Source organism: Bufo bufo, chromosome 2 (genome assembly GCF_905171765.1).
Source record: "Bufo bufo chromosome 2, aBufBuf1.1, whole genome shotgun sequence".
Taxonomy (NCBI): domain Eukaryota; kingdom Metazoa; phylum Chordata; class Amphibia; order Anura; family Bufonidae; genus Bufo; species Bufo bufo.
The window spans coordinates 728,777,903-728,922,081 of record NC_053390.1 but is presented as its reverse complement, the minus strand read 5'-3'; the positions used below and the strand labels follow the sequence as shown (position 1 = coordinate 728,922,081).

At 44.2% G+C, this 144,179-nt stretch overlaps 1 protein-coding gene across 2 annotated transcripts; it reads left to right on the top strand.

Moving 5' to 3' along the window:
- Positions 1-35,806: 35,806 nt before the first annotated feature.
- DCUN1D4 (defective in cullin neddylation 1 domain containing 4) lies at positions 35,807-121,393 on the top strand. Of its 2 annotated transcripts, XM_040418879.1 has the most exons (11): positions 35,807-35,922; positions 70,716-70,786; positions 70,951-70,990; positions 86,348-86,462; positions 88,011-88,102; positions 99,998-100,068; positions 107,335-107,426; positions 110,142-110,250; positions 113,289-113,393; positions 119,434-119,536; positions 120,123-121,393. In XM_040418879.1, the coding sequence occupies exons 1-11, from the start codon at positions 35,904-35,906 to the stop codon at positions 120,176-120,178; spliced, it is 873 nt and encodes a 290-aa protein (XP_040274813.1). In that variant the 5' UTR covers positions 35,807-35,903; the 3' UTR covers positions 120,179-121,393. The 2 variants fall into 2 exon arrangements, with proteins under 2 accessions (XP_040274813.1, XP_040274814.1); XM_040418880.1 differs by lacking the exon at positions 119,434-119,536.
- Positions 121,394-144,179: the final 22,786 nt, after the last annotated feature.

The following is a 144,179-nucleotide window of genomic DNA, read 5'->3' as shown; positions in this document are numbered from 1 at the left end:
CTCTCCTGCCCGCTAATTCACAGTACCAGCGACCCTCAGCCTTAATACCAAAAATAAACGCAAAATCCACGCAGTGGGCCTGGCTCGCCAATGTAAAGGGGGAATAATAGTCACCAATATTTATGCAAATATCGATAATTAATATTCATAAATGGGAGGAGCCATCTAGTGATAACTCCGCCCATTTATGCCTTTATATAATAATAATAACAATACCTTCGCTATGCTCTACACTGATCGCTACGCTAGCTGCATGCGCCTTACTGAACTAACTATCGCCAATAAGTACACGCTACACAAAAGGGTACAAATATAACGGTATTTATTACACCACGCAATACACTACGCACGCAATACACTATGCACGCAGTACACTACAATACAGCACTACATATACAATCCTAAACTACACTACACATTCCCAATTCCACCCGTAAACTAATTACACAGTTCACACATACAAGTATATGTAACAATCACCCACCCATCTGTACACACTGTCCCTACAGGGTTAACGGTGGCACTGCAAGGGAGTGCAGGCCATAGACACTATAGATTCAGCACTGCAAGGGTTACTTGCAAGTGAGTGCTGAGGTTTACCAGGGGTACAGCAGGGATCAGGGACACAGCAGGGAGTGGGGGTAATCAGGGGTACTAATAGGGCCACAGGATCAGGGGTACAACAGGGGAATACAATAAGGCAAGGGTTTGGGGGATCAGGGTGTCCAGTAATAGATACAGTGGGGGTAACCACAAATACAATCAGGGGAACCAGTGGCACAGGATCAGGGGTACAAACAAGGATACAATAAGGCAAGGGTTTGGGGGATCAGGGTGTCCAGTAACACGGCAAGGGTAAATCAGGGCCCAGGGTCACATCACATCAAGGACACAAATATAGGGGTTACAGGACCAGGGGTGATACTTAGGCCTTATCCAGGTGGTCATCATGGAGCTCCTCTCTTCTATGCGTCTCTGAATCTAGTCTGGTTGCAAGAGACCGCACCTCTGGCCGGTTCGGGGTTTTATAGCCCAAAAGCAACCCCCCTCCTCCTTCCTCAGGGATGTGACATCATAGTGTGCCTTAGTCCCCCCTCCTAGTCCCAAAAATGCTGGGAGTAATGGGCATGGCCATGGGGCAGAGGTGTGGAAAAACAGGTTCTCAGGTTCTCAGGTTCTTGATGTCTCTGGTTAGAAGGTCCCCTCACAAACGGTGCCAAAGCGTCTGATTGCTTTGGGCCTGAACAAAAGGGGACTAGATGCTAATCAGCTGTTATCCTACAGGCTATAACAACTCTGTTGATAACAGTTGGAATTGCATATATGCATATATATATCCACAGATGCTTGGGGGCTCATCTATAAACACATACAAAACCGGGGGTATGAATGGGCAGCAATAAGCCCACATACATACTGTCATGCTGACATAAGTGTATATACATAGACACGTGTGCAAATACATACACACATATCTATATATACACACACCCTCGCATATATCTGGGGCATCACATACAGGGGACATATATAAGGGGGCACATATATATATACGAATATAAGGGGGATTATAAGGGGGCACAGCTTCCAGGGACCACATATTTCCCACAGGGGCCACCATGAGCCCCTGGGGATCACCATGGGCAGACGTGCGCAGATGCTGGGCACATCTGCGCACATCACCCCATGATGCGGTGGTTAATGTATGCATATATATACCATACATGCCCGCACGTGTTTGCAGGCATGCATGGATATATATGCATACGTCTCAACCGCTCCTCAACACTTTTAGAAAACAACATGTATCCTTCATGTTGTGGTCATGGGTTACCATTGACCCTGTTGCAGTAGCCATTCTACCTAGTTGAACTGTTATCCGTACCACTCAGGGCCAAAAAGATTCTGTTTGTAAGGACTGACGACCTTACATGTCTGTATGACATGTGAGAGGCTACTCAGCACAGGGTCAGGTGGTGTGCAAGACTGCTTTAGCATCCAGCAACATTTCATTGATGAATGGTTACAAGATGGGGGGCTCCGCATGGCACAAACAACAAAGGAAAAAGTTTAGGATTTTTTGTCAATGTTGTCCACCAATACTGTGCCTGCTACCCATCAATAATATCCCTGCTGCACCTCGATAAAGTGTCTGCTGTCCCCAATAGTTTCATGGATATTCATGTCTACACAATCGCATTGGCAGCAAACTCTCCGGAGCAGAGTCATAGCTTTCATGATGGTTTGGGCCAGATGGAAAAACAGGACAAGATGTTGATTGTGATCATTGCTCATTGCAAGAGATGTCATAGGGCCCCATAGCAAAACTTAGTTAGGGCCCCCAGTGAGATTTTTGATGAATGTACAAGTTTTGTGTAGAGGAGTTTCTTAATAAAATAAAAACATTGTTTTCTGCTTCATTGACTTTACCCGACTCCTATGTGGACCAGGTGCTTCATAAATATGGTACTGAACCTGAACCTCATATTTCTTAGTGTATTTAAATCAGACAACTGACATAAATACATTGATACATCTCCTCCATACTGCTCTAAATCTACGGCTTACATTCACACAATATATGATAAAACTGGGGGGCAGTTCAGTGCCATTGAATTCAATAGCAGCGGTAAAATCTCGCTACACTTAGCTCCCCCTAGCGGCAGTAGCGGGAAAATTATGTGGATTTATATCAGGAAACAGAAGATAGTGTTCAGCGCGTGATTGCAGTATTTTTGGCAAGGCAAAGTATTTGGAGTAGGGATTATGGTACATGGCACAGAAAATCTGTGCCCTGAGCGTCTTGAGCAGTGCCCCTCTTGTTGTCCCTAGTTATCAGAACTTTATAGGCATATCCACAGTGTTCGGTAAAGGTTTTCTGTGTGATTCCCAGGATCAAGCAGGCTGCATGTCTCAGTACATAGTAAGGCCAGATTCACACATCCATGTTCCGGATATATTATACGCCTGTATTACTGGAGGGTTTTAGATCCTTGTAATGATAAACCCATGGTCAGTTTGTGACACACGTGAGCGAGTAATATGTACATATAATCCATATGGAATACAGCTGTGTGAATCTGGCCTTAGAAGTTGTCTAGCCAACTGTTTCTCAACCTTTGTCAGGGGTGAACTGGCTATATACCTTACAGGAAAATTTCCTGGTGGGCCGATGACCAGTGGGCCACCCAAGCCCTCCTCACAGCCGCTGGCGAGGTAGATAACAATCTGAGGCTCTCGTTATTAATTAATGCCAGGAGCATCAGGTACTCATACACCTGGCCCTCCTGAATTCAACTGTATCTCTGGCGATAGGGAAGTATTTTATGCTGCACTGTGGTATTGGGTTTTGCTGCGGTGATATTTTATGGTGTACTATGGTATTTCTTGTCCTACCTAATTCGGTTGTCCCTGCCTACTTATGGCTTGTGTTGGCCCTGCCTACTTATATTGCTCCGCATTCTGTCAATTTGGAGTCGCCTACAACTTGGAGCCACTTTTTTTTTTTTTTAGGGCCACTTTAATTTCCCAGTCCGCCCCTGTTGGTACCTTAGGTAGGCCCTAGGGGTTACAAGCAACAGGTCAGGGGTTACACAAGAGTGCCCTAGCATCCAGCAATATTGTATTGCTGGTTGTTAGAGCACTGACGTGGGGCTGCTCCACATTTCATTGTAGTTCTGCCCTTAGGACGTTGGTGCACTTTAATACTGCCGATGGCTCACTACCCCACTGCATTAACCCTTACTGGCTACATGCCACAAGATCTGAAGCCTATGAGAGGATGGTGGACGAACCCTATCACAGATGGGGGCATGAAACAACATAGAAGGTCATTATTATTACTACTGGGAGAACTAAGGTGGGCTTTATTACTACTGGGAGAACTAAGGTGGGCTTTATTACTACTGGGATAACTATGGTGGGCTTTATTACTGCTGGGAGCACTATAGGAGGGAATTATTACTACTGGGGGAGGAGGAGGGAACATTATTATTGCTATGGGCACTATGGGGGCATTTTTACAACTTGGAGCACTATTACTCTGCATGTGAGAATGCCAAGGTCCGATTTACTTCACTCACTCAATCTTGCGAGCCCCTCCACACAGGCCACAAGTTAAGCATAAATCACGCCCCAACACAACCTTCTAGGTACCACAAAACACACTGCCACCACCTACTGCATTCAAATGAATAATTTAATAAGAAGACAATAGGAACCCCGACAATATCACACTCACAAGCAGGTGCACAACAACACAACCGTACTTATTCTCAAACTGAGCTTTGGTTTGTTTTTGGCACAAGGCAAACCATTTAAGTTTTAGACTTTAACCCGTAAAGGAACCGCGCCATACATGTATGGCGCTGGTGGATGTGACTGCACCCGTCTGATCAGCAGCACGGAGCTGGCAGTCACTGACAGCCGGACCACTGCTGCATATGCCAACATCGATGAAAACACAGATGTCGGTGTATTAACCCCTTGTATGCCGCGGTCAAAGCTGACCGCGGCATGCAGAGGATTTGCAGAGGGTACGCGTGCCCTTCGCATCTCCATCAGGTGGCGGAGACCCGATGGCAGAGAAGTCAGCCCTTCCATAGGCATTGGGGCTAGCCTGTGAGATCTAACCCCTTAGGCTGGGTCTCACAGGCAGGCTGTCAGCATAAAAGCTAACAGCCAAAGCATTACAATACAGGTTGTGACGTTATGCATTGCAGAGGGGATCAGACCCCAGAAGTTGAAGTCCCAGAGTGGGACAAAAATAAAAAGTAAAAAAATAAGTAAAAAAAAATTGTTTTTCACAATAAAAAAATAAAGTTTAAAGTAAAAAAAAAAGTTCCTTTTCCAAAATAATACACACATTATCAAAAAAAAGAAAAAAAAAGAAAAAGAAAAACAGACATATCGGGTATTGCCGCATCCGTAACGGCTCTATAAAAATATCACATGATCCACCCCCTCACCTGAACATCGTAGAAAAAATAAAATATAAATTGTGCTAAAGCAACAATTTTTTTTGTCACTTTACATCACAAAAAGTGCAACATCAAGTGATCAAAAAGGCGTATGCACCCCAAAAATAGTAGCAATCAAACTGTTACATCATCCCGCAAAAAATGAGCCCCTACATAAAACAATTGGGCAAAAAATAAAAAAACTATGGCTCTCAGAATATGGAGACACTAAAACCATGATTTTTTTTTTGTTTACATTTTTTTTTTGTGTAAAACTTTTAAAAAAAGTATACATATTAGGTATCGACGCATCCGTAATGACCTGCTGTATAAAAATATCACATGACCTAACCCCTCAGGTGAACACAGTAAAAAAAACTGTGTCAAGCCATTTTTTGTCACCTTACATCACAAAAAGTGCAATTAAAAAGTCATATGCACTCTAAAATAGTACCAATCAAACCGTCATCTCATTCCGCAAAACATGAGACCCTACATAAGACAGTCTCCCAAAAAAACTAACAAAACTATGGCTTTCAGAATATGCAAAAAAATGCTTTATTATGTAAAACTGAAACAAACAACCCAAAAAAGTTGTCATATTTGGTATTGTCACATCCGTAACAACCTGCTCTATAAAAATAGCACATGATCTAACCTGTCAGATGAACATTGTAAAAAACTAAAACTAAAAACGGTGCCAAAACAGCTATTTTTTGGTTACCTTGCCTCACAAAAAGTGTAATATAGAGCAACCCAAAATCATATGTACCCTAAAATAGTACCAACAAAACTGCAACCTTATCCCGTAGTTTCCAAAATGGGGTCTTTTTTTTGGAGTTTCTACTCTAGGAGTGCATCAAATGTGACACGGCAACTTAAAATTATCCCAGTGAAATGTGTACTCCAAAAACCACATGGCGCTCCTTTCCTTTTGCGCCCGTACAGCAGTTTACAATCACAAATGGGGTAATAAATATTGAGTTTTGTTTGGCTGTTAACTCTTGCTTTGTTAGCGGAAAAAAATTGATTAAAATGTAAAATCTGCCAAAAAAGTGAAATTCTGAAATTTCATCTACATTTTTCTTTATTTCTTGTGGAACACCTAAAAGGTTAACAAAGTTTGTAAAATCAGTTTTGAATACCTTGAGGGGTGTAGTTTCTAAAATGGGGCCATTTTTGTGTGGTTTCTATTCTGTAAGCCCCACAGTGACTTCATAACTGAACTGGTCCTTACAAAAAAGTGGGTTTTAGAAATATTCTGAAAAATTTCATGATTTGCTTCTAAACTTTGCCTTCTAACATCCCCCAAAAATAAAATGACATTCACAAAATGATCCAAATATAAAGTAGACATATAGGGAATGTAAAGTAATAACTATTATATGAGGTATCACTGTCTGTTTTAAAAGCAGAGAAATTGAAATTTGGAAAGTTGTGAATTTTTCCTATTTTTTTGTAAATCTGTGACTTTTAAAAAAAAAATTAATTATTGACTGAAATTTACCACTGTCATGAAGTACAATGTGTCACGAGAAAACAATCTCAGAATGGGTTGGACAAGTAAAAGCGCTCCAAAGTTATTACCACATAAAGTGACACATGTAAAATTTCCAAAAAACTGCCTGGTCCTTAAGGTGAAATATGGCAGGGCCCTGAAAGGGTTAATGTAAAAAAATGTACAATTCTTAGTTACAAAAAACCCCCAAAGAAATGAACAGAAATACACATAGGTGCACAAAAGTTTTGAAAATAAAAAGGAGAAAAACAGAAAAGTCAATTCTTGACTGGGTATTCCCATCTTTAAGGTTGAGTTCACATTGGAAAGGACGGATTCGGCACATAACTAAGCCGAACGGAGTCTACGGACCCCATAGACTATAATGCACGCAAGACTTTTGTCTCCGCTCCAAAATCATCTTCTGAGCGGAAACCTAACGGACCCCATTATAGTCTATAGGGTCCGTAGGCTCCGTTCAGCTCAGTTATGTGCCGAATCTGTCCTTTCCATTCTCCTGTGCCTATAACGGAGCAGGAGAACGGAAAGGCTGAACGCTGATGTGAACTCAGCCTTAGACTTCGCTAAGATATGCCCCCAATGTTTGATAGATGTAACATAGTAACATAGTACATAAGGCCGAAAAAAGACATTTGTCCATCCAGTTCGGCCTGTTATCCTGCAAGTTGATCCAGAGGAAGGCTAAAAAAAAAACCTGTGAGGTAGAAGCCAATTTTCCTCACTTTAGGGGAATAAAAAATTCCTTCCCGACTCCAATCAGGCAATCAGAATATCTCCCTGGATCAACGACCCCTCTCTAGTAGCTATAGCCTGTAATATTATTACACTCCAGAAATACATCCAGGCCCCTCTCTAGTAACTATAGCCTGTAATATTATTACGCTCCAGAAATACATCCAGGCCCCTCTTGAATTCCTTTATTGTACTCACCATCACCACCTCCTCAGGCAGAGAGTCCCATAGTCTCACTGCTCTTACCGTAAAGAATCCTCTTCTATGTACAAACCTTCTTTCCTCCAGACGCAGAGGATGTCCCCTCGTCACAGTCACAGTCCTGGGGATAAATAGCTGATGGGATAGATCTCTGTACTGACCCCTGATATATTTATACATAGTAATTAGATCTCCCCTCAGTCGTCTTTTTTCTAACGTGAATAACCCTAATTTTGATAATCTTTCAGGGTACTGTAGTTGCCCCATTCCAGTTATTACTTTAGTTGCCCTCCTCTGGACCCTCTCCAGCTCTGCTATGTCTGCCTTGTTCACTGGAGCCCAGAACTGTACATAGTACTCCATGTGTGGTCTGACTAATGATTTGTAAAGTAGTAGGAATATGTTCTCATCACGGGCATCTATGCCCCTTTTGATGCAACCCATTATCTTATTGGCCCTAGCAGCAGCTGCCTGACACTGTTTTTTGCAGCTTAGTTTGCTGTTTATTAAAATTCCTAGATCCTTTTCCATGTCAGTGTTACCGAGTGTTTTACCATTTAGTATGTACAGGTGACTTGCTTTATTCCTTCCCATGTGCATAACTTTACATTTGTCAGTGTTAAACCTCATCTGCCACTTATCTGCCCAAGCCTCCAATCTATCCAGATCCCTCTGTAGTAGTATACTGTCCTCTTCAGTGTTAATTACTTTACACAGTTTAGTGGGTCCCACCTCTGGAAACGGAGTCCGCAAAGTCCCAGAGGGCACACCGCACATAGACAGCTGCCCTCCATTCATTCCTTATGGGTGTGCCGAAAAATAGCCGAGTGGCACACACAGCTATTTTCGGAAGTAACATTGACAAGAAAGAGGCACACCACACAAGCGAGGCCACTGCTCCATTCACTTCTATAGGCGTTTATGGAAATAGCTGAACCAGCGCTCAGCTATTGTTAGCACTCCCTTAGGAATGAATGGAAGGGGCCGCACATGCTTGGGTGACTTTGCAGGTTCTGTTCTAAGCATAGGTGTGGGTCTCAGAGGTGGGACATGCACCTATCAGACTTTTGAGGGCATATCCTAGTGATATGCCCCCAATGTCTGAGATGGGAATACCCCTTTAAAGGGAACCTGCCATGTGGATATTTGATTATAATCTAATTATATACAATCATTATCTACTAAAAAGTGCCTTAGATGTATTCACTTACTGGTGTGACAGATGGTTACCTCATAATATACACACAAAGATGCCACATGCTAAGGAGCTAATTTGAGTCCAGCGTGATGTCAGTGAGTCCAGCGTTTTTTTAATTCAGAGCTATAGCCACTCCCCTGCCCACCTGCTGCTGATTCATATGGAAAATAACTGTCAATCAGCAGCAGGTAGGCGGGAAGAGTCAGGAGCTCATGAATATTCATGACTCATCATTATGAGCTGGAGCTTTTCAATACAAGATGCTGGCAGATTGACTGGGTCAATTAAGGAAAGTGACCCAGAATTTTGCTAAGAGAATCAGTCACTTATTTATGTTGCCCTTAGTTAGGACACCATAAAACTGGTGACAGGTTCCCTTTAACAATTGCTTGGTAAATCCTTTTGCTGGTCCCGGGGATAGGGAGAGAAAGCTGAACACAACTCTATTCGTTCACATCCCCAAATTGTGACAACTAGGGTTTTCACTGTCCCAGATTTTTATACCCCTCAGCAGAAGGGGTGGGCTGAGGGGAAACTATTTTTCATTTTGGCCAGGCCTGCAGATATGGCAGATATAAAAGATTGTATCACCGGAATATTTGGATGGGTTGCGAAAATTTCATAACAATCACTGTCACAGAATTACTGAATTCTCTTAAAACATAACTTTTACTAGCATTCATTTAGAAAATAGCCCCATACCAAAAATAGGCTTGTTGTCAATAGATCCCCAGGATTTTATTCTGGGGGAGATACATTGACGACATTTTTATCTTGTGGGACGGTACCAGGGACTCTTTTTCTGAATTTGTGGCTTAACTTAATGTGAACATAATAGGTTTATATTTTACTTATGAGATCGATAAAGACAATATTGCATTCCTGGATGTATGTATTACCAAGCATCAAGGGGAATTGCACACTAAAATCTACAGGAAACCTATGGCAACAAATAGCCTTTTACAATGGGACAGCCATCACCCTCTGAGTTTAAAACGTGGCATCCCTAATGGCCAGTACCTTCAGATCGAAGGAACTGCTCCTCCTCTGAGTCATTTTATACACAAGCCAGGGACTTACAACATAGATTTGAACAACGAGGATATCCCCCTGAAGTATTCGGTAAGCGCTTTTTACAGGCGTTTTTATTGGGCGTTTTTGAGGCGTATTTTGGGGCGTTTTTGTATTTTGGAAACGCGCGTAGTACGCGCGTTTGTGTGATTAACCACAGAGGCATCCAATGAAAAACTGCCACAATACGCCCCAAAGAAGCTCCTGTACTTCTTGGGGCATAGGGCGTTTTACAGCGCATTCGTACGTGCTGTAAAACGCTCAGGTGAGAACTATGCCCATAGGGAAACATTGGTTTTTGCCTCTTGAGCGTTTAACAGCGCGTAGGAACGCGCTGTAAAACGCTCAGGTGTGAACCGAGCCTTAGTGTTATTGGAACATTTGATTGTGAGAATAATAGAGTAAGGAATATTTTTAGAAGATATTGGGACATTCTCCTTACTGATCCTGATTTGCGTGATGTTCTATCCCCCTCACCTGCCATAACTTATAGAAGTGGTAGGTCATTGAAGGATAGGCTTGTACATAGCCATTATCAAGAAAGCGGAAAGTGCAAAACATGGCTTAATAAACCAATGGGTACTTATAAATGTGGCGGTGATTGCATCTGCTGCCCTTTCATTCTTAAGTCCAAAAATTTCTCCAGTGTAAGCACAGGTTTAACGTATGTAATGCGCGACTTTTCCAACTGTCACACACAGGGTGTCATTTATCTGTGCACCTGTGCATGCCCACTTAATTATGTGGGAAAGACCAAACGCGAACTCAGAAGACGAGTAGGTGAACACCTGGGCGATGTTAGAAATCAGAGAGATAAACCCATTGCACGCCACGTCTTAGAAGTACATAATGGTGACTTTAATACCTTGTAATTCCAGGTAATTGAGGTGATACGACAGTCACCGAGAAGTGGAGGTTGGGACAACAGAATCCTAAGCAAGGAGGCCCAGTGGATATACCGCCTCAAAATGGTACATCCATTTGGCCTTAATGAGCAAATTTAATTTAGTTGCTTTATTTAACCAGGCCGTAGTTGCAATTTTTGATGTTAATTTGATATATGGGATCATTATGTTTATTGTTAAGCCTGCACTCCTGCCAGGTATCGAACCAGGATTGGTTCCTACAGGCTGTTTATCATACAATATGGGGTGTCTCTTGTGGCATTATCTTTTGCCTCCAGTGACTCTATTACCATGCCTCAGCCCCAATAGAGGCATTTTTTGAGTGTCAGTATTGTTTAGTTTGTTTTCGGATAGCTCACAACAGACAATATATTTCTATTCCTATCTTAGCTTTTATTCACACTTTAGTTCCGCTCCTTCTTAAAGATTGGATAGCTTCATACTAACTGTAATGTGTTCTGCGCATCGTAGATCACATGGGGACCACATTCGCGTCACTTACGGTTTCGGATGCACGTGTGCGTTCCACACAGTGGGCATGAGTTCCAAATACCGGAAGTGGCGCGATTAGGAAGCCAGCAGCACTTATTGCACTTATTGGCTCAGCAAGAGGGCAGACTCGCCTTTTGGCGCCCATCGTGAGTTATTTAAGATCTGTTTTTTAGTCTAACAGTGTGCTTTACTTTGTCTTGACACCAATACCGGACAATAATACTCTCCCCGTCACCAGATGTTTTGAACCGCGCGGTGGGGAGATGCAGCGGTGGCGTGTGAGGAGCAGGAGCGACGCGGGGTAAGTATAACCTGTATGAGGTGCCCAGACATTTTGGGGGGCATTATAGGTGTTGGATAACCCCTTAAGGCTCCATTCACACGTCCGCAAAATGTGTCCGCATCCTTTCCGCAATTTTGCGGAAAGGGTGCGGACCCATTCATTCTCTATGGGGACGGAATGTGCTGTCCGCATCCACATTTGCGGATCCGCACTTCCGCATCCGTGCTTCCGTTACCGCAAAAAAATAGAACATGTCCTATTCTTGTCCGCAATTGCGGACAAGAACAGGCATATTCTATTATGTCGGCAATGTGCGGTCCACAAAATGCGGAATGCACATTGCCACTTTCCGTGTTTTGCGGATCCGTGTCTCCGTGTATCCGCAAAACACATTGCGGACGTGTGAATGGAGCCTAACTCATATTTTGATATGCCAGCTGAGAGCCAAACTATGACTGGAGCCACCCGGTCTATGGCTTTATGCATTATTTTCTATAGGCTTTTGTGATAATATACACTATAGGACCGGCCATCTATCACAGGGACATACTCCTAAATCACTCAACAGATATTTGCTACCAGAAAGGCCGTCCATTTAGAACACCAGCTTGCCACAATTATTTTTAGGGGAAACTATGCTTGTGGAACTATTACTGTTAAGGAAACTGTTTGCTGGGAACAATTATTTTTGTGGCCATTGTTTCGCAATAATTAATGAAGGGGGCACTATCTGTGGTGCCAGTATTCTCAGGGAGGCTGTCTGTGTGGTGCCAGTATTCTCAGAGGGAATGTTTGTGTGGTGCCAGTATTCTCAGGGAGGCTGTCTGTGTGGTTGTCACGACTATGACTGATCCAGACAGGTCTGGGAGGAGAAGGTCGCAGCGACTTGCTACTCGCGATAGCTTGTGAGTTTGCTCCGTGGTTCAGGGTATGTCATCGGGGTTTTGCCTTGTGAACCTTTTTGTCCTGACTGGAAGTTTGTAGGCATCCTTCTCAGGTGAGTCCTGTCTGCCACTCCCAGCTACTATATTAGTTTCAGTTTCACTTGCAGTCATTGCCAGATATAGTCCTTACTTCCAGTGCTATTCTGTCCTTTGAAGGAGATCGTTTGACGATGTTGCTGTGGAGCTCTTGTCTGGCGTGGACTGTCGTCATTGGGATCACCTTCTCTGCTCGTGACTGGATAAGTCTATCTCTGCTGTAGATTGTTTGTTTGTTGCTGTCTTCCCCTGTTGTTCTCCTAGACTTGAGTGATGGTGACTAGTGCTCCCATCTGCCTTTCCCCAGTCTAGTCTTGTTAGGGTGACTGAGGGTTTAGGCATCCTGCTCGCCGCACGGGTTCACACCCTGTCTAGGGTATCAGGGCAGACAGGTGCCAGCTTAGGGTTAGTCAGGGGTGGCCGTTCTATTTCAAATCCGTAGATAAGGGTCCCCCTTCCCCTCCGTCTGGTGCGACACGACTGCTGCTGGGGTAGCAGTCGTGACAGTGGTGCCAGTATTCTCCGGGGCACTATCTGTGTGGTGCCAGTATTCTCAGGAAGGCTGTCTGTGTGGTTCCAGTATTCTCAGGGAGGCTGTCTGTGTGGTGCCAATATTCTCAGGGAGGCTGTGTATGTGGTGCCAGTATTCTCAGGGGGACTGTCTGTGTGGTGCCAGTATTCTCAGGGAGGCTGTGTGTGTGGTGCCAGTATTCTCAGGGGGACTGTCTGTGTGGTGCCAGTATTCTCAGGGAGGCTGTCTGTGTGTTTCCAGTATTCTCAGCGAGGCTGTCTGTGTGGTGCCAGTATTCTCAGGGGGCACTGTCTGTATGGTGCCAGTATTCTCAGGGGGCACTATCTGTTTCTGCAGTAAAATATTTGTGGGCACTACAGGACACAAGGGGCACAATATTGGAGGTAGCAGCAGGATGACACTGAGAGAGCACCAGGATGGGTAGATTTTGTTGAGTAGGTGGGGAGGGTCAGTGGTGTAACTAGAAATGACTGGGCCCCACAGCAAATTCTTGAATGGGCTCCCCCTCCACCAACTTCTTTGCAACCTCCAATCCTGTGGCTAGTGAAGACAGCTCTCTCAGACTAGGCCAGGCAGCAGCTCTGTATGTTTCTTACACGTATATACTGTATATATTGTCACTGTATATTACATCTGTTCTGCCAAGCAGGGTTAGGGAAAATGATTACAGATCACGTCTGCCAAAGTTTGGTATTTCTGTAGCAATTAATGTAGTGCATTGCATTGTGTGTTTTTGCAAGGCATCCTGGGAAAGAGAAATCTCCAGGACACAGTACAGAGCTGTCCTATGCATATCTCCTTCTCAAACTCCACCATCCTTGTAAAATCATATCTGGTGAGAGATCTACCTTTGTTTCAGGGACATTATGTTATGCAGCGCTGTTTAGTTAGTTGTAATTGTTACTCAGGGAGTTAATTCTGTTAGCTAGACATGCAGTCTTATGTACAGGCAGCCATTTTACTATTTGCTTCAGTGTTAATGTAATGTTACAGTACATGTAATTCTATGCTTAATACTTATACATGCTATTTGTATTCTTATAGTTTTACCAATCAAATACTCCTGTTTTACCAATAAACAAGTTAGACTACAAAGAACAGTCCTCTTATTTGGAAGACAGAGATGGTTTATGCTGAATGTCAGACTTAACACTGTGTGAACGCGTATGAAGACAGAACAGTAAAACAAATACTAGTCCCCAGCGATAGTAGATCTTACTATATGGAGCTGCAATCACACACGCGGTCCTGCATACAAGATTTCAGCCGCTGCCATACAGTTACAAGAAGTGAAAGTGCAGCCCCCAGTAAGTGCAGCACGATCCTGACCATGCTGAAGTCCGTTTCTACATAGACTGAGTCCGCACAGAGACATTAAGCAGCCAGAAAAAGGCACACAATGTCCGCTAGCCAGGCATCATCATTCAGGTCACGAGCAAGCTGCTCTAGCAAGTACTAAATAAAAGAAATAGCTGCTCTCGACCGTGCAGAAGCTAAGGCTGCAAAAGTAAGGTCTTCCTTTGCTGCACAAGAGATCCTACTAAAGAAAGAGAGCATTAAAGGAAAAAGAGAAAGCGTTACCGGAAGAAGAGACAGCATGCCTGCAAGCGTCACTGGAGAAACTCGCCGCAGAAAAAGAAACGGCAGCCGCAGTGACCAAAGCAGAGTTCCTAGAAGCCATGGAGTTCCCCGGAACTGAGAAACACAGCGAAGTACTTGGGCCAGACCTAGATCAACAACCTAGATCAACAAGATCCAACACAGCGTGTCTCACAATACATCCATCAGCATCCCAAGACAGATGACGAATATGATCCAGTATATCAGCCAGCTTATACAGAGTGCCAAAGATCCTACATTGAACCGCAGTACCTCAAGCAGGACGGTATGCGACAAAACAATGCTGACCACAACTATTGCCCTACAGAACAGAAGCTACAACCTTCGCTTCGACTTAAAGGGACAACCTTCGCGTCAGAACGGTATTATACAGACTACTCTAAGCCAGAATCCCCTAAAAGTTATAGTGATACACCACACACGCAGCATAACAACACCACACCGGGTAGTATTGGTGCTAATTATGCCACCATGGACTTCGCTAAGTTTTTTGCTAAACAGGAGTTGGTTACCAAAGGACATATAAAGTTCACCGATCGTCCCAAGAACTACAGGGCATGGCAAGCCTCCTTCCAGAACGCCATAAGGGACTTAGATCTTTCCTGTAGTGAGGAGTTAGATCTCTTGGTAAAGTGGCTTGGAAGCAAGTCTACTGAACACGCCAAAAGAATCTGAGACATTAACATAAACTATCCTGGCAAAGGCCTAAAGATGGTGTGGGAAAGACTTGAGTGTTATGGGTCAATAGAAGCTATAGAAAATGCTTTATATAAGAGAATTGATCATTTTCCCAGAGTAGTGGGTAGGGGTTGCCAGAAGCTCAGGGAACTCAGCGACTTGTTAATAGAGGTACAGGTTGCTCAGGCAGAAGGAGATCTGCCAGGGCTAACATTCCTGGTCACCGCCAGAGGTGTCAATCCGATTGTCCAAAAACTCCCTTATAATCTACAAGAGAAGTGGATCACGAAAGGTTCCCATTATAAACTGTTTCATAATGTACCATTCGCCTCCTTCGTGGTGTTTGTAGACTTTGTTACTCAACAGACGAGGATTAGAAATGATCCCAGTTTTGACTTTACATTGTCATGTTCCACTACCCCTTGTGTCAAACTTCATAAAACACCGGTGGCAGTTCACAAAACTAACGTTGCCTCCACAGGTTCTCCTTACAATATGTTTAAGTCTTCTCAAGAAGAGAACAAACTCAAAGATCTTACCAAAGAATGCCCCTGCACAAGAAACCACATCCTCTACTAAAATGCAGAGCCTTCAGGAGGAAGTCTTTAGAGGACCACAAAGAATTCCTCAAAGAAAACAACATCTGCTTCAGGTGCTGCACTACAAAATCGCACTTCACAAGAACTGTGTAGTCAGTGTGACATGCACAGAATTTGGTAGCACAGAACACAACACGGCTTTACACCCTGGACCACCCTCTCAGGTATCATCCCAAGCAGAGGAGCATGACAGAAAGCAGATAGACACCGACATAGATACCCAAGTAGTCACTTCTCACCGTACAGAGATCTGTAAAGGACTTGCAGGAGGGAAGTCCTGCTCAAAAATCTGCCTTGTCAGAGTTTATCTGGGCGGTCACCGAGATAAGGCGATCAAGGTATATGCAATCTTAGATGATCAAAGCAACCGGTATTTAGCTAAATCCATCTTCTTTGACACCTTCAACATCTTAGGGCCCAGTTCTCCCTACTTCTTAACCCCTTAGGGACACAGCCTTATTTCACCTTAAGGACCAGGCCATTTTTTGCAAATCTGACCAGTGTCACTTTAAGTGGTGATAACTTTAAAACGCTTTTACTTATCCAGGCCATTCTGAGATTGTTTTTTCGTCACATATTGTACTTCATGACACTGGTAAAATGAAGTAAAAATTTTTTTTTTTTTACATTAAAAATACCTAATTTACCCAAAATTTGGAACAATTTGCAAATTTCAAAGTTTCAGTTTCTCTACTTCTGTAATACATAGTAATACCCCCAAAAATTGTGATGACTTTACATTCCCCATATGTCTACTTCATGTTTGAATTATTTTGGGAATGATATTTTATTTTTTGGTGATGTTACAAGGCTTAGAAGTTTAGAAGCAAATCTTGAAATTTTTCAGAAATTTACAAAAACCCAATTTTTAGGGACCACTACAGGTCTGAAGTCACTTTGCGAGGCTTACATAATAAAAAAAATGCCCAAAAATGACCCCATTCTATAAACTACACCCCTCAAGGTATTCAAAACTGATTTTACAAACTTTGTTAACCCTTTAGGTGTTGCACAAGAGTTATTGGCAAATGGGGATGAAATTTGAGAATTTCATTTCCCAATTTTCCATTTTAACCCATTTTTTCCACTAACAAAGCAAGGGTTAACAGCCAAACAAGACTGTATCTTTATTGCCCTGACTCTGCCGTTTACAGAAACACCCCATATGTGGCCGTAAACTACTGTACGGGCACACGGTAGGGCGTAGAGGGAAAGGTGCGCCATATGGTTTTTGGAAGCCAGATTTTGCTGGACTGGTTTTTTGACACCATGTCCCATTTGAAGCCCCCCTGATGCACCTCTAGAGTAGAAACTCCATAAAAGTGACCCCCATCTAAGAAACTACACCCCTCAAGGTATTCAAAACTGATTTTACAAACTTTGTTAACCCTTTAGGTGTTGCACAAGATTTAATGGAAAATAGAGACACAATTTCAAAATTTCACTTTTTTGGCAGATTTTCCATTTTAATATTTTTTTTCGAGTTACAAAGCAAGGGTTAACAGCCAAACAAAACTCATTATTATGGCCCTGATACTGTGGTTTACAGAAACACCCCATATGTGGTCGTAAACTGCTGTACGGGCACATGGCAGGGCGCAGAAGGAAAGGAATGCCATACGGTTTTTGGAAGGCAGATTTTGCTGGACTGGATTTTTTTACACCATGTCCCATTTGAAGCCCCCCTGATGCACCCCTAGAGTAGGAACTCCAAAAAAGTGACCCCATTTTAGAAACTACGGGATAGGGTGGCAATTTTGTTGGTACTAGTTTAGGGTACATATGATTTTTGGTTGCTCTATATTACACTTTTTGTGCAGCAAGGTAACAAGAAATAGCTTTTTTGGCACCGTTTTTTTTTTTGTTATTTACAACATTCATCTGACAGGTTAGATCATGTGGTAATTTTATAGAGCAGGTTGTCACGGACGCGGCGATACCTAATATGTATACAATTCTTTTTATTTATGTAAGTGTCACAGCCAGACAGCTGAGAAGCGCTCACAGGAGCTTCTCAGATCCTCCTCCTTGAATTTCTTTGTTTTGGTTTAGTTTCTCATCTCGTTAGTTTATCTCAGCTGTCATGCAGTTGGACTGATTGCTACCCTTTAAGTTCCTCCCCATAATGCAGTAGTGTGCGGCTGATACAACTTCCTGGAGTGTGTGTGCATGCAGTTCCCAGTTCCCAGTTCTCAGTCGTCAGTCGTCTGCAAGATAAGTGCTGTTTATGTATTTATGATTTTGTCTTTTCTGGATCCAGGTGACCCTGACTCCCTCCGTGTCAGTGTAGGGAGCCGGTGGTCGTGTCCCTTCACTATTGTAGGGTCTTCAGGTAATAGATAGCCGAGGAACGTGGCTATGCGGCCTTTGGGGTGTTCGCATAGGCTGAGCAGTGAGGGAGAGCGGCAGGTCTATTGCAGGGGTCTCCCTTTGTTCCTTAGTTGTGGATCCAGAGAGACATTGTTTATATGGTATTGTCTTGTTTCCTGTACACCATCCGTGACATTATCAGCCGCCAAAACCGTCTCAAGCATGGATCTGGTTTCACTTTTGGCTGAACGCTTTCAGGGTCTTTCTTTGGAGGTAGCTGATCTCCGTAAGACTTTTTCTCAGTTTCAAGTGACCGGTTCAGCTTGCGTTCATGGAGTTTGTGCTGAGCCTAAGATCTCGCTCCCGGATACGTTCTCCGGGGGGAGTGAGAATTTTGTGCGTTTTAGAGAGGCTTGCAAACTCCATTTTCGCCTTCTTCCCCATTCTTCTGGTGATGAAGAACGGAGGGTGGGGATCATTATATCGCTGCTCAGGGGTAACGCTCAGTCCTGGGCCTTTTCGCTGCCGGAGGGGGCACAGCCCCTTCGTTCAGTGGATGAATTATTTTTAGCCCTGGGTGAGATATATGATGATCCGGATCGTATTGCTCTGGCTGAGTCTAGACTACGTCTGTTATGCCAGGGTAAACAATCCGCAGAGATATACTGTTCAGAATTTCGGAGATGGGCAGCAGATACGGGTTGGAATGATGCTGCACTCCGAAGTCAATTTTGCTATGGTCTTTCAGAGGGATTGAAAGATGCATTTGCCTTTCATGAAAGACCTACCTCCTTGGATTCTGCTATGTCTCAGGCTGTTCGTATTGACAGGCGTCTTAGAGAGAGAGGAGAGATCTCTCCTTCCTGTCATACTCAGTCCCGGGACAGTGCAGCGGTCTCATTCTGTGCACAGGGGTCTCAGTCGCTGTCAGCCCCTTCTGAGCAGGAGTCCATGCAGCTGGGGTTGATTGCCTCTGACAATAGAAGATTCAGCCCGCAGGGGAGGGTTTGTTTTTGTTGTGGAGGTATAAATCATCTGGCAAATGTTTGTCCCTCTAGGAGATTCAGGCAGTTTTCTGAGAGTAATAAAGAGACAAAAAGGAAAAAATCTTTTAAAAATGTTCCGTCTGTTACTATTGGCAGGGTTGAGGCGGAAATTGAAGGTTTTCCGTTTGCTTGTAGTTCCCGTTTTGTCCTGCCTGCTAGGGTGGCGCTAGAGAGCAAGAGCATTTTTTGTGAGATTTTTGTGGATAGTGGAGCAGCTGTCAACCTCATTGATAATCAATTTGCAATAACTCATGGTTTCCAGGTATGCACTTTGGGAAAGGATATTCCTGTTTTTGCTATTGATTCAGCTCCACTTTCTCAGAAATCATTAAAGGGCATAGTTCACAATATCCGTTTAATTGTGAGTGATGCTCATGTTGAGGATGTGTCATGTTTCGTCCTTAGCGGTTTGATTACTCCTCTAGTGTTGGGGCTACCCTGGCTCACTAAACATAACCCCACCATTGATTGGCAAGCGAGGCAAATTGTCACTACCAGAGCTTTGGGACGTTCTCACAGCTCTGTTTCTCCACCCCTGTGATGATGACACTACTAGAGCTGGGAGGAGTTTTCTGTTTCCTTCCTCCCAGCTGCGTTTGATTTCCCTGCCTTTATATTCCCCCTCCTCCTATTGTAGGTGTGGATTATATTTCTCATTTGGGTTGTAGCTCTTGCTTGAGTATCTTCCCTTGCATGCTATCCTTTCACTGGACCTGTGTTCTGCTGCAGCAAGTACTCCGGATATTGCCAGCCTGTCTTTGGATCCGTCTTCACTGCGGCTGCAGCCCCTTCAGCTAAGTGTGCAGACATTGTTGTGTATCTGTGTGTTTTCTGACTTGATCCGAGGCGACCACGGTTCCCTCCATATACTGAGCAGGGCACCGGTGGCCGTGCCCCTTCCACTATTGTAGGGGTTACAGTGGTCATCAGTCTTAGGTACGCGGGCATGCCTCCTTCCACCATTTGGATCCGGGCATGGGCTTAGCAGCATAGGGAGAGCTTTCGAGGGTCTGACAGGGGTAACCCTTTATCCTCCCTAGTTTGGGTCCGGTCAGTAGCTCTATTTTCTGTGCATGCTCTTGTTGCTCACATACAGCCGTGACATTATAATCCACCAAAACCGTCTTTTTTGACATGGATCCGCTTTCTGGCCTGGTTGACCGCATGCAGGGTCTTTCTTTGGAGGTAGCGGATCTCCGTCAATCTATGACTCAGCTTCAAGCATTGGGCTCTGCTCCGGCCCATGGAGTCTGTTGCGAGCCAAAGGTCTCACTTCCGGAAACGTTCTCCGGGGGCAGTGAGAGTTTTGTTCGCTTCAGAGAGGCATGCAAACTCCATTTTTGCTTGTGTCCACATTCCTCTGGTAATCAGGAGCAGAGGGTGAGGATTGTCATCTCCCTGCTCAGGGGTAATGCTCAGACTTGGGCTTTTTCGCTGCCATCAGGGGATCCCTCCCTTCGATCCGTGGAAGGATTTTTTGTGGCCCTGGGGCAGATATATGATGACCCGAATCGTGTTGCTCTGGCCGAATCTAACTTACGTTTTTTATGCCAGAGCAAACTGTCTGCGGAGCTTTATTGTTCTGAATTTCGGAGATGGGCAGCTGATTCAGGTTGGAATGATGCTGCACTCCGGAGTCAGTTCTGTCATGGTCTCTCAGAGAGATTGAAAGATGCGTTTGCTTTCCATGAGAGACCAACGTCCTTAGAGTCTGCCATGTCATTGGCGGTACGCCTTGACAGGCGTCTAAGAGAAAGAAACGAGACCTCTCTGTCCAGCCATTGTCAGTCTAGGGGCAGTGGTGCGGACTCATTCAGTGTGCAGGGGCCTCATCCTGTCTCGCTCCCCTCTGAGGAGGAGCCCATGCAGCTAGGTCGACTTGCCCCTGATAAAAGAGGATTTAGTCCTCAGAGTATGGTGTGTTTTTGTTGTGGGGGCATAGGTCATTTGGCAAATGTTTGTCCGTCTAGGAGATTCTTGAACTGTACTAAGAGCGATAATAAGAGAAAAACCTCAAAAGGTAAATCATCAAACTCTGCTTCATCTGCTACTTTGGGCAAAGTTGATGTAGGAATTGATGCTTTTCCTCTGACCTGCAGTTCCCGTTTTCTCCTGTCTGCCAGGGTGGCGCTAGAGAGCAAAGTCATTTCTTGTGAGATTTTTGTTGATAGTGGAGCGGCCGTCAATCTTATTGACACTCAATTTGTAGCCATGCATGGTTTTCAGGTTTGCACATTAGAAAGGGATATACCTGTTTTTGCTATTGACTCTGCTCCACTCTCACAGAGATCTCTGAAGGGCATTGTTCACAATATCCGGTTAGCTGTAGGTGACACTCATGTGGAGGATATATCTTGTCTTGTCCTTAACGGATTGCCTTCTCCTCTAGTTTTGGGGTTACCCTGGCTCACTAGACATAACCCCACTATTGATTGGCAAGGAAGGCAAATAAATGAGTGGAGTGACTTTTGTAGAGAGAATTGTCTCACAGCGACTTTTGCAGAGGTGTCTACTATTGATTGGCAAATAAATGAGTGGAGTGACTTTTGTAGAGAGAATTGTCTTACAGCGACTTTTGCTGAGGTGTCTACTAAAACTGTGCCATCATTTCTCTCTGATTTCTCGGACGTGTTTTCCGAGAGCGGTGTTCAGGAGCTACCTCCTCACCGGGAGTTTGACTGTCCCATTAACCTCATTCCCGGCGCCAAGCTGCCAAAAGCACGCCTCTACAATCTCTCACAACCGGAAAGAATCGCAATGCAAACCTATATCTCCGAGAGTCTTGATAAGGGGCATATTCGTCCCTCAAAATCACCTGTTGCCGCTGGTTTTTTTTTTGTTAAAAAAAAAGATGGCTCTCTGAGACCTTGCCTAGATTTTAGGGAGCTGAACCGTATCACGATTCGCGATCCCTATCCCCTTCCTCTGATCCCGGACCTCTTCAACCAAATTGTTGGGGCCAAGGTTTTTTCCAAATTGGATTTGAGAGGCGCGTACAACCTGGTCAGGGTCAGAGAGGGGGATGAATGGAAAACGGCCTTTAATACCCCTAACGGGCATTTCGAGAATCTCGTTATGCCTTTCGGCCTGATGAATGCTCCGGCCGTCTTTCAGCATTTTGTTAACAGTATTTTCTACCATTTAATGGGGAAATTTGTATTGGTGTATCTTGATGATATTTTGATTTTTTCCCCTGATGTTCAGACCCATCAGGATCATCTTTTTCAGGTTCTGCAGATTCTGCGGGGAAATAAATTGTACGCCAAGCTGGAGAAATGTGTTTTTATGGTATCGGAGATTCAATTTCTGGGTTTTCTCCTCTCTGCTTCTGGTTTTCGCATGGATCTGGAGAAGGTCCGTGCTGTACTTGAGTGGGAGCTTCCTGAGAATCAGAAGGCATTGATGCGCTTTCTGGGTTTTGCGAACTATTACAGAAAGTTCATTTTGAATTATTCCTCTGTTGTCAAACCCCTCACTGACATGACAAAAAAGGGGGCGGATTTTTCCTCTTGGTCGGAGGAGGCGCTTGCAGCTTTTTCTAAGATTAAAGAGAGTTTTGCATCTGCTCCCGTTTTGGTGCATCCCGATGTTTCCTCACCTTTTATTGTTGAGGTGGATGCTTCCGAGGTGGGTGTGGGTGCGGTTTTGTCCCAGGGCCCTTCTCCTGCCAAATGGCGACCCTGTGCCTTTTTCTCTAAAAAACTCTCCCCGGCAGAGAAAAACTATGATGTGGGAGATAGGGAGTTGTTGGCCATCAAGTTGGCTTTCGAGGAATGGCGCCATTGGTTGGAGGGGGCCAGGCACCCTATCACCGTTTTTACCGACCATAAGAATCTGGCATACTTGGAGTCGGCCAGGCGTATGAATCCGAGACAGGCCAGATGGTCTCTGTTCTTCTCCAGATTCAATTTTGTCGTCACATTCCGCCCTGGGATCAAAAATGTGAAGGCTGATGCTCTCTCTCGCTGTTTTCCGGGAGGAGGAAACTCCGAGGACCCGGGTCCCATTTTGGCGGAGGGGGTAGTTGTTTCTGCTCTATATTCGGATTTGGAGGCCGAGGTCCAGGCTGCCCAGACTGAGGCACCTGCCCGTTGTCCTTCTGGGAAGTTGTTTGTGCCTCCTGAGCTACGTCACAAACTCTTCAAGGAGCATCATGATACTGTTCTTGCTGGTCACCCCGGGAGTAGAGCCACGGTAGATCTAATTGCTCGGAGATTTTGGTGGCCGGCTCTTCGTAAGTCGGTGGAGGGTTTTGTGGCTGCTTGTGAGACGTGCGCTCGCGCTAAGGTCCCTCGTTCACGGCCTTCAGGTTCCCTTCTCCCGTTACCCATACCTTCCCGTCCTTGGACACACCTGTCCATGGACTTTATCACGGATCTTCCTCGTTCCTCAGGGAAGTCGGTGATCCTGGTGGTGGTGGACCGTTTTAGCAAGATGGCTCATTTCGTACCTTTCCCTGGTTTACCCAATGCTAAAACGTTGGCGCAAGCTTTTGTCGACCATATTGTTAAATTGCATGGCATTCCCTCTGATATTGTTTCCGATAGAGGCACGCAGTTTGTGTCCAGGTTCTGGAAGGCTTTCTGTTCTCGCCTGGGGGTTCGGCTGTCCTTCTCTTCTGCTTTTCACCCGCAGTCGAATGGTCAGACTGAGCGCCTCAATCAGAATCTGGAGACATATTTGCGCTGTTTCGTGGCAGAGAACCAGGAGGATTGGTGTTCATTTCTCCCTCTTGCTGAGTTTGCTCTGAACAACCGTCGTCAGGAATCTTCTGATAAGTCGCCATTCTTTGGTGCATATGGGTTCCATCCGCAGTTTGGGACATTCTCGGGAGGGGCTCTTTCTGGTTTACCTGAGGAGGAGAGATTTTCCTCGTCTTTGTCTACCATTTGGCAAAAGATTCAGAGTAATCTTAAAAAGATGAGTGAGAAGTATAAGCGTGTGGCTGATAAGAGACGTGTGCCTGGTCCGGACCTGAGTGTGGGTGATCTGGTGTGGTTGTCTACAAGAAATATTAAACTGAAGGTTCCCTCCTGGAAATTGGGAGTTTATTGGGCCTTATAAAATCTTGTCAGTCATCAATCCTGTTGCCTTCCGTCTTAAAATCCCACGGGTTTGGAAGATACATAATGTATTTCACAGATCTCTCTTAAAACCATATGTCCAGCCCACGGTACCCTCCTCTTTGCCTCCTCCTCCGATTTTGGTTGATGGCAATCTGGAGTTTGAGGTTTCCAGAATTGTGGACTCTCGCATTGTCCGCAGTTCTCTCCAGTACCTCGATCATTGGAAGGGTTATAGTCCTGAGGAGAGGATGTGGGTTCCGGTGTCGGACATTAAAGCCACTCGCCTCATCAGGGCATTTCATAGGGCTCATCCTGAGAAGGTGGGTCCTGGGTGTCCGGAGTCCACCCGTAGAGGGGGGGGGGTACTGTCACTACCAGAGCTTTGGGACGTTCTCACAGCTCTGTTTCTCCACCCCTGTGATGATGTCACTACTAGAGCTGGGAGGAGTTTTCTGTTTCCTTCCTCCCAGCTGCGTTTGATTTCCCTGCCTTTATATTCCCCCTCCTCCTATTGTAGGTGTGGATTATATTTCTCATTTGGGTTGTAGCTCTTGCTTGAGTATCTTCCCTTGCATGCTATCCTTTCACTGGACCTGTGTTCTGCTGCAGCAAGTACTCCGGATATTGCCAGCCTGTCTTTGGATCCGTCTTCACTGCGGCTGCAGCCCCTTCAGCTAAGTGTGCAGACATTGTTGTGTATCTGTGTGTTTTCTGACTGGATCCGAGGCGACCACGGTTCCCTCCATATACTGAGCAGGGCACCGGTGGCCGTGCCCCTTCCACTATTGTAGGGGTTACAGTGGTCATCAGTCTTAGGTACGCGGGCATGCCTCCTTCCACCATTTGGATCCGGGCATGGGCTTAGCAGCATAGGGAGAGCTTTCGAGGGTCTGACAGGGGTAACCCTTTATCCTCCCTAGTTTGGGTCCGGTCAGTAGCTCTATTTTCTGTGCATGCTCTTGTTGCTCACATACAGCCGTGACACAAATAAATGGTTGGAGTAACTTTTGCAGAGAGAATTGCCTCATAACATCTGTTTCTGAGGTTTCTACTAAGACTGTACCACCTTTCCTCTCTGAATTTTTGGATGTCTTCTCTGAGAGTGGAGTTCAGGGTTTACCTCTGCACAGGGAGTATGATTGCCCTATTAATCTCATCCCAGGCGCCAAGCTGCCTAAATCTCTTTTTTACAATCTTTCCCAACCTGAGAGGGTCGCTATGCGGGCTTATATCTCTGAGAGTCTGAGAAAAGGACACATACGACCCTCGAAGTCACCTGTTGCCGCTGTTTTTTTCTTTGTTAAGAAAAAAGATGGTTCTTTAAGACCTTGTCTGGATTTCAGGGAGCTGAACAGTATCACTATTTGTGATCCTTATCCGCTTCCTCTGATCCCGGACCTGTTTAACCAGGTTGTTGGGGCTAAAGTCTTTTCCAAATTAGACCTAAGAGGGGCATACAACCTGGTTAGGGTCAGAGAAGGAGACGAATGGAAGACGGCTTTCAATACCCCTGAGGGCCATTTTGAGAATTTAGTTATGCCTTTTGGTTTGATGAATGCCCCAGCCGTTTTTCAGCATTTCGTCAACAGCATTTTTTATCATTTAATGGGAAAATTTGTATTAGTGTATTTGGATGACATTTTGATTTTTTCTCATGATTTCAAGACTCATAAGGAACACTTACGTCAGGTCTTGCTCATCCTGCGGGAGAATAAATTATACGCGAAACTGGAAAAATGTGTGTTTGCGGTTCCAGAAATCCAATTTCTGGGGTTTCTTGTCTCCGCTTCTGGTTTTCGCATGGACCCCGAGAAGGTCCGCGCTGTGCTTGAGTGGGAGCTTCCTGAGAATCAGAAGGCGCTGATGCGTTTTTTGGGCTTTGCCAATTATTACAGGAAATTTATTTTGAATTATTCCTCTGTTGTTAAACCACTCACTGATATGACCAGAAAGGGGGTAGATTTTTCTTCCTGGTCGGTAGAGGCGCGTAAGGCCTTTTCTAATATCAAGGAGAGTTTTGCTTCCGCTCCCATCCTAGTACAACCTGATATTTCGTTACCCTTCATAGTTGAGGTTGATGCTTCTGAGGTAGGGGTGGGTGCGGTCTTGTCTCAGGGTTCCTCTCCTGCCAAATGGCAACGTGTGCCTTTTTCTCAAAGAAACTCTCCTCCGCAGAGAGAAATTATGATGTGGGAGATAGGGAATTGTTGGCCATCAAGTTGGCTTTTGAGGAATGGCGCCATTGGCTAGAGGGAGCCAGACACCCTATTACCGTGTTTACTGACCATAAAAATCTGGCCTACTTGGAGTCAGCCAAGCGTCTGAACCCGAGACAGGCCAGATGGTCTTTGTTCTTTTCAAGGTTTAATTTTGTTGTTACGTTCCGCCCTGGGGTTAAGAATGTGAAGGCAGATGCCCTGTCACGTTGTTTTCCGGGAGGTGGGAATTTTGAAGACCCGGGTCCCATTTTGGCTGAAGGTGTGGTGGTCTCTGCTCTTTTTCCTGAATTGGAGGCAGAGGTGCAGGCAGCCCAGTCAGAAGCTCCTGATCTTTGTCCTCCTGGGAGGTTGTTTGTGCCTCTCGTTTTGAGACACAAGATTTTTAAAGAACACCACGACACGGTCCTTGCTGGGCACCCGGGGGCAAGAGCCACTCTGGATCTCATCGCTCGGAGATTCTGGTGGCCTGCGCTTCGTAAGTCGGTTGAGGGTTTTGTGGCAGCTTGCGAGACTTGCGCTCGTGCCAAGGTCCCTCATTCACGGCCATCAGGTTCTCTTCTTCATTTGCCCATTCCTTCCCGTCCTTGGACACATCTGTCCATGGACTTCATAACGGACTTGCCTCGTTCCTCGGGGAAGTCTGTGATTCTGGTGGTGGTGGACCGTTTTAGCAAAATGGTGCATTTTATCCCTTTTCCTGGTTTGCCCAATGCTAAGACGCTGGCGCAGGCATTTATTGACCACATTGTCAAATTGCATGGGATTCCTTCAGACATAGTCTCTGATAGGGGCACGCAGTTTGTTTCCAGATTCTGGAAGGCTTTCTGTTCTCGCTTGGGGGTTCGGTTGTCATTCTCTTCTGCTTTCCATCCGCAGTCGAATGGCCAGACAGAGCGCGTCAATCAGAATCTAGAGACATATCTGCGCTGTTTTGTGGCGGAGAATCAGGAGGATTGGTGTTCTTTTTTGTCCCTTGCTGAGTTTGCTTTAAATAACCGTCGTCAGGAGTCCTCTGATAAGTCACCATTTTTTGGTGCATATGGGTTCCATCCTCAGTTTGGGACTTTCTCGGGAGAGGGCTCTTCTGGTTTGCCTGATGAGGACAGATTCTCCTCGTCTTTGTCATCTATTTGGCAAAAGATTCAGGATAATCTAAAGAGCATGAGTGAGAGATATAAGCGTGTGGCGGATAAGAGACGTGTGCCTGGTCCGGACCTGAATGTTGGTGATCTGGTGTGGTTGTCTACCAAGAATATCAAATTGAAGGTTCCCTCCTGGAAGTTGGGTCCTAGGTTTATTGGCCTTACAAGATCCTGTCTGTCATCAATCCTGTTGCCTACCGTCTTGATCTTCCTCAGACTTGGAAGATCCATAATGTTTTTCATAAGTCCTTATTGAAACCTTATGTTCAACCTATTGTACCCTCGCCTTTGCCTCCTCCTCCGATTATGGTTGATGGAAATCTTGAATTTCAGGTCTCTAGGATTGTGGATTCTCGTCTTGTCCGCGGTTCCCTCCAGTACCTCGTTCATTGGGAGGGTTATGGTCCTGAGGAGAGGATGTGGGTCCCAGTGACGGACATTAAGGCCTCTCGTCTCATCAGGGCTTTCCATAGGTCCCATCCTGAGAAGGTGGGCTCTGAGTGTCCGGAGTCCACTCCTAGAGGGAGGGGTACTGTCCCAGCCAGACAGCTGAGAAGTGCTCACAGGAGCTTCTCAGATCCTCCTCCTTGAATTTCTTTGTTTTGGTTTAGTTTCTCATCTCGTTAGTTTATCTCAGCTGTCATGCAGTTGGACTGATTGCTACCCTTTAAGTTCCTCCCCATAATGCAGTAGTGTGCGGCTGATACAACTTCCTGGAGTGTGTGTGCATGCAGTTCCCAGTTCCCAGTTCTCAATCGTCAGTCGTCTGCAAGATAAGTGCTGTTTATGTATTTATGATTTTGTCTTTTCTGGATCCAGGTGACCCTGACTCCCTCCGTGTCAGTGTAGGGAGCCGGTGGTCGTGTCCCTTCACTATTGTAGGGTCTTCAGGTAATAGATAGCCGAGGAACGTGGATATGCGGCCATCCACCTTTGGGGTGTTCGCATAGGCTGAGTAGTGAGGGAGAGCGGCAGGTCTATTGCAGGGGTCTCCCTTTGTTCCTTAGTTGTGGATCCAGAGAGACATTGTTTATATGGTATTGTCTTGTTTCCTGTACACCATCCGTGACAGTAAGTTTTACACAATGATTTCATTTTTAAAACAAAAAAAATGTTTTAGTGTCTCCATAGTCTAAGAACCATATTTTTTTCTGTTTTAGGGCGATTATCTTAAGTAGGGTCTCATTTTTTGCGAGATGAGATGACGGTTTGATTGGCACTATTTTGGGGTGCATATGACTTTTTGGATAGCTTGATATTACACTTTTTGTGACATAAGATGACAAAAAATGGCTTTTTTTACACCGTTTTTATTTTTATTTTTTTACGGTGATCACCTGAGTGGTTAGGTCATGTGATATTTTTATAGAGCCGGTCGATACGGACGCGGCGATACCTAATATGTATACTTTTTTTTATTTATTTAAGTTTTACACAATGATTTCATTTTTGAAACAAAAAAAATCATGTTTTAGTGTTTCCATAGTCTAAGAGCCATAGTTTTTTCAGTTTTTGGGCGATTATCTTGGGTAGGGTATAATTTTTGCAGGATGAGATGACGGTTTGATTGGCACTATTTTGGCGTACATGCGAATTTTTTGATCACTTTTATTACCTTTTTTGGGAAGTAAGGTGGGCAAAATTTAAATTTCATCAGTTTTTTATTTTTAATTTTTATGGCATTCACCGTTCGGGTTAAGTAACATGACCGTTTTATAGATCAGGTCGTTACGGACGCGGCGATACCAAACATGTGTAGGAAATTTTATTTTTTTCATTTTTAATCAGTGATAAATGTGTTTTTTGATTTTTACTTTTTTTTCTGCTTTTTTTTGACCCAGACCTACTTGGTTCTTGAAGATCCAGTGGGTCTGATGTCTGTATAATACAGTACAGTACACTATATAATGTTTTGTACTGTATTTTACTTACACTTTGTCTGAACAGATCTATGCCTTTACCACAGATCTGTTCAGCACCATGGACAGCAGGATGCCTGAGAAGGCGTCCTGTTGCCATGGGAACCTTCCCCGTCTGCTCAGTTGTGGCCACAACTGCGCAGACGGGGAAGGGTAGCCCCCGATGGGAGAGGGAGGGAGCTCCCGATTGTTAACCTCTGTTCTTCCATACCGCGGTCCATACGGACCGCGGTATGGAAAGGGTTAAACGGCTGACATCGCATCACAGATGTCAGCCGTTTATACCAGGGTGTCAGCAATGTGCTGACACCCTGGTATACCCACTGGACACCAACGATTATTCAAGGGGAGGCGGGCGAGGGAACACGATCCCGTCTTCCGTACTGCCCACCTCCCGCACCGCCCACAACCCCCCCTGCACCTCCCGTCGCCATCAAATCATTCAGGGGTGCAGGGGGGCTGAAACATATATATTTTAGGCATATTCAAGTTTCTGATCCCCGCGGTCAGGGACCGCAGGGATCAGAAACTGCAGAAAGCGCAGCAAACTGCAGGTCTGAATTGACCTGCGGTTTGTTGCGATCGCCGACATGGGGGGGTCACGGGACCCCCCCGTGCATTTAGCCGAGGTGCCTGCTCAATGATTTGAGCAGGCACCTTGTTCCGATCACTGCCGGCTGGGCGGCAGTGATCGGAACAACACATGACGTATCGGTACGTCATGTGTCCTTAAGGACTTGGGAAACATGCTGTATCAGTACGTCATGTGTCCTTAAGGACTCGGGAAACATGCCGTACCGGTACGTCATGTGTCCTTAAGGGGTTAAGGACATGTGCTGGTACCATTGAGACAGCGGGTAGGAAAGCAACTGGGTACAAGGTAGAGTCCATGGATGGTAAGACCTGCTTGTCCCTGCCAACCATACTGGAGTGCAATCACATTCCTGACAACCAGTCTGAGATACCTACACCAGAGGTAGCGGCATACCACCCCCACCTGAAGCGTATAGCTCACCTGATACCGGAACTGGATCCAAAAGCCCCAATAGTCTTACTCCTTGAAAGAGACATACTACAAGATCATAAGGCTAGAGGACAGATTAACGGCCCCAAAACACTCCATACGCTCAGAGACTTGACTTAGGATGGGTCATCATAGGAGATGTCTGTCTAGCAGGAGCACACAAGCCAACCTCAGTCAACAGTATGCTCACCAACATACTTGAAAATGGACGTCCTTCCCTATTCCAGCCATGTCAGAGCAGTTTCCTGATAAAAGAATTGCCACACAGAGCTCCTGTGCCTTGTCCTTTCACAGATCCCTCCTGTAGAGACCACGCCTGCGATGGTGAGTAAGATCACTTAGGGTGCACAGTCTTCCACAGGACAAGAGAAGACAGCAGGGTCGCAATGTCAATAGAAGACAGGCTGTTCTTGGATATCATGGATAAAGGAATAGTAAAAGAAAAGTCAAAAAGCTGGGTCCCGCCTTTACCATTTAAACCCCGGAGACAACGCTTACCTAATAACAAAGAACTTGTCTACAGTTGATTTATCTCCCTTAAACATAAACTTCAGAGGACACCAGAGACAAGAGAACATTTCTTTACCTTCATGGAAAGAATATTCCAGAACAACCATGCAGAAATGGCACCCGTGCTCCAAGACTCTGAGGAGTGTAGGTACTTACCCATATTCTGCGTTTATCATCCTAAAAAACCAGGGTAGATAAAAGTAGTATTCGACTAGAGCGCCAGGTGCGAAGATGTATCGCTAAACGATGTTTTACTGTCTGGTCCAGACCTCAACAGACTTCTAGAGGTACTTCTACGCTTCCGCAGAGATTTCGTAGCATTTATGGCCGACATATAACAGATGTTCTACTGCTTCCTCATCAAGGAAGAACACAGAAACTACTTGAGGTTCTTCTGGTACCGCAACAACGACCGAAATGAAGACATTGTAGAGTACCGAATGAGATTGCACATCTTTGGAAACAGTCTTTCCCCTGCAGTCGATATCTACGGTCTCAGACATTCAGCCCGAGAGGGTGAAGAAAAGTATGGGTCAGATGTCAGATCCTTTGTGGAAAAAGATTTCCACATGGACGACAGCTTGAAATCCACACTCACAAACAAGACCGCAATTAGTCTCCTGAAAAGGACCCAAGAAATGCTCGCTCTATCTATTTTGAGGTTGCACAAAATCGCCTCCAACAGCCGTGAGTTAATAGAGGCCTTGTCACCCCAAGACCATTCAAGTCATCTAAAAGACTTGGATCTTAGCACCCACTCCCTTCCCATGCAGCGGAGCCTCAGTTTGCTCTGGGATTTAAAGGCAGACACGTTCACCTTCCAAATCATCAAGGAAGAAAAGCCCTTCATACGTAGAGGAGTTCTGTCCACCATAAACAGCTTATATGATCCTCTGGGATTCGTAGCACCTGTCACTATCCAAGGCAAAATGATGTTAAGAGACTTCACTACAGAGACGTCTGATTGGGATGACCCGCTTCCCGTGGAGAAAAAGGACCTGTGGACAGGTTGGAAGAAGTCTCTCGAAGCTTTGTCCAGCCTTCATGTGGCACGAACATATGCTTCCGTGCCATCTACTGAAGTCAAGATACAAAGACTGTATATCTTCTGCAATGCTTCAGTCAAGGCGGTTGCAGCCGTAGCATACTTAAAGACCATTGATGTCAAAGAACAATGCCATATAGGGTTTGTCATGAGCCAGACCAAACTGGCGCCACTCCGCGAACACACGATACCCAGGCTGGAACTCTGTGCTGCTGTGCTGGCAGTGGAGTTGGCTGAACTTATAACAACAGGAATGAACCTGGAAATCCAGGAAGTCAAGTTTTACACAGACTGCAAGGTAATATTTCCAACGAAACCAGACGCTTTTATGTCTATGTCAGCAATTGTGTGCTAAGGATCAGGAGATCCACTTGTCCTAAACAGTGGCACTACGTGCCTACGCAGCATAATCCTGTAGACCACGCAACTAGATCCGTCAGACCAAGCCACCTTAAGGAAACTACATGGTTAACGGGTCCTGCATTCCTGTACCGTTCAACATCTTGCAGCATCGGATCCAACATGTTTGAATTGGTAGACCCAGATGCCGATGAAGAAATCTGACCTGAAGTATCTTTTCTACCTATGGTGACTTCTGACCACCAACTCAAATCCAATTGTTTCAACAGGTTCTCCACTTGGATGTTGCTTGTTCGTGCTATAGCCTGTCTAGTTCATATAGCTCAGTCTTACAAATCGACATTACCTGTGAGCCAGAAGCCCTGCAAAGGTCGGCATCACTGCAAACACGCCTTTACCGCTGCTAATCTGGAAAAGTCCAAAAACATAATTCACACTATACAACTTGAATGTTATGCTAAGGAAATAGACCTCAGCAAAGGTCAAACAGTATCCAAGGATAGCGCTTTGAAGAAATTTGATCCCATCATTGACCAAAATGGGTTGTAAAGAATAAGAGGCCGTCTTCAAGAAGCCAAAGTAGAATTTGTGGAGAAACATCCTGTAATAATTCCCGGACATCATCACGTCACGTCTCTGCTCGTGCGACATCACCATGTTCAAGTGAAACACCAGGGCCGATTTGTTTACCGAAGGGAATCTACAATCTGCCGGACTATGCATAGTTGGAGCAAAGAGGTGCGTGAGCAAGCTGATCTTCAACTGCGTTACCTGTCGCAAACTTCGTGGCATGTTCCAGAACCCAAAGATGGCCAGTCTCCCAACTGAGAGACTCAGTACAGATCCTCCTTTCACCAACGTTGGTCTGGATCTATTTGCTCCTTGGTCAGTGGCTACACGGCACACTAGAGGTATTCATGCCAGTGCAAAGCGCTGGGCAGTCATGTTTACTTGTATGTCCAGCAGAGCCATCCCTATAGAAGTGATCAAATCCATGGACACTTCAAGCTTCATAAACGCACTTTGACGGTTTATTGCCATTAGAGGGCCCGTGAAGGATATTCGTTCAGACAGAGCCACGAATTTTGTTGGAGCAGTGAAAGAACTTCAAATTCCTTCCAACTTGGACATTGCCAACGTGGAAAGATACTTATATGAGCAAGGATGCACCTGGACCTTTAATCCGCCTCATTCTTCTCACATGGGCGGATTCTAGGAAAGGATATGGATAGCAAGGAAAATCTTGGATTAAATCATCTTGCAAGTAGGGAGTACGAGACTCACACATAAAAGTTTGACCACATTCTTGGCAGAAGTCTCAGCCATCATGAATGCAAGACTGTTGACTACCCTTTCCAGTGACCCTGAAGATTACACTAGCCTCACTCTTTCCATGTTACTCACACAGAAGACCAACACCCCGAAGTGGCAAACTAACAAGCCGGACATCAGACCTGGGGATGTCGTGCTCGTGAAAGACAGTCAGTCGCACCAGAATGAGTGGAATCGAGTCCAGCCGGCACTCGCTATGTTACCTGGCGTTGCAACGGAAAGGAGCGTCACTCCACGTGAACCAGTGAAATCTTCCAGCAAGTCGTCTATTGACAAAGGCTATATGCCGAAACGCGTTATTATGAAACTATGAATTGAGTTATGAAATAATGAAGAATAATATTTTTGCAACATATTGGCGGCTTGCTGGAATATTTCACTGGCACCAGAATGAGTGGCCAATGAGCCACATCACCAACACCTTCCCAAGCAAGGAAGGGAGCGTGCGCAAGGCCGAATTCAAGATTTGGAAGTTTGGCGAGTGTAAGCTATTCCTCAGGCCAATAACTGAGTTTGTTCTATTGTTTTCACCTGAGGGACCTAGTGGTGGAGTCTGTTGACGCCAGACAGGGAGTGTTCTGCCCAGAAGGGTTAGGGGAAATGAGTACAGATCATGTCTGCCAGAGTTTGGTATTTCTGTAGTGATTAATGTGGTTATAGCACCATCTAGCGGTGTTAAATTGTATTACACTTTGTTTTTCTTGCTACAAAGACTACTGCATTGTGGGTAGTGCAATGCATTGTGGGTTATTGCAAGGCATCCTGGGAAAGAGAAGTCTCCAGTCTCCAGGACACAGTACAGAGCTGTCCTATGCATATCTCCTTCTTAAACTCTACCATCCTTATAAAAGCATATCTGGTGAGAGATCTACCTTTGTTTCAGGGACATTATGTTATGCAGCGCTGTCTAGTTAGTTGTAATTGTTACTCAGGGAGTTACTTCTGTTAGCTAGACATGCAGTCTTATGTACAGGCAGCCATTTTACCATCTGCTTCAATGTTAATGTAATGTTACAGTACATGCAATTCTATGCTTAATACTTATACATGCTATTTGTATTCTTATAGTTTTACCAATCAAATACTCCTGTTTTACCAATAAACAAGTCAGACTACAAAAAAACAGTCCTCTTATTTGGAAGACAGGGATGGTTTATGCTGAATGTCAGACTGCACACTGTGTGAACGTGTATGAAGACAGAACAATATCATTGTATAATACTGTTGAGGGGACCCTGACAATAAAATATTTTAGTCCTTCTTCTGGCTGGGCCCCTTCTGAGTTAGGGCCCCAAAGCATCCAGTTCCCCTATAGCTATGCCCCTGGAAAGGGTGAGGGAAAAGTGAGGAACCTAAGTTTGCTGTATAGGAAACTCTGCAAAGAAGGAACCGGGCTGAAAGAAGTCATCATGGCGGTCTGGCCAAATGGAAAAGATAAGGAAAGAGAATGTCTACGGGTGCGTTGTCCGCATCTTTTGGGGCACTACTGAGATGAATGAATCTGCATCTGATCCGTGGCTACGGCTGTGTGCATGATCCTTTACTGTGACATGTCAGTTGACAGAAATATAAACCTGTTGGATCCTAGCGCACCCGTATTTACTATGATTAGTTGCAATTTTAGCAGCAGGACATTGCGGCTTTATGTTGCATTGCCACATGTCGCTATGTAGACCTGGAATTACTGGTAAAATATCTTAGAAACTAAAAATAAATGGTAAAAATAATAGTTCCCTGCCATCATCAGGCTTCTCCAATGTATGTGACAGGCCCTACAATGAGCCTTCCTAGCCTCACACCAAACTCTCCCTACAAGCTCATGACGTCACGGGCAGGCAGCCCTCGGGACACAAACTGTACATAAACGCCTGTCTATTTATGGGCGTGGTCTAGGAAACAGGCTGTGTATGACGTCATCAACTAGCCACCTCCCAAAACCAATAAAACCCGCCCCAAGGACCCGCAACCTCCAGTCCCCGCCCACTGCCTTGCCGATCCAATCATTGAGATGGAGGGGTGGGACCTCAGGCGATTTCGTTCCAATCTGTGTTGTTGTGGGCGTGGTTGAGCAGAGTGCGTGTGCCCTGAGAAGTGAGTGCGGGTCGAGTAGCTGAAACGGGGGGACCGGGCTTCTAGTGCCTGTCTGTCTGCGTCACACGAAAATGCACTCGGATGCTGTCAGTAAGTACAGGCCGCGGCGGACTCTGCTCCACCTGTTATCGTCCTGGAATGTGCCCGGAAAAGGCGGGGGCTGCTGTGGCTGAAGGGGGTCTGTGTACGTCATATGTCATAGAGGTGGCGCCCCCTAGCTGGAAGCGCTGGGGCAATAGGGGCATTGTGCAAGACTAGCGGCTGCTGCGTAATAATAGCGGCCGCCATCATCGTCTGGCGCTCCATCCCCCTCTCCGAGACAGACCTCCTTCTCCCCCCTCTACCCCTGTGGGATATAAAGCTCGGCCTGTCAGCCTTCGGGGTACACAGTGGCTGGAGGAGGGAGGTAGTGTGTGCGAGGCTCAGTGCTGCCATCTAGTGGCAGGGCAGTGACGGCTTGGATTTCTCAGCTGGTCCATGTCTGCCTTTGTGCGTAGGCACCTCAGACATCAGTGGTCGTGTCAGGGTGCAGTTTTCTGACAGGTTATACACACAGGTAGCAGTGTTACTACCCTCCAGTGAGGGCACATGCCAGTCTTGTAGCCATCCATTGGAGTAGGACTATGACTTGTGTCTGTGGACCCTGCCTGTGAGCGGTGTGTTGCATGATGCTATCTAGCTCCACCCTTTACCACAAAGGCGTTTCAGGGCGGTCAGTAAATGTGTCGGGCAGTGGTATAACGTGTCGGGAAACATGTCACGCAGCGGTATAACGCGTCGGGCAGCGGTATAACGCGTCGGGAAGCGCGTCGGGCAGCGGTATAACGTGTCGGGAAACGCGTCGGGGAGCGGTATAACGTGTCGGGAAGCGGTATAACGTGTCGGGAAGCGTGCAGGCAAGCGGTATAACGTGTCGGGCAGCGGTATAACGTGTCGGGCAGCGGTATAACGTGTCGGGCAGCGGTATAACGTGTCGGGCAGCGGTATAACGTGTCGGGCAGCGGTATATCTCAGCTAAAATTTCCATTTTTCTAGAATATTTTTGCCGTTTTCAGGCATGTGACACATTTATACAGTAGTCACGGGATGAAGGTGCCAAGTGCTGTCTACTCAGAGCTGCCCGCTATGTGGCTTCACCTTTGGCGCGTTAATGACTGTATATTAGGGAATTTTCTAGGGGTGTGTGTTTTTTTTTCCTTTCCGCCTGTATACCCCTTTCAGAGAAATGAGAATCCTATAGGGACATCCATGTATCTAATGACTGCCTATGGTGAACCGTCATGGTGGGGAGGGACATCTGAAGTGGTGTTAGACGTAAAAAAGCCCTGAACATTCCTGGTTCTGTTTTTAACCCCTTCTACCCAGTTTTCACCTTCCTGCCCAGGCTTATTTTTGCAAATCTGACGTCATTTTATGTGTTAATAACTTTGCAATGGCTTTACTTATCTAACCAATTCTGAGATGGTTTTCTGGTGACACCTTGTACTTAATGTTAGCGGTTAATTTGGGTGAATAATTTTTTCCTTTATTTATAAAAAAAATTATAATACAAAATTTACAGAAAATTTTGGGGGAGAAAAACACATTTTCTAAATTTGAATTTCTCCACTTTTAAGACATTCCCCATACGTCTACTTTATATTGGCATCGTTTTGAATGTCATTTTATTTTTTAGAATATTAGAAGCATTTTTTCAAGAAAATTTCCAAAACCATTTTCTTGAGCACTAAGGCTGCTTTCACACTTGCGGCAGAGGAATGCGGCAGGCAGATGGAACTGGCTGCCGGAATCCTCTGCCGCAAGTGTGAAAGCAGCCTTATCTCTGTCCTGAAAAGTCCAAAAGACTGAACTGAAGACATTCTGATGCATCCTGCTCTCCATTCAGAATGCCTTAGAGTAAAACTGATCAGTTTGTTTCCGGTATTGAGCCCCTAGGACGGAACTCAATGCCGGAAAAAAATAACGCTAGTGTGAAAGTACCCTAATTCAGTTATAAAGTGATTTTGAGGGGCTTAGGCTACTTTCACACTAGTGTTTTTACTGGATCCGGAAGGGTTCAGCAAAAGCTCTTCCATTACTGATAATACAACCATCTGCATCCGTTATGAACGGATCCGGTTGTATTATCTTTTAAAGGGGTTGTCCAGGATTGGGGACATTGTTCTAATTGTACAACAGTAAAACAAATATTACACACATGCCTATCCTACCTTTGCCACCCATGTCTGATGCCCCATTTTCATATTGCAAATTCTAAGCCGGAGGTGCCTATTTTCTCATAGTCAGTGACGTACCGGGTCCCTTGCTGCAGAGAGAAGCCTCTTCTTCCGCTTCCCAGGGAGCCCGGTGATGTCACCAACAGCCTCTGTAATTATGCAGATCGCAGGGAGGAGCGGTCACTAGGCTGTAAGACATTGCGCTAAGCCACGCCCCTCCAGTCCGGTGACGTCACCAGGCATGGCACTTTCTAATGAATGGAGGCGGAATATTAATGAGGGGGCGGAGTTACAGCGGAGATGAAAGTTAGCTGTAAACACGTGATGCCGCGCTGCGCTGGAACCCACAGTGCAGTGCGGCAGGAAGTTAGGCAAAGATAAACATATATTTAAACAATGCGTGGGGGACCATCGGAGCCATGTAGAAGTGGCGAAAATACCTCGACACATATGGGGGGAACTTGAATCAACTGTTAATAGTGAGTACACTTTAAAAATATATATATATATTTGATCCCGGACAACCCCTTTAACATAGCGAAGACAAATCCGTCATGAACTCCATTGAAAGTCGATGGAGGATGGATCAGTTTTCTATAGTAGCAGATTGTTTCAGAGATCCGTCTTGCTCCGCATCCCATAATGGAAAGTTTGCGGTTTGCTTTCCGTCCTGGGATGCAGAGAAAAATGGATCCGTCATGACCCACAATTCAAGTCAATGGGGACGGATCCGTTTTTTTTTTGAACACACTCTGCCACAATAGAAAACGTATCCGTCCTCCATTGACTTTCTAAAGAGTTCATGACAGATCCGTCTTGGCAATGTTAAAAAATAATACAAATGGATCCAGAAGGTTGTATTATCAGAATGGAAGCGTTTTTGCTGAACCCTGCCGGATCCAGTAAAAACGCTAGTGTGAAAGTAGCCTTACACAGTAAAAGCATTTTTGAAAAGAAAAAAAATCTTGTTTTTGTGTTGCCATTTTCTGAAAGCTGTATTTTATAATTTTTTGGGTGATTGTCTTAGGTAGGGGCTTTTTTTTTTGTTTGGTACCATTTTGGGGTACATACAACTTTTTGATCGCTTGGTATTAGCCATTTTTTGGTTAGCTTGGGTCACAAAAAGTGTGTTTTGGCACCGTTTTTATCTATTTATTTTTACAGAGTTCACCTAACTGGGATGATCATGTGATATTTTTTTTTTAGAGCCGGTCGATAAGGACGTTGAAATACCTAATTTGTTTATTTTTCTTTTTCCCTTTTTTGTTATAATTTGATATAAAGCTACTTTAACACTTGTGGCAGAGGAATCCGGCAGGTAGTTCCGTCGCCGGAACTGCCTGCCAGATCCGTTAAAATGTATGCCAACTGATTTTAAAGACTGATTTTAAGATTGAGATGCCGGATCAGTCTTTCCGGTGTTATCCGTAAAAACGGATCCGGCATTGCGGTATTTTGAATAACGGATCCGGCACTAATACATTCCTATGGAAAAAAAGGCCTTCAAGCAAGTCTTCAGTTTTTTTTTTTTGGCCGGAGATAAAACCGTAGCATGCTGCGATATTATCTCCGTCCTGAACAGTCAAAAAGACTGAACTGAAGACATCCCGATGCATCCTGAATGGATTGCTCTCCATTCAGACTGATCAGTTCTTTTCAGATATTGAGCCCCTAGGATGGAACTCTATGCCGGAAAAGAAAAAAAAGCTAGTGTGAAAGTACTCTTAATTATGGGAAAAGGGCACTTTTTTTTTTTTTCCTTGGAACTTTTTTTTATTTATTTTTTATTATGACTTTTTTTTTTTTACTTAGACTTCGACTTTTGGGCGTCTGATTCCCTCTGCAATGCATTACAATACATGTGTAGTGTTGAGGCAACTTGTGTTTTCAAGTTCGGTGCACAAGGTTCGTGTTTTCTAAGAATTCCGTTATGGATTCCACTACCGCGGACCAGGGTGGATTTGATTTAAATCAAACTGATTTAAATCACTAGTCAGTGAGGCTTGATTTAAATCATAGTTTTCTACATAAAGACTAATTCTTGCTGGTATAACTTATTATATACAAGTAGATGAAGATTTTTAGAATAACAACTTTTCATATTAGTTTGATTAGGTTGATTCTGCATTCATAGGTTTGTAGAAGTTAGGATTAAGGTATTTTTCTCAACTCTGTTCATGTTATAACATTTTTGCTGTGAAGAAGAGGCATGTGATCTCTGCTGAGTCAAATTCAGTTTTGAGAACTGCAAAAGTATACCAAGCATCTGTGATATCTTGTAGGCAGAGAAACTGCCCAATAATCTTACAAAAACCTCTGGAAGAGCATGACATTGTAAATGGACAAAGGGGGAAACTAACTCTACTTAGGGAGAGAGCACCTTAATCAGTGGGAGGAGACTTTTAGGCCATACATGCTCCTCTGGAATTCTGGGAGGGAAGAAATGCAAATGAGCTCTTAACAAGCTTTGCCTCTAATTCCACCAGATGTAAGGCAGCTATCCTATGAGATAATGTTCAGCTCTTAAAATAAGCCTTAAGACATGATTTGGATAATGAATAAGCCAGCACCTCATCTGCAGACAGCTGTTTCGGACACAGACCTCCTACCAGTTAAGCCAGTACTCTCTGCTCTGCACTGATGAGGGGCAATCACCCCGAAACAGCTGTCTGCAGATGAGGTGCTGACTTATTTAATATCCAAATCATGTCTCAAGGCTTATTTTAAAGCGAACCTTTCACCTGGATTTCACTTAATAAACTATCAAAAGTACCTTCTAGATCATCCTCATTGTGTTAGCACACGGTCTCTTCCCGCTTTTCTGGCATGTATATTCATGGGAAAATCGCTTTATAAAGTACTCTTCTCCAGCTCCACAAGTCACGGTAGAGGTCAAGGGGGTAGCCCTTCCCTCACTCCAGGCTGTAACTCCCCTGCCCTAACCCTGCCTCTATGCAGTCTAATTGACACCCGGCTCAGTCGCCGGGACCGCGCTTGTACTGGCGGCGCATGCGCCGTCGGACTCAAGCGCGATCCTGTAACTGAATCGCGCGTGAGGAAGAGAAGACAGGCAGGCATCGGGGACGGCGCATGTGCGATTCAGTTACAGGATCGCGCTTGAGTCCGACGGCGCATGCGCCGCCTGTACAAGCGCGGTCCCCGCGACTGAGCCGGGTGTCAATTAGACTGCATAGAGGCGGGGTTAGGGCAGGGGAGTTACAGCCTGGAGTGAGGGAAGGGCTACCCCCTTGACTTCTACCGTGAATTGTGGAGCTGGAGAAGAGTACTTTATAAAGCGATTTTTCCATGCATATACATGCCAGAAAAGCGGGACAAGACCGTGTGCTAACACAATGAGGATGATCTATAAGGTACTTTTGATAGTTTATTAAGTGAAATCCAGGTGAAAGGTTCGCTTTAAGAGCTGAACATTATCTCATAGGATAGCTGCCTTACATCTGGTAGTATTAGAGGCAAAGCTTGTTAAGAGCTCATTTGCATTTCTTCCCTCCCATTGTGAATGGATTGATTTTTTATTTTTTTTATAAATTAAAGGAAAAAATTATTCACCCAAATTAACCGCTAACATTAAGTACAAGGTGTCACCAGAAAACCATCTCAGAATTGGTTAGATAAGTAAAGCCATTGCAAAGTTATTAACACATACAATGATGTCAGATTTGCAAAAATAAGCCTGGGCAGGAAGGTGAAAACTGGGTAGAAGGGGTTAAAAACAGAACCAGGAATGTTCAGGGCTTTTTTACGTCTAACACCACTTCAGATGTCCCTCCCCACCATGACGGTTCACCATAGGCAGTCATTAGAAACATGGATGTCCCTATAGGATTCTCATTTCTCTGAAAGGGGTATACAGGCGGAAAGGAAAAAAAACCACACACCCCTAGAAAATTCCCTAATATACAGTCATTAACGCGCCAAAGGTGAAGCCACATAGCGGGGAGCTCTGAGTAGACAGCACTTGGCACATTCATCCCGTGACTACTGTATAAATGTCACATGCCTGAAAACGGCAAAAATATTCTAGAAAAATGGAAATTTTAGCTGAGATATATCGCTGCCCGACACGTTATACCGCTGCCCGCCACGCTTCCCGACACGTTATACCGCTGCCCGCCACGCTTCCCGACACGTTATACCGCTGCCCGGCACATTTACTGACCGCTCTAAAACGCCTTTGTGGTAAAGGGTGGAGCTAGATAGCATCATGCAACACACCGCTCACAGGCAGGGTCCACAGACACAAGTGATAGTCCTACTCCAATGGATGGCTACAAGACTGGCATGTGCCCTAAGGCCCCTTTCACACGGGCGAGTATTCCGCGCGGATGCGATGCGTGAGGTGAATGCATTGCACCCGCACTGAATACCGACCCATTCATTTCTATGGGGCTGTTCACATGAGCGGTGATTTTCACGCATCACTTGTGCGTTGCGTGAAAATCGCAGCATGCTCTATATTCTGGGTTTTTCACGCAACGCAGGCCCCATAGAAGTGAATGGGGTTGCGTGAAAATCGCAAGCATCCGCAAGCAAGTGTGGATGCGGTGCGATTTTCACGCACGGTTCTAGGAGACGATCGGGATGGAGATCCGATCATTATTTTTCCTTATAACATGGTTATAAGGGAAAATAATAGCATTCTGAATACAGAATGCATAGTAAAACAGCGCTGGAGGGGTTAAATTTTTTTTTTTTAACTCACCTTAGTCCACTTGATCGCGTAGCCGGCGTCTCCTTCTGTCTCCTTTGTTGAATAGGACCTGTGGTGAGCATTCATTATAGGTGAAGGACCTTTGATGACGTCACTCCAGTCATCACATGGTACGTCACATGATCTTTTACCATGGTAATTCACCATGGTAAAAGATCATGTGACGTACCATGTGATGACTGGAGTGACATCATCAAAGGTCCTTGACCTATAATGAATGCTCACCACAGGTCCTATTCAGTAAAGGAGACAGAAGAGAAGCCCGGCTACGCGATCAAGTGGACTAAGGTGAGTTGAATTTTTTATTTTTATTTTTTAACCCCTCCAGCGCTGTTTTACTATGCATTCTGTATTCAGAATGCTATTATTTTCCCTTATAACATGGTTATAAGGGAAAATAATAGCAATCTACAGAACACCGATCCCAAGCCCGAACTTCTGTGAAGAAGTTCGGGTTTGGGTACCAAACATGCGCGATTTTTCTCACGCGAGTGCAAAACGCATTACAATGTTTTGCACTCGCGCGGAAAAATCGCGGGTGTTCCCGCAACGCACCCGCACATTTTCCCGCAACGCCCATGTGAAAGAGGCCTAACACTGCTACCTGTGTGTATAACCTGTCAGAAAACTGCACCCTGACACGACCACTGATGTCTGAGGTGCCTACGCACAAAGGCAGACATGGACCGACAGACACTTATCATGTAACTGCATTAAAGGGATTCTGAGGGCGTTAAAGAGGACCTGTCACCACAAAATGCAACACAATCTGACAGCACAATGTTGTAGAGCAAGAGAAGCTGAACAGATAGCATAGTTTTGTGGGGAAAGTCATTCAAACTTCCTGTGTACAGCTATTGGTACAGGGAGGAGGTGCTGTCAGTGACTGACAGCTACTGTATTTTCCGACGTATAAGACGACTTTCTAACACTAGAAATTCTTTTCAAAAGTCGGGGGTCATCCTATACACCGGGCATACTCAGATCCGATGGTATATTCTAACCCCCAGGCGTTCCCATGGTGACAGGGACGCTTGCCTGGGGGTTAGAATATACAGGGACCCGCGGCTCAGAGGAGTATACATTTATTAACTGTAATACGTAACTTTAACTTTAAATCAGCGCTCATCTCTTTACTAGGGTACCTTACTCTCTGCTCCGGTAACAAGCAGTGCGGGCGGCGCTCACTCACTAGGCGGCGCAGGCGTGTGACGTCAGTGAGTGAGCGCCGCCCGCACTGCCTGTTATCGGAGCTGAGAGTAAGGTACCCTACTAAAGAGATGAGCGCTGATTTAAAGTTAAAGTTACGGATTACAGTTAATAAATGTATACTCCTCTGAGCGGCGGGGAGGGGGATCTGTGGATGGCACATGGGGAGGGGGATCTGTGGATGGCACATGGGGAGGGGGATCTGTGGATGGCACATGGGGAGGGGGATCTGTGGATGGCACATGGGGAGGGGGATCTGTGGATGGCACATGGGGAGGGGGATCTGTGGATGGCACATGGGGAGGGGCATCTGTGGATGGCACATGGGGAGGGGCATCTGTGGATGGCACATGGGGAGGGGCATCTGTGGATGGCACATGGGGAGGGGCATCTGTGGATGGCACATGGGGAGGGGCATCTGTGGATGGCACATGGGGAGGGGGATCTGTGGATGGCACATGGGGAGGGGGATCTGTGGATGGCACATGGGGAGGGGGATCTGTGGATGGCACATGGGGAGGGGGATCTGTGGATGGCACATTTAGCATAAGATGCTATATAGTGTCATCCACAGATCCCCCTCCTCAAAACAGTGCCATCCACAGATCCCCCTCCTCAAAACAGTGCCATCCACAGATCCCCCTCCTCAAAACAGTGCCATCCACAGATCCCCCTCCTCAAAACAGTGCCATCCACAGATCCCCCTCCTCAAAACAGTGCCATCCACAGATCCCCCTCCTCAAAACAGTGCCATCCACAGATCCCCCTCCTCAAAACAGTGCCATCCACAGATCCCCCTCCTCAAAACAGTGCCATCCACAGATCCCCCTCCTCAAAACAGTGCCATCCACAGATCCCCCTCCTCAAAACAGTGCCATCCACAGATCCCCCTCCTCAAAACAGGGCCATCCACAGATCCCAGTCAGTTCCCTGGACTGGAGAAGATCGTCTTGAGGACAGGGAGGGCTGGGCATTCAGGGGTAGTCTTATACGGCGAGTATAGCCCAAACCCTATATTTTTTATGGAAAAGTTGGGGGTCGTCTTATACGCCGGAATATACGGTATCTCTTATACACACAATGCTATCAATCACTGAGAACATCTCCTCCTGTACCAATAGCTCTTCACAGGAAGTGGAAAAGCAAAGATATAAATGTATAAATCACAGGTTTTACTGAATCTCCCCCCCCCCCCCCCCCCCCCAAAAAAAATATACATCAATCTGGTCAGCTTATCCTGCTCTGTAACGTGGTGCTGTCAGATTGTATTGTATTTTGTGGCGACAGGTCCTCTTTAACCTGTCAGATTGTACGGGCTGCGCTGCAGTGAGGTGGACCCGATGCCTTCGGCATACAAGGTTCAGGTTATCTAAGGCTACTTTCACACTAGTGGCAGGACGGATCCAACAGGCTGTTCACCCTGCCGGAGCTGTCCTGCCGCTATTTCGCCGTGCCGCCGGACTGCAGCTCTCTCCCCAATGACTATAACGGGGGGGGGGGGGCGGCTCTCCGCCCCCCCCCCCCCGTTATAGTCATTGTCCGACTTTAGTCTGGCGGCCTCTCACCGCGCACTGCCATGCTGCGCCGGAGCTCCGCCACCCTTGGGGACGGAGCGGCAGTCGCACAGCGAAAAAAGGGTGAACAGCCTGTCGGATCCGTCCTGCCGCTAGTGTGAAAGTACCCTAAGAATTAAGTAAATAAATTCCATTAATCCATTCACAACGGGAGGGAAGAAATGCAAATGAGCTCTTAACAAGCTTTGCCTCTAATACCACCAGATGTAAGGCAGCTATCCTATGAGATAATGTTCAGCTCTTAAAATAAGCCTTGAGACATGATTTGGATAATAAATAAGCCAGCACCTCATCTGCAGACAGCTGTTTCGGACACAGGCCTCCTACCAGTTAAGCCAGTACTCTCTGCTCTGCACTGATGAAGGGCAATCACCCCGAAACAGCTGTCTGCAGATGAGGTGCTGACTTATTTAATATCCAAATCATGTCTCAAGGCTTATTTTAACCCCTTAAGGACTCAGCCCTATTTCACCTTAAGGACTTGGCCATTTTTTGCAAATCTGACCAGTGTCACTTTAAGTGGTGATAATTTTAAAACGCTTTGACTTATCCAGGCCGTTCTGAGATTGTTTTTTCGTCACATATTGTACTTCATGACACTGGTAAAATGAAGTCAAAAAAATAAAAAATTTTTGCATAAAAAAATACCTAATTTACCAAAAATTTGAAAAAAAATTGCAAATTTCAAAGTTTCAGTTTCTCTACTTCTGTAATACATAGTAATACCCCCAAAAATTGTGATGACTTACCATTCCCCATATGTCTACTTCATGTTTGAATTATTTTGGGAATGATATTTTAGTTTTTGGGGATGTTACAAGGCTTAGAAGTTTAGAAGCAAATCTTGAAATTTTTCAGAAATTTACAAAAACCCAATTTTTAGGGACCACTACAACTCTGAAGTCACTTTGCGAGGCTTACATAATAGAAACCACCCAAAAATGACCCCATTCTATAAACTACACCCCTCAAGGTATTCAAAACTGATTTGACAAACTTCGTTAACCCTTATTGGCAAATGGGGATAAAATTTGAGAATTAAATTTTTTTGCCTAATTTTCCATTTTAACCCATTTTTCCACTAACAAAGCAAGGGTTAATAGCCAAACAAGACTATCTTTATTGCCCTGACTCTGCCGTTTACAGAAACACCCAATATGTGGCCGTAAACTACTGTACGGCCACACAGCGGGGCGTAGAGTGAAAGGTGCGCCGTTTGGTTTTTGGGAGGCAGATTTTGCTGTACTGGTTTTTTGACACCATGTCCCATTTGAAGCCCCCTGATGCACCCCTAGAGTAGAAACTCCATGAAAGTGACCCCATATAAGAAACTACACCCCTCAAGGTATTCAAAACTGATTTTACAAACGTCTTTAACCCTTTAGGTGTTGCACAAGATTTCATGGAAAATAGAGATACAATTTCAAAATTTCACTTTTTTGGCAGATTTTCCATTTTAATATTTTTTTTCCAGTTACAAAGCAAGGGTTAACAGCCAAACAAAACTCATTATTTATGGCCCTGATTCTGTAGTATACAGAAACACCCCATATGTGATCGTAAAATGCTGTACGGTCACACGGCAGGGCGCAGAAGGAAAGGAATGCCATACGGTTTTTGGAAGGCAGATTTTGCTGGACTGTTTTTTTTTACACCATGTCCCATTTGAAGCCCCCCTGATGCACCCCTAGAGTAGAAACTCCAAAAAAGTGACCCCATTTTAGAAACTACGGGATAGGGTGGCAGTTTTGTTGGTACTAGTTTAGGGTACATATGATTTTTGGTTGCTCTATATTACACTTTTTGTGCGGCAAGGTAACAAGAAATAGCTTTTTTGGCACTTTTTTTTTGTTATTTACAACATTCATCTGACAGGTTAGATCATGTGGTAATTTCATAGAGCAGGTTATCACGGACACGGCGATACCTAATATGTATACTTTTTTTTAAAATTTATGTAAGTTTTACACAATGATTTCATTTTTGAAACAAAAAAAATTATGTTTTAGTGTTTCCATCGTCTAAGAGCCATAATTTTTTCATTTTTCGGGCGATTATCTTAAGTAGGGTCTCATTTTTTGCGGGATGAGATGACGGTTTGATTGTTATAATTTTGGCGTACATGCGACTTTTTTGATCACTTTTATTACCTTTTTTTGGGAAGTAAGGTGGGCAAAATTTCAATTTCATCATAGTTTTTTTATTTTTTATTTTTATGGCGTTCACCGTTCGGGTAAAGTAACATGACCGTTTTATAGATCAGGTCGTTACGGACGCGGCGATACCAAACATGTGTAGGGAATTTAATTTTTTTCATTTTTAATCAGTGATAAATGTGTTTTTTTGTTTTAACTTTTTTTTTCACTTTTTTTCACTTTTTTTTTTTTTACCCAGACCCACTTGGTTCTTGAAGATCCAGTGGGTCTGATGTCTGTATAATACATACAGTACTCTATATAGGGTACTGCACTGTATTTTACTTACACTGAACAGATCTATGCCTTCAGCACAGATCTGTTCAGCACCATGGACAGCAGGACGCCTGAGAAGGCGTCCTGTTGCCATGGGAACCTTCCCCGTCTGCCACAACTTCGCACACGGGGAAGGGTGAGGACGGGGCTGGCGGGGGGCTGTCTGGGAGCTCTCTCCCTCTCGTTCGGGGGCCTGCAAAGGCACAGCAGCCCCCCGATCGCCACACTAAAGTTTCTGATCGCCGCGGTCAGGGACCGCGGGGATCAGAAACTGCAGAAATCGCAACAAACCGCAGGTCTGAATTGACCTGCGGTTTGTTGCGATCGCGGACATGGGGGGGGTCACGGGACCCCCCCGCGCATTTAGCCGAGGTGCCTGCTCAATGATTTGAGCAGGCACCTTGTTCCGATCGGAACAACGGCAGTGATCGGAACAACACATGACGTACCGGTACATCATGGGTCCTTAAGGACTCGGGAAACATGCCGTACCGATACGTCATGTGTCCTTAAGGGGTTAAGAGCTGAAAATTGACTCATAGGATAGCTGCCTTACATCTGGTGTAATTTATTTTTATTTTTTTAAATAACTGATTATTATCCACCCTGCCGTGGACCATAAGTTATGTTCCGTAGTAGCGGAATCCATAATGGAATTCTTAGGGTACTTTCACACTAGCGGCAGGACGGATCCGACAGGCTGTTCACCCTTTTTTCGCCGTGCCGTCGGACTGCCTCTCCGTCCCCATTGACTATAATGGGCACAATGGCAGTGCGCGGTGAGAGGCCGCTGGACTAAAGTCGGACATGCAGTACTTTTAGTCCGGCGGCCTCTCGCCGTGCACTGCCGTGCTGCGCCGGAGCTCCGCCCCCCCCCCCGTCCCCATTATAGTCATTGGGGAGAGAGCTGCAGTCCGGCGGCACGGCGAAATAGCGGCAGGACAGCTCCGACAGGGTGAACAGCCTGTTGGATCCGTCCTGCCACTAGTGTGAAAGTAGCCTTAGATAACCTGAACCTTGTATGCCGAAGGCTCACAGGCTTCTGTGGAAGGAATCAGGCTGCCTTCCCAACCATCGGGTCCACCTCACTGTAGCGCAGCCCGTACAATCTGACAGGTTAAAGAGGACCTGTCGCCACAAAATACAATACAATCTGACAGCACCACGTTACAGAGCAGGATAAGCTGACCAGATTGATGTATATTTTTTGGGGGGGAAAAGAGTCAGTAAAACCTGTGATTTATATCTTTGCTTTTTCCACTTCCTGTGAAGAGCTATTGGTACAGGAGGAGATGTTCTCAGTGATTGATAGCATTATGTGTATAAGAGATAGCTGTCAGTCACTGACAGCACCTCCTCCCTGTACCAATAGCTGTACACAGGAAGTTTTAATGACTTTCCCCACAAAACTATGCTATCTGCTCAGCTTCTCTTGCTCTACAACATGGTGCTGTCAGATTGTGTTGCATTTTGTGGTGACAGGTCCTCTTTAACGCCCTCAGAATCCCTTTAATGCAGTTCCATGATAAGTGTCTGTCGGTCCAGGTCTGCACTCTCCAAAATCTTGTGTTTTAAGAATCAGTGATTGCCAATAACCCAGGATAGCACTGCGTCGGTCAGACTGTTGCAGTCATCCGCAGAATACAGGCTACGGTTTATAGATTCACACAAAAACAACGCAAATTTGCTGTAATTTGTGCTGAAGTGTGTTGTTTCTGGGACAATTCTGTGTAAACCAGAGTGTGTTTGACCGAGGCTAAACGGTTTTGAATGGTCTGAGCGGGAGCCATCTTTAAAGACCCGACATGTGACATACTATTACGTCACATGTCGGGAAGGGGTTAAATGTGTCTGGAGTTGTGTGGCATTCATCATCTGGTTCCGCAGGGCATTGTTCACAGTGAAGCGGTCATCAGTGTGGGATGTGGCCAAAGGACGTCCACTACTATTGCCTTTCTGTGACTCCTCCAGTCTCTCTGTATCTCTGCTGATGACACTCGAGCTTGAAGCCCCGCAATGGCGAGGTACTATTGATCAATTATTAGGTGTCGTCTTGGTCTCATGATGTCAAAATGTGAACAGAATGATGAGGAGGAGTGTTTAAATTCTAATTGAACCAGGAAATTTATTGGGCGATCATTCATGGATCAAACACCTGTTGTGAATTTTGCTGTTAAGGCTACTTTCACACTAGCCTAACAAGGAGCTTAAGGTACATTCACACTAGCGGCAGCCTTCTCCGGCAGGTGAACAGCCTGCCGGATCCCTGTTGGCGCTAGTGCATGTGTGGCGCTGGAGGTCCGCTCCGGCCCCATTGACTTTAATTGGGGCAGCTCGGCAAACATGCCGAGAGGTGGCCAGAATAAAGCTACGACATGTCATATATAATCTATATATATCAGGAACATAGATGGCAGCTGAGGAAAGAGATTATTGCTTCCAATGTGAGCTACATAAATCTGTCCACCCCTGATGGCAACTCTGATACCCCTGATTCATAAAATTGGTAAGCATCACTTGTGCCAATTTTACCAGGGCATATGCATGTCATTTTTTTATTTTTTATTTTTTATTCTTTATTTATAAGTTTCAAGAATATGATAAAAGTTGTAATATGTTAAGTCACATATAACAAAATGATAAAGCCGGAACCCATCCGACAAACAGTCATGAGTAACATATTGATATCCGGACAATAAAATCTGAATATATGTAGCATATGATAGCCATGATAATGAATGAGTAACATAAAGGATAAGGAAAAAACTAAATAAACCACTCTCTAAAAGTGGTACATCACATTGTAGTCTCAACATAATAATAATAAGACCAAATACAGCTGAAGAAAAGACAGGACAAACCCACAAAAGGAAGGGAAGGACATATACGGTAAAGGAAAGCAAAAGAGGAAGGTTAGGCGGACGAAAATGAGAGAGATGACTCCATCAGGCCAGTAAGGATTGGTACTCCGTTGAATCCTGAAAGATAAACCAAGGGGTCCAAGTAGTAACAAAGGCTTTTGTGGTTACTCTTTAAGGACGCTGTTAGTTCCTCCATTCTCCGGATCTCTTCCACTTTTTGAATCCACAACTCAGTGGAAGGTGGAGTAGGGGATTTCCATTTCACAGGGATGCAAGATCTAGCCGCAATGACCAGGTGGCGCAGGCAGTATCGACGGAATAAACTCAGTGGTAAATCCGAGAGAAATAATAAGAAAAATCCTGGCGTGTTTGGTACGGGAAAAGAAAAACTAGATGCCAAGGTCTTATGAATGGAGTCCCAAAAATGCTTGATTTTGTCACATTGCCAGAAAATATGGAGAAGCAAGCCCTGAGACGTTTTGCAACGCCAGCACAGAGGGGACGTCGTCGGAAACATTCTCTGGAGACGGGTCGGAACATAGTACCATCTTGACAGTATTTTATAACTGGCCTCCTGATACTTACTGGCAATGGAACATTTATGAGCTAATTGAAATATTTTGAGCCATTGGTCGGAGGAGATATCAACTTGCAGATCTTGAGTCCACTTGTCAGAGTAGGAAGGGTGGAAATCTACTTCGGGCGTTACCAACGTTTTATAGAGTTCCGAGAGAGAATGGCGGTATACTCCTGAGCCTATGCAAGTTTTTTTCAAAAGTAGTAAGAGCTCTATCAAAGCCCAGGGAAGAGGGAATAGAGGAAAGGAAGTGGTGTAATTGCCTAGTTCTCCATGGTCCGAAAGTACAGGGTTCAGACTGCCCCAAGAGTTCAGCGTGTGTGAACCAGCGACCCGAGGTTCTAAAGAAAGGCGCACGACACCTTCCACTCAGTCTCCATTGCATAAACGGGCCTCCCGAACTACTCGCCCGGAAGACCGGGTGTCCCAGGATAGGGAACATCGAGGATGGTGTGGGGGATATCGTGGGAATGTGTTGGTACTTGTAGAATTGAAGTAGAGTAGGGCCTATGATAGGGTGGGAGGAGATTGTAGACGGAATCTTCCTATCAGTCCATGGTAGTAGAGCCAGCGGGGTCCGAGATGAGAGTTGTTCAATGGAAATCCATTGTTTGAATGGAACGTGTCGGCACCAGTCTACCACCCGCTGAAACATGGAGGCAGCATGATATTTCCTTAAAGGGAGTCTTTCATGCCGATTGACCCTATTAACAGACTTATGTCCACGGCATCCCGCCTATTGAAACTGTTCTTACCGTTAGTTCCCTGCTAGCATCGTTCGTCCGAAAAACACTTTTATTCCGTATGCAAATGAGGCTGTGAAGGTGCCCAGGGGCGGCCTTACAACGGCCGGTGCCCAGGCCCCTGGGTCATTTTCATACAAATCCACTCCCCCTCCGCCGCTTCTGCCCGCCCATCCGCCGCGTCTGCCCGCCCTTGGTCTCTTCTCTATCTTTCCTCCTACTGTCCGTAATCCCGCGCATGCGCCGATGACCGCGATATCGGCGTGTGCGCATTGAATGACCACAGTCTGACCGGGGCATCACAGTTTACTGTGCGCATGCGTCGGCCCGGGCCTAACTTACGTTCTTGCCGTGATGCTGTGATCACGGCAAGAACGTAAGTTAGGCCGGGGCGGCGCATGTGCACGGTAAACTGTGATGCCCCGGTCAGACTGTGGTCATTCAATGCGCACACGCCGATATCGCGGTCATCGGCGCATGCGCCAGATTACGGACAGTAGGAGGAAAGATAGAGAAGAGACCAAGGGCGGGCAGAAGCGGCGGAGGGGGAGTGGATTTGTATGAAAATGACCCAGGGGCCTGGGCACTGGCCATTGTAAGGCCGCCCCTGGGCACCTTCACAGCCTCATTTGCATACGGAATAAAAGTGTTTTTCGGACGAACAATGCTAGCAGGGAACTAACGGTAAGAACAGTTTTAATAGGGGGGATGCCGTGGACATAAGTCTGTTAATACGGTCAATCGGCGTGAAAGACTCCCTTTAAGGGTCCATTCACACGTCCGTTGTTTCTTTCCTGATCTGTTCCGTTTTTTGCGGAACAGATCTGGACCAGATCTGGACCCATTCATTTTCAATGGGTCCTGAAAAAAAACGGACAGCTCAATGTCTGATTTTTTTTTTCAGGACCCATTGAAACTGAATGGGTTCAGATCTGGTCCAGATCTGTTCCGCAAAAAACGGAACAGATCAGGAAAGAAACAACGGACGTGTGAATGGACCCTAAGGCTGCGTTCACACGGGTGAGATTTCCGCGCGGGTGCAATGCGGTAGGTGAACGCATTGCACCCGCACTGAATCTGGACCCATTCATTTCAATGGGGCTGTTCAGATGAGCGATGATTTTCACGCATCACTTATGCGTTGCGTGAAAATCGCAGCATGCTCTATATTCTGCGTTTTTCACGCAACGCAGGCCCCATAGAAGTGAATGGGGTTGCGTGAAAATCGCATGCATCCGCAAGCAAGTGCGGATGCGGTGAGATTTTCACGCAATGTTGCTAGGTGACAGTCTATACACTGTATTATTTTCCCTTATAACATGGTTATAAGGGAAAATAATAGCATTCTGAATACAGAATGCATAGTAGGTGATCAATTGAGGGTTAAAAAAATAAAAAAAATTAACTCACCTTCTCCTCTTGTTCGCGTAGTTCTCCCGGTCTTCAGTTCTTTAAAAAGATGAACTATGGGCTAAAGGACCTTTGGTGACGTCAGATCACATGCTCCAATCACATGGTACATCACCGCGGTGATGTACCATGTGATTGGAGCATGTGATCTGACGTCACCAAAGGTCCTTTAGCCCATAGTTCATCTTTTTAAAGAACTGAAGACCGGGAGAACTACGCGAACAAGAGGAGAAGGTGAGTTAATTTTTTTTATTTTTTTAACCCTCAATTGATCACCTACTATGCATTCTGTATTCAGAATGCTATTATTTTCCCTTATAACCATGTTATAATGGAAAATAATAACATCTACACAACACCGAACCCAAACCTGAACTTCTGTGAAGAAGTTCGGGTCTGGGTACCACAGTCGGTTTTTTATCACGCGCGTGCAAAACACATTGCACACGCGCGATAAAAACTGAACATCGGAACGCAATCGCAGTCAAAACTGACTGCAATTGCATTCCTACTCGCGCGGGTTTGCCGCAAAACACCGGGACGCATCCGGAACTAATCCGGACACGCTCGTGTGAACCCAGCCTAAGTCAGGTATCCCCAGACCCTCGGGACATGTAGCAAGAATCTAGAAATTCTCGGGTGTCTTCCCGCCCAGATAAATTTGAAGAGGTCATGGTGTGCAGAATTAAAGAAACTAGCTGGTATGTGGATGGGGAGAGTTTGCAATAGATATAACAGGCGCGGGAGGACATTCATTTTAAATATGGCACACCTGCCAAACCAAGTATACAGGCCTTTGGACCATCTCTTAAGGTCTTCCCTAATCCGACTCAAGAGGGGAGTGTAGTTTCTAGAAAACAGCTCCCTTAGATCTTTGGGGATCATCGTGCCCAAGTATCTAATGGCACCTGTCGTCCATCTGAAAGGTAAGGAGCCCGCCAGTTCCGCCTCAAGGGAGTTTCGAATGGATATATTAAGAGCCTCAGATTTTTGTAAGTTAATTTTCAAGTTGGATAAGTTGTGAAACTCCTGCAATTCAGCAATTAGGTTGGGGAAGGTGACCCGAGGTCTGGTAATCATAAACATCAGATCATCTGCATAGGCTGCTGTTTTAAATTCCTGACCCCCTACTAGGGATCGACCGATTATCGGTTTGGCCGATATTATCGGCCGATATTGAGGATTTTGAACGTTATCGGTATCGGCATCTATTTTGCCGATATACCGATAACATATTGGGAACACAGAACGCGCTGCACTCAGCGCTCTGTGTTCCCTCCGCAGCACAGGGGAGAAGGAAGCCGTGTCTCCCTCCCCCTGTGCTGCTGCTGCCGCTGCAGCCAGTGAGAGGAGAGAACATAAGAGGAGGGGAGGGGCTGTGGCCACCGCTCCACCAATGAAGATAAGCCTTTCATTCATTCATATACAGGAGGCGGGAGCTGGCTGCAGAATCACATAGCCGGCTCCCGACCCCTATAAGCGATAGCTGCGATCCGCGGTAGTTAACTCCTCAGGTGCCGCGGATCGCAGCTACCGCTCATAGAGGTCGGGAGCCGGCTATGTGATTCTGCAGCCAGCTCCCGCCTCCTGTATATGAATGAGAGACTTATCTTCATTGGTGGCGCAGTGCGCCCCCCCAAGCCCCCCAGTATTAATCATTGGTGGCGCAGTGCACCCCCCACCCCCATCCCAATCCCGGCCAATAGTAAAAACATTGGTGGCGCAGTGCGCCCCACCCACCCAGTATTACTCATTGGTGGCAGTGGCCACAGGATCCCCTCTCCCCTGCTCCTCCGATCGGAGCCCCAGCTGTGTAAGCCTGGGGCTCCGATCGGTTACCATGGCAGCCAGGACGCTATTGAAGCCCTGGCTGCCATGGTAAGCTCCATGCTGCTGTGTGTACTATGCACAGAGCAGCAGGGACAGTGTGAGCTCCTATTCACCCTGATAGAGATCTATCAGGGGGAATAGGACAAGGGTTCTAGTCCCTAAGGGGGCTAAAAGTTAGTAAAAAAAACCCCACAAAAATATTAAGTATAAATGAAAAAGATTTATAAAAAAAAATACACATTAACAATAAACATATTAATTTTCAGCAGATTTGTGTAGGAATTTTTTTTTTTCTCAAAAATGAAAATTCCCAGAATATCGGTATAAATTATCGGCTATCGGCCTGAAAGTTCACAAATTATCGGTATCGGCCCTAAAAAATCAATATCGGTCGATCCCTACCCCCTACTACCAGACCCGAGATGTCAGGGTTTTTCCTAATTGTCCTCAGAAGAGGTTCTAGGGTAAGGATGAAAATTAAGGGTGATAGAGGGCATCCTTGGCGGGTACCATTCCTGATATCAAAGGGGGGCGAGAGCACACCATTAACCTTTGTGGAGTGGACGCCGAGGGTGAGGAGTGGAGAGAACGGATCCATGATAACAGTGGACCCTCGATGCCCACATGGCTTAGTACTTCGAGTAACCAAGGCCATCCCACCCTATCAAATGCCTTTTCGGCATCAGTTGATAGGAGACAGAGGGAAGAGCGTTGTATCTTGGCATGATGGATCAAGTTCAACACTTTTGTGGTATTGTCTCTCGCCTCCCTTGAAGGGATAAATCCAACCTGATCTATGTGTATACGATCTGACAGGAAAGGGGTCAAACGTGTAGCCAACACTTTTGCAAATAACTTAATGTCAACATTAATATGCATGTCATTTATATGAATGGTTGACATGACACGTTTTATCTGTACAGGCCAGTGTGGGGAAATATATAGCTAGACTTCCAGAGATTAAAAAGGTTGTTCCAGCAATGTGCCATCCCTGATGCAGCATCACTATGTGATTGACTAGGGAGTGTGGATCAAAAAAAGCCAAAGTGATGTCTGAACCTACAGCTTCTCCCAAGATCTTAACTGGTCACTGCAGGGGTTAGCAGGTAGACTGGTGGCCATTAGTATATCAACTAGTGCGCTTCATTTTGGAAGGCAGTTATCCAGTTGGACACCCCCTTTTAATTAGGATTGTGCATCCTTGGGACAGTTATATAGTCTAAACATGTAACTTCATGAGTAAGGCTACTTTCACACTTGCGGCAGAGAGATCCGGCAAGCAGTTCCGTCGCCGGAACTGCCTGCCGGATCAGGCAAAATGTATGCTAACTGATGGCATTAGTAAGACTGATCAGGATCCTGATCAGTCGAAAAAATGCATTGAAATGCCGGATCCGTCTTTCCGGTGTCATCCGGCAAAAACGGATCCGGCATTTATTTTTTCACCTTTTTTTCAGTCTGCGCATGCGCATACCGGAAGGACGGATCCGGCATTCCGGTATTCTGAATGCCGGATCCGGCACTAATACATTCCTATGGGAAAAAATGCCGGATCCGGGATTCAGGCAAGTCTTCAGTTTTTTTAGCCGGAGATAAAACCGTAGCATGCTACGGTTTTCTCTTTTGCCTGATCAGTCAAAACGACTGAACTGAAGACATCCTGATGCAAACTGAACGGATTACTCTCCATTCAGAATGCATGGGGACATGCCTGATCAGTTATTTTCCGGTATAGAGCCCCTGTGACGGAACTCTATGCCGGAAAAGAATAACGCAAGTGTGAAAGTAGCCTAAGGACATCAAATGTACTGTGTCTGTACTTTGTAATGACTAAAGTCTTATGGTTGATAAAAAAAAAAAAAAACTGTCCATCAGGCTCGACCAAGGGATGGGAAAGTATGGATAAATGTTAGAAAATAGTTTCAACCTCATGGATTCAGCTGTTTGGGAACCTATTTTGCGGAACAGGTGCAGACCCATTCATTTTAAATGGAGCCAGAATGTACTGTCCGCATCCGCACTCGCAAAAAAAAAATAAAAAATAGAACATGTCCTATTCTTGTCCGCAATTGCGGACAAGAAAAGGCATTTTCTATGAGAGTGTTGGCAATGAATGCTCTGCAAAATGCGGAACGCACATTTCTGGTGTCCGTGTTTTGCGGATTCGCAAAACACATACGGACGTGTGAATGGACCCTTAGGACTCATGCACATAACTGTATATCTGATCTGTGTACTATTGTCTTTTTTTTTTTTCGATAGTGCACTGACCATTTTGTTTCTATGTAGCCATGCAAATCTCTTTATTTTTTTGCTGATCCATGTGGCCGTTCTGCAAATTTTAGAGCCTGACCTATTCTGGCCTGCGTTGAGGAGAAGAGTAGCCATTTCTATTGGTGAGAGTGAGAAAAATGCGGAAGGCACATGAAAGGTATCTGTGGTTTGCAGGTGAATATCCAGACACTGTCATGTGCTTGAAGCCCTACAGGGAATCTGTCACCAGTTTTAACTAAAGGTAACATAGACTGCTGACAGATCCCATTAGCCAAATGCTGGGTCACTTCCTGTAATTGACTCAGCCATTTTGCTAAAATCTTGTATTGAACAGCTCGAGTGCAGATGCTAATGAGTCCTGATATGCATGAGCTCCTGGCTCTCTCCACACCCTAATGCTAATTCAGTTGTCAGTCAGTGACGGGGGTGGAGAAAGCCAGGAGCTCATGAATATCAGGACTCATCGGCATGTGCTGGAGCTGTTAGAACTGAGCAGCATTAAAACATACAGGTCTTGTATGCAAGGGGTTTCCCATACACCAGAGCATAGGGAATCAGCGCTTCCAGGGGGATCCAGTGCATGATTCATTCATCTAAATGGGGTTTGCAGAAATCCTTGTGCTTGCCAGCAAAACCTCCCCATTTAAATAAATTGCAGAAACTCCTGCAACTTATCAGCCACGTATTGTAATTCCATATTGAAATAAGTATATAGGCTACATGCACACCGCAGCGTATTTTATGGGGATTCTCATGTGTTTTTTGCTGTGTTTCTGCGCCAAATCCACACCAATATTTGCTTGTGTTAAGTCTCATTCACACGTCTGTGCTCAAATCTGTGAGCAGGTGGTCAGTGATGCATCCGTGAAGGCTCAGTGTTGGGTCCGTGTGTCAGTTTTTTGCTGTCGTGTTTCACTGACCTTGCACTGCTGAAAAATCATTTTCAAAGAATCTCTTCTTAATGATCTGTGAAACATGGATGCAACACGGATGGCATCCGTGGTTTTTACTGACCCATAGACTATAATGGGCGTGATGGATCCGTTAACAATGCACAAAACAGAGCATGCATCCGTGCTAAAACGCTGATGTCTGAATACACACATTAAAATGGATACGTGAAACACTGACGTGTGAATGAGGCTTTACTTGTGGATTTTGATGCAGACTTGACCGCACAAACGATTGACGTGCTGTAGATTGCAAAATCTGCACCGCAGGTCAATCTCTGTGCAGAAAATGTTTGCATCGTGTACAAGAGATTTTGGAAATCCTATGGATTAGGCTGGCACTACATTACACTGTGGATTTTGTGCACGAAAAGCCATCAGAAAAATCTGCGGGTAAGGCTACTTTCACCCCATCGTTTTCAATTTCCGCTATTGAGATCCAGCATAGGAGCTCAATACCGGAGGAAAATGCTTCACTTTTGTCCTTATTCATTGTCAATGGGGACAAAACTGAACTGAACAAAACGGAGAGCACCAGAATGCATTCCGTTCCATTTGGTTGTGTTCCCATGAAGCGCACACAAGCACTGCAAGCAGCGTTTTTTACTGCGTCCTGGGATGCGAAGCAAGACGGATCCATCATAACTCGCAATGTAAGTCAATAGAGACTGATCTGTTTTCTTTGACATGATAGAAAACAGATTCGTCCCCTATTGACTTTCAATGGAGTTAATGACGGATCCGTCTTGGCAATGTTACAGATAATACAACCGGACCCGTTCATAACGGATGCAGATGGTTGTATTATCAGTAACGGATGCGTTTTTGCTGAACCCTGCTGGATCCAGTAAAAACACTAGTGTGAAAGTAGCCTAATATGCATAGTGTGCCTATATCCTAAATGCGCCCCATTGTGTATATGAAGCCTTACTCTATATTCTTCAAAATTACGTCACAGCCGATAAATGAACGCAGCTCGGAGGAGTCATGACTGTTACTATACATTCACAGTGGAATGGAAAAAGGGGTTAGAAGGGCAGACTCCCTTAGCAGGACCATCTCAGTCTGTGCCTGTGCTTTGAAAAATGTACAGATGTGCCGCAGTTCATTTCTGTATCCTGCTTCCTTTAGGCTGAGTTCACACGGGCGTTGCGGGAACATGCACAATTTTTGCGCGCGAGTGCAAAACATTGTAATGCGTTTTGCACGCGCATGAGAAAAATCGGCATGTTTGGTACCAGGGTGGATTTGATTTAAATCACGATTTAAATCACTAGTCAGTAAGGCTTGATTTAAATCATACATACATCATACAGACATAAAGACTAATTCTTGCTGGTATAACTTATAATATGCAAGTAGATGAAGATTTAAACAACTTTTCATATTCGTTTGATTAGGTTGATTCTGCATTCATAGGTTTGTAGAAGTTAGGATTAAGGTATTTTTCTCAACTCTGTTCATGTTATAACATTTTTGCTGTGAAGAAGAGGCATGTGATCTCTGCTGAGTCAAATTCAGTTTTGAGAACTGCAAAAGTAAACCAAGCATCTGTGATAATATCTTGTAGGCAGAGAAACTGGCCAATAATCTTACAAAAACCTCTGGAAGAGCATGACATTGTAAATGGATTAATGGAATTTATTTACCAAAAAAATTACACATATAGAAACATAGAATGTGTCGGCAGATAAGAACCATTCGGCCCATCTAGTCTGCCCAATATACTGAATACTATGGATAGCCCCTGGCCCTATCTTATATTTAGGATGGCCTTATGCCTGTCCCATGCATGCTTAAACTCCTTCACTGTATTTGCAGCTACCACTTCTGCAGGAAGGCTATTCCATGCATCCACTACTCTCTCAGTAAAGTAATACTTCCTGATATTACTTTTAAACCTTTGCCCCTCTAATTTAAAACTATGTCCTCTTGTAGCAGTTTTTCTTCTTTTAAATATTCTCTCCTCTTTTACCTTGTTGATTCCCTTTATGTCTTTAAAAGTTTCTATCATATCCCCTCTGTCTTGTCTTTCTTCCAAGCTATACATGTTAAGGTCCTTTAATCTTTCCTGGTAAGTTTTATCCTGCAATCCATGTACCAGTTTAGTAGCTCTTCTCTGAACTCTCTCCAAAGTATCAATATCCTTCTGGAGATATGGTCTCCAGTACTGAGCACAATACTCCAAATGAGGTCTCACTAGTGCTCTGTAGAGCTGCATGAGCACCTCACTCTTTCTACTGGTAATGCCTCTCCCTATACACCCAAGCATTCTGCTAGCATCTCCTGCTGATCTATGACATTGTCTGCCTACCTTTTAAGTCTTCTGAAATAATGACCCCTAAATCCCTTTCCTCAGATACTGAGGTTAGGACTGTTTCACTGATTTTATATTCTGCTCTTGGGTTTTTTCGCCCCAGGTGCATTATCTTGCACTTATCAACATTAAATTTTAGTTGCCAGATTTTTGACCATTCCTCTAGTTTTCCTAAATCCTTTTCCATTTGGTGTATCCCTCCAGGAACATCAACCCTGTTACATATCTTTGTGTCATCAGAAAAAAGACACACCTTACAATCGAGGCCTTCTGCAATATATATTAAACAATATGGGTCCCAGAACAGATCCCTGAGGTACCCCACTGGTAACAAGACCTTGGTCTGAATATACTCCATTGACTACAACCCTCTGTTGTCTGTCCTTCAGCCACTGCCTAATCCATTCAACAATATGGGAGTCTACGTACAGCCTTATTCTACATAATTAAAAAACTAATCTTTATTTCATGATGGAATAACCTTTGGATGGTAATATATTTTCCTCAAAAAGCATTTTATATAAAAAAAAATCAGATTTAAAAAAATAAATCATTGATTTTTATCCACCCTGTTTGGTACCCGAACTTCTTCACAGAAGTTCTGGCTTGGGATCGGTGTTCTGTAGATTGTATTATTTTCCCTTATAACATGGTTATAAGGGAAAATAATAGCATTCTGAATACAGAATGCATAGTAAAATAGCGCTGGAGGGGTTAAAAAATAATAATAATTTAACCCGCCTTAATCCACTTGCTCGCGCAGCCGGCATCTCTTCTGTCTTCATCTTAGCTGTGTGCAGGAAAAGGACCTGTGGTGACGTCACTCCGGTCATCACATGGTCCATCACATGATCTTTTACCATGGTGATGGATCATGTGATGACCGGAGTGACGTCACCACAGGTCCTTTTCCTGCACACAGCTAAGATGAAAACAGAAGAGATGCCGGGCTGCGCGAGCAAGTGGATTAAGGTGAGTTACATTTTTTTTAATTTTTTTTTAACCCCTCCAGCGCTAATGTACTATGCATTCTGTATTCAGAATGCTATTATTTTCCCTTATAACCATGTTATAAGGGAAAATTAATAATGATCGGGTCTCCATCCCGGTCGTCTCCTAGCAACCGTGCGTGAAAATCGCACTGCATCCGCACTTGCTTGCGGATGCTTGCGTTTTTCACGCAGCCCCATTCACGTCTATGGGGCCTGCGTTGTGTGGAAAACGCACAATATAGAGCATGCTGCGATTTTCACGTAGCGCATTAGTGATGCGTGAAAATCACAGCTCATGTGCACAGCCCCATAGAAATGAATGGGTCCAGATTCAGTGCGGGTGCAATGCGTTCACCTCCCGCATTGCACCCGCGCGGAATACTCGCCCGTGTGAACTCAGCCTTAGTCCCGATTCACATGACTGCGCTCGGCCCGGTAAGCCCCCCCCCTGCACCCCTGAAAGATTTTATGCCGGCGGGTGGTGCAGGGGGGGGAAAGTTGCAGGCGGTGCAACTTGAATATTCATTGGCGTCCAGTGGGTATACCAGAGTGTCAGCACATTGCTGACACTCTGGTATAAACGGCTGACATCTGTGCTGTGATGTCAGCCGTTTAACCCTTTCCATACCGCGGTCTGTACGGATGGGGTGACAAAGGCCACCTCCTTACCCTTCCCGTCTGCTCAGTTGTGGCAGACGGGGAAGGTTCCCATGGCAACAGGACGCCTTCTCAGGCATCCTGCTGTCCATGGTGCTGAACAGATCTGTGCTAAAGGCATAGATCTGTTCAGACAGTGTAAGTAAAATACAGTACAATACACTATATAGTGTACTGTATTATACAGACATCAGACCCACTGGATCTTCAAGAACCAAGTGGGTCTGGGTCAAAAAAAAGTAAAAAAAAAAGTGAAAAAAGTAAAGATAAAAAACACTTATCACTGAATAAAAATAAAAAAAATAAAATACACTACACATATTGGGTATCACCGCGTCCTTAAAGGGAACCTGTCACCGGGATTTTGTGTATAGAGCTGAGGACATGGGTTGCTAGATGGCCGCTAGCACATCCGCTATACCCAGTCCCCATAGCTCTGTGTGCTTTTATTGTGTATAAAAACTGATTTGATACATATGCAAATTAACCTGAGATGAGTCCTGTCTTTGACTCATCTCACATACAGGACTCATCTCAGGTTAATTTGCATATGTATCAAATCGTTTTTTTGACACAATAAAAGCACACAGAGCTATGGGGACTGGGTATTGCGGATGTGCTAGCGGCCATCTAGCAACCCATGTCCTCAGCTCTATACACAAAATCCCGGTGACAGGTTCCCTTTAACGACCTGATCTATAAAACGGTCATGTTACTTTCCCCGCACGGTGAACGCCATAAAAATAAAAAAATTAAAACTATGAGGAAATTGAAATTTTGCCCACCTTACTTTCCAAAAAAGGTAATAAAAGTGATCAAAAAAGTCGCATGTACGCCAAAATTGTACCAATCAAACAGTCATCTCATCCCGCAAAAATAATACCCTACCCAAGATAATCACCCAAAAACTGAAAAAACTATGGCTCTTAGACTATGTAAACACTAAAATGATTTTTTTTGTTTTAACCACTTAAGGACCACAGGTTTATACCCCCTTAGTGACCAGGCCCCTTTTTTACAAATCGGCACTCCACAACTTTAGCGGTTTATTGCTCGGTCATGCAACTTACCACCCAAATGAATTTTACCTCCTTTTCTTCTCACTAATAGAGCTTTCATTTGGTGGTATTTCATTGCTGCTGACATTTTTACTTTTTTTGTTATTAATCGAAATTTACTGATATTTTTATTTTTTTGCAAAAAAATGACATTTTTTCACTTTCAGTGAAAAAAAACGACATCCATATATAAATTTTTCGCTAAATTTATTGTTCTACATGTCTTTGATAAAAAAAATGTTTGGGTAAAAAAAAAATGGTTTGGGTAAAAGTTATAGCGTTTACAAACTATGGTACAAAAATGTGAATTTCCGCTTTTTGAAGCAGCTCTGACTTTCTGAGCACCTGTCATGTTTCCTGAGGTTCTACAATGCCCAGACATTAGAAAAACCCCACAAATTACCCCATTTCGGAAAGTAGACACCCTAAGCTATTCGCTGATGGGCATAGTGAGTTCATAGAACTTTTTATTTTTTGTCACAAGTTAGCGGAAAATGTGGATTTTTTTTTTTTTTCCCACTAACTTGTGACAAAAAATAAAAACTTCCATGAACTCACTATGCCCATCACGAAATACCTGGGGGTGTCTTCTTTCCAAAATGGGGTCACTTGTGGGGTAGTTATACTGCCCTGGCATTTTAGGGGCCCGAATGCGTGAGAAGTAGTTTGAAATCAAAATCTGTAAAAAATGGCCGGTGAAATCCGAAAGGTGCTCTTTGGAATGTGGGCCCCTTTGCCCACCTAGGCTGCAAAAAAGTGTCACACATGTGGTATCGCCGTACTCAGGAGAAGTTGGGCAATGTGTTTTGGGGTGAGATAAATATCTCGGCAAAAGACAACTTTTCCCATTTTTTTTATACAAAGTTGGCATTTGACCGAGATATTTCTCTCACCCAGCATGGGTATATGTAAAATGACACCCCAAACACACATTGCCCAACTTCTCCTGAGTACGGCGATACCAGATGTGTGACACTTTTTTGCAGCCTAGATGCGCAAAGGGGCCCACATTCCTTTTAGGAGGGCATTTTTAGACATTTGGATCCCAGACTTCTTCTCGCGCTTTAGGGCTCCTAAAATGCCAGGGCAGTATAAATACCCCACATGTGACCCCATTTTGGAAAGAAGACACCCCAAGGTATTCAATGAGGGGCATGGCGAGTTCATAGAATTTTTTTTTTTTTTGCCACAAGTTAGCGGAAATATATATTTTTTTTCTCACAAAGTCTCCCTTTCCGCTAACTTGGGACAAAAATGTAAATCTTTCATGGACTCAATATGCCCCTCAGCGAATACCTTGGGGTGTCTACTTTCCGAAATGGGGTCACATGTGGGGTATTTATACTGCCCTGGCATTTTAGGGGCCCTAAAGCGTGAGAAGAAGTCTGGAATATAAATGTCTAAAAAATTTTACGCATTTGGATTCCGTGAGGGGTATGGTGAGTTCATGTGAGATTTTATTTTTTGACACAAGTTAGTGGAATATGAGACTTTGTAAGAAAAAAATAAAAATAAAAATTTCCGCTAACTTGGGCCAAAAAAATGTCTGAATGGAGCCTTACAGGGGGGTGAGCAATGACAGGGGGGTGATCAGGGAGTCTATATGGGGTGATCACCCCCCTGTCATTGATCACCCCCCCTGTAAGGCTCCATTCAGACGTCCGTATGTTTTTTACGGATCCACGGATACATGGATCGGATCCGCAAAACACATACGGACATCTGAATGGAGCATGACAGGGGGGTGATCAATGACAGAGGGGTGATCAGGGAGTCTATATGGGGTGATCACCCCCGTCATTGATCACCCCCCTGTAAGGCTCCATTCAGACGTCCGTATGTGTTTTGCGGATCCGATCCATGTATCAGTGGATCCGTAAAAATCATACGGACGTCTGAATGGAGCCTTACAGGGGGGTAATCAGGGAGTCTATATGGGGTGATCAGGGGTTAATAAGTGACAGGGGGGGGGGTGTAGTGTAGTGGTGTTTGGTGCTACTTATTACTGAGCTACCTGTGTCCTCTGGTGGTCGATCCAAGCAAAAGGGACCACCAGAGGACCAGGTAGCAGGTATATTAGACGCTGTTATCAATACCTGTTAGGGGTTAAAAAAATCGCATCTCCAGCCTGCCAGCGAACGATCGCCGCTGGCAGGCTGGAGATCCACTCGCTTACCTTCCGATCCTGTGAACGCGCGCGCCTGTGTGCGCGCGTTCACAGGAAATCTCGGCTCACGCGAAATGACGCCAATCGGCGTTAGTGTGACCTGGGAGCCCCGCAGCAATGACGCCTTTCGGCGTTAGCGTGGCGGGAAGTGGTTAAAAATGAAATCATTGTGTAAAACTTGCATAAATAAAAAAAAAAGTATACATATTAGGTATCGCTGCATCCGTATAGACCGGCTCTTTAAAAATATCACATGACCTAACCTCTCAGGTGAACACCGTAAAAAAAAATAAAAACGGTGTAAAAAAAAGCAATTTTTTTGTCATCTTACGTCACAAAAAGTGTAATAGCAAGCGATCAAAAAATAGTGCCAATCAAACCGTCATCTCATCCCACAAAAAATGAGACCCTACCTAAGATAATCGCCCAAAAACTGAAAAAACTATGGCTCTCAGACTATGGAGACACTAAAACATGATATTTTTTTTTTTTTTCAAAAATGAAATTATTGTGTAAAACTTACATAAATGAAAAAATTTTGTACATATTAGGTATCGCCACGTCCGTGACAACCTGCTCTATAAAAATACCACATGATCTAACCTGTCAGATGAATGTTGTAAATAACAAAAATAAATAAAACTGTGCAAAAAAATCTATTTCTTGTTACCTTGCCTCACAAAAAGTGTAATATAGAGCAACCAAAAATCATATGTACCCTAAACTAGTACCAACAAAACTTTCACCCTATCCCGTAGTTTCTAAAATGGGGTCACTTTTTTGGAGTTCCTACTCTAGGGGTGCATCAGGGGGGCTTCAAATGGGACATGGTGTAAAAAAATCCAGTCCAGCAAAATCTGCCTTCCAAAAACCGTATGGCATTCCTTTCCTTCTGCGCCCTGCCGTGTGCCCGTACAGCAGTTTACGACCACATATGAGGTGTTTCTGTAAACTACAGAATCAGGGCCATAATGAGTTTTGTTTGGCTGTTAACCCTTGCTTTGTAACTGGAAAAAAAATATTAAAATGGAAAATCTGCCAAAAAAGTGAAATTTTGAAATTGTATCTCTATTTTCCATTAAATCTTGTGCAACACCTAAAGGGTTAACAAAGTTTGTAAAATCAGTTTTGAATACCTTGAGGGGTGTAGTTTCTTAGATGGGGTCACTTTTATGGAGTTTCTACTCTAGGGGTGCATCAGGGGGCTTCAAATGGGACATGGTGTCAAAAAAAACAGTCCAGCAAAATCTGCCTTCCAAAAACCATACGGCGCATCTTTCCCTCTACGCCCTACTGTGTGCCCGTACAGTAGTTTACGGCCACATATGGGGTGTTTCTGCAAACTACAGAATCGGGGCAATAAATATAGCATTTTGTTTAGCTGTTAACCCTTGCTTTGTTACTGAAAAAAAATATGGATTAAAATGGAAGATTTGCCAAAAAAATCTCAAATTTCATCTCTATTTGCCGATAACTCTTGTGCAACACCTAAAGGGTTAACGATGTTTGTAAAATCAGTTTTGAATACCTTGAGGGGTGTAGTTTCTAGAATGGGGTGGTTCTATTATGTAAGCCTCACAAAGTGACTTCAGACCTGAACTGGTCCCTAAAAAGTGAGTTTTTGAAAATTTCTGAAAAATTTCAAGATTTTCTTCTAAATATCTAAGCCTTGTAACATCCCCAAAAATAAAATATCATTCCCAAATTGATCCAAACATGAAGTAGACATATGGGGAATGTAAAGTAATAACTATTTTTGGAGGTATTACTATGTATTATAGAAGTAGAGAAATTGAAACTTGGAAATTAGCAATTTTTTTACACATTTTTGGTAAATTTGGTATTTTTTAAATAAATAAAAATGTTTTTTTTTTTACTTCATTTTACCAGTTTCATGAAGTACAATATGTGACGAAAAAACAATCTCAGAATGGCCTGGATACGTCAAAGCGTTTTAAAGTTATCAGCACTTAAAGTGACACTGGTCAGATTTGCAAAAAATGTCCTTAAGGTGAAATAGGGCTGGGTCCTTAAGGGGTTAAATGAGTTTGCCTAAGCAGGTCTACCCTAAGGGTACAGCCTCACACTGCAGGTCCGTTGTAAAAAATCTACAGTATACATGCTGGAGTTTTGCAGCACTAAAACTGTACCACACGTCAAGTTATGTATTTTTTTTAAATGCCATTAATTTTTCTCCTGCTATACAGTATTCTCTGCAGATCTTTCACACGCGGTTCCGCTGTGGAAAGTCCACGTGTGACAGATTATGTGACTGTACTTGATAACTGCAGTGACTTGTCCAACTTTGGTTATAAATCTCTTCATCCTTGGTTATAGCAGAAGCAAATGTATATATCAGACACTAGGTATCTACAAATGTTCAAGGATATGGGTTTGTAGGGTCTGGTGGGTTGGATTCTCATCGATAACAGGAACAAAGAACAGAAAAGCTGCAATACCAGTCACAGCTCCTGGACAGCAGTGTATGGGCACATGCTGTACCCATGTGCTATGATTTTACAAAGATTTGCGGGCAGGCCCTTGCCTTTTTGGGGATGTAATCACACGGAACGGAATGCATTCTAGTGGACTCTTTCGTTCAGTTCAGTTTGTCCCCTGTGGGGGGTTAGCTCTTCTCCGGGGGTCATTCACACAAGTATCTTTGCCAGACACCAAGTTTAAGGTCCAAACATCGCCTTTATTTGGCACCTCAGCAAAACAAACATAAATCATACAAAATAAACACCTGCCCGGCTGGGCTCTAACTAAACATAGTATATCCCTGACTCACCTAAAGCATCGTTCACACACTGTTATAACATGCGGCTTTCCCAGCCCAATGTCCATCAGCCTTCTGGCTGTACAGAGCACCATTCACACACGGTCTCAAGTCCAGTACCTTTATGGGGGAGTGTGGCCCAGTAGTCCTCCCGACTCCGGCCCCGTGGCCCCTCAGCCAGCCCGGCTGAAAGCACTCATACAGAGCCTCCAGCAGGACTCTGTTTAACAAAGACTCTGTCTCCTTCCCCTAGACTAGGAGCCACTTCAAAGTCCAGCAACAGGATTAAATGGCATCCCTGGACATGGGCATATTCCAAAATCCCGGACTGGAGCATGAGGAACAGGCACCCACCCAACACATTGCCTGTTCCCAGTAAAAGCCCTCCCCGGACTAGCTGGAGCCAGCTAAGCTAACTATCTTGGTAGCCACCTTTTATCTAGGGCCTTTACTCCACCAAGGCCGTGCCCCTTAGTGACACACTCGAGGTGCAAACAACATCCCTTTTTTTAAGCTTCCCCGGGACTTTGCTGCGCGCATCACTATTCACATTGCCACACCCTATTGACAATGAATGGGGACAAAACTGAAGCGTTTTCCCCTCGCTATTGAGATCCTATGACAGATCTCAATACCAGAAAGGGAAAGCGCAGATGTGAAAGTAGCCTAATTGATAATGCTTCCCACAGGGAATAAAGCCAGCGGAGAGCCTCCCTATAAGCAGTAGTGTCTGTAAAGAGTTGTGCTCGCTGAGAGCGTGTCTCCCCCAGTAAACAGTAGTGCCAGCAATTGCCAGTAGGGTCAGATCACAATATACTGTATATATATGTAGCTACAGGCTCATTCACACGACTGTGTGTGCCCATGCTGCTAATACACGGGCACTGGCCGCATGATTCCCGTATTGTGGAGTGGACCCGTTGACTTGAATGGTTCCGCAATATACTGCACGAGATGGCACATGTTCTATCTTTTGTGGTGCAGAGGCACGGACCCAAAAGCCCACAGAAGGGTTTTGTAGTGCTACCGTGTGGTTCCCGGCCATGCAGTATATTGCAGATTGTGGACCCGTTCAAGTCAAGTCAAACGCTGTTTGCGGCCCGCAATACGGCCACGGACGGCCTAGGGTCGTGTGAATGGGCCGTACAAGTGATGTGAATGGAAACAATATCATTACACATGCAGCCACATTTGCAGGAGACTTACCCACTGTGGTGAGTGCAGGACATCTTCCTTAGGGCTCATTCACATGACCTTGTGTGCCCTGTGCCCGTATTGCAGACTTGAATGGATCTGCAAGATATGGAGCCGTGCAGAGCAGAGGCACTGATCGGGAGCACTACGAAGAGCATATATTGGATTTCGGTCCGTGCCTGTGCACCACATAAAATAGAAAGTTTTTTTTTTTTTTTTTTTTTTCGTGTGGAGTGTATTTAGCGGATAGTGTGTCCACATCCGCAAATGTCCTGCACTTGGCCGGTACCCATGCATTGCAGACTGCAAATAGCACGGGGCATATGCGCTCGTGTGCATGAGCCCTTACTTTGGGTGATTTTCAGACAATAAGAGTAGGCAAGCAAGGTGTATCTGGATTGTACCTCACAGTGTGTACCGTTATTGTTTTATATTACATTTTGACAGTGTATAGTTACTATAGATGAAAAATGGCATTGGCTTCTTGTACAGTGATTCCTCAAGATACAATATTTTTAACATATGATGGGTCAGAAAAGACCATTGCAAGTTGAAACCAGACTGAACATACACAATGTTGTACGCAAGTACAATGCCTCAGATCCAACCAATCAAGGCCTCTTCTCTGGTGAAATAGTTGTATTAGTTAATAGCAGCTTTTCCTGACTGTTATATGTAAGGACTTGTTTTATTTGTCTTAGTTATCTGCTTATTTTTCTTAAATCTTCATTTTCTTTTATCTTGGATGACCTTTTGGGGCTTTGTAATTCCAATGGTTTCAACATACAATGGTCGTCCTGGAACCAGTTAATATTGTAACTTGAGGGACCACTGTATAACTACTTCTCTAATGTTTTTTTTTTATCAAACAGATTTTCAACTGAACTCTCATCTATCAACACTGGCAAATATTCACAAGATATACCACACACTCAACCGGCTGGTAAGTGCAGGATATTGGCATGACGAGATGTTGGAATAGTGACCTGCAGTTTATTAATGAAAATCTGCCCATCTATAATGTGCATAGTCTTGTGGTTAAACACCTATTCATTGCAGCATATTACATATGCCGGCTAAATATTACATTTCATATCCCATGTACAGAATTTGACAGAAGACGTGGGTCAAGACGATCACCAGACAGGTAGACAATTGCATTCTAGTGTCCTTGTATTTCTGCTTTATAGCTGAAGACGTTTTTATTCTAATATATTGATTAGGCTACTTTCACACCTGCGTTAGGTGCCGATCCGTCTGGTATCTGCACAGACGGATCCACACCTATAAATGCAAAAGCTGGTATCCGTTCAGTACGGATCCGTCTGCATAACTAATTAAAAAAAAAAGTCTAAGTGTAAGTCAAACGGATCCGTCCTGACTTACATTGAAAGCCTTGAAACGGATCTCACAGGCGGACCCAGAAACGGCAGTGTGAAAGTAGCCTTAGTGGGAAGAAAATCTTGTATAATAATGTTGGGCTCTGTTCACACTAGCGTAATGGTTTCTGATGTTAATGAATCTATTACAATTAGGATGTATCCATTGTGCAACAGATCCCATTGACGCTATTTTTGCATCATAAAGAAATAGATTCTTAAATTAGTGTATATGTGAATGGGCACTCATACATTAGGAATCACTAAGAACAATAAAAATACAATTTATTTGATGCTGAATACAATAATCTATACTAGCTAAAATGTAATAAAAAATATATTCAATGATCGTTAAGCTTATAACAATAGATTGATGGTGATCTGATACACTGCCCTTGAATTATTGTTAAATCTCTTTTTATTGTATGTAAGGACAAAGCAAGTGACACAGAGCATTATAAACAATAAATGCCACCTCTTTCCAGCTTAGGGTAAAGGCTTCTATTATTTAACAGTAATACAGTACAACCTAATCCCCAATTCAAGGCACAGTTTGAAACAAAGTAATCTGGAAATTCCTCCCAAATTGACAGGTATTGTGGGACTGAGATCCCCTGCAAAATTGTGGGTGTTCAAATAAGGTAGACCCTGACTTGAAGATATAGTAACTCTTTAACTGAGGGAAGAGTGTCATCTCGAGTCCTACACTGTGCAATCACTTATATTGGCGAAAAAGGAGACCTAAAATGCACGATATATGAGCCAAATAGACTGGAAATAAATGTGACAAGCACTCTCGTCGGGCGCCTAATTTACGTATTAATAGTAAGGCAAATATGGTGCTTCTAACATCGTGGCTCAGGGAAAGAAACACGAAAATTCAACAAACAAAGACAAAAAACAAACAAAAACAAGACAAAGACAGACAACAGACCAGGGAAGGGAAGAGGGAGAAAGGTGGGCGGGAGAAAAGAGGAGGGACATCTGAAGAAATTGTCAGAGATGTCGTCAGGTGTACACACCTGTATCACTGCCCTTCAATTGGCTTGTATACCATAGTATTGGGCAACCTCGGATGGTACAGTGCGACGGTATCAATAAACTATTTGGGCAGTGTACGGGATCAGCAAGTTAGCTAGGATATACTGAACAATATATCAGAAGTCTCTGAATCGACAATATATTAAAATATACAAATTAAGGGTAACGTCGCTATGCTCTGTAGGAACCAACCGCTATGGTATCCGGGTAATTGGAATTGCCAATTATTTTTGAATGATCATTTTATGTCCATCATACAGTGAAAAATAATATGGCAATTGCTTATTATCCATAGTACAATAGAGAGGATGTGATGGTATATTCCAAAAAATTGTGAATTTATATAATTATGTATTCCAAAAGCGTCTCTATTGTATTGTAGCAGTTTTGCTTAAAGGGAACTTGTCACCTGGAGTTTGTGAATAGAGCTGAGGATATGGGCTGCTAGATCGCCGCTAGCACATCCGCAATATCCAGTCCCCATAGCTCTTGTGTGCTTTTATTGTGTAAAAAACCCAATTTGATACTTATGCAAATTAACCTGAGATGAGTCCTGTCCCTGACTCATCTCACATACAGGACTCATCTCAGGGACAGGACTCCTCTCAGGTTAATTTGCATAAGTATCAAATAGGTTTTTTTACACAATGAAAGCACACAGAGCTATGGGGACTGGATATTGCGGATGTGCTAGCGGCGATCTAGCAGCCCATGTCCTCAGCTCTATACACAAAATCCCGGTGACAGGTTCCCTTTAATTATTAATCCAAATGTTCTATTGTGACAGTTTTGCTTAATCCCTTTAGGACACAGCCTTAATTCACCTTAAGGACAAGGCCATTTTTTGCAAATCTGACCAGTGTCACTTTAAGTGCTGATAACTTTAAAACGCTTTGACTTTATCCAGGCCATTTTGAGATTGTTTTTTCGTCACATATTGTACTTCATGAAACTTGACCCCAGGCCGCCCCTGCTGCTCCCTCTGGGTCGGTTCCTCCGGAATGGGCTGCTACCCTGTCCCAAGCCATAAGGAACCTTGCCAGCTTCTCCCAAACCCTGGCGCAGTCGCTGGATCGCTTGCCTGCCCAGATTGCGGCCGACTCTGGCAGGGACCCCTCCACCCCTGCTGGGGACGTCCGTTCTCGCTCCGGCACGCGGTCCCATAAGCGACCTCGTAGGCTCCCAGCCGGGTCTCATTCATCCTCAGCTTCCTCGGATCACTCCCTGGATAGGTCTGAGGCGGGCGAAGTTTCCTCTTCTGCCGTTTCCGCTGCTCCTGGGGACTCCTCTGACTCAGATTCCGAATCGGAGCGGGGCACGGCGATGTCTGCAGCCGTACAGGATCTCATCAAGGCTGTTAGGGACGCACTCCATGTGCAGGATGATCCTTCTTCCTCCTCCCAGGAGTCTGTGTCCTTCTGCCGTTCCAGGCGTCCCGCTTTGGTTTTTCCTAACCATGTGGATCTCGACAGGGACTCCTGGCCAAGGAGTGGCGTCATCCTGATAGGCGCCTCCACCATACCAAGGCTTTGGATATCCCTTATCCCTTTTCCGAGGATTCCCTCAATCTCTGGACGGTTCCTCCTCAGGTAGATCCCCAAGTGGCACGCTTGGTGAAGGCCACTACCCTTCCCTTGGCTGACGCGGCCTCTTTGTCGGATGCTTCTGACAAATGGATCGACTCTTTGGCAAAGTCCACTTTTATAGCAGCGGGTGCCGCCATCCGTCCTGCTTTTGCCGCTTCCTGAGTGGCCAAGGCCTGTGTGGTCTGGGCCAAACAGCTCATCCGTGCCTTGCCTCCGGATTCAACTCAGGGGGAACCTGCCGTGCTTGCCTCTCATATCTGCCAGGCATCCAAGTTCCTTTGCGATGCCTCTATGGAATCGGCTCGCCGCTCTGGTCGAGCGGCCGCTAACTCAGAAGCCATACGCCGCACCATCTGGCTCCGTTCTTGGGCAGCGGACGCCGCTTCCAAGAAGGCCCCCTTATCCCTTTCTGGGTGGGAAGCTTTTTGGGAAATGCCTGGAGGAGCTCATTTCTGAGGCCACAGGGGGTAAAAGTTCCCTTCTTCCCCAAAACCGGCCTCGCAGTCACCGGCTTCCTGGTTCGTCTTCGCGGACGCAGAGTTTTTCGCTCCTTTCGAGCCCGGCCGGACAGGAAGTCTGCACGACCTTCCTTCAAGGCCAAGCCCTCCTGGCATGCCAAGCCCAAACCTGCTCGGCCCCAGTCCACTAAGCCACCGTCTGCATGACTCGGCTCCGGCCAGGGTGGGGGGGGTGCTTGCTTGCCTTTCAGCACATCTGGCTGGCAAGCGTAGAAGACGCTTGGGTTCTGGAGGTTGCCTCCTCCGGATACAAGATAGAATTTTCCAGTCTTCCGTCGGGAAGGTTCTTCCTGACGTCGCCCCCCCAAGTCCCCCCGTCGGAGCAGAAGGGTTTTTTCGGGCCATTCATTCCCTTCTCTCCGTCGGGGTCATCGTTCCAGTCCCGGACTCGGAGCGTTTTCAGGGTTTCTACTCCAACCTGTTCACGGTTCGCTCTGCCCAATCCTGGATCTGAAGGCGCTCAATCACTTCATCCAGGTCCGTCATTTCCGCATGGAGTCCCTCAGGTCGGTGATCGCCTCCTTGGAAGAAGGCGAGTTCCTGTCGTCCATAGACATCCAGGACGCCTATCTCCATGTCCCCATCGCTCACTCCCATCAAAGGTTCCTTCGCTTCGCGGTGGGTTCTCTTCATTTTCAATTTGTCACCCTGCCCTTTGGTCTGGCCTCCGCCCCAAGGGTTTTCACGATGGTACTTGCGCCTCTCGTGGCGCTTCTCCGTGCCAGGGGGGTCGCTGTGGTGCCTTACCTGGACGACCTTCTTGTCCGGGCCCCGTCCCTGGAGGACAACCTGTCCAGCCTCCATATCACCCTCTCGACCCTGTCTCGATTCGGGTGGCTCATCAACCACTCAAAGTCCTCTCTTGTCCCATGCCGGAGGATGTCCTTCCTGGGCATGATCTTCGACACTCGCCTCGGGCGGGTGTTCCTTCCCCCGGACAAAATTGCCTCTCTTCAAGCAGGGGTGACTCGTCTCCGCGAGCTGTCCCCTCTGCCCATCAGGACGTGTATGCCCGTCCTTGGCAGGATGGTGGCGTCCTTCGAGGCCATTCCCTATGCACAATTCCATTCCCGGGATCTGCAATTATTCATCCTGTCCAAGTGGAACAGGTCTCCGGCGGGCCTCGATTGTCTCATCCGCCTTCCCCCCCGAGCTTTGCCAGAATCTCTCCTGGTGGCTGAACTCTCGGACGATATCTCTGGGCCGTTTCTTCCTTCCTCCCTGTTGGCGGGTGATCACCACAGATGCCAGCCTCACGGGTTGGGGGGCGGTCTTCGAGTCCCTCACTGTCCAGGGCCTGTGGTCTGCTCAGGAGTTCTCCCTGCAGATCAATTTCCTGGAACTCAGGGCGATCTTCTTAGCACTGTCCCACTGGACCCCCCGTCTCCGCGGTCTACTGATACGGATCCAGACTGACAATTCCACCGCGGTGGCCTATCTGAACCACCAAGGGGGCACCAGGAGCGTGATAGCTCTAAAAGAAGCCTCCCGAATCCTGTGTTGGGCGGAGGAACACGTCCCGGTCCTCTCCGCCGTTCACATTCTCGGGGTCGACAATTGGGCGGCAGATTTTCTCAGCCGTCAGCTGGTCGACCCGGGCGAATGGTTTCTTCTTCCAGAGGTGTTCCTCCAACTTTGTCACCGTTGGGGAACTCCGGACGTGGATCTCTTCACCTTTTGCCTCAATCACAAGCTCCCACACTATGCCGCGCGGTCCAGGGACCCTCAGGCTCTCGCGGTCGACGCCCTAGTTCTTCCTTGGGCTCAGTTTGACCTTCTGTATCTCTTTCCCCCCATTCCTCTTCTACCCCGAGTCCTCAAGCGTTTCAAGGCGGCCCAGGTCCCGGCGATCTTGGTGGCTCCGGATTGTCCCCACAGGGCGTGGTACGCGGACCTGGTGTTTCTGCTCGCCGACGTTCCGTGGCGGCTCCCCCTGCGTCACGATCTCCTTTCTCAGGGCCCTCTGTTCCACCCGAATTTACCTCGGCTTCATTTGACGGCGTGGCTGTTGAGACCGCAATCCTGAAATCCCGCGGTCTCTCGCTCGCAAGCCCCAATCGGCCCTTATTTACTACCGGACCTGGAGAGCTTACTTTGCTTGGTGCGAATCTGGCTGTTTTTGCCCTCTCAGGTTTTCTGTCCCTAAGATCCTGTCTTTCCTTCAGGCCGGGTTCGATAAGGGCCTGCGCCTGGCTTCTCTTAGAGGTCAGATCTCGGCTCTCTCTGTTCTTTTCCAGCCACCTTTGGCTTCGCGGTCCCAGGTTAGGACTTTTCTCCAGGGGGTTGCTCGCCGACTCCCTCCTTTCTGCTTTCCAGTGGAGCCGTGGGTCCTGAATCTCGTGCTGGACGCCCTCCAGACATCGCCCTTTGAGCCATTGGCAGAGATTTCTCTGTCCTTTGTCTCATTTAAGGTGGCCTTCCTCGTGGCCGTCACCTCCATCCGTCGGGTCTCTGAACTTGTGGCGCTTTTATTCCCTTCCTAGTGTTTCATCAGGACAAGGTGGTCCTGCGTCCCGTTCCTTCCTTCCTCCCGAAGGTGGTTTCCTCATTTCATATTAATGAGATCGTTCTTCCTTCCTTTTGCCCCAATCCTTCTCACCCCAAGTGAGAAGCCTCTCCATTGCCTGGATGTTGTCCGGGCCCTTCGCCTTTATCTTCGCCTCACGGAATCCTTCCGGCGTTTGGATTCTCTTTGTGGTCTCAGCAGGCCCCCGTAAAGGTTTGCCTGCTTCCAAGGCCACCATTTCTCGCTGGGTTCGGTCAGCCGTCATGGAGGCCTATGTCGCGAAGAGGCGTGTTCCCCTTCCAGATTGACCGCACACTCGACTAGGGCGGTTGGGGCCTCTTGGGCGGTGCGCCATCACGCCTCGGCTTCCCAGGTCTGCCGGGCCACCACTTGGGCGTCGATTCATACTTTTTCAAAGTTTTATCATATTCATTCGTTGGCATCTGTCGACGCCAGTCTGGGGCGCAAGGTTCTGCAAGCGGCTGTGCTTTAGATTGTTTGCATGGCGCTGTTTCTTTTCTCTGGGTCTGCTTTGGGACGTCCCATGGTGCTGTGTCCCCCAATGCCATGCACGAGAAAATTGGATTTTTTGTACTCGCTGTAAAATCCTTTTCTCGTAGTGGGCATTGGGGGACACAGATCCCACTCTTCTTGAGTTCTAACTTGTTTACAGTTTCGGCTTGTTCCTGAGCTCGGTTGTGAGGTTTCCCCCGTTGAAGACTTGTTGGCTTCTCAGTTTTTTGTTAGGTGTAGCTTTCCTACTGCTTTTGTACCGACTGATCTCTCTCGGCTGTGTGCAGAGGGTATAGCCCATCTGGGAGGAGCCAACACTTTTTTTGTTTATAGTGTCAGCCTCCTAGTGGCAGCTGGACATATACCCATGGTGCTGTGTCCCCCAATGCCTACTACGAGAAAAGGATTTTACGGTGAGTACAAAAAATCTATTTTTTTGGTAAATTTTCCATTTTAATCCATTTTTTCCAGTTACAAAGCAAGGGTTAACAGCCAAACAAAACTCAGTATTTATGGCCCTGATTCTGTAGTTTACAGAAACACCCCATATGTTGTCGTAAACTGCTGTACGGGCACACGGCAGGGCGCAGAAGGAAAGGAATGCCATACGGTTTTTGGAAGGCAGATTTTGCTGGACTGGTTTTTGTTGTTTTTTTGACACCATGTCCCATTTGAAGCCCCCCTGATGCACCCCTAGAGTAGAAACTCCAAAAAAGTGACCCCATTTTAGAAACTACGGGATAGGGTGGAAGTTTTGTTGGTACTAGTTTAGGGTACATATGATTTTTGGTTGCTCTAGATTACACTTTTTGTGAGGCAAGGTAACAAGAAATAGCTTTTTTGGCACCGTTTTTATTTTTTGTTATTTACAAAATTCATCTGACAGGTTAGATAATGTGGTATTTTTATAGACCAGGTTGTCACGGACGCGACGATACCTAATATGTATACTTCTTCTTTTTTTTATTTTTTTATTTATGTATGTAAGTTTTACACTGATTTCTTTTTTGAAACAAAAAAAAATCATGTTTTAGTGTTTCCATAGTCTGAGAGCCCAAATTTTTTCAGTTTTTGGGCGATTGCCTTGGGTAGGGTATGATTTTTGCAGGATGAGATGACTGTTTTATTGGCACTATTTTGGGGTGCGTGTGACTTTTTGATCGCTTGTTATTACACTTTTTGTGATGTAAGGTGAGAAAATGGCTTTTTTTTTTTACACCATTTTTATTTTTTTACGGTATTCACATAAGGGGTTAGGTCATGTGATATGTTTATAGAGCCGGTCGATACGGACGCGGCGATACCTAATATGTATACTTTTTTTATTCCCCCCCCCCCCCTATTTTTTACCATTTTTTTTTTTTTTACTTTATTTGGGGAAAATTATGTTTTTGTTTATTTTTACTTCAAACTTTTAATTTTTTGGGGGGAAACTTTTTTTTTTCACTTTTTTTTTTGTCCCACTTTGGGACTTGAACTTTTGGGAGTCTAATCCCTTTACAATGCATTCCAATACTTCTGTATTGGAATGCATTGGCTGTATGAGTAATACAGTGAGTATTAGGCCGAATGCACACGGCTATGTTCCGCAGCTGAGAGCGGTCCGTGGTATGCCGGGCTGGATTCCTGTTCAGAGCAGGAGCGCACGGCGTCATTGGTTGCTATGACGCCGTGCGCTTCATGCCGCCGCTGCACTACAGTAATACAATCGTATGATCTATACGAGTGTATTACTGTACAGCAGCGGCGGCATGAAGCGCACGGCGTCATAGCAACCAATGACGCCGTGCGCTCCTGCTCTGAACAGGAATCCAGCCCGGCATACCAGGGACCGCTCTCGAACGCGGCTGTGTGCATTCGGCCTTACTCATACAGCTTCCGGCCTGTGAGATCCAGGGGGCTAGATCTCACAGGCTCGTCACCGTAAGGCAGCCTTCCATGCCAGGTCAATGAATACCCAAGTATTATAATCCTTGGTGGCAGTTCCGATCGGAGCCCCAGCAGTGTAATCCTGGGGCTCCGATCGGTTACCATGGCAGCCAGGACGCTATTGAAGCCCTGGCTGCCATAGTCTGCTCCCTGCTGCTGTGTGCACAAAGCACAGAGCAGCAGGGAGAGTGTAAGATCCTATTCACCCTAATAAAAGGTAAAAAATATATATATATATTCCGTTTAAATCACTCCCTTGCCCAATTTTTACATATAAAATATATAAACAATAAAAAAAATTACATATCGCCAAGCCCAAAAAAAGTGCGAACTATCAAAATATTTTAAAATATCTCCTATGCGGTGAACGCCGTAACAGAAAAAAAAAAACAAAACGTGCAATTTGCCATTTTTTAGTCACCTTGTCCCGACAAAAATTAGGTTAGGACTGTTCTATTATGGTCCAGACGTTCCATAAAATGTGGAATGCACGCGGCTTTTTTGGTGTTTTTCTTTTTTTCACGTGGTATGGAGTAACGCAATACTTTTTTATGGTATCGAGTCCAAATTTTGGTATCGTGACAACCCTAGGTAAGACGTGTGTTTTTTTTTTTTTTTTATTATACCGTAATTCTATGTATTTTAAATTTGGCGACTAAAAATTTTAATTTGGCTCCTAAATTTCTCAGGTTAGGAGCCAATGGCTCCTTTATATATTTTTTTAGTCTGGAGCCCTGCACTGTTTATCACTGGCGCAGTGACGTCACAAATAGTATCAACTGGCCTGGGCGCGGCTAAGCTCCATTCAAGAGAACGGAGTATAGCCGCGCCCAGGCCAGTTGATACTAGTCGTGACGTCACTGGGCCAGCGGTAAACAGTGAGAAAGCTGCGGCGCTGCTGAAGTGCCGCTGCCTTCTCAAACAGCTGATCGGTGGGGGTCCTGGGTGTCGGACCCCCGCCGGTCAGATGCTGATGATCTATGCAGAGGATAGATCATCAGTTAAAACAAACTGCAGAACCCCTTTAATCACTTGTTCAAATGTTCTCAATGAGACTCTATAACAATTACCGTAATTACAGGGGTTATTCCTAATGCTCTATTCTTTTGTATTTGTTGTACTCACTGTTATGAGATCTACATCCATCCGTGGTGATTAGGCTGGTAAGCTTACCTCCATTGGTGTGGTGTAGAAATATGAGAAGAGAGTTTAGTAGTTTCTTACGTAGATTAGTTGCTGTGAAAGTTCCACATCTCGTATCTCCCAATCTGTTGTGAAGTAGTATGCCGCGCTGATTGTATGCGGCAGCCCCGATATCTCCGCTGACTGGGCTGTGGATTGCCGAGTATAGTCTGCATGCGCTTGGTGTCCCACGTGTCCCGGATCTTTCAGACACTTGTAGTGAGGATCAGCTCCTTCAAGATCTAGTTGTCGTCCGGGCTTGTATACCTCTATCTCTGATGTTTTTCAGTGAATCCCCTCACTAATTTTTTATTATAGGGTTATGTACCACATCAATGGATATTCCCCATAATGTTCACTGCTTCTATGTCGGATTTGCAAGTGTATAAAGCTCGCCAAACGTGTTTCGGAGTATCTGCTTATTCCTTCATCAGTGGCTACACTTGCTATGAAAAGACAGCTGGGTTTTATACCGATGCATCTCAAGATATATAGAAAAGTTGGACCGGATTTTGAAGTGTAGGAGTCACAAATCCCGGTCTATCGCGGTTCCAGGCGGTTTTCATGCTTTTTCCTTCGGTACTCATGTGTTTTTTGCTATTTAGTATGTATACCAGCTGTAATATACTTTCAGTAGCTGATATTGAGCCACACATGTTGCTTTGCTGTTATAATTGACTTTCAACATCACATATAAATAAAGAAATGGATAAAACGTCCATATAGATATAAAATCTCTAAAATATTGGAAACCATTAATAAAGCAAGACATTGTATTTCACATTATTCTAAGTACATCAAACCGAAGGGTACTCCAATACAGCTCATTCTAAAGTATACAGGATGGGAGCCCTCGACCAAGGAGGGTTCGCAGTGCTGATAAGCAGCCGGACTGCGATCCCTGGTCGGCAGGGGGCGCCCACCCTTTCAAAGGAAACCGAAGATCTCCTCCAATTCAGCATTCAGACCCTCTGGTAAGAGACTGCCAAAGTCTAAAATCCGTCTAGATTCCGCTCTTGACATTCTTGCAATATGGTCCCCCCCCCCCCCTCCAGTGACGTTCTACTTGTTCTAGTGCCGCAAAAGTAAGGCCCTTTGGGTCTTGATTATGGACTACTTTGAAATGTTTGGACAGGGAGTGCTTCTTAAATCCATTCTTGATATATATATTTTTTATATGTTCTGCTACTCTGACCTTCAGGGGTCTTTTTGACCTGCCAATGTATTGTTTGGAATATGGGCATTGGATAATATGACATTGGAGGAATTACACGTTAAAAAATCTTTTATTTCAAAAGAGAAGGAATTCTGTGTCGAACATATTCTGGTTGTCTTTTTAGGAAATGATGCATTTCTACAATGTATACAGCTTTCACATCTGTGGAAGCCATTAATTTTTAACCACTTTTGTATGGATTGATTATTCTTTTTAGGGTGTCTGATAGAAGGGGCTATTTTTAAACCCAGATTTGGGGCCTTTGTATATACAATCTTCGGCAGCACAGGTATTATAGGTCCTATTACCTTTATCTTTTTGAATGTAGTGCCAATGCTTTTTTATAATTCTTTCAATGGTCTTGAATTGTGCATTATAGGGCAAAATTATGCGTAAAGTTTCTTTCTTGTTTTTTTTTTCTCAGTTCTATCTGGGTTTGTTGCCTTTTTTTTGTTGCAAAGAAGGCTTTTCTGTCTATTTCTCTAACTTTTTGTAATGCATTGTCTATCACTTTTTCTGGATAATTTTTGATCTGGAATTGTTCCCTCATTTGGATAGCTTCTTCTTCTCTCTATTGGTACAGTTTCTTTTAATTCTGCGGAACTGTCCAAGAGGAATGTTGAGCAGCCATCTTGGGTAGGTGACAGCTTGAGAACAGAATGAAGCTATTCCTTGCAACGGATTTCTGATACGTATTACATATATATTGATCCTCATTAGTAGTAATTTGTAAATCTAAAAATTCTTTATGTTTTGTTGTTGATATTAGATGAGAAGAGAAGGTTGTATTGGTTCTTATTGATCTCATCCAAAAAAGGTTTGTAATTTTGATTCCCCATTTTGCCAAATAAAGATAATATAGTCTATGTACCTGTTCCAGAGCACCAGATCCGTCCCCAGCCTGGGCGTGCTTTTGGAATACATAATTATATGAATTCACAATTTTTTGGAAAAAACTATCACATCCTCTCTATTGTACTATGGATAATAAGTAATTGCTATATTATTTTTCACTGTATGATGGACATAAAATGATCATTCTAGAATAATTGGCAATTCCAATTACCCGGATACCATAGCGGTTGGTTCCTACAGAGCATAGCGACGTTACCCTTAATTTGTATATTTTAATATATTGTCGATTCAGAGACTTCTGATATATTGTTCAGTAGATGCTAGCTAACTTGCTGATCCCGTACACTGCCCAAATAGTTTATTGATACCGTCACACTGTACCATCCGAGGTTGCCCAATACTAGGGTATAAAAGCTAATTCAAGGGCAGTGTATCAGATCACCATCCATGGCTCCAGATGGCGACCAAAATGGTCGCCAATGCGACTTAGAATTTACAAATGGCGATAAGACTTTTTAGTCTTGTCGCCATTTGCAACTAGACCCGCCGCCGCAGCTCTGCAGTTGAATACAGTGGCGGGGCACCGGAGATGATAATTCTCTGCCCCGCCACCGATGGTCTCAGTAGCGCAGTGGAGGAGTCTCTCCCTCCCCCCTGTGCTGCCGCCGCCGCCAATAAGAAGAGAGACAGGAGGAGGAGGGGAGGGGCTGTGGCCACTGCGCCACCAATGAAGATAACTGAAGGGTTAACTGCAGCGGATCGCAGCTCCCTGTCATAGAGGTCGGGTGCCGGCTATTTGATTCCGGCACCCGCCTCCTGTATTTGTATTAACAGGTCAGTTATCTTCATTGGTGCCGCAGTGGCCACAGCCCCTCCCCTCCTCCTCCTGTCTCTCTTCTTATTGGCGGCGGCGGCAGCACAGGGGGGAGGGAGAGACAGGAGGAGGAGGGGAGGGGCTGTGGCCACTGCGGCACCAATGAAGATAACTGACCTGTTAATACAAATACAGGAGGCGGGTGCCGGAATCAAATAGCCGGCACCCGACCTCTATGACAGGGAGCTGCGATCCGCTGCAGTTAACCCTTCAGGTGCAGTCAACCCTGTATTTGTATTAACAGGTCAGTTATCTTCATTGGTGGCGCCCCCCCCAACACCCCAGTATAATAAACATTGGTGGCGCAGTGTGCCCCCCCCAAACACCCCAGTATAATAAACATTGGCGCAGTGCCAATGAGGGTTAAGAAATAAAATAAAAATGAACTCGCCGGTCTCCTGTTCTTTCTTCAGGACCTGTCAAAGGACCTGTGGTGACTTCACTGAGCTCATCACATGGTCCATTACCATGGTGATGGATCATGTGATGAGCACAGTGATGTCACCACAGGTCCTGAAGAAAGAACAGACCGGCAGCTACGGGATCAATTGGAGGAGGTTAGTTAATTTTATTTTTATTTTTTAACCCTCAATTGACCTTCTACTAAGCATTCTGTATTAAAGAATGCTATTCTTTTCCCTTATAACCATCTTATAAGGGAAAATAATACAGTGAATAGACTTTCATCCTAGCAACCCTGCGTGAAAATCTCACCACATCCGCACTTTCTTGCGGATGCTTGCGATTTTCACGCAGCCCCATTAACTTCTATGGGGCCTGCATTGGGTGAAAAACGCACAACATAGAGCATGCTGCGATTTTCACGCAACGCACAAGTTATGCGTGAAAATCACCGCTCATGTGCACAGCCCCATAGAAGTGAATGAGTCGGTATTCAGTGCGGGTGCAATGCGTTCACCTCACGCGTTGCACCCGCACAGAAATCTCGCCCGTGTGAAAGGGGCCTAAGGGTGAATAGGACAAGGGTTCCAGCCTGTAAGGGGGCTAATAGTAAGTAAAAAAAAACACAAACACTAAGGCTACTTTCACACTTGCGGCAGTGTGATCCGGCAAGCAGTTCCGTCGTTGGAACTGCCTGCCGGATCCACCGATCTGGATGTGACTGAAAGCATTTGTGAGACGCATCTGGATGCGGATCCATCTCACAAATTCATTGCAAGAACGAATCCATCTCTCCGCTTGTCATGCGGACAGACGGATCAGTCTTGTATCTTTTTTCACATTTCTGGTATTTTGAATGCCGGATCTGGCACTAATACATTCCTATGGGGAAAAATGCCGGATCCGGCATTCAGGCAAGTCTTCAGTTTTTTTTGCCGGGGATAAAACCGTAGCATGCTGCGGTTTTATCTTTTGCCTGATCAGTTAAAATGACTGAACTGAAGATATCCTGATGCATCCTGAACGGATTACTCTCCATTCAGAATACATGGGGATATGCCTGATCAGTTCTTTTCCTGTATAGAGCCCCTGTGACGGAACTCTATGCCGGAAAAGAAAAACGCTAGTGTTGAAGTACCCTAAAATATTTAGTTTGAATCCCCCCTTTCCCAATTTTACATATAAAATATATAAACAATAAATAAACATATTACATACCGCTGCGTCCGAAAAGTCCAAACTATTAAATTATTAAAAATTATCTCCTATGCGGTGAGCGCCGTAACAGAAATAAATAAATAAATAACCATGCGATTCGCCATTTTTTAGTCCCCTTGTCACCCAAAAAAATAGGATAGGACTGTTCTATTATGGGCCGAACGTTTCATAAAATGCGAAATGCACGCAGCTTTTTTTTTTTGCGTGGTATTGAGTATCGCAATACTTTTTTATGGTGACAAAAGCGAATAAAAATTTTGGTATCGAAACAACCCTACGCCAATCTGATCGGTGTAGTACTGTCACGATACCAAAATTTTTATTCGGTTTCGATTTGGCAACTAAAAATTTAATTTGGCTCCTTCATTTTTCAGTTCAGGAGCCAATGGCTACTAGGTATTTTTTTTAGTCTGGAGCACTGCCATCAATCTATTGTTACAAGCTTAACGATTATTGAATATATTTTTTATTACATTTTATCTAGTATTGATTATTGTACGATTCAGCATCAAATAAATTGTATTTTTATTGTTCTTAGTGATTACTCATGTTTGAGTGCCCATTCACATATACACTACTTTAAGAATCTATTCAATGTGACTAGGGAGCATCATTAGTTTGGAGCACCATTACATCACCAGGAAAAGGAGAGCCGTCCTTTAAAATCTATATATTCGATAAATAAATAGAAACCTGATGGAACTTTCCCTAAAGGTAGTTTGGACAGAGTGTTATCCTAAGGCCTCCGCACACTCGTGTATTGTGGTCCACAATCTACGGATCTGCAAAATACGGACACCATCTGTGTGCTTGCCACACTTTCTCACTCCCATCACTAGAAATGACTATTCTCTTCTGCAATACGGACAAGAATAGTACTTGTTCTAATGGACATACGGATGCCAACAGCACATGGATGACATCTGTGTGCTGTCGTTTTTTTTTGTGAACCCCTAGAAATAAATGGATCCATGTGCCATCCGCAAAAAAAGCAGAAAGCATACGGATGGAAAATACCATTGTGGGCATGAGTCCTTACAGTAAGAATAAATATCTATTAGCTTTAGATAGGAATCAATATATCGGATTTGTTGCAGACTTTATTAGAAATTTAATGGTCGTATGACTCCGTTTGCTGAAGGAGCCTGAAAGCCTTTTAATGTCTGACATTGGGGACCTGGCTTATTTTATTGTTGTCAGGATATATAGGGTTATAAGTGGGCAGTACGCAACAGTCATATAGAGAAATTATTAAATCTGAATGTACTCTATTTTCTTTTTCCAGGAAGTCTGCGTTCCTGCAGCACCTCAGACTGCTTTACTAAAACTATGCCCCCACGAAAAAAGAGGAGACCTGCTGCTGGCGATGACCTCTTGGCTAAGAAAAGTAGACATGAAGGGTAGGAGATTAACAGCCATATAAATAATGAGAACATTTCTAGCTCTTAGTTCTGTTACTTAAGAACTATCATAAATCCCATCATCCGTATCATATACCAAACTATTACGGCTCATGCCTGCACTTTACCACCTCTCGGGCTGGTTTCAGATGGCCTTAAAGGGTTTCTGTCACCCCAATTTTCGCTATTAAACAGGCTGACATTATAGAGGCTTCGTTCGCCCACCTCATTTCCACGCCCTTCATTCTTGATTGGCAGGGCCAGGCCAGCGTTGGTTCTCCTGCTGGCCCCGTCTGCCGTGTAAATCGGGGTGACAGAAACCCTTTAAAGGGGTATTCTGGTTATAACCATCAGATGGGTGGCTGTCCCAGTTCAGGGACCCCCACTGATCACAAGAACAGGGGTCCTGTACCGTGTGAAACCCCCTGAAATGGACCAAGCTGCTGGTCGGAAAAGCTTGCTGCCGCTCCATTCATTTCTGTAGGAGCACCAGAGATAGCCGAACGCTGTACTCGGCTATCACCGCAGCTTAACAAGCACAGCGGTGTACATTGTATAGTGGCTGTGCTTTGTTTTGCAGCCCAGGCCCATTTACATGAGTAGGACTTAGGAGCACATAGCCATATGACCAATGAACATTACGTTACTGGCCCGGTAAGGCCACAGCATTCAAATAACAGATCAGCAATTTCACATGGAAAGGGAAAAGAGAATTGCTATTGCTGCGTCTGTAATGACCCGATCTATTAAATTATCTCACACGGTAAACCTCATAAAAAATCCCCAGTGACGGAATTTTAAATTTTTTTTTTTGCCACGTCCCCTCCCAGAAAAAAACTATCTAAAGTTTTTTGTTTTTTTTTAAAGTCATACAATACATTAGATGTTCTCATTAAATACAACTCTTCCTTTTAATGATTTGTGATCAGTTACCCTCAGGCCTCATGCACACGACCGTGGTGTGTTTGGCGGTCCGCAAATCACGGATGGCACGGACAGCCTTTAATATAAATGCCTATTCTTGTCCGCAAAGAGCGGACAAGAATAGGACATGTTATATTTTTTTAGCAGGGCCACGGAACGGAGCAACGGATGCGGACAGCACACTAAGTGCTGTCCGCATCTTTTGTGGCCCCATTGACATGAATGGGTCCGCATCCGAGCCGCCAAAACAGCTGCTCGGATGTGTACCAAAACAACGGCCGTGTGCATGAGGCCTTAACATAAGGCAGAAAAAGCTTGTTTTACTTGTCAGGCTGTGTTCACACCAGTGTTTCAGATTCCGGTGATCTGCTCCGTTAGAGGAGCAGAACATTGAGGTTACCGGGAGCACTGGAGCCATCATATATTAGTAACAAACATCACGTGCCCAACTGACTAGTGGGATCCGTCAGGTTTCTGTCAGAAAATGAAAGATTTTACTGCATATAACATTACAGTATGCGGTCCCATATGGCCCCTATTTGACCAGAGCCTTAATTCAGCATTTGCAGTAGACTAGGCTTTGCTAAAACTGAACATAATCTTCCTCTACATTTCACCTTTCAGAATGTATAAGAAATACGACTCTTCCAGAATAAGAGCAGAGGACGAAGCTTTTTCAAGCAAGAGGTGCCTGGAGTGGTTTTATGAATACGCAGGTATAGTCCCAGCATTTAATGCTGTTTTATATATAAAGTGAAAATGACTTTCTGATGTGTCATGTAAGCCAGATTGCAGAGCTGAAAAGTAGCAGCGCCCCCTGCTCTGGCAGACCTGGCCCATTCAGTTCTTTTACCGCCATATGGTGTGTGACTAGACACAAAGCGGTCGGCCAGCTTCTTTTAATAAGGAAGGTGCCTTTATGAGAGGACATTAACGTTTGCTGCAGAGTAGTTTTCAATAGATTTTCAATGCTAACCCCGCTTCAACTAAAGGTCAGATGACTGCGCTCAGTACTCCTAACTGTAACACCAAGTGTGCGGGTCTGGCAGTGTGTATATATGCATATATATATTTATATATTTAACCCCTTCCCGACATATGACGTAATAGTACGTCATGGTGACAGTTGCGTTCCCGCATTTTGACATACTGTTACGTCATGGTGATCGGGCGGGCACCGGAGCAGTGCGCGCCTGATCCCTGCAGGGGCCTGGCAGTCCCTGGTAGCCGGGCTCCTGCTGTATCTGCCAGCATCGCTGTACAAGCCGATGCCGGTCGATTAACCCCTTCTATGCCGCAATCAGGGCTGACCGCGGCATAGAAGGGATTTGCGACGGGTGAAGGAGCCCATCGTGTCCCCGCGCGGCTGTGGCGGGGACCCAATGGGTAAGAAGACAGCCCGATGCCGTGCAAGGCATTGGGCAGCCTCTGCACGGCATCGGGACCTGTCTTCTACTGGTGCCCAGGAGATCCAGCCCCAGGCCTAGTCTCCTAGGCAACCTTTTAGTGTATGACTCAGTGTAATACACTAACAGGCAATGCATTGTATTGTAATGCATTGCAGAGGGGATCAGAGGGGAAATAAAGTTTTAAAAAAGTTTTTAATAAAAAAAAGACGTTTCAAGTAAAAAAAAGAAAAAAAGGCCCCTTTCCCCTGATTTTATATAAAAAAAATAGAAAAAAAACCCACACATATTAGGTATCGCCGTGTCCATAATGACCGGCTCTATAAATATATCACATGATTCACCCCGTCCGATAAACACCGTAAAAAAATAAAAGCTGTTTTTTTTGTCACCTTACATCACAAACACTAAGCGATCAAAAAGGTGTATGCCCCTTAAACTGCTACCAATAAAACCGTCGCCTCATGCCGCAAAAAAAAAAGCCCCTACCTAAGACAGTAGCCCAAAAAATAAAAAAAATGTCAGAACATGGAGACACTAAAACACATCATTTTTTGGGGGGTTTCAAAAATGCAATTATTGTGTTAAAGTGAAATTAAAAAAAAGAAAGTATACATATTCGGTATCGCTGTGTCCGTAACAACCAGCTCTATAAAAATATCACATGACCGAACTCCTCAGGTGAACACCGTAAAAAAAATTAAAATAAAAAGTGCCAAAAAAGCAAGTTTGTAAAATCAGTTTTGAGTAACTTGAGGGGTGTAGTTTCTACAATGGGGTCATTTATAGGGGTTTCTATTATGTAAGCCCCACAAAGTGACTTCAGACCTTAACTGGTCCTTAACCACTTAAGGACCACAGGTTTATACCCCCCTAGTGACCAGGCCCTTTTTTACAAATCGGCACTTCACAACTTTAGCGGTTTATTGCTCGGTCATGCAACTTGGCACCCAAATGAATTTTACTTCCTTTTCTTCTCACAAATACAGCTTTCTTTTGGTGGTATTTAATTGCTGCTGACATTTTTCGTTTTTCTGATATTAATCAAAATAGACTGCAATTTTCTCCAAAAAAGTGTATTTTTAACTTTTTCTGGTAAAATTGTTCAAATATAATTACATTTCTATACAAGTTTGTGTCAGAATTTATTGTGCTACATGTCTTTGATAAAAAAAAAATCCAATAAGTGTATATTTATTGGTTTGCGCAAAAGTTATAGCGTTTACAAACTATGGTACAAAAATGTGAATTTCCGCATTTTGAAGCAGCTCTGACTTTTTTTTCACAAGTTAGCGGAAAATGACACTTTCTGAGGAAAAAAAATAAATAATAAAGTTTCCATTTCTGCTAACTTCTGGCAAAAAAAATAAAAATCTCCCACGGACTCACTATGCCCCTCAGTGAATACCTTGGGGTGTCTACTTTCCGAAATGGGGTCATTTGTGTGGTGTGTTTACTGTTCTGACATTTTGGGCGGGGCTAAATTGTGAGCAACCCTGTAAAGCCTAAAGGTACTCGTTGGACTTTCGGCCCCTTTTACGCACCTAGGCTGCAAAAAAGTGTCACACATGTGGTATCGCCGTACTCAGAAGAAGTAGGGCAATGTGTTTTGGGGTGTATTTTTACATATACCCATGCTGGGTGAGAGAAATATCTGACAACTTTGTATAAAAAAAATTAAAAAGTTGTAATTTACAGAGATTTCTCACACAGTATGGGTATATGTAAAAATACACCCCAAAACACATTGCCCTACTTCTCCTGAGTACGGCGATACCACATGTGTGACACTTTTTTGCAGCTTAGGTGCACAAAGGGGCCCAAATTCCAATGAGTACCTTTAGGATTTCACAGGCCATTTTTACGCATTTGGATTCCAAACTACTTCTCACGCTTTAGGGCCCCTAAAATGCCAGGGCAGTATAAATGCCCCACAAGTGACCCCATTTTGGAAAGAAGACACCTCAAGGTATTCCGAGGGCATGGCGAGTTCATAGAAGTTTTTTTTTTTTGGCACAAGTTAGCGGAAAATGATATTTTTTATTTTCTTTTTTTTCCTTCCCTCCAAAGTCTCATATTCCACTAACTTGTGACAAAAAATAAAATTTTACATGAACTCGCCATGCCCCTCACGGAATACCTTGGGGTGTCTTCTTTCCAAAATGGGGTCACTTGTGGGGTATTTATACTGCCCTGGCATTTTAGGGGCCCTAAAGCGTGAGAAGAAGTCTGGAATCCAAATGTCTAAAAATGCCCTCCTAAGGCCCCTTTCACACTGGCAAGTATTCCGCGCGGATGCGATGCGTGAGGTGAACGCATTGCACCCGCACTGAATACCGACCCATTCATTTCTATGGGGCTGCTCACATGAGCTGTGATTTTCACGCATCACTTATGCGTTGCGTGAAAATCGCAGCATGCTCTATATTCTGCATTTTTCACGCAACGCAGGCCCCATAGAAGTGAATGGGGTTGCGTGAAAATCGCAAGCATCCGCAAGCAAGTGCGGATGCGGTGCAATTTTCACGCACGGTTGCTAGGAGGCGATCGGGATGGAGACCCGATCATTATTATTTTCCCTTATAAGGCTGCGTTCACACGGGCGAGATTTCCGCGCGGGTGCAATGCGGTAGGTGAACGCATTGCACCCGCACTGAATCCGGCCCCATTCATTTCAATGGGGCTGTTCAGATGAGCGGTGATTTTCACGCATCACTTGTGCGTTGCGTGAAAATCGCAGCATGCTCTATATTCTGCAGAATACAGAATGCTTAGTAAAATAGCGCTGGAGGGGTAAAAAAAAAAAAAAAAGCAAATAAATTAACTCGCCTTCTCCTCTTGTTCGCGAAGTTCCTGGTATGATGAGTTGTGGGCTAAAGGACCTTTGGTGACGTCAGATCACATGCTCCAATCACATGGTCCATCACCACGGTGATGGACCATGTGATTGGCGCATGTGATCTGACGTCACCAAAGGTCCTTTAGCCCACAACTCATCATACCGGGAACTTCGCGAACAAGAAGAGAAGGTGAGTTAATTTATTTTTTTTTAACCCCTCCAGCGCTATTTTACTAAGCATTCTGTATTCAGAATGCTATTATTTTCCCTTATAACCATGTTATAAGGGAAAATAATACAATCTACACTACAACTAACCCAAACCTGAACTTCTGTGAAGAAGTTCGGGTCTGGGTACCACAGTCGGTTTTTTATCACGCGGTTGCAGAACACATTGCACCCGCGCGATAAAAACTGAACATCGGAACGCAATCGCAGTCAAAACTGACTGCAATTGCATTCCTACTCGCGCGGGTTTGCCGCAACACACCGGGACGCATCCGGACCTAATCCGGACACGCTCGTGTGAACCCAGCCTAACATGGTTATAAGGGAAAATAATAGCATTCTGAATACAGAATGCATAGTAAAACAGCGCTGGAGGGGTTAAAAAAATAAATAAATAATAGTTTAACTCACCTTAGTCTACTAGATCGCGTAGCCCGGCATCTCCTTCTGTCTCCTTTGTTGAATAGGACCTTTGGTGAGCATTAAATACAGGAACAGGACCTTTTGATGACGTCACTCCGGTCATCACATGATCTTTTACCATGGTGATGGATCATGTGATGACCGGAGTGACGTCATCAAAGGTCCTTGACCTGTAATGGACGCTCACCACAGGTCCTGTTCAGCAAAGGAGACAGAAGGAGATGCCGGCATCGCGATCAAGTGGACTAAGGTGAGTTAAATTATTTTTTATTTTTTTTAACCCCTCCAGCGCTGTTTTACTAAGCATTCTGTATTCAGAATGCTATTATTTTCCCTTATAACCATGTTATAAGGGAAAATAATACAATCTACAGAACACCGATCCCAAGCCCGAACTTCTGTGAAGAAGTTCGGGTTTGGGTACCAAACATGCGTGATTTTTCTCACGCGAGTTGTCGGGTGGTAATAATTCAATTAAGAATTATTAATTATGGTCATAAAAATAATTAACCATAAAAAAATAAAATTTATAAAATTTGTCATAAATTCTTAAAATCATGACCTGGTGAATTGTAGACAACCTAATTGATACAATTCACATCTGAGTCCGACTATTTCCTCAGATAAATAAGTTCTTTTTGACGTGAGATGACGTTAATGATAAAATGTAGTTTTGCATTATACAACAATACACAGGTATTATAAAAATATGCAGATTTATTGGTTACAAGATTATAAACATATATAAGTAAATAAACACAAAGATACATGCAAATGAATATATATAGCATTATTATAAAGCATTACAAGCTTAACAATACATGTGAGTGGAAATAACTTGTCACATTATAACCAAGCTATTATTAGGTTAGGATATCAAAATATGAACATAAGTTATATACATTACTTCTGTTCAGAGAAAACCTCATGATATCAAGATGGGCATGTCTAATCCTAGACATCAATATAGAATGCTACATACATTCTGCCCCCCCCCCCCCCCCCCCAACCAACTACACATCACATGGCTTCAAGATGGGCACTTCCATCCAAGGATATAACTTAGAAGAGACAACTGTATCCTTCCGCCCCATCCTGGACTATTTTCACATATATAACATTGGTAAGACTATTAAGACAAATAACAGGGATCTAGGATCTTAAATGGGAAGGACTTGACGTCTTTCCTGTGGGAATCCATCACTTAGCTTGGCGAAGAATGTTCTATCAAAATATATATATATATATATATATATATATATATATATATATAAATATATATATATATAAATATATAAAAATAATTTAATGCTTTGCTAGATTATGAGTCTAGATTCTTCTGCAGGTAAAATGAAGCCTCACAATATCCTAAGACTACATCTCAATATGGAGATGATCAATTAATTTAATCATTTATTTATTCGCCAATCTAGATGGTATAATTTCACCCACACTATCAAATTAGTCTTAATAAAATGAAATATCATTTTCTGTGTCTCTTACCAAGTCCTAGTAGGAATCTCACTTCTGCTCCTAGGAAAGCTGGGTGGTCCATCATAGCGCATCTCACCATGGCTTCCATCTTGATAGACCTCAACTTCTCCTCTCTCTCTTTCTCCTTTTTTTTTCTCTCCAGCTCTCGCCTTTTTTCTCTTGCTAGCTTTTTTTTTTTTTTTTTTATGCTACTCCGCACACGAGTAATTATTCCCCCCCTTATCTAAGAATCATCCCCTTTAGGTTAGGGATTCCCAATCAGGTAGGGTGGGTGTATTCGCATGCTAATAACATCATGACGTTGTATCAACTCCTAATATGGTATAGAATAAATAATGAAATAATATAATATTGTCCATCTGCCTCCAGGTGGCACTGTGGTATTGTAGATGAACATAACAACTTTTAAGCATTAAAATTAAATATCTAATAATATGTTTTCATGACTTCGTTGACCTATCTTACCATAAATCATTGAGGAAGGTCTTTTCCTTACACTTTTAATTACCTATATCCTGGACTTGTTGCAGTTGACTGTCTTCTCCTATCTTTTTGAAATATAGGTTGACTTGATGAAAATTTTATATAGCGGCTTTGATGCTTGGCATCGGAACTTGTACATTTCATTTATCTACATCCATGAATAACTATTGTTTTGAAATCCAATTAACTTAAACTTACTTTTTTTCTGTACCTTCTAAATGGTAAATACATGGTATAACATATATATAAATCGATACATTGTTACACATAGATAACACATTATATGAATTATTGATTAACATATGTTGTAAACTAAATATACCATGCAAAGATATATATATATAATATAATTATGAATATATAAATTGAACCTCATACAGTAGTGTGTGATACGGACATGAGTCCTTATCAAGTAACCTTGTTCCCTCCAGACATACATGTTTTAGGGAGTTGACTTACTCCTTAACAGATGGTCTCATATCTTTAGCACTAACTTTCAATACAATGTCCATTTATGTTCACAATTATAATTTTTTTATGTAGACTGAACTTGCCATGAACTCATCTTGGCTTTCCAGCCACATAACAAAACTTTGGTTCAGGCTGATCTTATTCTTAAAGGCAATGAGATGAGCATTCATTTTGATTATAATGTCATTAGATAATATTGTATATGTATGAAAATGCTCAACAGAGTGCAAAACGCATTACAATGTTTCGCACTCGCGCGGAAAAATCGCGGGTGTTCCTGTAACGCACCCGCACATTTTCCCGCAACGCCCGTGTGAAAGAGGCCTAAAAGGTACTCATTGGAATTTGAGCCCCTTTGCGCACCTAGGCTGCAAAAAAGTGTCACACATGTGGTATCGCCGTACTCAGGAGAAGTAGGGCAATGTGTTTTGGGGTGTCTTTTTCACACATACCCATCCTGTGTGTGAGAAATATCTCTGTAAATGACAACTTTTTCCATTTTTTTTTATACAAAGTTGTCAATTTACAGAGATATTTCTCTCACCCAGCATGGGTATATGTAAAAATACACCCCAAAACACATTGCCCTACTTCTCCTGAGTACGGCGATACCACATGTGTGACACTTTTTTGCAGCCAAGATGCGCAAAGGGGCACAAATTCCAATGAGTACCTTTTAGGATTTCACAGGGCATTTTTACGCATTTGGAGTCCGTGAGGGGTATGGTGAGTTCATGTAAGATTTTATTTTTGGGCACAAGTTAGTGGAATATGAGACTTTGTAAGAAGAAAAAAAATAAAAAAATCCATTTCCGACTAACTTGTGGCAAAAAAAAACTTTGAACTCGCCATGCCCCTCAAAAGTGATCTTTATAGTTCCACAGTGATTTTACAGTGTTTTTGCAGTGATCAGAAAAAAAAAAATTCTGTCATTGCGGTGGGGCGGACTGAACGCAAGTGTGCGCACAAGATCAGGCCTGATCGGGCGAACACTGCGTTTTTTGTAGAGCCTAAGGTGACCCTAATGTACTGATATAGATCTGATTGCGATCAGTCTTGATCACTTACAGATACTATATAGTACTAGTGCTGATTACCGACAGCGATGACGCTAATCAGTGACTGCAGTGGGCTGGGCGCTAACTACCAAACCAGTAGCTAACTTGCGGTGATATGAGACCCTTAGGCCCCATTCACGCGTCCGCAATTCTGTTCCGCATTTTGCGGAACGGAATTGCGGACCCATTCATTTCTATAGGGACAGACTTTGTCCCGCTCGGATCCGGAATTGCGGATCTGCACTTCCGGGTCCGCACTTCGGTTCCGCAAAAATATAGAACATGTCCTATTCTTGTCTGCAATTGCGGACAAGAAAAGGCATTTTCTATATAGTTCTGGCAATGTGCGGATCCGCAAAATGCGGACGTCTGAATGGAGCCTTACGGGGGGGGGTGATCAATGACGGGGGTGATCAGGGAGTCTATATGGAGTGATCAGGGGTTAATAAGGGGTTAAGTGACGGGGGGGGGGGGGGGGGGTGTAGTGTAGTGTGGTGCTTGGTGCTACTTACAGAGCTGCCTGTCCCCTCTGGTAGTCGATCTAAGCAAAAGGGACCACCAGAGGAGCAGGTAGCAGGTATATCAGACGCTGTTAACAAAACAGCGTCTAATATACCTTTCTGATGCGATTATTTTAACATCTACAGCCTGCCAGCGAATGATCGTCGCTGGCAGGCTGTAGTTTAACTTCTCAGCCGTGCGTCGCTGTGAACACGCGCATGCGCGCGAAATCTCGGGTCTTATGAGATGACGCCAATAGGCGTCATTGAGACCTGAGAGAGCCGCCGCAGTGACTCCTTTCGGCGTTAGTGTGACGGCAGGAGGTTAAAAAGTGGGTTTTGGAAATTTTTGTATTTTTTTTTTTTTTTAGAATTCTAAGGCTACTTTCACACTTGCGTTCGGGGTTCCGCTTGTGAGTTTCGTTTAAAGGCTCTCACAAGCGGCCCCGAACGGATCCGTACAGCCCCAATGCATTCTGAGTGGATGCGGATCCGCTCAGAATGCATCAGTTTTGCACCGTTTGGCCTCCGTTCCGCTCAGCAGGCGGACACCTGAACGCAGCTTGCAGCGTTCCGGGGTCCGCCTGGCCGTGCGGAGCCAAACGGATCCGTCCTGACTTACAATGCAAGTCAATGGGGACGGATCCGTTTGACGTTGACACAATATAGTGCAATTGCAAACAGATCCGTCCCCCATTGACTTTGAGTGTAAAGTTAGGAGTCCCTATTAATATACCATCAGATCGGAGTTTTCTCCAATCCGATGGTATATTTTAACTTAAAGCGTCCCCATCACCATGGGAACGCCTCTATGTTAGAATATACCATCGGATTTGAGTTAGATCGTGAAACTCAAATCCGACAGTATATTCTAACACAGAGGCGTTCCCATAGTGATGGGGACGCTTCCAATTAGAATATACTGAGAACTGTGTAATAACTGCCCCCTGCTGCCTGGCAGCACCTGATCTCTTACAGGGGGCTGTGAACCGCACAATTAACCCCTCAGGTGCCGCACCTGAGGGGTTAATTGTGCGTATTATAGCCCCCTGTAAGAGATCAGGTGCTGCCAGGCAGCAGGGGCCAGACCCCCCTCCCTCCCCAGTTTTAAATTAATTTGTGGCCAGTGCAGCCCCCCCTCCCTCCCCAGTATTATATTCATTGGTGGCCAGTGCGGCCTCCCTCCCTCCCTTCCCAGTATTATATTCATTGGTGGTCAGTGTGCCCCCCCCCCTGCAATTTTAGAAGCATTATACTTACCTGCGATGTCTGTGACCGGCCGGGCGCTCCTCCTACTGGTAAGTAAAAGGTCTGTGCGGCGCATTGCTTATAGCACAGACCTTTCACTTACCAGTAGGAGGAGCGCCCGGCCGGTCACAGACATCGCAGGTAAGTATAATGCTTCTACAATTGCTAAGTAACCATGGCAGCCAGGACTGCAGTAGCGTCTTGGCTGTCATGGTAACCGATCGGAGCCCCAGCGATTTAAACTGGGACTCCGATCGGAACTCTCCGCTGCCACCAATGATGGGGTGATTTTAATTAGGGGGAGGGGGGGCCGCACTGGCCACCAATGAATATAATACGAGGGAGGGAGGGGGGCCGCACTGGCCACCAATCAATATAATACTGGGGAGGAAGGGGGGTGGGGCCGCACTTGCCACCAATGAATATAATTCTGGGGAGGGAGGGGGGCCGCACTGGCTCTAATGAATTTAAAACTGGGGAGGGAGGGGGGTCTGCCCCCTCCTGCCTGGCAGCACCTGATCTCTTACAGGGGGCTATGATACGCATAATTAACCCCTCAGGTGCGGCACCTGAGGGGTTAATTGTGCGGATCACAGCCCCCTGTAAGAGATCGGGTGCTGCCAGGCAGCAGGGGGCAGTCATGTACACATTTCTTTTAGTATATTCTAACTTGAAGCGTCCCCATCACTATGAGTTATGCAGACGGATCCGTGCAGACGGATCATGCATTATAGGAGCGGATCTGTCTGTGCAGACACCAGACGGATCCGCTCCGAACGCAAGTGTGAAAGTAGCCTAAGCCTTCTAATGTCCCCAAAAAATAAAATGACATTTACAAAATGATGCAAACATGAAGTAGACATATGGGGAATGTTAAGTAATAAATATTTTATGAGGTATCACTTTCTGTTTTAAAAGCAGAGAAATTGAAATTTTGACCATTGCGAATTTTTCCAAATTTTTGGTCAATTTGGGATTTTTTCATAAATAAAGGTGAAATATATTGACTCAAATGACTGTCATGAAGTACAATGTGTCACGAGAAAACAATCTCAAAATGGCTTGGATAAATAAAAGCGTTCCAAAGTTATTACCACATAAAGTGACACATGTCAGATTTTCAAAAAATGGCCTGGGCAGGAAGGTGAAAACTGGCCCGGGGTAGAAGGGGTTAAATATGGTTAGTATGGGGTTAAAAATGGTAAAAGCCATACTACCTCTCACTGATCCCCTGCCACTGCTGTTCTGATGCTGCTCTGGCTCTTGCTGTCCTCCACTACCTGGTCCTGGCTCAACATGTCCTAATTGCCAGGAGATACCGTACCTGCTCAGCAAATCACTAGAGTGGATCTTAGGCATCTCCTGACATTTCCTACGAGCCAAGCTTTAAAGGGATTCTGTCACCGGATTTAACCCTATCAAGCTAGCTGACATTAGCGATGTGCTAATGTCAGCTAAACCTAACTAGCCTATTCCTACTTTTATCTATGCCCCCGTTACGCCAGAAATCTAACTTTTATAATATACTAATTAGCCTCTAGAAGAGGAGGGGGGCGTTGTTCCTGCTCCTAGAGGCTCCGTTCTCCCACCTTTGTCGCCTCCCTCCAAGTCCTGATTGACAGGGCCAGGCAGCGCTCTGGAGAAATCTCGCGCCGTTCAGTATTCGGCGCAGGCGCGGTGAGGAAGCTGGCAGCCTGCGAGCGTCTTTCCCTCACCACGCCTGCGCCGAATGCTGAACGTTTCTTATCATAGAAACAGTCATGGCAACGTCCTTTTAAATGGTGAGAGTTATGTCAGTGGCAGGGAAAGGACTCCAATTTTTTTATTCCAGATGAAGACTTGCACACTGGTAGAGTAAAGGGTGGGGTGAGCTCTTCTTATACTAGGTCCAGTTTAAATGATTATTCCCATCTTATAAAGTGCCAGCAAAGTGAGATGTCCTCTCTCTAGAAGATGGGAAATACCCATTTAAAGGGAATCCGTCATCTGTAAAATCAAAATCAGTCTAGGCACAATGCCTTAGCTAATCATTCCCCGATCCGTCGCTTTAATTCCAAGAAAATGCAAATTATGACTTCAGTGCACAGAGGGCAGGTCTGAGCTACTCGGGGCACCTTAGCGCCTCTGCTCTACTTTGCTGGCCAGCCCCCTTCCACTTGATTGAAAGGGCCAGATGAGATGATGATTCAGACGCCTGACCTGTAAAAGTGTCAAGGAGGATGGTGTAGCTCAGGCCTGCCCACGGTGCACTTAAGACATCATTTGCACATGGATTAAACAGCATTTTCTTGGAATTGTGGCACCAGATTGGGGAGAGAGAAGCATAGAAGTAATTAGCTGAGACAGACTAGGTGCAATGCCTGGTAGAGCCGATATAGATTATACAGGCGACAGATTCCCTTTAATCTAAGCATTTGTCACACCAGAATTTCAAATAAAAATGGCTTGTTTCTCTCTACAGGAACTGACGACATAGTAGGTCCAGATGGCATGGAGAAATTTTGTGAAGATATTGGTGTAGAGCCTGAAAATGTAAGGCTTCCTTTTTCCTGTAATTTACATTTATACAAATGAGTGCAAATAAGCTTTTATTGTAGAGGCTATCAAATGGAAACAAGCACCTTCCCTCGTTTTTAGAAATGATGGGCAGGAAAATATGCTCTTTTATAATAATAATAATAATTGAATAATTCTAACCCAATGGGTAAAGGGATGTTGCTTTAATTGGGACAGCTTTGATCAATGTGGCTTTCTAGCTTTCTAGGGCTTGTGGATGTTGTAAGGATGAGGGTTCCCAACCTAGGACTCTTATGTGGTCCACGTTTACACAACAGTATTCTGCAAACACCAGACGTGGAACCTACAGAGTGAGGAAATAGTTCTTCCGGCCGGCCCCGATTCTGCGGCCTAGTAGGCCGCATCTTCCAGAGTGTTTGGGGATGGGAACTGTGCTCTGAGAGCGCAAAACTTCGCGCCCATAGCTTTGCTCCACCCCCAACCTTCTACTTAACCCGTTCCTTGCCTTAGCACTTCTGTTGCTGGGGAAAATAATTATTTATATACGGGTTGATAGCATTGGGGCTGTGTCAATTTAACAACAATTTATTTTAATTAACCCTTGGAGCTTCAGTCCTATTTTGGGCATAGTTCCACCGCTCATCGGTAGGCAGAGGTTTTGTCACCACAGCTGGATACATACGTCCTATAGCACTCTTTCCAAGGCGGTATACTTCCACTACCGCTGGAAACTACACTCCCTGTAGCCATTACTGCCGGATACTGTACATCCTGTAGCATTACCCTCCTTTCATAGGCGGAGTAATTACACTACCAGAGTACGTGCATTTACCACTGGACCCTGTACATCCTGTAGCATTGCCCCTTTCCATAGGCGGATTAATTGCACTACCGCTGGATGCTGTACAGCCTGTAGCATTACCCCCTTCCATAGGCAGAGTAATTGCGCTTCCACTGGATACTGTACAGTCTGTAGCATTTCCCTCCTTTCGTTGGTGTAGTACTTGTACTACCACTGGATACTGCACAGCCTGTAGCATTACCCTCCTTCATAGGCGGAGTACTTGCTCTACCACTGGATACCGTACAGCCTGTAGTATTACCCTTCTTCCATATGCGGAGTAATTCCACTTCCACTGGATACTGTACCGCTTGTAGTATTACCCTCCTTCTTAGGCAGAGTACTTGCACTACCACTGGATGCTGTCCAGCCTATAGCATTACCCTCCTTCCATAGGCGGAGTATTTGCACTTACCACTGGATCCTATTCATACTGTATCATTACTCTTTTCATAGGCAGGGTATTTGCACTTTCTGTTGGATCCTATAAAGCCGGAAGTATTGCCCTCTTTCCATAGTCGGAGTATTTACATCACCACTGGATACTGTACAGTTACCCTCTTTCCATAGGCGGAGTACTAGCACCACCGCTGGATACTGTACAGCCTGTACCATTACCCTCCTTCCATAGGCGGAGTATTGGCACTTCCACTCGATCCTATACTTCTGGTAGCATTGCCCTCCTGCCATAGTGGATGTATTTCCACTTCCACTGGGTACTGTACATTTTGTGGTATTACACTCATTCCATAGAGTAGTAATTGCACTACCACTGGATCCTATACAGACTGTCGCATTACCCTCTCCGCAGGTGGAGTAATTGCACCAATTCTGGATATCAGCATTCCTGTCGGATTTCCCACTTCTATAGGTGGAATAGGGCACCACAGCTGCATACTGTAGATCCTGTACAATTACCCTCCTTCCATTGGCTGAGTAGTTGCACTACCAGTGGATACTGTACCATCATGTCGGGCTCCCCTCTTTCCATAGGCGGAGTAATTCCACTACCCCTGGAAACTTCCACCCTATCCCATTATCCGTCTTTCTTAGATGGAGTAATCGCTTGAACAATGACTATCGCGACTACTCTCACTTCTTCCTTGTTGCATTGCATCCCGTTCCAGGGGTGGTCTATTTACTAGACACTGTTCCGATAATCGCCTTATCCCCCGTCATAGGTGGTCTTTTGGCACTACCACTGGATACCGTGACTACTTTCAAACTATCCCCCCTTCCTCGGGTAGTCATTGTACGGATTGATTTTGAGCGCCTACGTGGCAGCCTCTGTCTTCCCAGGGTGTTGACCCACGACATGCGTTTCCTCGTGGCTTTAGTCCCTATGAGCATTCAAATTTTATTTTATTTTTTTCCTTGGCACGCTCAACGTCCCCACTCCTTCAGTAGGTGAAACGTCTGCACTGGTTGCCAGTTTTCTTCCTTCTCAGGTGAAGTATTGCGCTAGTAACAATTCATGTTGGATACTGCTGTTTGACATCCTTTTCAGGCGGAGTCTCTCCTCTGGAGAGTCCATGGGTGCTGTTATGGCCTCCCCCTATGAGGCAGTCCTTGTGCTGCCCGTTGATTTTTTTGAGCTACTCCTGTTCTGTGGCTACTACTGTGTGAACCCTTCCCAGGGGGGAGTGTTTGCGTTCTTCCTTCAAATGGCGACAGTTACTGCGTTCTGGCTTTCATGACGCATTGTCAGTGGGCGCAGCCATTGCCGGCTCCAGGTTCATGTGGGCCCTTGGGCGATAAAGCCTCAGTGGGCCCCGCCTGTGCTAAGGCCCCTTGCAGACGAGCGTTCCTCCCGCAGCGAGTCCGCATCGCAGCACCTGGCCTGACCTCCCAGCACTGACTGGATTCACATAGCATTATATTGATTTATGATGCTATGTAACCCTTACAGTCCTGGAATGTATTAGATGACACGAACAGCATTATGCCAGTGTTATCCAATACATTCCAGAACTTTAAGGGTTAGATCAATCAATATAATGCTATGTGGCCTCCGGAAGCGCTGGGAGGTCAGGCCAGGTGCTGCGATGTGGACTCGCTGTGGGAGGAACTAAGGGCTCTTTCACATGAGCAGATGCCGTGCGGGTAATCCGCTGCGTGAAAGAGAGCCAAGCCCCGTCCCGGACAGCAGAGACACTGCTCTCTGTGATCTTTTTGCTACAAAATCATGGTGACCACTGTATCTCACTGTGATTTTGTAGTAAAAATGTCAGAGGCACGGAGCATTATCAGTCATGTTAATGCTCCGTGTCTCTGCTGTCCGGAGCGGGGCTTGGCTCTCTTTCACACAGCAGATTACCCACACGGCATCCACTTGTATGAAAGAGCCCTTAGGCCTCATGCACACGGCCGTTGTACATCCATTGCAGTCCCCAATGCACGGGCAACGTCCGTGCAGCGGCCGGGACGGATCCGGACCCATTCAACTTGAATGGGTCTGTTAACAGTCCGCCCCCCCCGCAAAAAAATTGAATAAGTTCTATCTTATTGGGGTGCGGAGGCACGGACAGAAACACCACAGAAGAACTCCATAGTGTTTCCATGAGGTTCCGATCCATGCGTTCGTTCTGCATCTCTGTGATTGCGAACCCATTCAAGTGAATGGTTCCGTATCTGTGATGCGGAGTGCACATGGGCCGGTGCCCGTGTATTGCGTTGCGGACCTGCCGTATGCGGGCCTCAATACAGCCATGGGCAGTGGGCACACAACGGCCGTGTGCATGAGGCCTAAAACATAAACTCCTATAAGAAAATAATAATCAATAATACACTTTTTTGGCAAAAGGGAGGAGGGAGGAGGGAAATCAGTCACTGACTGTTTGCCAAAAGAGAGAGTGTCGTGAGTCAGAGTGACGCAGTGACGATCTGATCAATCAGCAGTGACAGAGCTCAGCATCATGGCAGAATCTGCAAGTAAAAAAAAGTACAAAACGCACTTCACCCCTGACTACACTAAAGTGTACCCTTGTCTAATAGGGGTAAAAAATAATGAAAGTGTAGCTCGCTGCACTGTTTGCAGCAGGGATTTTTTAATTTCCCATGGTGGGTTAAATGACTGTAAGAGACATGTTGAGGTGTGTAACTGTAATTATGTGTGACACTTTACCGTTAACCCTTTAGGCAAAAAAAAAAAAACCTCCCTGAAATGAGTTTTTGCAGGTTGGGATGTCTGTACCTGAATTCTAAATTTAAAACGAGTCCAGCAGCATTCAGCTTGAGCTTCAGCCAGGTTTCCTCTGGGCTCGGCAGTCTGCTTGGCCAGGCTTTCTCTGGGCTCGGCTATGCGTCCTGTCTGAATCTTCTGCAGCTGCGCTGAGACGAGTCCTGCTGCTGGCTGAGGGACGGCTTACACTGTACAGTCTGTGCCTGTGCGCTGTGGAAAATGTACTCTCGCCGTGCGGCGCACAGACGCTCTGCCTGGAGTCAGATCATGTGTGAGAGGGGCCGGGCGCTGCGCAGCATGCACGATCTACTAACTGAAGTATGTAAAAATGTTAAAGGGGCCGCGCCGCGGAAACGAGTGGGCCCCGGCACTTGCCCGTGTATGCCTGGTTCTGACGCTGGCCCTGGGCGCAGCAACGGTGGTTCTTACCACATCCCCTTCTTCCATGTGGAGTATCGACCCTGGCGCTTCGTGCGGTTTATACAAAACATGTCTCCTTCTAGGGTTGGAACCTTCTCGCTAACTGTAGCTGGGCTTGGGTCTACATTACCTTCTCCCACTGTGCTCATGTTCTGGCATCCCTGGGTGCGGTGGATCCACCAGGCATGGGTATGTATGGTGTTCCTGAGGCGGTGGCTGATAGGTACAACTATTCCTTATGGCACTGGTCAAATGCTCATGCCATGCTGCAGGTGATGGTTTTACTTGCTTCTGGTGAGCTTTAGTACGGTTTGCTGTACCTGGTATAACCTGCCGATTTCTGTGATACTGGCTTAGCACCTTGTTCCCTTCACATGTAGTGCATCGCCTCTACCATCTGCTACGCTGACAGCATCAGCGTTACCTCCTTGGGGAGTTTGGGTATGCACTTATCTAGTTTGCATCTGTGAGTTGTCTACATGGCTCCCCTCACCGGGTAGAGTGGTCGTACTGTCCTTGTTGTCACCACTAACACTGGTTCTCTACTGAGCCGTACTCCCCTTCCGAAAGTCGAGTAGTTGCGCTTGCTCCAGTTACAGTTTCTACCTGATTGGCCAGTTTCCAGAGGCATTGGGTTCTCGTATGCCCCCTTTCTGCTGTGAAGTGCTTGTGCTGGTAGTATTGGTTCTCTTACCAGTTTTTTTTTTTTTCTGGGACTTTGTGGCGTTAGACGTCCACACTCCCTTCCTGGCACAGTATTTATATCATCTCTGGGTCCTGTCTGGCCGTTTTGTACATTCCATCTGATAGCCACATTCTCTTCCTCTTTAGGCGGAGTTGTTCCGCAGTGGCGGTCGATAGTGTCTGATGGGTTTACACATCATTCATGTTTTCAGACATCGCCGTCGCTTCTACCTGTCTCCTTGGCCTAGGTGTTTTTTTTTCTTTAGCTTTTGGTTAGGTCTGCCAGTTCAGGCAGCCTTCCATAGGTATCAGACGGCTTCTCTCCTCTCTTGTGTAGCTTACGGTTCTCCTCTACATGCCTCTGCTTACCACATTGTCCTTCTCCTTTAGGAATATTCTTATGAGGCAAACCCCTTAGCCGTACGTCTAATGGGAACGTTTTTTTGTTCCCAGAGGACACTCTTTTTTTTCCTACCAGGTTACTCCCCACTTTTTTGTGGGTTTTGGGTCGGTTCCACTGCCCGGTTCCCCATCCAGGTTCTCTAGCTCTGACTTGTTCGTCATGGTCCTGCTGGAGTGTTCTTCTCTTCTGGCAGCCTGGTATGGTGTTGGGGGTTGTTTCCTTCTGGCACCCCTACTTTTTCCCCCATGGGGGGGGGCAAGATTTGTCACATCTGCAGTTCTCTGGCTCTTGGTATCCAGACACCATTTTCAGTTTGTTTTCTTCTCATGCCATGTTGTAACTGTTGATCTCTCTAGGGTGTTTTTTTTTGTGGGGTGCTGATCCTTGGGTGTCACTTCCTTAGAAGTCTCCTGGGCCCAGGCTCTGTTTTCTCTCTCCGGTATATGCTGCAGTCGCTCTGTTTGTTCTGGCGACTAACTTGTTTTCATTCTTGTCCATCTGTGTACTCTCCACTTCTTCCGAAGTCTCCTAGGCTGTGGCTTCTGTCCCCTGTGCTGTTCTTTCTTCTGCCCAGCCGGGGCCTCTGTGTATTCAGCCGCTCTCTGGCTGGCCTTCCAGCGATTGGCTCTTCCTGCCCCTTTTTTCAGGGTTCCTGGTGTGTCTTCCCCCCCCCCCCCCCCCCCCCTTTTTCTGTGTGGGGCCTTATGATTGGCCTTGGATTCGTTCTGTTCTTGTTCCTTCCCCATGGTACTGCTCTTTTACGTCCCATGTTCTTCTGTGTCCCCCAATGATACGAGCGAGAAAATAGGATTTTTTGTGCTTACCTGTAAAATACTTTTCTCGCTGAGTTCATTGCGGGACACGGCTCCCACCTTGTAAGTGCATTCCCGGCTCTCCTTGATGGGTCCCTCCGGTTCTTGATACTGACCCATCTTTGCCTTTCTTCCTTTGTCTTATTCTGTTGGCTTCTCCTGGCTGCTCCTACTGTTTTCGTACAGACTGATGAGCTCAGTGTCTGCAGGAGGGGTATAGCTGAGGCAAGGAGCTAACACTTTTTTTGCGTAGTGTCACTACCTATGGCAGCAGCAGCTATACCCATGGTCTTCTGTGTCCCCCAATGAACTCGGCGAGAAAAGGATTTTACAGGTAAGCACAAAAAAATCCTATTTTACAAGCAAGGCAAAAAAAATAAAAAAAATCTGTTGTCTATAGGAAAAAAGTGCTACACCCAGATCATGCTGTGGTTTTAAAAAAAAAAAAAAAACTGACCGAAAAAATGCACCTGAAGTAGTCTATAAGTAGACTTCCTTATAACAGCTGGAGCTGTCCCCCCCTCAGAAAAAAATATGCACTAAAATTTCCTCAAACCCAAATGGCCCTATGTATGACACTAACCAGTATGGCTATTAAAATGATTCCACCTCCATAGCTGTGTTCTGCGGGAATGTTATTTTTCTAGTTGGGTATATATTTTTTTGGCTTACATTTATCAATACATTGGTGCAAAAGAAAATTGACTTAGTTGCCCATAGCAACCAATCAGATTGATCCTTTCATTTTCCAAAGGAGCTCTGAAAAATGTAAGGTGGAATCTGGTTGCTCTGGGCAACTAAATCCATTTTGCCTTGCACCAGTTTTGATAAATAGCCCTCATTGAGTGTGTTCATGCTTATGATGAATTGGTTCCTTGTATGTTTATGGATCTTCTATTCTATGGGCAGCCAGTGACTTCGATCTTTTACTCTCCCACAGGTAGTAATGCTTGTTCTAGCTTGGAAACTGGACGCACAGAATATGGGCTACTTTACATTACAAGAATGGTTAAAAGGAATGACTTCCCTACAGTAGGTGCATGTTTCTTCATGTCAGATTTCTCTGCCACTCTGCATTTACTGAGCACCATGGCCGTGCTACTTGTACATAGCTTTTAGGATTTTTAAGAACGTTATAAAGCCTTTAAAATGAGGAGCATGTTTGCTCCACTATCCCCCAGCGCCATCGGCTCCACTGCGGCCCCAGCGCCATCGGCTCCACTGCGGCCCCAGCGCCATCGGCTCCACTGCGGCCCCTGCCACCAGTGATTATAATATTGGGGGGCTTGGGTGCACTGTGCTACCAATGATTATAATTTATAATACTGGGGTATGTGGGGGTGCACTGCGCCACCAATGAATGTAATTAACCCCATAATACAAATAGACTGTGGGTGCCGGCCATATCGCACAGCCGGCATTCGGCCTCAATGACGGGGATCCCACTGAACCGTGCCAATTAACCCCTCAGGTGCCGCATTTGAGGGCTAAATTGCCTCGGTTCGCGGGATCACCGCGTCCTGTCATTGAGACCAGGTGCCGGGTATGTGATACGGCCGGCACCCGCAGTCTATATTTGTATTGAGGGTAATTCTCATTGGTGGCGCAGCAGCCACAGACCCTCCCCTCCTCCTCACTATTACCTTCTCATTGGTGGCGCAGCGGCAGCCGGATCACAGTGGGGAGGGACTCTTTCCTTCTCCACTGTGCTGACTGTAATGTGCACCGGATGTTTTAGAGGCATTCAGCACTGTGATGTTTGTCTGCCCCTATGATGTCACTAAAATACTGCGGTAATTAAGAAATAGCGATATCGCCATATGGCCGTTTCTTAATACCGCGGTATATCGTTAATACCGGTTTATTGCCCAACCCTAAGCGCGGTGCCGACGGGAGGCCACGGAGCGGTGAGTGAAAGGCTTCACTCACGTTCCGTGGTCACGTGATTTAAACGAATCCTCGATGCAGGGAAACTGCATCGATTACATTGATGAATTGTTGCAGCCCTAATTTCAAGGTAGCATGTGCCCTATCATCTTCTGTGATATTTTTCTCTTAGGATGTCAAATGTTAAAGGGGTTATCCAAACCTGAAAAACCAACCCACCCACATTGCCCGGCCCCCTCATACAGAGAATACTTGGCTGGTCCCTGACTCCTGTGTCCTTCTGGATTCCTCCATTTTTGTCGCTGCATCTCCCCAGGGTGCAGATCACAACATCTGTGTCGGGGTCCAGCTAAGTATTCTGTGGGTGGGTTTTCCAGGTTTGGATAGCCCATTTAAATGCTATAAAGAATCATTGCATGCAAAATTTGAGAGATTACTTGTAGTGGCCTAGTGGATATTTCATAGATGTGCTTATTAATATGGAGGCAGTTTTATTTTAATTTTTTTTTTTCTTTTTTATTGCAATAGTAGTAAGCCTCTTAAAGCTATTTGTAGCAGCAGGACCTAGTAGTAGTGATGTGGTTAAAGGGGTTGACCATGCAATTTACCATATTGACTAATATGTGGGAAAGAGGATGCATCCAACTTACTAATATACCTTCATCAGCAGTTCTGTGGGGTTTATTCTCCCCCACCCAGTTATCCAAGTGTTCTTCTCTGACAGTGCTGCCAATTAATGCCTAGTTCACACTTCAGTGTTTGGTCAGTGATTGTGAGCCAAAACCAGGAGTGGAGGCTACAAAGAGATGATCTGCACCTGTTCTGTGTTTCTGACCCACTCCTGGTTTTGGCTCACAATCTCTGATGGTAATAACTGACCAGAACACTGACGTATGAACTAGGCCTAGGTTAATAAGATGGCTGCAGCAGCAGGGTCACTAGACATGACCCATATGTCAGTAATCATAAGCAACTTCCATAGGAACACAGTTTCCTAGATGCTATGTAGTATGCACTGATGTACAGGTCCCAGACACAAGTAGATGTACAGATGAAAACATACTACAAAGCATCCCAAAAACAAGCATGTTAACAGCATTTCTTGAGATTACTGATGAACGGATCATGATCCTCCAGCTGCAGCCATTCTATGGACGTGTAGTGTGCTGTTAGGCCCCTTTCAGACGAGTGAGTGTCACGCTCCGGACTCGCAGCGTGAGTATGCAACAGTACCCGTCCGGCCCTTCCAGCACTGATGCGTGGGACTTGCTTGTGTGAAGGGGGCCTTAGTGTGAATAAACCGCGCATAACTCCTGATGAACATATATTAGTAGGTTGGCTGTATCTTCTTTGTCTACACATTACTCAATATATTATATCAATATATTATATAGATTGGCCAAACCCATTTAACTGCATCACACTTATACAATATAAAACTATGAGAGCTTAGTATGTTTTTTTTTTTGGGCCAAAAAGGCCATAAAAATGACTGTCTGTTTTTAACAGAATGTTTATTTGTTTATTTTTTTTCAAAATATTTATTTTGTTTTTTTTCTGCTGTTTTTCAGGCATTTTTTTGCTCCTTGTAGCTCCACTTTATAGCAAAGTGTAATGGCACTTCCTTTGTAGAGCAGTATGGGGGGAAATGAAATACATTGGTTTAAAAAAACACACCACACACTGGCACTTCGGTTAAAAAAAAACAACCTATTTATGCTGTTTCCCATACATTTCCATTAACATCTGTAGTTCAAAAACCCCAAAGAAAAAAACCTGTGTGTGACACCGGCCTTACAGTGTAACTGCTCATGACACTGGTTTCTGAACAGACAGCTCAGATTGTGCTTTCTCTTTCAGATGTGACGCCACTGAGAAACTTAGGAATACTTTGGATTACTTGAGATCTTTATTAAATGAGCCAGCCAATTTTAAACTTATTTATAGATATGCTTTTGATTTTGCACGGGTAAGTAAAATTTTTATTAGACCGTTCATATCAGAGAGGCCTGTGTAGAAGTGCAATATATTGTAGAATTTCACAAGAACAGAATCAGTTAAGAGAATATGTGATAAAAAAGTACTTTACATACTTTTCTATGACTCCAATGGACCTGGATATATTTTAACAGTGTAGATATAATTGGCACCCTTTTAATATTTTGGACATACAATAGAAGTCCAGGTGTTAGGACACTGCCAATGTCCGAGATGGGTAGATTGTTAATGTTCACTCTCGTTAAAGGGGTTTTCCTGGAGTAAAATATTGATTGCTTAGTCTCGGAATAGGTCACAAGTACCTGAGTGGTGGGGGGGGGGAGTCCTGACATCCAGCACCCCCACCAATCAGCTGTTTGAGGAGGCCACTGCAATCACCACCTTCTTCGTTGTTTTGCCGACCAGGCCCATTTATTTGAATAGGACTGAGCTGCGCCTAGGCCGTGTGACCGATGAACATGATGTCACTGGCCTAGAAAGAGGCCATGGCACACACTGGAGAGCTGCAGCCTCTTCAAACATCTGCCTAGAGTAGGACCTTCCACCGGAGGTTTGGCCATCAATACTAAACTCCTGGAAAACCCCTTTTAAAGGGAACTCATCAACTTTATGCTGACTTCACTGAGGGCAGTATAAATTAGTGACAGAAATGCTGATCTCAGCGGTGTGTCACTCATGAGCTAGAAGTAAGTGGTTGATGAGAACCAGCATCATAATCATTGCAGCCCAGGCCTTGAAAAGAGTCAAATCTACCTGAGAAGAGTCCTGGTTATTCCTAATCTCCTGCTCTCCTCACCCATCTGCTGATGGTTGGCAGTTCTCTTCTAGAGAGAAAGGAGAAAACTCGGAAGAAGCCCGTCAGTCATCAGCAGGTGAGCAGGAATGTATGAATAACCAGGACTCTTCTCAGGTGGCCGGGACTCTTTTCCAGGACCAGTCTGCAATGATTGTGATGTTGGTTCTCGGCAACCACTTACTCTTAACTTATAAATGACAGACCTCTGAAATCAACTCGCCTGTCTCTACTTTAGGGCTCATGCACACGACCGTATGCCCTCCGAGACATACAGTTTGTGAGCTGGCCATATGTCCCTGAGTGGCATACATCGTGCGCACGGGAGTACACAGCATCATAGATTACTATAATACTGTGCGCTTCAGGCCACCCGCAGGGCTATTGTCCTGCACTCGTATGATTTCATGAGTGCAGGACAATAGTCCCGCGGGCGGCCCGATGCGCACAGCATCATAGTAACCTAAGATGCTGTGCGCTCCCGTATGCACGATGTATGCCGCTCTGGGACATATGGCCAGCTCACGGACCGTATGTCATGGAGGGCATACTGTTGTGTGCATGAGCCCTTATTCTGCTGTTAGTATGAGCTGCATAAAGCTGATGATCGGTTCTCTCTAAGGCCTTATGCACACGGCCGTAGTTCTTGTCTGTATCCGAGCTGCATTTTTTGTGGCTCTGATGCAGACCCATTCACTGCAATGGGGCCTCAAAAGATGCGGACAGCATTCCGTGTGCTGTCCGCATCCGTTGCTCCGTTCCGTGGCCCTGCAAAAAAAATAAAAAATATAACCTGTTCTATTCTTGTCCGTTTTGCGGACAAGAATAGGCATTTCTACCATGGGCCTTCCGTTCCGCAATTTGCGGAAGGCACACGGGTGGCTTCCGTTTTTTGTTGATACACTGTTTGCGGACCACAAAAGAACGGAACAGTCGTGTACATGAGGCCTAATACATTTTTGTTCAGGCTGTTGGCCCAATCTCCATATAGATGGAACTCCTTAGGAGAACTCGTTTGCCTTTTTGTGGGTGGGCTGACCAAACACCTGTATCTCCCAGGATGCATGCAATTGCAATCTTGTTAACCCCTGCATAGAAGACAGTCTCTCACATGTAGCCCCAGAGATACATATGGTATGTAATGCGCCACAATTTCTTTCTAACCTGTCAAGAGATATAGCTATATATAAATTTAGAAGTAGGGATGCATGAATGAAAGTTGTCTGTGGTGCCTCACTATAAGATCAGTATGACAGCAGGGAGAGGAGGAAGAATACAGGGAAGCTGACCTCCGCCGAACATATACCACTTCGAACAGCAGAAACCCAGAGCGGATGAATGCGATCAGCCCTATAGCTGATCGCATACAGTTAACCCCTCAGATGCTGTTGTCAAATGTGACCCCAGCATCTGAGCTGTGCGGATGCGGGAGCTAATGCTGGAATACACCGATATAACCAATACAGGTCAGTAGGTGGCAGCACTGTATTATATAGTAAATAAATAAAATGGTATCATTGAAAAGTACAGATGACCCTGCAAAAAATTTGCCCTCACACAGCTCTGTACACATAACTACAAAACAGGAGTCAGAATATGGCGATGAAAAGGAAAAAATAGATTTTTTTTTCAAAGGTTATATATTTTTTCAGTATTAAAATGCAAGGAAAACCATGCAAGTGTGGTATCGTTGTAATTGTACTGACCTGGAGAATGAAGGTAACGGGTCAATTTTGCCGCACAGAGAACGTCATAAAAATAAATAAACCCATAACATTGAATTTCTTTTTTTTCCCCTAATTTCACCCCATTTGGAATTTTTTTTCCAGCTCATCACTACGTCATATGCAATATTAAATGGTGCCATTAGATAGTACAACTTGTCCTGCAAAAAATAAGCCCTCATAGGGCTATGTGAACGGAAAAAAATATATATATATATATATATAATAATTTATGGCTCTTGGAAAAACGGAAAAGGTTTTAACATACACAGGAGTTATTCTAATATGTTCAGTCTGTGTAATATGATAACTGCCCATTATTGGTACCCTTTATTTACTAGAAAGTCACTTCTGGTGAAAATGATGCCCGTGCTTTATTAGGGGCTGCTGCTGTTACATGTCCAGGTGTGTTAGAGGATTGGAAGTTTAATTTTGGACTTGAGGTCGTGTCTTTATCTCTGATATTTTTTTTCTTTCTATGTCATTGTCTAGGAGAAAGATCAGCGAAGCCTAGATATGAATACGGCAAAATGTATGTTAGGACTTTTATTAGGAAAAACGTGGCCTCTGTTTCCAGTGTTCAATCAGTTTCTAGAGGTAGGATGTCGTGTCTACTCTCACTTACAAAATCTTGTAAAGATTTCCACAAAAATGTGTGTGCTTAATGGGTCGTGTATTCTACTTCCACAAATTGTGAACTTATTTGGGTTCTAGAGTCCACACTTCCTTTCCTCAGGATCAGCTCTTACATTTCACTGTAAACACAGTTTAAATTTTTTTATTTTTTTGTCTCTTTATGCCAAAGCCTATATGCAATGATAAGTAAAGCAGTGGAAAGTAAAAAAAAAAATAATAATTGCATTTAACTTATTTTTGGCTAAAAACCATATTTTCAATTGGCCTTTATTAAAAATATTGAGCTGTTCAGTCACAAAGGGTTAACTGTTTTTCTAACTGGGTGACTGGTATTTTCACTTGGTCATCTAATAACCCTTCTTTCTAAACTACTGAGAGTGATAAACACTTATTTAAAGGGCTTCTGTCACCCCACTAAAGTGTTTTTTTTTTTTTTGGGCTAGTTAAATTAGTTATATAGCGATATATGACAATATAATTGTGTTACTTACTTTGATCCAGCAGTTTCTGCAAAAAACAAAGTTTTATCATATGTAAATTCGGTCTCTACCAGCAAATAGGGCGGCTACTTGCTGGTAGCTGCTGCAGAAATCCGCCCCCTCCTCTTGTTGATTGACAGGGCCAGCCGGGATCTCCTCCTCCGGCCAGCCCTGTCGGCATTTCAAAAATCGCGCGCCTGTGTTCATTCGGCGCAGGCGCTCTGAGATGAGGAGGCTCGTCTCCTCAGCACTCCCTCAGTGCGCCTGCGCCGATGACGTCTTCTATTTCGGTGATGTCATCGGCGCAGGCGCACTGAGGGAGTGCTGAGGAGACGAGCCTCCTCATCTCAGAGCGCCTGCGCCGAATGAACACAGGCGCGCGATTTTTGAAATGCCGACAGGGCTGGCCGGAGGAGGAGATCCCGGCTGGCCCTGTCAATCAAAACGACGAGGGGGTGGTTTTCTGCAGCAGCTACCAGCAAGTAGCCGCCCTACTTGCTGGTAGAGACCGAATTTACATATGATAAAACTTCGTTTTTTGCAGAAACTGCTGGATCAAAGTAAGTAACACAATTATATTGTCATATATCGCAATATAACTAATTTAACTAGCCCAAAAAAAAAAAAACACTTTAGTGGGGTGACAGAAGCCCTTTAAGCCACATTATCAGTAAGATAAGGATTGAGCTTTAATGAGTGTTTATCTGCTCCTCAGATGACAGAAGGGACGAAAAACCCACAGGCAGATAGTAGAGCATGTCACCACTGTACAGAAAAATGGATTCCATATTGTTAATAAAGACCAGTTTAAAAAAAAAAATTTTTGCTCAAAATAAGTATAATGCAATAATAAAAAAAAATTGCCCCAAAAGGTGTACATAGCCTTTAAGCACAAAACGAATCAACTAGTCACCCAGCTGCAGCAGTAAAGTCACGTCCACAGCACATGACTGCTGCAGCCAATCACTGGCCTCTATGGTTCACCAACAAGGCCAGTGATTGGCTGCAGCGGTCACGTGGTGTTGAAGTGACGTCACCGATGCAGCTGGGTAAATAGAGCTTGGCAGGGAGAACTGGAGTGATGGTGGGGATTTGTCAGGTAAGTAATTGCCTGCTCCTTATGGGTATCCCCTTAAAAGAACTTCATTTGCATAGGATATGCCCCCATTGTTTGATAGGTACAGGTCCTATCATTATCTCCTAAACTGAGCCCTGCAAAGTGGTGGCTGGAGGATTCCGGTCCGGCCACCACCAAACGCTCTCACCATAGAAGTGAATGGGAGTGTACCCCACATGACCAACCGCCGCTCCCATTCACTTCTATGCCAAGCCAGTGCTCGGCTATTTTCTGAGGCCCATAGAAATGAATGGAGGTTGGCTGTGCACCTATCAGATAATGAGGGCATAGCCTAGTGATATGCTCCCATTGTCTGAGATGAGACTATAGATTTCAATTTAAAGAGTAGCTGTTGTTGCTGGATTCAAATCTACATTGCGCAGTTCGGCTGTATAATGTCCTCCATTACTGCTGCTGCTTATGCATTTGTACTGCAAAAAGATATGGAGCAGGATTTCCTGTCTCCCCCCCCCCCCATGTATAATCTGTGAAAGACATCATAACAGCTAGCCTCCACCAACCAGCTCAGAAAACTAGGAATTGGAGATGGAGTCTGCAGAGACGTAAACTGCTAAACAATATAGATACAGTTCATATAGTGGCCAAAAATAATTACTTTTCACATATGCACACAACAGCTTGATCTGAAAAATCACCTAAGACAGGTACACTTTAAACTTATCACTGTCAAACACAAAGCTCTCCATAGATCTGCACCCTTATCTCTCTCTACCACCCTACCTATTTTAAAAGGGTTCTCCAGGAATTAAGAAAATGAAAATACTTAAATATTACTTTATAATAAATATATTCCCAAATACCTTTCATTATTTTTAATGGCTTATGTTGTCTACGGAGCAAAATGGCCGCCGTCCTGTTAGTACACACAGAACCTGTGCTAATCACACAGCAGGACAAGTTACTTCACAACACTGAGCTAAAGAGCTGCCCCATCTCTGCTTTACCTGTCAGGGATTATGACCCTGAATACAGATAAGATCTTCAGCTGAATCTCTGTAGGAATGGAGTTCATGAGGAGACCTGAAGTACAGAGAGGATGGACAGGACAGACTGTGGTAATGTGTGGCTGTGGTAATGGAGACTGCATATAATAGGTGCTGCTCATTATTCTCCCCACCCCCCCCCCTGTACTTTGTCTCCTCATGAACTCCATTCTTGCAGAGATTAAGCTGAAGATCTTATCAGCTGTATTCAGGATCATCCCTGATAAGCAGAGCAGAGCGTAGGATGTGGTAGCTCTTTACCTCAGTGTTGTGAAGTAACTTGTCCTTCTGTGTGATTTAGGACAGGTTTTGTGTGTACTAGTAGGACGGCGGCCGTTTTATTTCTCCTAATGATTGCTCCCTAGAAAAAATAAGCCATTATAAATAATGAAGGGTATTTCTGAATATATTTATTATAAATTTAATATTTAAGTATTTTCATTTTCTTAATTCCCAGAGAACCCCTTTTAAGTTCTGCCGGCAATCTAAAACTTAAAGCGGTTGTCTGCTTTTGTAATATTGATGACTTATCCTCAGGATAGGGCATCAATATTAGATCGCTGGGAGGCAATTACAACTCCGCAGTCCCCATTAACTTCAATGGGGCAGCTCCATCCTATTCACTTGAATAAGAAGGAGCCATCCCATTGAAGTGGGTGAGACGGAGGAGCTGTAATTACTGCTCACCACTGCAGTGTCGACGGCGATGAGGTAAACGGAGAAGACAACACAGTGATTGTATAAGTGCTGCATTCTCTTCAAACAGCTGATGATGTTGATACATCATCAGTATTACAAAAGCGGACCACCCCTTTAACAAACTCATCTCCAAGAATTTACTTGTGCTGCACCAGTTCTCTTCAAAAATTTTATCCAGAACAATGCGATTAATTCCCAATATCTGCAGTTCTAAGCGTGCACCTCATTAGGAAGGCCTCTGACATCTCAAAAACTGACTCGTATATATCACATTATTCCTCAGAACCTCATCCTTTTTTTTGGCACCATAACATGGAGTTTGTATGTTCTCCCCGTGTTTGCGTGGGTTTCCTCCAGGTTCTCCGGTTTCTTCCCACACTCCAAAGACATACTGATAGGGAACTTAGATTGTGAGCCCCATCGGGGACAGCTTGTTGCTAATGTCTGTAAAGCGCTGCGGAATATAGTAGCGCTATACACTCACCTAAAGAATTATTAGGAACACCTGTTCTATTTCTCATTAATGCAATTATCTAGTCAACCAATCACATGGCAGTTGCTTCAATGCATTTAGGGGGGTGGTCCTGGTCAAGACAATCTCCTGAACTCCAAACTGAATGTCAGAATGGGAAAGAAAGGTGATTTAAGCAATTTTGAGCGTGGCATGGTTGTTGGTGCCAGACGGGCCGGTCTGAGTATTTCACAATCTGCTCAGTTACTGGGATTTTCACGCACAACCATTTCTAGGGTTTACAAAGAATGGTGTGAAAAGGGAAAAACATCCAGTATGCGGCCGTCCTGTGGGCAAAAATGCCTTGTGGATGCTAGAGGTCAGAGGAGAATGGGCCGACTGATTCAAGCTGATAGAAGAGCAACGTTGACTGAAATAACCACTCGTTACAACCGAGGTATGCAGCAAAGCATTTGTGAAGCCACAACACGCACAACCTTGAGGCGGATGGGCTACAACAGCAGAAGACCCCACCGGGTACCACTCATCTCCACTACAAATAGGAAAAAGCAGCTACAATTTGCACGAGCTCACCAAAATTGGACTGTTGAAGACTGGAAAAATGTTGCCTGGTCTGATGAGTCTCGATTTCTGTTGAGACATTCAAATGGTAGAGTCCGAATTTGGCGTAAACAGAATGAGAACATGTATCCATCATGCCTTGTTACCACTGTGCAGGCTGGTGGTGGTGGTGTAATGGTGTGGGGGATGTTTTCTGGGCACACTTTAGGCCCCTTAGTGCCAATTGGGCATCGTTTAAATGCCACGGGCTACCTGAGCATTGTTTCTGACCATGTCCATCCCTTCATGACCACCATGTACCCATCCTCTGATGGCTACTTCCAGCAGGATAATGCACCATGTCACAAAACTCGAATCATTTCAAATTGGTTTCTTTAACATGACAATGAGTTCACTGTACTAAAATGGCCCCCACAGTCACCAGATCTCAACCCAATAGAGCATCTTTGGGATGTGGTGGAACGGGAGCTTCGTGCCCTGGATGTGCATCCCTCAAATCTCCATCAACTGCAAGATGCTATCCTATCAATATGGGCCAACATTTCTAAAGAATGCTATCAGCACCTTGTTGAATCAATGCCACGTAGAATTAAGGCAGTTCTGAAGGCAAAAGTGGGTCCAACACCGTATTAGTTACGTGTTCCTAATAATTCTTTAGGTGAGTGTATAAGTGCATGAAACAAATAAATAACGTGCTTGATTTCTGTGAACCCCTATTTCCTTAATAGACTGTAAGCTCATGTGACCTGGGCCCTCGCTCTTCTTTCAGTTGTTGATTAGTTTTTTTTACTCTGTGTTGTCTACAGTAAGAGGATGCACGTACAAGTACACGTGCTGCGGAATAAGTTGACGCTATAGAAATAAAGGTTTTTCTGCAAACCGCTCTCAACATCTCCGCTGTCTGAATTGGGCCTTGCAGTTTGGGGTAACTGCAGTCATATTGGCAGTTTCAGTTTTTCAATGCAGTTAAAGTTCAAGAATTCAAACTTCATAGACTCCAGAACATAAAGACATAAGCAGCAGACCTCCTCCATGTAGCTGTAAATACCGTCACTGGTTTATGGGCTTGTGAAAGGCGAGCAGTGAGGGAATGAATGGTCACTTTGTTTTATAATGACACGGCTGCTGCATCTGTATCCTACATTCATACACTGTCTATTGGCCTAAGATTTCAGGACATCTTTGCAAAGCGCTGTGCCCAGCTCGGTCTCTGGAAGGCTGACACTTCATACAAATGGTAGCAGTACTCCTGTAGATAACCAAAATCATTGCTCGTGACCTGTGTCTTTTGAAAGCCAATGTTCTGCAGTACAAAGCCAAAAAACTATATAGGTTGTCACCATTTTAAATGCTTCCAGCAGTGGACAGTAGAATGTGATTATATTACGCAGGACACGAGATGGGAAATGGGTGGTTAGAAATTTCAGCTCTTCTCTATTAAAATGCAGTAAATCTGTAACGCCATAAGAAAAGCATTTATATTCACTCCTGTAATAACTGATAATACCGATAACGAAGCCTGTATTTTGGAGCTACCGCTTCCAAATTTCAATGGACCTAACCGTTACACGTGTCGCCAGCACTAGATGGTATTCTCTGTGCATTTTGCTCCTTGTAGTTCATAGTACCCTTACAGGCCATTGGCTAAATGATTAATGTTTATTTGCAGCAATCAAAATACAAAGTAATTAACAAGGACCAATGGTGCAATGTTCTAGAGTTCAGCCGCACAATTAACCTCGACCTCAGCAATTATGACGAGGATGGGGCTTGTAAGTACTTGCATACCTTACCATTGTGATAAGTCGTAGTTGTGGTAGTACCTCCGTAAGTTCACCTATATATCAATTACGCAAAATGTATCTTTTTAAAGTGATGGCAAGAATAGGGCTCCCCTGTGTGAATGGAGCAGTAGCATGCATGCAGGACCACTGCTCTGTTCAGTCTCTGGGACTACCAAGAACAGCGCTCGGCTCAGTCGGTCACATTGAAGCTAATGGAGAGGTGGTCACACATGTCCGCTCCTGCTCCAGTTACACAGAGGACTTGGGGGGTATCCATTCTCATGATTAATAGATGATCAATGCTGATTGTCCTTACGCCCATTTTTTGGGGGAAGGGGGTTGTTGATTAGGTTCAGATTTCTGCAAGACATCACTTTTTAGAAGATGCCCTTCCACACGGGAAGTTTGGTTGGCTATATGGTTGATTTTATGATGTGAGGTGGAAAGAGATCTGCTCAGTTGCGAGCTTCAGTCAGATAGTCCACTATTCAACTTGTTGCCTGCTGGAAAGGATGGGGCGCTGGTTAACATTTTTGGATGTATATGCTTTAATCTACTGTTCTTTTCTCCCTAGGGCCAGTATTGTTGGATGAGTTTGTGGAGTGGTATAAAGAAAAGCAGACGGCATAACAGATCCACTATGCATTGCAGCAGAAGAGTCATTGTCAACACACTTGCGTCAACCATTAGCCATAAATTGCTGTTTGTATGAAATGCATGTTGCTTATTTGCACAGTATATCCCTCCTGCCGGGTCCCCCCCCCCCGTTGTGTTAGCTGTTCAACAGGCCTGGCTTTATGTGTAGCACTGTTCTCTTTACAGGCTGCTTTGCATTTCGTATTTACACTACAGATTGGTGAAATATGCCAACGTCCTCACTGTGATTCTGTGTATATTGCTGTTAATTTCTTTTCTTCTTTTTTTTGTATATGCCTGTACATAAATGCTTATCTTAAACATTTTTGGTTGCTCACATGCGTTCTCCCATCTTGGTTACAGTTTTAGTTCCTTTAGTTTCCTTTAATGAACAAAATTGTTAAAACAAATGGTAGTTTAGTTGTAAGGGATACCTGCTCAGCCTTTTCAGTTAGAAACCACTTCCACCAATAATTCACGGTATGTAGAAGTCCTTGAATTTTTTTTTCCATGTTGTTTTAAGCAAATATACCTATACGTGTTTTAAACCTATAGAACTGTAAAGAAGTGGCTGAACGGAATAAGCAGGCTGGATGTTGCACAGCTACATGAGGCAGGGAATGTCCCGCTGCTTAATTGGCCACATTTTGTGAGAAAGCGGTGTGACGGCGCCTGTAGGGCAAGTCCACATGGAGCTTTTGCTGGGCGGCTGATACACAACTACATTGTGGCCTAAAACGGTCTGACGGGCATTTTTGCAACTAAAACTGTTAACCACAAAATTGTGCGGCCATTAAAAAGTGTACAATTTGCAGTAAAACTGCAGTTGTTGTGTACATTGCAGCTGCTATGTGTGGTCTTATTCTTGTAGACGCCATATTGTCGCTGAGCTCTGACAGTATGTCTCATAAGGAGGGTCACTTTTTGAGTCTTACTTTTGAAACCCCTGGGGAGCAAAATTATTGCTAAGAAAAGATGCAGTTGGCCATACATGTCCACTGCAGAAGGAATGTAGTGGTGCGTGCTGGCCGTTCACGTGGTTGACTATATAATACTATAAACAGGCTGGGTTCGCCTAATTTGCTCTGGCTCGTAGGAAAATGACCCCCCCTCCATGATGTCCATATGCCTTTGTTTCCATTTTGTAAGACTAGATGATTTAAAGAATCTTTTACAGCTTGACAGGTGGGAATAAATTAAAGATTTATATTTCCTTGTACTTGATTTTTAGCAGAAATGCTCTGCAAGTCACTGAAGCTTGTGTTCAAACTTAATAGATTTTTGCGCAGTGTACTTGTAGAACATAGTAACACAATCTGTAGACCTTTTGGACAGGGTTGTATCAAAAGTTCTCATGTTGCTTACATATAGTTAAAGAGGTTGGACCTAGAGTTAAACATATCACCTGATCGGTGGGGGTCTGGTATCTGTACTGAGATAAGGACAAGGCTACTTTGTGCCCCCCTATGTGACAGGAGCAGCAGATGAGCATGTGTGCTTCCACTTCATTCAACTGGAGATAGCTGAATACTGTACTTGTCCCATAGAGGTAAATGGAGCAGCAGTCGCACCTATCATGTGTATAGGTGATACCGTACATTTAAATCTTGAACCCTTTAAGGCATCCATTTTATGAGCCGTGAAATCGATGTAGCCAGCCAAACATGTAAAAACAAAAAGTTGCCAGACTAAATGAATATGTAGTTGCAGTTTGAGTATCGACTGATAACACATTTCACTTATAACTAATGGAAGATTAGTTGAGGAATATGAAGCATGGCCAGCCCTCATTTTGAGAAAGAACAACCAGAGGAACCCAACATAAATCTAATATCTAGAGTTAGACAAATTATGATTTCATATTTGAAGGGGTTGTGCAGTGGTTTAATATTGATGACATATCCTCATGAATATATAGGTCATTAATATTAGATTGGCGGGGGTCCAACTCCCAGGAACCCTCAAAATCAGGTGTTTGAAGAGGTAGCATTACTCGCAGGAGTGTTGCTTTGAGATTACATGCGTGTCGTCTCCTTTGTAGATACGGCCCGAGCAGATGTAATTACAGTGCGTGAGCGCTGCAAAGGAGACCACGCACAGGTAATTTTGAAGCTCCACTACCTCTTCAAACAGCTGATCAATGGGGTGCTGGGAGTCAGACCTCTGCCAACCTGATATTAAGGTGCACAAACCCTTAAGAATGTACCTTATGGCCAGATTACCAGAAAAGGGTTGCCTAGACTGAGCAAATTACCACCTTCTGGTTGGGCTTGTACAGTCCACTTGTTCTCCATTTAATGCTCCTGTCGAGTGTAGCAGTAAAATTCTGTTAATCTGACTCCTAAGAGGCATGAACAAAAAGCCCTTTTTACCTAGTTGTGAATGCATTGATGAGCACAATCTATTGGTTTTTTGGGACCCTGTAAATCCTGCCCAGCGTAATACATCATCAAATGTTCAGGCACGTGTTTCTGTGTGATGAAAGTGACCATCTGGCCAGTCGTATCTATCCTATAATACCTGGGAAATTTTTGGTCCCCAAAAAGGATGCTATATACACTTACTACTAGAATTGTCAGAATCTGGGTGCTAGCTTAAAGCTGGGGCTACACGATGATAGAAAATCACAAGTAATCAAGATTTTTACTGTGATTTTCTGTCATTGTGCAGCCCCATTTTAAAGGAATGTTACTTCGTTATTTTAATAAACAAGCTGAAATTTACAGCTCCAAAACTATGCAACAGTCATTACGGTAATTTTGCAACTGTAGATGAATTTAGTCAAAATGTAAAGGGTGGTCCTGTCCTCCCATTTGCCCATTTAACACCGCCCCTGCATCCTGATGGCTGTAAAGATTGACATTTTTATTAACATGCACATTAAAGCAATGAATGATATATGAAATGCTTCTAAAATGTTTTGGCCATCATCTTGGTAATATGACTTTATAATAAACACTGCCCCTGTCGATGTTAAGGCCTCATGCACGCGGCCGTTGTTTTGGTCCGCATCCGAGCCACCATTTTGGCGGCTCGGATGCGGAACCATTCACTTCATTGGGGCCGCAAAAGATGCGGACAGCACTCCGTGTGCTGTCCGCATCCGTTGCTCCGTTCCGTGGCCCTGCTAAAAAAAAAATATAACCTATCCTATTCTTGTCCGCGCTTTGCGGACAAGAATAGGCAGTTATATTAAAGGCTGTCCATGCCGTTGCACAAATTGCGGAACGCGCACGGACGCCATCTGTGTTTTGCCACACCACGGTCGTGTGCATGCGGCCTAATGATAATGCAGAAGTATCACCCAAAACTACTCAACAGGTAGTATATTTTTCAAAAGTACTTAAGCTGATTCTAGGATTACGGTGTAGTCTTCATCACAAAATTAACTTCATGCATCTATGGTGCTTGCTGTAACACACAGTATTCATATGTCATTCTTAAAGTGCCGCTGACAGATGACCATATAGGATTAAAGGCTATGGACATCTTTGGAGACAGCTTTTTTAAAATTACTGATTTAGATGCAATAAAAATTTGCTCTGTTTGGCTTCTTCAGCTAATATGTTTCACAGTATTTTGCAGGCAGTAGTAAAGTCTTCTGTGGTAAATTTTGGCTGCAGATGTCTCGTTTTCCTCCTCTTGTCTCACTTGAATGGGTCCGCCATCTGGAAGATACAGTGCAGCACTACAGAATGCTTCCTTTGGTTTTCTGTCCATGCCTCAGCACTGCAAACAAGTAGTGCATTCACTACTTTTTGGCAGTGCAGACCATCAGATGTGGACCCCATTCAAGTGCATGAGGTCTTAGAAGATCTTCAGGAAAGGGTCCAGACACACAGCTGTCAGACGGATGTATCACAGAACAGATGCCTGCTAAGTACTGTGAAACATAGAAGCTGCAGAAGCCAAATGAAACAAAACCATTACAAAAACTAAACACATCCAAATCAATTAAAGAAAAAAAAACTAGCTCCAATGGTGTCCATAGCCTTTAAAGTTGTAATATGGCCGCTAAGTTCACACCCACCTTATTTTAACGGAACCACAGTTAGGTCACTATAGGGTTCTTTGGCATGGATCCGTAGAACTGTGAGAGGTCCAGTGTGCACCTGTATTATAGCCTTGTGAATACAGCCTACCTTAGGAGTTGGTATATGCACACAATATACCGCCTGTGAATTATTGCTGCCTTAGCCTAACGGACCTTTTGTAGTAACACAGAATGAGGGGAGCTCTTTAGTGGCTCTCAGCAAATCTGCACCCAAAGGGGTTATTCCATAATTAATGTAAAGAATGAAAATTGGACATAATCTAGTACATGACCGCTTCTTTCTAACAAATTGAGAACCAGCCCTGTACCTCAAGTGGATCTGGAGATATTCCTATTTATTTAACGCTGTCGGCTTAGGGGTGTGCACTTTCTCAGAGGGCACATCCTTTCTACTGCATCTGGTGGCAGTTGAAGGATGGAACTGAGCATGTGCTTCCATCTCGGTAAGCAGGACAGAGAAATGAGAGAGTAAACAGCAGGTGGCGCTATACAGATCGTTTTCAGTGAATAGCTCACTTGTTATACTACATTTTTAATTCCATGCAATGACAAAAGTATTCAGATCCAGGTGTTGGTTTGAAAAATGTAGAATATTTTTCTTGGGACAACCTCTTTAAGCCTGTTTCACTCTTACTGGCTGCAGATCTTATGACCCATACTAACAATTATAGGTTTCTATAATACTGTTAATTGGGGTCCTAAGACCGTATAAGTAAGTAAGGCTTCAATGTGGTAGTTCAGAGATCTGCAGGGTTAGCCCTGTCATGCTCTGCCTTCTGAATGATAAATTGGATGGGCGAGGTCATATTATTTGTGTAATGGCCACACATACCCCTACCTCCTACCAGGTGTACCCTTTATGACTATCTTTGTGGTAACTTGTCTCCTGTCTAAGGGCTCATGCACTGACCGTGCCGTTTTATGCGGTCCGCAAAAAATGGATGCCTCCCGTGTGCCTTATGCAATTGGCGGAACGGAACAGGAGGCCTATTATAGAGATGCCTATTCTTGTCCGCAAAACGGACAAGAATAGGACATGCCTCATAATTTTTGCGGGGCCACGGAACAGAGCAACGGATGCGGACAGCACACAGAGTGCTGTCTGCATCTTTTGCGGACCCATTAAAATGAATGGTTCCGTATACGGAACGAAAAAATGTTTTTGTGTGCATGAGCCCTAATAATGTGGTCTTCCGACTGGTTGAACGATCTGTAAAGGTTATTAAAAGGGTTTTTCCAATACTTTGATATTGATGACCTGTCCTCAGGATAGGTCATTAATATCCGATTAGTGGGGGCCTGACACTCGGCACCTCCTCCGTTTAGCTGTTTTGGGCTGGCATTGAAAACTATACAGTTGACGGAAGGCTCCACCATACTACAGCCCAACTCCTATTCACTTGAAAAGGAGCTGTGCTGCAGTAAGGGTGGGTTCACATCATGTTTTTGTCATCAGTTTGACATACACCTTGGCGGGTAAAAAAAAAAGATACAAAAGCGTAGCACACCATGCTTTTGTATACTGGCTGGGGAAAAGGGAAAAAAAAAAACTTTTGGTCAAAATGTGACTCAAACGTTCCTACACTATAATTCTAGAGCAAAAATGCCTTCTGTGGTTGTTAACCATGTGCTATCACTTGATAAAATATATATGGTTTCTGTTAATAATTGATGGTCCTGTCCAGGATAGGTCATCAATATCAAATTGGTGGGGGTTCAGAACCTCCACTGATCAAATGCTGTGTCAGATTAGGGGGTTCACATCATGTTTTTTGCCATCCGTTTAACATATACAAAAAAAACGTATGTGTTAATAGATGTCTCAGACTGATGCCATACTTTGGCATCCGTTCACCATAGACTTCCATTGTTAAAAAAAAAAAAAAAAAGTATAATTTTTTTTACTTGACTCCACAGGATAGAAAAATGTGGTATACTGCGTATTTGTATTTCTCTCCCCCCCCCCCCCCCCCCAACGTGTCAAACGGATGGGAAAAATGTGATGTGAACCCACTCTTCCAGGGTATATTCATAGTCATGGGATGTTGTGTAGTTGGCACTGAATGCATGGTATTTTCCAGGATGTCCAATAGCAGAAATTTAGAGTAGTTTTAGTGATAGCGGGAGATGCAAGTAAACCACTTGTCTGCAGGAGAGGCATCGAGCAGTGTATGTGACTGAACTTCCAGCTTACACCATCACTGTGGAAGGGAATGTGTCGCTGAAGTTTCTTTTTTTCTGATTGCAGATTTTTTAATTCTATTTATTGAACAATTATGGGGGCCGTCATCTTCCCTGGGCTGTTCTTAACAACAGTTAGAGAATTTCTTTACAGCAGCCATGTGGGACTGTAAGGTCAGGAAGGAGTAGATAAGCTATGACAATTACCTATTGTGTAATAACTGTGTTATCTGTCATTCTAATCCTGCCAGTAATGATAAGCAGATAACTACAGTAAAGTGATCTAAACAGACTAACAAGTGGTGCCCATTATTTTGTTTTTTGTTTAAATATAGAGACTGACATTGAAAATTAAAAATAACATCACCAAGAAATTCTTTAAAAATATTGTTAACCTAAATGTCAAGAGACGTGAATAATGGAAGGCACTATACGATTTAGAGTCATATGGATAAATCAGACCATTAAATATATATCTATCATGATTTATTAAAAGTCATATAAACATATAAAGGAATAAAAAGAAAAAATACAAAATATTTAAAATCATAAAGGATCGAGTGAAGGTTCTTCACTTGTTGGATATTCCTGCAGGATTAGTAACACAATGGATATCCTATATCTATGTATACAAATGACCACATTTTGTATGTTATTTGGAGATCAAGTAAAGGCTATCAGCATTGCCATCATTCAACTTGATACAAAGATTTCCACTCATTAGGATATAAAGATTTCCGTCCATCTATTCTGCTACAGTGTCTACACTAACCATTATTATTCTTGATTTTTTATTACCCTGGAGCTGCATATACAGTGAGGAACAGAAGTATTTGAACACCCTGCGATTTTGCAAGTTCTCCCCCTTAGAAATCATGGAGGGGTCTGAAATTCACATTGTAGGTGTATTTCCACTCTGAGAGACAGAATAAAAAAACACAATTCAGGAAATCGCATTGTATGATTTTTAAAGAATTTATTTGTCTTGCACTGCTGAACATAAGTATTTGAACACCTGAGAAACTCAGTATTAATATTTGGTACAGAAGCCTTTGTTTGCAATTACAGAGGTCAAAGGTTTCCTGTAGTTCTTGACCAGGTTTGCACACACTGCAACAGGGATTTTGGCCCACTCCTCCACACAAATCTCCTAGATCTGTCAGGTTCCAGGGCTGTCGCTGAGCAACACAGAGTTTCAGCTCCCTCCAAAGATGTTCTATTGGATTTAGGTCTGGAGACTGTCTAGGCCACTCCAGAACCTTGATATGCTTCTTACAGAGCCACTTCTTGGTTATCCTGGCTGTGTGCTTCGGGTCATTGTCATGTTGGAAGACCCAGCCATGACCCATCTTCAATGCTCTGACCGAGGGAAGGAGGTTGTTGTTTAAAATCTCACAATAAATGGCCCCATTCATCCTCTCCTTAATACAGTGCAGTCGTCCTGTCCCCTTTGCAGAAAAGCACCCCCCAAAGCATGATGTTACCACCACCATGCTTCACAGTAGGGATGGTGTTCTTCGGATGCAACTCATCCTTCTTTTTCCTCCAAACACGATGAGTGAAGTTTAGACCAAAAAGTTCTACTTTGGTCTCATCTGACCACATGACTTTCTCCCATGCCTCCTCTGGATCATCCAGATGGTCATTGGCAAACTTCAGATGGGCCTAGACATGTGATTACTTGAGCAGGGGAACCTTCTGTGTAATGCATGATTTGAAACCATGACAGCGTAGTGTTCTACCGACAGTGACCTTTGAAACTGTGGTCCCAGTTCTCTTCATGTCATTGACCAGCTCCTCCCTTGTACTTCTGGGCTGATTACTCACCTTTCTTATCATCAGTGATACCCCATGAGGTGAGATCTTGCATGGAGCTCCAGTCGATTTTCTAACAATTGTTCCAACAGTTGATCTATTTTCACCAAGCTGCTTGGCAATTGCCCCGTAGCCCTTTCCAGCCTTGTGGAGATCCACAATTTTGACACTGGTGTCTTTTGACAGCTCTTTGGTCTTGCGCATGGTAGTAGTTGGTGTCTGACTGACTGTGGGGTGGACAGGTGTCTTTAAAAAGCTCAGACAGGTTCTACTAAGTTAGATTAATGAGTGGAGTAGAGGTTGACTTCTTAAAGACACAGTAACAGGTCTTTGAGAGCCAGAATTCTTGCTGTTTCTCAGGTGTTCAAATACTTATGTTCAGCAGTGCAAGACAAATAAATTATTTAACAATCATACAATGTGATTTCCTGAATTGTTTTTTTTTTTTTATTCTGTCTCTGAGTGGGAATGCACCTACAATGTGAATTTCCGACCCCTCCATGATTTCTAAGTGGGAGAACTTGCAAAATCGGGTGTTCAAATACTTCAGTTCTTCACTGTGTGTGTATGTGTATATATATATATATATATATATATATATATATATACACACACACAGTAACATGATTTATTAAGTCATATAAAGGAATAAAAAAAATACAAAATACATAAAATTATAAAAGGATCGAGTGAAGCTTCTTCACTTGTTGGATATTCCTGCAGGATTAGTAATATCCTTTATCTATATAAATTATTTTAAATAAAGATAAAAAAAAAATAATAATGTTAAGTTCATACATGCATTGTAAGAAAAAAAATAAGGAGATGCTAAAAAGAGACTGTTAAAAATTTTTTTTATATATATATATAATTTTTTTTTTAACAGTCTCTTTTTAGCATCTCCTTTTTTTTTCTTACAATGCATGTATGAACTTAACATTATTATTTTTTTTTTTTATCTTTATTTAACCACCTCCGGACCGCTGTACGCACAGACGCGTCCTGGAGGTGGTTGTTTCATTCCGAGTGGACGCGCCGGCGCGTCTTCTCGCGAGACGCGAGATTTCGGTCACAGCCGGCCCGCGCATGCGCATCGCGGGCCGGCAAAAGTTCGAGGAGAGTTGCATCAGCAACCTGCCAGCCAATGATCGTCGCTGGCAGGTTGCTGATTTTTAAAAAATCGAATCACAAACCAGATAACAGATCATATTAGTAAATATGATCTGTTATATGGCTTCTCTGCTCCTGTGCTGGTCCTTTTCGTCGGTTGGATCCAGCACAGGAGCAGACTTCACAGTGAGTACACCAAACAGCACACCTTAGCCCCAGATCACCCCCTTGCACCCCAATTAACCCTTTGATCACCCCTTTGATCGCCCCTGTCAATCACTAGTGAAAGGAAAAAAAGTGATCAGTGTAAACTGTCACTTTTTTTTTTTCACTGGTATTGGCTGTTAGGTTTTAGGGATAGTTTAGGCCCCTTGGTTAGGTAGTTAGCGTCAGTTAGCGCCCACCCCACCACACCGCAGTCACTTTTATTCGCTGATTAGCGTATCGCTAATCAGCATTTGTACTTTTATAGTATCTGTAAGTGATCAAAACTGATCACGGTCAGATCTATAATAGTATTAGTGTCACTTTAGTTCGCCCTCCACCCAAAACGCAGTGTTTGCCCGATCAGGCCTGATCGGTCGCCCACACGTGCGTTCACCCACGCCCGCCCCACCGCAGTGACAAAAAATTATTATTTTTTGATCACTGCACATTCACTTTACACGCACTGCGGCGATAAAAAAATCAGTTTTGATATTTTTTATCAACCGCAGCGGCCTCCGGTACTTCGCTAGCCTCCCCTTTGTAAGACAGGTTTGCTTTTTTTCTTGGGTAGTCTCAGGGAATACCCCTAAATTTAGTAGTCCAAAATGTCAAACAGGGGGTATTCTTCTGAAGAGGCCTACAGGATTCTGACCCAGTCGGATGAGGAGTGGGAACCCTCATCTGACGAATCTAGCGGGTCAGAATATGAACCTGTAGAAAGCAGTGGCTCTCTGACCCAAAGTTCGGACGAGGAGGTTGAGGTCCCTGGCAGCACCAGGCGTACCCGGCCCCGTGTCGCTAGACCACAGGTTACGCAGGATCCGCTTCAAGAGCAGCAGAGTGGGGCTGTCGCTGCCGGATCACGTGGTGAGGCATACACCAGCAGCGCAGCCCTTCCTGGACCTAGTACCAGCACTGCCGTACAACCTGGTGAAGTAGCGAGCACCAGAAGGGCAGTTGAAGCTGGTACGGTGGCACGTGCAGTAGTTACCCCGTCGCAGCCACCGCGCAGACAGGCCCGTAGACCCCCTAGAGTCCCTGAGGTGCTGGCAAACCCTGATTGGCAGTCACCAACTTCAGCCGCACCTGTAGTTCCCCCTTTCACCGCCCAGTCTGGAGTTCGGGTTGAGACGGCTCAAATCGCTTCGGCCCTGGGATTTTTTGAGCTGTTCTTGACTGCGGAGCTCTTGGACTTAGTCGTGGCAGAGACCAACCAATATGCCACACAATTTATAACCGCAAACCCGGAAAGCTATTATGCCCAGCCTTTCCGGTGGAAACCAGTCCAAGTTTCCGAACTTAAAATTTTTCTGGGCCTTCTCCTCAACATGGGCCTGACAAAAAAGCATGAATTGCGGTCATATTGGTCCACGAACCCAATTCATCACATGCCCATGTTCTCTGCTGCTATGTCCAGGACACGATTTGAGACCATCCTGCGTTTTCTGCATTTTAGCGACAACACCACCTCCCGTCCCAGAGGCCACCCAGCTTTTGACCGGCTCCACAAAATTCGGCCCCTCATAGACCATTTCAACCAGAAATTTGCAGATTTGTATACCCCTGAGCAAAACATCTGCGTAGACGAGTCCCTAATACATTTTACCGGGCGCCTTGGCTTCAAACAATACATCCCAAGCAAGCGTGCCCGGTATGGGGTCAAATTGTATAAGCTCTGTGAAAGGGCCACAGGCTATACCCACAAATTTCGGATCTATGAGGGAAAAGATCAGACCCTGGAGCCGGTCGGTTGCCCTGACTACCTGGGGAGCAGTGGGAAGACAGTCTGGGACTTGGTGTCACCCTTATTCGGCAAGGGGTACCATCTTTATGTGGACAATTTTTACACAAGTGTGGCCCTCTTTAGGCATTTGTTTCTAGAACGGATTTGCGCCTGTGGCACCGCGCGAACTAGTCGCGTGGGCTTCCCCCAACGGCTTGTAACCACCCGTCTTGCAAGGGGGGAGAGGGCTGCCTTGTGTAACGAAGAACTGCTCGCGGTGAAATGGAGAGACAAGCGTGACGTTTACATGCTCTCCTCCATTCACGCAGACACGACAATCCAAATTGAAAGGGCAACCCGTGTCATTGAAAAGCCCCTCTCAGTCCACGACTATAATGCGCTCATGGGAGGGGTGGACTTCAATGACCAGATGTTGGCTCCCTATTTAGTTTCCCGCAGAACCAGACGCTGGTATAAGAAGGTGTCTGTATATTTAATTCAATTGGCGCTGTACAATAGTTTTGTTCTCTACAGTAAGGCTGGGAGAACAGGATCCTTCCTCAAATTCCAGGAAGAGATCATCGCGAACCTCCTTTACCCAGGAGGTTCCGTGGCCCCATCCACCAGTGTAGTTAGCCGTCTACACGAGCGACATTTCCCCAGTGTCGTTGCTGGTACCTCAACCCAACCGCCACCCCGAAAAAAATGTCGTGTCTGTAGCAGGAGTGGAATAAGGCGTGACACCCGCTATTTCTGTCCTGACTGCCCTGACCACCCTGCCCTATGCTTAGGTGAGTGTTTCCGGAAGTACCACACACAGGTACACCTAGCATAGGGATTGCATCTCACAGGACAGGCACACAGGGCTATTAGGGCCCTTTTACTCACAGCTGCTGCAAACCTCTCCTTTCACCTGGGATAAAGTGCATAACGTACTTCGCCACATCTTTGGGCGATTTGCGCTTTGCACATTGTCCCATGGGGAAGGAGAGGTTTGTTCTATAAAGGTAAAAAAAACTAAACAAAAAAAAAATTACCGGTAAGTAAAAAAGTTACAAAAGTTAAAAAAAGTTAATATGTTCTGTTCTAAAGTTAATAAAGTTATTGCTTTGCGGCCTGGTTTTTTCTTTTTTGTTTTGTTTTTTTTTACCTTTCAGGTGGACCAACCGATCGACCAGCTGCAGCACTGATGTGCATTCGGACAGAAGCATTGTGCTGCTGTCAGATTACACGCAAGTCGGTGTATGCGGCGCTGCAAGACGAGATTTCTCCTCTGCAGTAAAAGATACGTTTGCCGAGGCATATGAGCTGAGGAGGTGGCGGTGTTCATATACTTTGGCAAACACTTTGTATATATAAAAAAAAAAATCCCGGCAATGATTTATTCATCCACATCGATTGATGTGAATGGAGAAATCGGGTTTGCCAGGGCATACGAGCTAAGTGGGCATGGATGTTGGGCGGAGCTCCTATGTCCTGGCAGACGCCTTTCCCCTCCTTTTTCTTTTTTTGGCAGAGATTTTTTCATCCACATTGATTGATGCGAATGAAGAAATCTGTGCCGTTCATTTTTTTCTTTCAGCCCAGAGGCTGAACGGAAAAAAAAAATCTCATTACCCGTATGCTCAATATAAGGAGAATAGCAGAAACTCCTAATGCTGGGCATACATGTAATGATTGCGGAGACCCTCAAATGCCAGGGCAGTACAAACACCCCACAAATAACACCATTTTGGAAAGAAGACACCCCAAGGTATTCGCTGAGGGGCATATTGAGTCCATGAAAGATTGAAATTTTTGTCCCAAGTTAGCGGAAAGGGAGACTTTGTGAGAAAAAAAATAAAAAAATCAATTTCCGCTAACTTGTGCCAAAATTTTTTTTTTTCTATGAACTCGCCATGCCCCTCATTGAATACCTTGGGGTGTCTTCTTTCCAAAATGGGGTCACATGTGGGGTATTTATACTGCCCTGGCATTTTAGGGGCCCCAAAGCGTGAGAAGAAGTCTGGTATCCAAATGTCTAAAAATGCCCTCCTAAAAGGAATTTGGGCCCCTTTGCCCACCTAGGCTGCAAAAAAGTGTCACACATGTGGTATCTCCGTATTCAGTAGAAGTTGGTGAATGTGTTTTGGGGTGTCATTTTACATATACCCATGCTGGGTGAGATAAATATCTTGGTCAAATGCCAACTTTGTATAAAAAAATGGGAAAAGTTGTCTTTTGCCAAGATATTTCTCTCACCCAGCATGGGTATATGTAAAATGACACCACAAAACACATTCCCCAACTTCTCCCGAGTACGGCGATACCAGATGTGTGACACTTTTTTGCAGCCTAGGTGGGCAAAGGGGGCCACATTCCAAAGAGCACCTTTCGGATTTCACAGGTCATTTACCTACTTACCACACATTAGGGCCCCTGGAAAATGCCAGGGCAGTATAACTACCCCACAAGTGACCCTATTTTGGAAAGAAGACACCCCAAGGTATTCCGTGAGGGGCATGGCGAGTTCCTAGAATTTTTTATTTTTTGTCACAAGTTAGTGGAAAATTATGATTTTTTTTTTTTTTTTTTTTTTACATACAAAGTCTCATATTCCACTAACTTGTGACAAAAAATAAAAACTTCCATGAACTCACTATGCCCATCAGCGAATACCTTGGGATGTCTTCTTTCCAAAATGGGGTCACTTGTGGGGTAGTTATACTGCCCTGGCATTCTAGGGGCCCAAATGTGTGGTAAGGAGTTTGAAATCAAATTCTGTAAGAAATGACGAGTGAAATCCGAAAGGTGCTCTTTGGAATATGGGCCCCTTTGCCCACCTAGGCTGCAAAAAAGTGTCACACATCTGGTATCTCCGTACTCAGTAGAAGTTGGGGAATGTGTTTTGGGGTGTCATTTTACATATACCCATGCTGGGTGAGAGAAATATCTTGGCAAAAGACAACTTTTCCCATTTTTTTATACAAAGTTGGCATTTGACCAAGATATTTATCTCACCCAGCATGGGTATATGTAAAAAGACACCCCAAAACACATTCCCCAACTTCTACTGAATAAGGAGATACCAGATGTGTGACACTTTTTTGCAGCCTAGGTGGGCAAAGGGGCCCATATTCCAAAGAGCACCTTTCGGATTTCACTCGTCATTTTTTACAGAATTTGATTTCAAACTCCTTACCACACATTTGGGCCCCTAGAATGCCAGGGCAGTATAACTACCCCACAAGTGACCCCATTTTGGAAAGAAGACACCCCAAGGTATTTCGTGAGGGGCATGGCGAGTTCCTAGAATTTTTTATTTTTTGTCACAAGTTAGTGGAAAATGATGATTTTTTTTTTTTTTTTTTTTTTCATACAAAGTCTCATATTCCACTAACTTGTGACAAAAAATAAAAACTTCCATGAACTCGCCATGCCCATCAGTGAATACCTTGGGGTCTCTTCTTTCCAAAATGGGGTCACTTGTGGGGTAGTTATACTGCCCTGGCATTCTAGGGGCCCAAATGTGTGGTAAGGAGTTTGAAATCAAATTCTGTAAAAAATGACGAGTGAAATCCGAAAGGTGCTCTTTGGAATATGGGCCCCTTTGCCCACCTAGGCTGCAAAAAAGTGTCACACATCTGGTATCTCCGTACTCAGTAGAAGTTGGGGAATGTGTTTTGGGGTGTCATTTTACATATACCCATGCTGGGTGAGAGAAATATCTTGGCAAAAGACAACTTTTCCCATTTTTTTATACAAAGTTGGCATTTGACCAAGATATTTATCTCACCCAGCATGGGTATATGTAAAAAGACACCCCAAAACACATTCCCCAACTTCTACTGAATAAGGAGATACCAGATGTGTGACACTTTTTTGCAGCCTAGGTGGGCAAAGGGGCCCATATTCCAAAGAGCACCTTTCGGATTTCACTCGTCATTTTTTACAGAATTTGATTTCAAACTCCTTACCACACATTTGGGCCCCTAGAATGCCAGGGCAGTATAACTACCCCACAAGTGACCCCATTTTGGAAAGAAGACACCCCAAGGTATTTCGTGAGGGGCATGGCGAGTTCCTAGAATTTTTTATTTTTTGTCACAAGTTAGTGGAAAATGATGATTTTTTTTTTTTTTTTTTTTTCATACAAAGTCTCATATTCCACTAACTTGTGACAAAAAATAAAAACTTCCATGAACTCGCCATGCCCATCAGTGAATACCTTGGGGTGTCTTCTTTCCAAAATGGGGTCACTTGTGGGGTAGTTATACTGCCCTGGCATTCTAGGGGCCCAAATGTGTGGTAAGGAGTTTGAAATCAAATTCTGTAAAAAATGACGAGTGAAATCCGAAAGGTGCTCTTTGGAATGTGGGCCCCTTTGCCCACCTAGGCTGCAAAAAAGTGTCACACATCTGGTATCTCCGTACTCAGTAGAAGTTGGGGAATGTGTTTTGGGGTGTCATTTTACATATACCCATGCTGGGTGAGAGAAATATCTTGGCAAAAGACAACTTTTCCCATTTTTTTATACAAAGTTGGCATTTGACCAAGATATTTCTCTCACCCAGCATGGGTATATGTAAAATGACACCCCAAAACACATTCCCCAACTTCTACTGAATACGGAGATACCAGATGTGTGACACTTTTTTGCAGCCTAGGTGGGCAAAGGGGCCCATATTCCAAAGAGCACCTTTCGGATTTCACTCGTCATTTTTTACAGAATTTGATTTCAAACTCCTTACCACACATTTGGGCCCCTAGAATACCAGGGCAGTAGAACTACCCCACAAGTGACCCCATTTTGGAAAGAAGAGACCCCAAGGTATTCGCTGATGGGCATAGTGAGTTCATAGAACTTTTTATTTTTTGTCACAAGTTAGTGGAATATGAGACTTTGTAATAAAAAAAAAAAAAAAAAAAAAAATCATCATTTTCCGCTAACTTGTGACAAAAAATAAAAAGTTCTATGAACTCACTATGCCCATCAGTGAATACCTTAGGGTGTGTACTTTCCGAAATGGGGTCATTTGTGGGGTGTTTGTACTGTCTGGCCATTGTAGAACCTCAGGAAACATGACAGGTGCTCAGAAAGTCAGAGCTGCTTCAAAAAGCGGAAATTCACATTTTTGTACCATAGTTTGTAAACGCTATAACTTTTACCCAAACCATTTTTTTTTTACCCAAACATTTTTTTTTTATCAAAGACATGTAGGACAATAAATTTAGAGCAAAATTTATATATGGATCTTGTTTTTTTTGCAAAATTTTACAACTGAAAGTGAAAAATGTCATTTTTTTGCAAAAAAATCGTTAAATTTCGATTAATAACAAAAAAAGTAAAAATGTCAGCAGCAATGAAATACCACCAAATGAAAGCTCTATTAGTGAGAAGAAAAGGAGGCAAAATTCATTTGGGTGGTAAGTTGCATGACCGAGCAATAAATGGTGAAAGTAGTGTAGGTCAGAAGTGTAAAAAGTGGCCTGGTCTTTCAGGGTGTTTAAGCACTGGGGGCTGAGGTGGTTAAAATAATTTATATAGATAAAGGATATTACTAATCCTGCAGGAATATCCAACAAGTGAAGAAGCTTCACTCGATCCTTTTATAATTTTATGTATTTTGTATTTTTTTTTATTCCTTTATATGACTTTTAATAAATCATGTTACTGTGTGTGTGTGTGTGTGTGTGTATATATATATATATATATATATATATATATATATATATATATATATATATATTCAATGGTCTGATTTTGTCCGTATGACTCCAAATTGTATAGTGCCTGCCATTATTCACGTCTCTTGATATTTCTGTGCGGCAGTGAGTGAGCCGCAGGCAGTGCACCCATATATGCACATACCTGAAAGGGTGAGCACCTGCATTACTATACTATAACATTAAAATGTGATTTAAACAATAGGTCATTTTCTGATGACACTTTCCCTTTAAACTTGATTGGCTTCACCATTGGAAGTACCCTTTAAGTACGTGATTCGTTCTGTCAGCAGGGATCACACTGTGATATAAAGACCAGGACGGATAAATCCTCCAGTCTTGATGTCTTATTCAGATACTTTTCTCTTGTAGTTCCTCTGGTACATCCCTTATTTGAATGTCAGTCCCTAGTCAGGATTCTATAAAGGTCCCCATACACATGTTGACCAAAGCCACCAATTTCAGCAGGATAGGCCAACAATTTAATGTATATGATATTTGGGAAGAGAAGTATTGAGAAAATTTAATGTTTTAATCTGATTCTTATTCTCTTGGAAGATAAGCTGCCGCCATAGGTATCTGGCATCATCTTTCTATTTTTCACTTTGAAAACCCACTAGACCGGATTTACTAATCCTATGGATGGTGTAAGCTTAGACAGTCTGTCTAGATCTGCACCAAATTTATCTAGATTTGGCTCAGATTGGATGATAAATGTGGAGGTATAGACACTTTTCTCTAAGGCCTCATGCACACGACCGTTGTTGTGTTCCGTGTCCATTGTTCCGTTTTTCCGTGATTTTCTGCGGACCCATTGACTTTCAATGGGTCCGTTGAAAACTCGGATAATGCACAGTTTGTCATCCGCGTCCGTGATCCGTGTTTCCAGTCCGTCAAAAAAATATGACCTGTCCTATTTTTTTCACGGACAACGGTTCGCGGACCCATTCAAGTCAATGGGTCCGTGAAAAAACACGGAGGCACACAAGATTGTCATCCGCGTCCGCGTCCGTTTTTTTCCTATCATTTGCAAGGCAAACTCCAAAAATCAAGGGAGACACATGGAAACAAAAACGGATCACGGAACCCCGTTTTGCGGACCGTGAAAAAATACTGTCGTGTGCATGAGGCCTAACTCTGTTGGTTGGCTTACTTTGAGACAGATTTTTATGCCAGAACTGTGGCACAATTTTGAGGCAAAATTACACATCTTGGCTTCATTCTCTTTCTGCTAAGCCCCACCCCATTGGTGAACATGTTGAAAAACGTGTACAAATCCTAGATCAGGGTTCAGACTCCTCCGGCACTCCAGCTGTTGTGAAACTACAACTCCCAGCATGTTCCATTCACTTCTATGGGAGTTCTCAGAACAGCCAAGCAAGTGTGCATGCTGGGAGTCGTAGTTTAACACCTGGAGTGCCGAAGGTTGCTGATCCCTGTCCTAGATGCACCAAACTGCGCTACCTTTTGGGCTGATTGTTGGCATAGACAAGTTAGTAGTTCTGAGCCATTCTGTATAGGAAATTGGGGGAGATAGCTGTTGGCTGAACAAGCATTTGGTCGACACCTATAGAAGGTGTGTGAACACTATAAATGTTTGCTCCATTGTTTCTTCTTTACTCTTTCTTTTGTCAGTCTTGTTATTTGCATACATTAACAGCGAGCATCATTGATGCTGAACCTGGAAACACATTGTTATAGCAATAATTACCATATTTTGAAGGGGCCCTTATTATTTTCTCTATATAGAGGCTATTCTATTCTGTGTTCTACAGAATCCAGATCTCATGCCCCTGGCCACAAATTGAAGGTGGGCCCAAGCTGAACTCTTGCACCAGGAACCATGAGATTTTAGCTACACCCCTGTTTTTATCTAAATGGATCCAAACGTCTTTGCTGATTTTCTGGATATATCTGCCCAGAGTTCCATTTTTTTCTGATCCAGCGCTCCATGGTGCCTGCATAGCCTTAAAATTAAATTGGGTTATTGAACATCATCTACGTCATAATAAAATACTGTGGAGTAAGCTCCCCCTAGTGGCAGCTGCAGGCAGATGGAATTTTGTCATTTTAAATATATCAATGCAGGGTCTTTAAGACTCTGAGACGAACAGATTTCCATCTGATATAAAGAAATTAATTTAACATCAACATGTTAGAAGGTGGAAATTCACTTTAAGCCCTTGATTTTGTGTGGCAGCTCATTTGCCGGACCTGAATGTCAGCAATTTTAGCAGATTCCTAGTGAGTTAGTATCCAATAATATACCTCTCATTTCTGTGACACTTATCAAATTCAATGAAAACGGAATGAATTTGTGTGCGAAGAGCTCCCCTAGTGGTGGCTGCAGGTACTGATAATCTTAATGTTTTTGCAGATGATTGGTGCACTGTATGTGGTATTAATGGTAGTGCTTTCAATGCAGTTCGTGTGCATATTTAACCATAATTTATTTCATATCTGTGGTTTGATGAATCTGAAGTGGGGTGTGGACAAGAACCCCTGTCACCTAGCCAATTAATAAATCCAGGATATAAAAAATAATTTTTTTAAGTGCAAGACTTATAATATCATCTTTATTAAAAGGATCTGTTAGCAGTTTTGACTGTGCTACACTGGTGAAGCAATAGGTAGGGTTTGGGAGAGCAGTACAAACATACCAACAGAAGTAATGTGAATATAATAAACTTTAAGACTCAATTTCTTTTTGGATTCCAACTACTTAATGCTGATTATTGTTTATATTATTCTGTCTTTACAGCAATGGGAAAATCATCTTTCAGGTAGCCAAATGCGCTTTAAAAAAAAAACACTGTTCCCATTCAGCAGGTCCAGTATTGCTAGGAAGGGTGTGGTGAGTACTTGTGGTGTTCCAGCTGACATTTCTTTTTACCATTAGTCTCGCTAGAAGTCGAGTTGACTACTTGATTGATTTCTGTACCACTACCACTAGGCCATTGCACGGAACTGTGACATTTAGAGTCTGGATGTAATTCCAAAATTTTCCCTGAACACTCAGCAATTGCATATGTTTGGGGAGCGTTCTGGATAGGAAACGTTCAGAAACCTTATTGCACTTGTTGATCTTACAGGACAGTATAGTTGTTGATTTTAAGCACTTTGTAATTTGCCTAGCGCTGCACTCTATATCTAGCGTAGAACAGACTAAGAGAGCCTTCTCCACTTTTCTACAGTGTTTGCATAGCTTTGGTCTTTTGCATTCAGAGACTTATACAGTAATCTGCTGTAAGGCAACTCTCTAAGGCAGAAATGGCCAACCGGTGGCTCTCCAGCTGTTGTAAAACGACATTTCCCACCATGCCCTGCTGTAGGCTGATATCTGTAGGCATTCTGGGAGTTGTAGTTTTGCAACATCTGCGGGTTGGCCATCCCTGCTCTAAGGCTTGATTCACATCACAGATTCTGGCTAAGATAAAGGATGAAATATCGCTGCATTTAATACCGGCAAAATGCTGGTGCTCACATTGGAATTCGATGGACCCCATTATAGTGAATGCGATGCGGCAGCGACACATACCGTTTCTGGTATTCTGTTCCTATGTGGGACAGAATTCCAGAATCTAGGCACAAGTGTGCAGCTAGCCTAAGCTGGCCATAGACATAATAGAACAGTCACTAGGATCAGATAATTTTGCTGTGATGGAGTGATTATTTAAGAAGCACTCCCACAAAATTTTTATTGCTCTGACCTGTTAGTAAGGTACATGATGTAAACTGTAGTGAAGGTAATTTTCTTACCAGTGACTGTATTTGTGAATTATAACCTCCCTTCTGATCCTTAGCTGATCCAGGACAGGAAGTCAGTTACTTCGCTATTCATTCCTATGAGACTGACTTTGAGGTTCCCATAGGAATACACAGAGAAACAGACTTCTTGTCGACACATACAATGCTGTGTTATTTGGAGAGTCAGAGTGCTGGTCACATGATGCAGCTGAGGATCAGAAGGGAGGTTTTACAGCCACGCTTAGGAAGATTACATTCACTACATTTTGCATCATGTACCTTTCTAAGGCTACTTTCACACTAGCGTTTTTGCTGGATCCGGCAGTATTCAGCAGAAAACGCTTCCGTTACTGATAATACAACCATCTCCATGTGTTATGAACGGATCTGGTTGTATTATCTTTAACATCGCCAAGACGGATCTGTCATGAACTCCATTAAAAGGCAATGGGGGACAAATCCGTTTTCGATAGTGTCAGAGTTAAACTGATCCGTCCCCATTGACTTGCATTGTGGGTCATGCCGGAGCCATCTTGCTCAGCATCCCATGACGGAAAGAAAACCGCAGCATGCTGCGGTTTGCTCTCCGGTATGAGAACGCAACCATACGGAACGGAATGCATTCCGTTCAGTTACATTTTGTCCCCATTGACAATGAATGGGGACAAAACGAAAGCATTTTTGTCCGGTATTGAGACCCCATGACGGATCTAAATACCGTAAAATAGAAAAGCTAGTAGCGTAACAGGTCAGAGAATAAAAAAAAATTTGGAGTGCTTTTTTTTAATGTGTTTGCAACTGCTACTGACCGAACTCATTTGCGAGCAGCAGCATTCTGGATGCAGTTCTGTCCTGAATTCAACATAGAGGTTTCCCATCAGGATGACCTCTGGCCATGTGCCCTATTAGAGCATGTAGATTCTGTGCCAGAATGGAGTGCAACACTGCAGGTGCACCTAGCCGATCCATGAATTATATGGAGAAACATTCATCCGAGTGAAGGACGTAATGCTGCATATCCCCTGCTGGGGCTTTCCCCTGTGATATTCAATATCCCATGTAACTTCCCCCTCTGCTGCTTACATACATGTAGGAAGCAGTTAGACTAGTGGCAGCAGTGCATTGTATTGACTACTGAATCGGCTCCCGTATTTACTTATGTACACAGTAATTATGTTAGAAGCTTATAGCTTGGGTACAGCTGTAGTCCTGGAAACGGTTAACACATCCCCGCAGACTATCGCTTCCTTTCACATGGGGGTAGTGGGGTTAGTCTGAATACCAGTAGTTGTTAGTGCCTAATACATCAGTATACCATAGTCTAGGAAGCGGAGGCCACACGTAGCGGGAAATCCATCACCTCGAAACCCGTCCCAAATGGTCTGCCTTATGCAGCATTGCTTTTGGGGTGACAAGGCGCCTGCCACTGCTTTCCACTTTTTAAAGCCGTGCAAGTCAGTTTGTGCCGCAGGTTCTCTGTGCAATATGGGGATGGGATTTCTGAAATCCCGTCCACTTTGCTTGTCATGTATATTCTGTCGATTTTCCGCACAAAATTCTGCTTTGGAGAATCTGCAGCATTTACGCCAGGTGTGGCCATGCCCTTATTAAGTAGTTTTGGGATTTAGGATGGTCTTTTATAAAATGCAGGACAAAATGGATCCCGAGTCCAATACTGGAGATCTGCAAAGAGTTCTGGAAGTATCTGAAAGAACTGTAACCATGACTAATGGCTCTGAAATATCTATTGATGTGAGTGGAAAGTCTATTCTAATATAGTCTAGTTTGAAAGAACGGTGTCTATTTTTATACAGTTTTTACTCCTTCGGCAGAACCATCAAAGTGACGTGACTTTATATTCCACTGCCATGTACATATGGTTATTACTCTAGGTTGTTGTATACACTTATTATTCAGCACACATCTACAACACTTTTTCAGTAGTGATATCTTTATACACTACATTTAGTGCATCTCTGTATTGTGTGTCAGTACACGTTTTAGGATGAGGCCCAGGTAGTGTTCAGCGTTCTTCTGAAAAAGCCAAGTAGTGGCAAATCCATCAGATCCGTACGTAAATGGTTGGCAGGTTGGATTTGCATGCGGAAAACCCACACCGTAGATTATGCACATTGTATTGTTTGAGAATTTGAAATTCTCATGGACACGATGCAGATTTTTTTTCCGTGCAGATTTTGACCTGCATTGCAGATTTTAAAATCCGCAGCATGTCAATTTATTTTATTTTTCCTGTCTGGATTTTCTCCATTCAATGGGGACAGTAAAATCTACATCAAATCCACACCAATTGATGCGGATTGTCCGCACGGATTTCCCGGCGAACACCTGCAGATTTCAGTGTGGATTCTCCACACACAAATCCTGAACCTGTGCATTTACCCATAAAGGGAGAATTTTTAGTTGTGTTTTCTGAAGGTATATGATAGAAATGATAACAGCTCTAACTAGTTTTCGGAGTATAGTGACATTTACTTCCATAGTGATTACTTATAATTTATAATACTATAACTAATAATATGTAGGGTTATTTATCAAACTGGTGTAAAGTAGAACTGGCTTAGTTGTCCATAGAACCCAATCATATTCCACCTTTAATTTTCCAAAGGAACTGTAAAAAATTAAAGGTGGAATCTGATTGGCTGCTACTTTACACCAGTATGATAAATCATTCCCACGGTTTCTACCCTGTATTCCTAAAGTTAATTTTCGGATAAAATATCCCTGGTAATTTCTGTATTCTGATGTTGCTGATTGTATGCGTTATTGATAATTTCATGTCATTATATGTCTTTGCAGACACTTCCCATCGAGCCATGTATGCTAAGCAACATCTTTTGTACTTTTATGTCCTTGTGATGGGAATATCTTAATATTATTATTAGTGTTGAGCGAAATGAGCTTTGGATCAAACTTTGTTTGAATGCTGTACAGAGATCTGTCTCCATACAGCAATCAAGTATATGGGCTCCTGACTAGGTGAAATCTGTTATCTCCGCATGAGACTTCTTTGAATAACTTGAATAGCCGGCTTCGGATTCAAGTTTTACAGTGGTTTTCACGTTTAAAAATCAATGGCGGAAGTTATTCACCAAAGTCTCGCAAGACTTTGGAGATAACGAATTTCACCTCGCCAGAGCCCATACATGCTGTACGGAGACGGATCTCTGTACAGCATTCAAATGAAGTTTTTGACCGAAGCGACTTCGGCTCTATGATCTGAAGCTCGCTTCGCTCAACACAAATTATTATCTAGCCCTGACTGAAAAGGTAACTTACAAGTTTAGGACTGCCAAACACTACTTTCACACCATTCAGAGTATTGATGACCTATCATCAGGATAGGTCATTAATATCTGATCGGTGGGGGTCTGATTACCAGAGCATTGCGCCCTCTTCAGCTGATTGGGAGTCGGACCCCCCACTGTTTCGAT

Excerpts from the sequence above, each read along its gene's own strand:
- DCUN1D4 (XM_040418879.1), top strand. Across the intron at positions 86,463-88,010 it reads AAGAAAAGTAGACATGAAGG|AATGTATAAGAAATACGACT; the intron begins GTAGGAGATTAA and ends TTCACCTTTCAG. Across the intron at positions 113,394-119,433 it reads TGTTCAATCAGTTTCTAGAG|CAATCAAAATACAAAGTAAT; the intron begins GTAGGATGTCGT and ends GTTTATTTGCAG.